Source organism: Poromitra crassiceps (assembly GCF_964638095.1).
Source record: "Poromitra crassiceps genome assembly, chromosome: 2".
Taxonomy (NCBI): Eukaryota; Metazoa; Chordata; class Actinopteri; order Beryciformes; family Melamphaidae; genus Poromitra; species Poromitra crassiceps.
The window spans coordinates 47,428,264-47,572,442 of record NC_139624.1 but is presented as its reverse complement, the minus strand read 5'-3'; the positions used below and the strand labels follow the sequence as shown (position 1 = coordinate 47,572,442).

The 144,179-nt window shown below is 44.0% G+C and overlaps 1 protein-coding gene across 2 annotated transcripts; it reads right to left on the bottom strand.

Moving 5' to 3' along the window:
- Positions 1-22,883: 22,883 nt before the first annotated feature.
- Positions 22,884-141,767, bottom strand: mkln1 (muskelin 1, intracellular mediator containing kelch motifs). Of its 2 annotated transcripts, none has more exons than XM_083660467.1 (18): positions 141,684-141,767; positions 140,434-140,503; positions 129,669-129,811; positions 124,379-124,467; positions 120,083-120,192; positions 101,448-101,640; positions 95,843-95,959; positions 95,540-95,605; positions 93,283-93,395; positions 92,242-92,454; positions 89,799-90,020; positions 86,093-86,222; positions 71,092-71,239; positions 56,426-56,540; positions 48,120-48,259; positions 37,750-37,852; positions 34,252-34,306; positions 22,884-23,857 (listed from the first exon to the last, which is right to left on the bottom strand). In XM_083660467.1, exons 1-18 carry the CDS (start codon positions 141,761-141,763, stop codon positions 23,736-23,738), a joined length of 2,229 nt encoding a protein of 742 aa, XP_083516593.1. In that variant the 5' UTR covers positions 141,764-141,767; the 3' UTR covers positions 22,884-23,735. The 2 variants fall into 2 exon arrangements, with proteins under 2 accessions (XP_083516593.1, XP_083516594.1); XM_083660468.1 differs by having other exon boundaries at positions 95,882-95,959.
- Between the last annotated feature and the right edge of the window lie 2,412 nt (positions 141,768-144,179).

Below are 144,179 nucleotides of genomic sequence, written 5' to 3'. Positions count from 1 at the left end.
CACGTTATAAAAAAAGGGTTCCAGTAACTGATGGAACCCTTCCTGCCGGTCACTAGTTTCCGTCTTTCCCACACCTCTCTCATGGTCACCCTCTTTCTGTCTCGTGACACAGCTGAGCCATTCCATAATACACCAGGAATAATATGGGCATCACGGCACAGGAAGCTGTGATCTCAACATAACCTTTGACCTTTCCGTCCATCCACCCTCTGGCAGAATTGTAATACAGGAAGTAGGGATGCACAATATTGGATTTTGTTTTGCCAATATCCGATATGCAGATATTTTCCAACTCCTTTGGCCATTTGCTGATGCCGATAAAAATATGCGTGCATCTACACCCCCCCCCCCACCCACCCACACACACACACACACACACACACACACACACACACACACACACACACACACACACACACACACACACACACACACACACACACACACACACACACACACACATACCTTATTTCAGAGATGATCAAGTCTCTCCTGTAGTGGAATTAACACATTATTACGCCTACTCTTATTGTGATGGCCCACTGACAGATGCAGACATAAATACAATGCTTTTCAAAATAAACACATTCATCGGGCAAAAGAAGAAAACTTCAACATAGGTTGTGTTATGGCATATATATTTTTTATTTATGTAACATTTTCTTTCAAACAAAACAGTAAGATTCATCCTACTGAAACAGGCTTGGATGACGCTCTCCCTGAGACAATCCTGACAATAGCCAATCACCACAACCAGGGACATTTTCAACATGACGTCGAGCATTTAGTCAAGGAAAGGAAAAAGCATGGAGCATTTGGGGATATTTAAAGCGTCATTTTATCGGCCTGTCATATTGGCAGAAATATTCGTTTCGGGCCGATGCGGATATTTCATTTTAAAGCCTTTATCGGCCGATACCGATGGCGTGCCGATATCATTGTGGAACCCTAAAACAAAACAAAAGGAACAGTGATGTCATATCAGTCCAACTGCTGTTTATGGCGAGGATACAAATGAGATACAGATCACTACATGTTTATTTTGCTTTTGTCTCATGTTTCTTTGTCTGACGTTCAGAAAGATGGGGAGAAGGAGCTGGTGGATGTGTGCAGGCTGCTGATGAAGGACATGCATGGTAACTGCACCCTGACATGGGAGCAGCACAACGGCAAGCCCGTGTTTGACGACGTAGAGATACGTGGCACAGGTAGCGCACCATCCTCCGTTTGGAAAAGTAAAACTCACAAATTAATTCTAAACAATAGAATATTCTATCAACTAGTAACTATTATCTATTCCAGGGGTGCCCAGACATTTTTTTTAGGGTGAGAGGTACTTACAAAAAATAAAACTAATCGCAAGCTACTTCTTTTCCCCTTGTCCCGCCCCCAAGTACTAGATGACAGCTAGTCTTCCTGGGGTCCAAGACAACAAAATACATTACATGAGAAACAATGAAATAGAATACACACAAAAACATGTATCACATAAAAATAGAGAAACAAAATAAAGAAGAAGAAAAATAAAAAGTTAAAAGCAAATCTAGAACCAGATAAAACAATGTAGTATGGTCCCCTATAGCCTAGCCTGGGTGAACCCAGCCTTCAATGTGACATCAAAGACTATGCCTGTAACGTAAGTTTCAGTCTTCGTGACTGATAGTACATAGAGGTCACTTGGAGGCTGGGTTTAACCAGGCTACCCCTAGCCCTCTAGCTAGCCAGTGGACCAAAAATACATTTTGGATTTCTTTGGTGAGCTACTTATTGATGGCCCGAGATCTACTGGTAGATCATGATCTACCTATTGGGCACCCCTGATCTATTCTATCTATCAACTATCTGGAAAAATATAACATCTGAATTATGTATCTTACAGTGAAAGGCCGCATTGCAAGCCAGCATTATGACGAACTCACCAAGGTAATGGTGATTAATATCTGGATATATATGTTTAACTGTCTTTAATTGATAGTGGACGTGGTTACTAACAGCCAATAAATGCAAATAATTTCCCCCTGTCTTTTCCTCTTCCAGAAACCCAACGATAACACCACCCTGATAGCTATCCTGGCCTCCTGTGGAGCTCTGCTAGCCATGATCATCGGCCTTGCCATTTACGCCTCCCACCACCGCAAGCCCTACAATGAGAACCAGGTAGGCAACAATATTCATATTCAATAACAGTAGAACTAAGAAAAAACTAATTCCATAAATCCATAGCCTACAGTAGAATCTCCCACATCTGGTGCCATCATGGAGCTCCATTGGCCTTGCGCAAATAGCCAACAGATTAGCTATAGTATATAGCTATCAAGCTGCTGACATTATCGAAACAAAACCTGAATGATCGGTTCCCAATAAAAATCAGTACAAGAATTATCAAAATCAATTGAATTATAATTGAGATGCCAGCATTTGTAGAGTTTAGGAATGCTTAAAGTTTAGAATTGCAGTCAGTTCACACAGCCAAAAAAACTGATGACCTCCAACATGGCTGCAGCCCACATTGTGTGTCAGTTAGGCTACAATACATCAAAGAACTTACATTGCTAAAAACTGAAGGCTAATGGGTTCTTCCTTTGCCACATCAGCGCACAGCAAATCCACCATTTTGGCCTGAAGGAGACTACCTTAATGAGCGGCAGTAAAACATCCCGCCTACAAAGTGCTGTAGGCTACAGTACAAAAGTACCTCTACCGTAATGGCCTGTGTTCTTCCTGGTCATGGTTTTGTGCTGTTTCCCATTGGCGCAAGGAGGCATTTTCAGGCCAAAATGCCGGCATGCAGCGCTGTTGTAAAAAAAGAGAAAAAAGTTTTGTCTGTGGCCTACTCTTTGGTTACATCATCTGAAAGCGCTCTATAGATGAGTACAGAGTTGTAACAATTCATACTGTCAGCTTAACCAGAGTCTTGAGAATAAAGCTACAATGTAACATTTAGCATTAGCATTACATTATTATAGCATTAAAATGTCTAAAAACGGGTAGACCTATGTTATATATTTTAGTTGTGTAGGCTAGGCCCCTTACTTTGCTTACTTTGTTTAAAAAAATGTTGTGACAACTCCCATGATTCCACGCTACTTCACGATGCCATGACACCCTGTCTTTTGTTATTGTTTTGAGTGTGAGACCCCTAGTGCCAGGAAAATGACATGCTCTCGATCTCCACAGCAACACCTGACAGAGGAGTTGCACACGGTGGAGAATGGTTACCATGACAACCCCACGCTGGAGGTGATGGAGGTGCAGCCAGAGATGCAGGAGAAGAAGATGGCGCTGAACGGAGAGTGCAATGACAGCTGGATCGTCCCCATCGACAACCTGCTGAAAGAGGACCTGCCCGACGAGGAGGACACCCACCTGTAGGGATGGGGAGGGGGAGAATAGAGGAAGAGAAGAAGAATAAATCAAAAGAGTGACGGGACCTAGTCACACACCAAAAAAAAATATATCCACGCTTCCCCACACCTAGCCTGCTAAAACCATCCTGATCATGTGAACTCACATTCTGTTTCACTCCACAGTCTCAGTCTGGCCTTCTTGTTCGCCCACAGCGGTTTCCAAATCCACGGTCCAATCAGGGACCTGTGGCATAGTTGACAATGTAACCGGCCAATCAGGGCCACCGCTGGCAAAGTGGTAATGGCATCTCCTGAAGCAACGAGCCTAACGTTAAACGTTAGTAGAGTAAACACAGCCATAATTAAACAAGAACAGAGCATGCACCAGCGGAGTTTCTCGGCAGAAAAGACATTTTTACCGTTCCTCCAAGTGGCGGGTTTGGATTGGATTTGGGGATGCTGATGCTGATTGGCTGAAGGATACGTCGAGTGAAACAGAATGTGAGGTCACGTTATTGGTTTTTACCAGGCTACTTTATACCAGCCCCGCCCACTCACCCACACTCCTGACCCTGGCAGTCCCTGTCCTATAGCGAGAAAAGACTATTTTTGAGATTGAACAAGCAAGATCTCCAGTCATTTCTATTAAGATAATTTGATATACATAAAAATAGAACAAGCAAGATCTCCAGCCATTTCTATTAAGATAATTTGATGGATTTCTGTGTTGCCATTTTCAGACTCTGAAAAGGCCTGAAAGCGGCGAACGACATGTCGAAACACTTTGACGATGAAACAAATCAAATCCAGACACGTAGAGGCCTTGGATGCATAAAGGACATGTTTATGGACATGTATATTTTAACATATACGGAGACTAATTTTTTTTTTACAAATATTTTTTTATACAAATATTTAGAAACTGTGATCGCCTGCTGAGCACAATTCATAATTCACAACTCTTCCCATTTATTACACTGCTGTCATTTCATAGACAATTCTGCAGGTGTAGGGTTACGTTTCACCTTTTTCTCATACCGTTCTCACCAAAAGAGTGGCGATTTGTACACAAGCGTATGTAAATAGAGTATTTTTATATGTGGAGGAAGGGAGGAGGAAGGAGACAGCACCCCCTCGAGCCAGAGAATCTCACAATTTGATGAACATGCGTCATCCTGCTAGCTATCCTGATAGTCAGACTGAGCTGTCAACTCATACACTCATTTCCATCTTCTAGTCTGAGATTGTTATTTCTATGATGGGATCCCCCCAGGGGAATTACCAAGGCCAACGTATTTCGGCATAAATCTTACGTTAGTTACTCCAGTCGTGCGAACGTAAAAAAAAAAAAAACATCTCCCCTTTGAATAAATGTGCTGTTCGGATTTCAAAGTAATTGGTACTTTTAGATTTACAATTTAGAACAGCCTCGACAGCAGGCAACGGCCGCAGCCATTGTTGTTACTCCTCTGCGCAGTCTTAACAACTGCACTTGACAATGGCTTAGTCCCGCCTGTTGGGGTGTTTATTGACGCTGATTGGCCAATCGTTAGTGCCCCTCGGCGTTCATTGGCTCGGCCTTAGTGTCTACCGGTGAAAAGGCATTTGCATAATGATGATGCCAGACCAAAAGCAGCCAAACTCAACTCCGTTGAGTGGGCAGCTTTGAAGGTCAGACGGCTTTGCGTACACCCACTTCTACCGGCAGATTCTACCAGGAAGCAATCTGTCTAGTGAACGCCTGTGTCCAGCAGACGCGCCACAGTCTAGCCCCTTTCCAACTCCGCTCAGCCGTGCTCCTCCACTCAGGTGAGCTAGTAGCTAATGAATGGAGCTCTCCATGGTTCTGAACCTGTGTTCACTCATTTTGGCAGTAATTACCTAATTCAAAAATCTGCCTCCCTTAGGGAATATTCCGCGTGATCGCACGTAAAATGGCATAGCCCTGGCTGAACACAGTTTCTGCTCGCTCACACACAGACAGAGACCTTTGTCTTCTTATTATACAGTTTAAAGGAGATAGGAGATACGACCTTGGGATAACTCGACCCATCCTGGTGATTTCGATTAGTGCATCTTAGCTCTGAGGACCGGACTGGTGCAAAAGAGTGTTAACTTTAACTCTCCTATTATGTTAACATTTACAGACATCTTTTAAAAAGTCAAATAGTCCCCAAAATAGTCTTTCAAAGATCTGTGACAAGGGAGGATTAAAGATTAAAAAAAATACATGGGAAAGTTCCCTCAGTTATCAGTCAAAACAAAGAAAATATGTGTCAAACTTTGAGGTTTTCTCTGGTTTTTGTAAGGCATCACTGTATACAAAGTGTGTGCAGGAAACATTATCATTATCATCATTATCACATTATCATCATGTTAAACAAAAACTTTTTCCACTGTGAAATGATGAAAAGTCATCGAGTATCAACCTGAAAAATGATTGTTTTTCATGTTTTTTCAAGATGTTAAATGTTGAATGGGGTCAGCCTGACCCCAAACATAATAATATAGGACGGGGTTAACCAAACATACTATAGGAGGGCTAACCACGAAAGAGACCAAGTCACTGATGAGGAGGAGGCTTCTAGAGACATGAAGACACATGAAGGGGTTTCAGTCCAACAAGGCATGTGACCCACTTTGGACAATTGCTCCACACAAGACAAATGCATCGTTTAAAATGTCCAGGAAACTGCAAATATGTAATCGTGAGCTTTATGGTGATTGCAGAAATAATTTTGACAGAAATCTTTTCTCATTAACGAAACTCTTCAAGTGGACGTTGTAAATAGGACATTATACACTGTTGTGCAGTTGTTGCTGAAGCTGCAGGGGGACTCCCTACTGTAAAAACACGGTGTCACCCGGGGAAGGGGGGTTGGTTGTCGTGTAGGGGCGGGGGGGGGGGGGGGGGGGGGGGGGGGGTGATGGTCATGTAGAAATTACGAAATACACTGGAGGGGGGGGGGGGGGGGGGCTCTATGGGGAAATGAATGGAGGATTCACTTCATCAGGTCAGATGGACAATCTCACTATGGCAAGACTTTGGCATGCTATGGAGGTAACGGCTCAAAGCCACTGAAACACGCATGCATGTGCACAAACACACACACAAGCAGACACACAGACACACATGCACATGCACACACACACACACACAAACACACATGTACGTGCACACACACACACACACACACACACACACACAAACACACATGCAGGTCCACGTGCACACACATACACTTGCCTGAAATCAGTCTCCTAGCCTCAGCTGTCAGCATAGTGTACTAAACCTGCACTGCTTAGTTCACAGCCTGGGTGTGATTCTTTTCTACTCTGTTCTGCCAATCAACTGAAGTTTTTACTTCCCTTTTATTTAAAAATCTATATATATTTACATTCACCATCGTTCCAAAACATATACAAGCGAATCCATTTACCTTGGGCACTCCAATCCAACCTGATGTTTCTTTGTTTGTCCTTAATCTGTGTGTTTGTTTGTGTGTGTGTACAGTTTACCTTTTATTATATTTGTACCATTTTCACCAAAGTACGTAGCAGTAGGCCTATTTTATGTATTTATGGTTTGTTTGCTGATGAAGGCAAACAACAGGGGTCTGACACACTGGAAGCTGTAAAGCTGTACGCCGCCTTGCTTTTTTTTCTAATCAGGGCGGTCATGTTTTCTTATACCAGTTAAGATTTGCAAATAAAGGAAGTGTTTTCCCATCTGACTCCACAGTGTGTCTCATGTCATTTAGATCAGTGGTTCATCTGACTCCACAGTGTGTCTCATGTCATTTAGATCAGTGGTTCATCTGACTCCACAGTGTCTCTCATGTCATTTAGATCAGTGGTTCATCTGACTCCACAGTGTGTGTCTCTCATGTCATTTAGATCAGTGGTTCATCTGACTCCAGAGTGTGTGTCTCTCATGTCATTTAGATCATTCATCTGACTCCACAATGTGTCTCATGTCATTTAGATGAGTGGTTCATCTGACTCCACAGTGTGTGTCTCTCATGTCATTTAGATCAGTGGTTCATCTGACTCCACAGTGTCTCTCATGTCATTTAGATCAGTGGTTCATCTGACTCCACAGTGTGTGTCTCTCATGTCATTTAGATCAGTGGTTCATCTGACTCCAGAGTGTGTGTCTCTCATGTCATTTAGATCAGTGGTTCATCTGACTCCAGAGTGTGTGTCTCTCATGTCATTTAGATCATTCATCTGACTCCACAATGTGTCTCATGTCATTTAGATCAGTGGTTCATCTGACTCCACAGTGTCTCTCATGTCATTTAGATCAGTGGTTCATCTGACTCCACAGTGTGTGTCTCTCATGTCATTTAGATCAGTGGTTCATCTGACTCCACAGTGTGTGTCTCTCATGTCATTTAGATCAGTGGTTCATCTGACTCCACAGTGTGTGTCTCTCATGTCATTTAGATCAGTGGTTCATCTGACTCCAGAGTGTGTGTCTCTCATGTCATTTAGATCAGTGGTTCATCTGACTCCACAGTGTCTCTCATGTCATTTAGATCAGTGGTTCATCTGACTCCAGAGTGTGTCTCTCATGTCATTTAGATCAGTGGTTCATCTGACTCCACAGTGTGTGTCTCTCATGTCATTTAGATCAATGGTTCTCAACCAAGACCCCCCGGGGGGTCGTCAAATTCTGTTGGGCGGTCGCGGGATGATTGTCAAAAAAGAAAAAGAATATAATTATTTTTCTCCGATGATGATTAAATCTCCCATACCAATGATTTTATCTATTATAAAGCTATATAAACTATAAACTATAAAAAAATATATAAATATATATATATTTCAGTGAGTGAGTGAGATCAGTATGTGAAGCCTAAAGTTTTCTGGGGGTCGCGGCTCAAAAAGGTTGAGAACTTACATAGATCAAACTACAAGTATCTATATCACACATGGGCAAAATACGGCTCGCGGGCGCCCCCTGGGTGGCCCGCGATGGAATTGCAATTTTCTTTGTTTTTTCTTCTTTTTATACTAGTGCACCTGAACGCACAACATGCAAGATACCCGCTGAATAAGTGTCCAAATTTTCATGTCATTCTGGCCAATAGTCCGTTTCTGTTATAACATTTCAGTGTGGAATATGGAATAGGCTATCTTTCAATAATCTTTATGACTAAAAGGCTAAAAAGTAATCTCATGTGTAACAAATGACTGTAGTCATTTCTTGCGGCCCTGGGCCCTGGGGCAAAATGCGGCCCCAGGGCCGGACTCAAAGAAAGAAAAAAAAAAAACTCAATAAAAGACAGAATTATGTTAATAAATTTCATCTGCTACAGCCATTGGATTTGTATCAATATTATATCAGGAGATTAACAAGAAATTACCAATCACAACGGGAGAGAGGGTTAAAAACAGGGAGACTCCCGCGATGTTGGCAGGTATAATCTCCAATGTGTGGCCCTTCGATTACTTGATGTAAGTCAGTATGGCCCTCAGGGATTTTTTTTTGCCCACCCCTGATCTATATGCAAATGCTCAGAAGTCATGTGACTCAGAGTCCCAGTTTTAATTGCTTGAGACTTACCATGATTTTTTTTTATCCCATTTCTATCCCCCATTAGTGCTAATTTTTATTTATTTATCCTGGTTGCTGCTCCACCCTCTGCCGATCTGGGGAGAGCCGAAACTGGCTCCATGCTTCCTCCAAGACATGGGCAGTAGCCAGCCACTTCTTGTCACCTGACAGGGGAAGCTTCACCGGTAGGACATAGCACATGGGAGGATCACGCTTAATTGCTTGAGACTTGACTTGATGCATGAAGAGAAGACTTGAGACTTGACTTGAGGCATGAAGAGAAGACTTGAGACTTGACTTGGCTTCTGGTGACTTAGAACTCACCGCCTTGAAAATATTTCTAGTCTTGACTTGAAATTGGAGTTGGAGGGTGCCTGCCCTTTGAAACGGTTTCCAGAGCGACTCGTTCCCGGATGGTTATTTGAAAACAAAGCATCTGGCAGCGCCAGGTACCTGCAAGCTGCAATTTGTGTTCAGCAGGATAATCTTCACAAACATGAATCACTCTTATGACTTTTGAAGCGTTTTCTGAAAATCGTGTAAAAAATGCATTTACGTTTCAAAAGTCATAAAAGTGATTCACGTTTGTGAAGATCATCCTGCTGACCACAAATTACCACTCCCATAAACTTTTGTTAACCACAGACCTTACTTTATGCATTTATTTTTTAATGCCCCACTGTAAAAAATAATTGTGGGTACAAGGTCAGGTTTAACGTGACTTATTGTTGCAGCTTGCCATTTCCTTTGTTATACTCGGCTGCAGACCCGAATTATAAACCGGAAACTGGAGTAGGCTACGTTATAAAAGTTATAAATATAGTCATGTTATAAACAACTAACCAATGCTGGGGGTCCGTATGGAAACAGTGTTACTCGAAATGGTTAAAAGTTAAATCAATTTGGTCATTCAGTGGCGTTTTACTGCCATGTAAAGTAACAATTACACTAGCCCCTAGCATTAGCCACAGTAGCCGACTACCCACAATGCATTACGTTATCCCAGCACCCGAACGACACGGCTGTAGAGCAGAATGGCTCTGCTGTAAAATCCTCATAGACGTTTTTTTTGTCAAGTTAAAACAGTGTAAAAATTACACCGGAAGCAGAAGAAGCACCCATCAGGCATCATGGCAGCTAGAAATAAGGTGGATAAGATTAATTTAAGTGCAGTAAAAGGCGGCGCAACACTGGAGAGACAGGAGTGATTCAACATCACATTCCTGAAGTGAAACTGAAAGTAACTCAGTGACAGTTAAACAGGCATTAAATTAGATATGAGAGAGTTACAGTTTTAGGCTGATGGCGGTTGGGAAGAAGCTGGTCTTGTGGCGAGTGGTTCTGGTCTTGGCAGACCTCAGTCTCTTGCCGTGGGGGAGTGTCTTAAAGAGTTTGTGGCCAGGGTGGGAGGGGTCGGCCATGATCTTGCGAGACTGCTTCAGTGTCCTGGCTGTATGCAGGTCGTGGAGGGATGACAGGTTGCATCCGATTATCTTCTCAGTACAGCGGATGATGCGTTGAAGTCTGTTGATGTCTTTTAGAGTGGCAGCAGCATACCAGATGGCGATGGAGGAGGTGAGGATGGACTCAACGATGGAGGTGTAGAAGTGCACCATCGTGGCCTTTGGCACTTTGAATTTCTTCAGCTGCCGCACAAAGTACATCCTCTGCTGTGCCTTCTTGGTGAGAGCTTGGATGTTCAGCTCCCATTTTAGGTCATGACTGATGATGGTCCCCAGGAAGCGGAAGGACTCCACAGTGTTCACTGGGGAGTCACCCAGGGTGATGGGGGAAGGTGAGGCTGTGTTCCTCCTGTAATCCACAATCATCTCCATTGTTTTTTGAGCATTTAACACCAGGTTGTTTTGACTGCACCAAGTCACCAGATGGTCAACTTCCTGTCTGTATCCGACTCATCTCCGTCTGTGATGAGCCCTATGAGGGTGGTATCGTCCGCGAACTTCAGGAGCTTGACGGACTGGTGACTGGAGGTGCAGCTGTTGGTGTACAGACCGAAGAAGTAGGGAGAGAGGACACCGCCCTGGGCAGCACCGGTGCTGATGGACCGAAAGTCAGTTTTGTGCTTACCCAGCCTCACGTGCTGCTTCCTGTCAGTCAGGAAGTCAGTGGTCGATCTGCAAATGGGGTCGGGCACGCTGCCCAGTTGGGAGAGTTTCTCCTTTAGCAGGGCTGGGATGATCGTGTCAAACGCCGAGCTGAAATCCACGAACAGGATCCTGGCATAGGTTCCTGTATTGTCCAGGTGTGTGAGGATGTAATGGAGGGCCATGTTTATTGCATCGTCTACAGACCTGTTGGCTCTGTAGGCAAACTGTAGGGGGTCCAGGAGTGGGTCTGTGATGGATTTAAGGTAGGACAGCTTCACATGCCGCTTCGTTTTAGATGCTTGTTCCAACGCCAAGCTAGCTGGATACACAATTAACTGGGAAAAGAGTGACTTTATGCCTCTCTCTGATGTCTTCACTCCCGGTTTCCTGGAAAATCTCTCATACAAATTGGCAAAGGACTGCCTCACCTATCTTGGCTTGACCATACCCAGAGATCCTAAACTAATATTTAAGTTGAATTTTGGTGATTTTGTTCTGAGACTTAAACGGTGTATATAGAATTGTAACGAATCGTGTGTTCATCCTCAGGAACCAGGAGACAGTAGTTGGTACAGGGCTTTTATTCACAGGCTCATTACATTAGCTTCCAGCGGTAGCCTTGCTGCTAGCTCCACACACACCACTCTAGCTCCCCGCCTAGCTTGACTGACTTCCGCCACCGGCCGCTGGTCCCATACACACCCTTCCCCCTAGGAACACACCCACACATATCAGTTCCTAGCTACACACGGAAACACCACAATACACGTAATTACCTGGATCGCTACATTACCTCCTCTCGACATAGCCAGCTCCCACGCTGGCACCCACAACCCACACATATCCCCCTGTACCAAAACACACCAACCCCATAACATTTTTCCCCCCGTCACCACATCAAATTCTAACAACAACAGTCTTTTCTTCATCACCCCCGTCATAATGTCTAGTTTTGCATTAGGTACTCCATAATGTCTAGTTTTGCATTAGGTACCCCATAATGTCTAGTTTTTCATTAGGCACTCCGTAATGTCTAGTTTTTCATTATTTCCTTTCTTTTTCCCACATTTAAATTCAACACAATAGCCCGTTACGTTTTCCCTCTTTTCTTTACACACATTTCAACCCACCAATAACCCCAACATTTACATCATTTCCTTTCTTCTTTTTACCTCCCATTCAACCACCACCATTTCCATCCCCCCTTTTACAGCTTCTGTCCCACCTGAAGCACACTAGTCCCGCTCAACCCCCAGTGGGGTTAGTCCTCTGCAGTGTAACTCTTTTCGGTCCCCCCTCGGTGCCCCACAGTCATCACACGCACTGCAGTATCTCCACACGTCCTCCTCGCGTCCGACCCAGTAGAAAAGTGCACGAACATTGCGGAGCATCTTCTCAGGCTCGTCATGCCCCGTACGGCCCCTGTGCGTGTGGAGCTAGCAGCAAGGCTACCGCTGGAAGCTGATGTAATGAGCCTGTGAATAAAAGCCCTGTACCAACTACTGTCTCCTGGTTCCTGAGGATGAACACACAATTCGTTACAATTCTATATACAGAGTTTAAGTCTCAGAACAAAATCACCAAAATTCAACTTAAATATTAGTTTAGGATCTCTGGGTATGGTCAAGCCAAGATAGGTGAGGCAGTCCTTTGCCAATTTGTATGAGAGATTTTCCCCAGGGCTCAGTCCTGGGCCCCTTACTTTTCCTTCTCTATATCAGATATCTTGCCTATGTGATCTCTTCTAATGGCTTTTCTTATCACTGCTATGCTGATGACACCCAGCTTTTCCTTTCCTTCCCAACCCTGCGACACTCAAATTGAGGCTCGCATCTCTGCATGCCTCAAAGACATTGGCGACTGGATGTCTGCCCACCACCTCAAGCTCAACCTTGGTAAAACAGAGCTACTCTTCCTCCCAGGAAAAGACTGCCCTCTCGCAGATCTCTCCATCTCCATTGACAACACCACTGTACTTCCCTCCCAAACAGCTAAGAACCTTGGGGTGCTCCTTGACAACCAGCTGTCTTGCTCAGCCAACATAGCTGCTACAGCACGCTCCTGTAGGTTCTCTCTCTACAACATCCGCAAAATCCGTCCCTTTCTCACAAGAGAAGCGACTCAACTCCTGGTCCAGTCTCTTGTCTCCTCCCGCCTGGACTACTGCAACGTGCTCCTGGCCGGCCTACCTGCCACCGACATCCGACCGCTTCAGCTCATTCAGAACGCTGCAGCCCATCTGGTGTTCAACCAACCCAAATTCTCTCAAGTCCCTCTTCCAGGAGCTCCACTGGCTTCCCATCTCGGCCCGCATCAAATTCAAGACACTGGTACTGGCCTACAGGGCAGTACACCAGTCAGCTCCCCTGTACCTGCAAACTATGGTCAGGTTCCAAACCTCCCAGCGCTCCCTTCGCTCCTCCACCAGTGCAGGTCGCCTCGCCCCTCCTTCGCTACGGGGGCTCAAAAGTCGCTCATCCCGATCTCGACTCTTCTCGTCCCTGGCACCTCAATGGTGGAACGAGCTTCCACTTTCGGTCAAGACGGCTGAATCACTGCCGATCTTTCGGAAAAGACTAAAGACTCACCTTTTCAGGCTCCATCTGGGCCCTTCTTGATCTAACTTCGTTCTCTCTTTCTTTATTAAAAAAAAATATATATATATATATATATATATATATATATATATATACTAACCTAAACTTGTACCACTAACCTAAACTTGTACCACTGTTCCTTCAGAAGTTGTAGTTGTCATAGACCGTGCTCCATAGTTGATTGCTCTATTGCGGACAAAAAATGTGTTATTGTAAGTCGCTTTGGATAAAAGCGTCTGCCAAATGACGTAATGTAATGTAAATGTAATGTAATGTGCGCCCACCGCACAACCAACCCCCGCAGGTATCTGGGCACAACCGTCTGCCTCCCTTTTACCCCGTGCCCTGTTCTCTCCAACAGCCCATCTTCATCCAGCCGCAGGTCGGTAAACATGTTCCACAGTCCTTTCGTGGCACCGGAAAACATGTGAGTCTCCTCCAAGGGGGGCCGGCGTCCGGCCGCCACCCACGCAAGCACCGGACCGATCTCCGCGTCCTCCGCCTGCCTGCGTTTCCACTCACGCACGACGACATCCATGATGGTTACGCCGTCGTCCTCCAGATCCACATCTGGACAGTCCTCCTCGTCTTCCTCCACCTCCTGCACTCGGTCGTCCTCCCGCCCCCCTTCCCCAGGGGGCGGCGTGTTCAGGACAGCAGGGGGAACACAACCGGCCTCGATCTCCACCTCGGCTTTCCGCACAGCAACCGTGGGGGGCGCAGTGCAGTTTCTGGCTAAGTGCTCAGGCGAACGGCAAGTCCAGCAGAGTCTCACCTGCCCGCCGCCTGCACGTCTCTCTTCTCCCGCTGTCCTCCGGTCCCCGACAGCCTTTCGACACTCTCTGGCCAGGTGTCCAATCGCGCCGCATGCCCAGCAGGCTCCCTGCTGTCCATGTCGTTGTCCCGCGTACCTGGTCTGTTCCCCTGGACCGCTGCGACACCATCTCGCTAAGTGCCCCGGTTTCCCACATGTCCAACCTCTTTTGCGGCTCCGAGTGGGGCCCGTGCTCAACCGTGACGCGGGATACAGTGATGCTGTTGACGTTTGGTTGCTCCCCTGGAGCGGTGGGAGGGTGGCCCATCTGAACTACTGGCCCCCCTGCGAACGTAAGTGTCCTCTTTCCCAGGTCTACTGTGCATTGGTTTAGCGTCAAGTAGTCCTCCCCCAAGATACAGGGCCCCGCCATCTCCACTACCCATACTGGAAAGTTCACTGTCTGTTCCCCCACAGTTATCATGACGGACCCCCTTCCCCTCATCGGCATCAACTCACCAGATACTGTCCTCAGCAGCTGGTCCGCTGGCTGCTCCAGAAGCGCTCCCTCTGGCATCATGTTGGAGTTCACCAGCGTTGCCGTACACCCCGTGTCCACCAGGGCGACACAGGGCTTCCCTTGCAGGCGGACCTGAACATGGCAGCCGTTCATCATGTGCGGCCCGTTCTGCATGCTGACAGCGCCGGCGATGTCGTCTGCTTCGGGGGAAGGCGACGCCCCACCTCCCCGTCTGTACCGCTGGGCCCCCTCCAACGGTGACGTGGCCATAGGGGATATGACGTAGGGGGCCCGTCTCGCCCCTCTTAGACGGGCCCCGCGCCGTTTCCCTGGTTCCACGCTCCTCCGCGGCACTCTCTGGCCCGATGTCCGGGGCGTCCACAGGTCCAGCAGCGCATGGCCCCGGGCCCCCTGGGCCAGGTATTGTCTTGTGGGGTGGGCTGCAGGGTCGCCCTTCGGAGCAGTTGTTCTTTTAACTGGCGCACCGACTCAGATAGCTCCCGCACCATGCTGCTTTGCTCCTCCAACGCCCTCTTCGACGCTGGCTCTTCCCGTGGCGGGCTCTCCACCGCCATTCTCGCCACGGGGGCGGCCTCCATCATGCCGCTGCTCGTGTCCCAGCCCTTCACAATCTCTATCTCCAGCGCCAACTCCAGCGATGCTTCCAGTGTTTTCGGATGTCTCAGCGTTACTTTCTGGCTTAGACTCCGTGGCTCGATGGCCTGGACAAAGTAACTTAGGGCCAACCCATCCAGCGCCTCCGTCGGCAGCTGACTGTATGTGCGCCGGCTGAGAATTTCAATGTCCGTTGCCAGTGCACGCAGCGACTCACCCTGCCTTCTGCGTCTGTTACACAGCTCCGCGACTACGATGGCCTGCTCTTCACATTGGCCGAAGCGTCTCCGCAGGGCCCCCATCACCACATTCAAGTCCTTTGTATCAGCTATTGCCGACACGCACATTATAGCCTCGCCCTCGAGGGACATCACGAGATGGCTGGCTCTCTCCCCTCTCGTCCAGCCATTCCAGTCTGCAGCCTCCTCAAACTGCTTGCAGTACGCCTCCCACTCGCCTTTACCGTTGTATTTCGGGACGGCCACGTCCTTCCTGGTTCTGCGGGCGCCGTCCCCCGCTGTCGCGGGCCTTGCTTCAGCCTCGTCACTCCCCGCCTGTCTGCCAGCGGGGTCCGGCTCGGCTTCCGCTGCTCTGCACATGGGTCCCTGTCTGTTAGAGGGGTCCGGTTCGGCATCGTTCTCCTCCCGCCCGAGGCTCTCCCTCATCCGTCTGTATACCCCCCTTACGCCCTCCACTGTATTCCTCATCTCCGCGCACACCGAGGCTCCAGCCACTTCTATCTCCCTCTTCATCTTCGGGTGGCTCCGTTCCGCACTTTATTCGCTCGCGCCCAAAAGCTGTCGGCTCCAACTTTCTCCGTCGTTCCTCCTCACTCTCTCCCCTCCCGGCCGACTCAGAGGCGTTACCGCTTTACTGTCCGACACCAGTGTAACGAATCGTGTGTTCGTCCTCAGGAACCAGGAGACAGTAGTTGGTACAGGGCTTTTATTCACAGGCTCATTACATTAGCTTCCAGCGGTAGCCTTGCTGCTAGCTCCACACACACCACTCTAGCTCCCCGCCTAGCTTGACTGACTTCCGCCACCGGCCGCTGGTCCCATACACACCCTTCCCCCTAGGAACACACCCACACATATCAGTTCCTAGCTACACACGGAAACACCACAATACACGTAATTACCTGGATCGCTACAGAATGCTGGAAAATCCTGCCTTTATCCATGATTGGCCGTGTAAACTCAGTTAAGATGGTTTCACTTCCCAGGTTCCTCTATCTGTGTCAAAACCTTCCAATCTGTCCTACATTAGCTTTTTCAAAGAACTGGACTCCATAATTTTGTCCTACATCTGGAATTATACGAATCATAGAATTTCTAAAATTCATTTGCAAAAGCCAATGTTAGAGCTCTAATGTTTTGGCGGGAAGGGACCCCTGGTAATTTAGCTCTCTGTGGCTGAAAATGAGGCCAGCTCTATTGCCAAGTCCTCTCTACCAGCCATCTTATTCCCTAAGTTAGGGAGACCGGGGACTTTTCAGGATTTGGGTTTTGTTGGGAGAAACTCCCTCAGAATTTTAAACCAAGTTAGGAAAGCTTTGAGTCTACCAGATGTTTCCATCCACACTCCTATTTGTTTCAATCACTCTTTTTTGCCTCCTTGGTCGGATAGAAACTACCATGCCTGGAGTGAGAAGGGTCTGGCTTCCATCAAAAACCTATACATAGATGGTCATTTTGCATCCTTTGATCTACTGAAAAGGAAGTTTGAGTTGCCCGGTACGAACTGGCTCAGATTCCTGCAAATCAGAAATTATGTTCAATCCAAGATTCATGCCTTTGAAGCGTTCCCAATGAACATGCTTTTTTCAATGTTTTGCTGAGCCCTCCTCACTCCAAGCACCTAATCTCTAGATTTGTGTGTCTGTTTGACAACTGCACCATGGCCTCTACTGAGAGGATTAGAGAAGCATGGCAGGGGGAACTTGATATTGATTTATCTGACATTATGGGAAAGGAGTCTGTTTCGTTGTACAACTTTGCTCAGTTAATAGCAGGCACCAGCTGATCCAATCTAAAGTCGCTCACTCTCTCCACTACTCCAAGCAGAAGATCTTCCCTTCTGTCTCACCACTCTGTGACAGGTGTCAGGTGTCGGACGGCACACTATCTTATGCCTTTTGGTTCTGCCCTCCATTAACGGGATTCTGGGCCAAAATATTTGACTGGTACTCTAATGCCTGCAGAATAACTCTTCAGCTGGAGGCAGAACTCGCCATGCTCGGAGTCTTCTCTGAACCTCCCTACAGCTGTGCAACAATCTCTGACACAGGGGACAACTGTTGCCAAGAAACTCATCCTGAAGGAGTGGAAGTCCCCCTCTTCACAGTTGTGGCTGACGGATATGACCATAACCATCTGGGAAACCCTTTCAAAGGGCATGGCACTTTCAAAAAATACCTGGGAGGTGATTGGATGAACCATCTGTCTATCATGGGCTTGGTCTCACTGGCGTCACACCTAAAGTCCGCCCTGTACCTGCCCGTATCTCGCCTGTGCTAAGTCGCCACACGACCTAAGAGCCAACTTCGAGAAATTTGAGTTCCCCGCTCCCTGACCTGAACATCGAAAATAATGTTCTGACCTGACACACTGAGGTGATTGGTGCCACTACTAACACATTCTCTCAAACAAATTGTTTTAACGCATTGGTCCCGGTCTCTAGATAGGTCTACTGCCAGCTGTCTCCTATCTGAAGAGCAGTTTCTGTGCTCCATCTGTCTGGATGTGTTCACTGATCCAGTCTCCACACCATGTGGACACAACTTCTGCAAACACTGTATCATACATCACTGGGATGTTAATGCTCCATGCCAGTGTCCCATGTGTAAAGAGGTTTTTGACAGAAGACCTAAGCTGCGGGTCAATACTTTCACATCTGAGATGCTTGCTCAGTTCAGAAAGTCAGTGAGTAGTAGGCCTAAGACAGAGGCTGAAATCCAGCAGATGATCCATGAGAGACAACTGAAGATTCAGGAGTTCAAACAATCAGTAGAGCTCAGCAAGGAATATGCAGACAGAGAGATAGCAGACAGTGTGCAGGTCTTCACTGCTCTGATGCAGTCTGTGGAGAGAGGTCAGGCTCATCATATGTGGGGACTATGAGGAGAGCTGTGGCTCAGCTGGAGGAGACTCAGGAAAGAGATTGAGAAGCTTGTCAGAAATTGTATAGAAATAGCTTGTTTTTTCCTGCGCAGCTTACTACTGTACTGCATTATTCATTGTTTGACTGATATCAAAGTTAGAAAAATGTCTTTACTTTAAAGGTAATCAACACAGAGCAGAAATTAGCCCTGCTATGTATTCCACACCGATTAAAACAGACAAGTCATAAGATTACAGTAGGAAAAATCCCGCACACTGACTTCACTTCAGACTTTTATTGGCAACGTTTCGGTCACAAGACCTTCATCTTTTCCTCTCTCAACTTACCTGATGCTCCGACGCACCTGACGCACACGGTTTGTGCAGAGATCACCCCTCTTACAAGATTACAGTAGAAAAGCAGTCAGCTCTTCTCAGTCAGTGTTGCCATGAACTATAGACCTCCAATATGGCCACCAGAGGGCAGCATCCATCAGATGAAAACCCTCATAGAATACGATTTCACAGAAATGTAATTGCTACATTTAGACTTGAGACTTGACATTTGACATAGAGATGGATTTGACTTGTTAATCTACATCTAGACTTGACATTAACATGGATTTGACTTGTTAATAAATTTACATTTAGACTTGAGACTTGACATGGATTTGATTTAGACTTGACATTGACATGGATTTGACTTGGTAATCTACCTTTAGAATTGAGCCTTGGCATTGACATGGATTTGTCTTGTTAATCTACTTAGATTTGATATTGACATGGATTTGATTTGTTAATCTACATCGAGACTTGACATTGACATGGATTTGACAATCTACATTTACACTTGAGACTTGACATTGATTTGTTAATCTACATTTAGATTTGAGACTTGACATTGACATAGATTTGACTTGTTAATCTACATTTAGATTTGAGACTTGACATTGACACATTTAGACTTGAGACTTGACATTGGCATGGATTTGACTTGTTAATTTACATTTAGACTTGACATTGACATGGATACATTTAGACTTTAGTTTAGACTTGACATTAGCATGGATTTGATTTACGGTAATCTACATTTAGACTTGACATTGACATGGATACATCTAAACTTGAGACGACACTGACATGATTTGACTTGTAGTTGTACATTTAGACTTGAGGTTTGTGCCTCAGGACTTGTTGAGACTGATTTGGGACTAGAGTCAAATGCCAAAAAGAAAAAGGACCACTAGGGGGCAGAAGGATCACAGTCAGAAATTAAGAAAACCTGAACAAAATACAATCTTTATTTGTTATGTACAGTACATTACATACAATGCAATACTACAAGGCTTTCTACACATTCACGGTATCCACAGAGTAGTGCTCACTGATCCAAGAGTACCAGCCTTTACTCCTGAGTCCCACCCAGGGGTTGGAAGAAGGGTGGGGGGGGGGGTTGTGACTGAAAATAATGATAACATTCCATCCAGCAAACGTGTCAAGGATATTTACCCTAAAACGGCAACAAAAAAAGTAGTATTTGGCATTGTGTGCATTTTCTTTCTTTTCTTAAACAAAGGTGCTTTCAACTGTTCTTTTTAAACAGTTTTCTTCTGGAACAAAAAAATAAAATTAAAACTAAAGCCAGCATGATGTGTGTTGTAAGCAGGATCGTCGGCTAGTGCAGCACGGATGTAATGTTGATTTGATCCAACAGGCTGCTCTGCTATTCAGACTCAACTCACCCACAGCCTTACTTTCTGCCTCATTCGCAGCTTACAGTTACAAGTCAGTGTTGAAAGTGAAAGCTTAGTTTTTATAATTTGTCTTATCCAGAAAAGTTACACAATTAATTTACATAATTGTAAAAAAAAAAAAAAAAATCTACCCAATCCTGCCTTCTTGTAAGATTGACCAAATTATTTTTTTGTCCGTCCCTTAACGTTCTACAAACTCACAGAAGGAAATATAGTGTTGATTCTGTATATTAAACACACAATATGTACAGATTCGGCTTAACAGTCATAGCAAATATACTAGTAATCACTCATTACTGAGAAACAAATAGTGTTTTGCTGCATCACAGTTCTTCTACAGTAGGCTTGTGAGAGAATTGTCTCACGTCACTGTCAGTCTATCACTACATCCATGTAGATTTTTTGCTGAAATTAAATAATAATAAATAATAATTATAATATATAATTATATTATAATTATATATAATATATAATTAATAATCGTGTGATGATTAATTATTATTATTAAATTAATTATGGTAGTTTCAAACAGACGGCGCAGAACTTCCTTGAGCGAGCGGTAAGCACCGATGAGCGAGAGAGCATGTAGTCTGCCGCCACACACAGGCTCATGTTTGGACTAAAATCACCTGATGTATGATGCGAGAGTCAATCGATTTCCTTACTGAATTAGCCAAATCAGAGCCGTCTGCTACTAGCCTGGGTAAACCCAGCCTCCACGTGACCTGCTCTCAGTCACTACAGTGTAGTGTCTGAGAGCAGGTCACGGGAGGCTGCAACTGGATTATTGGCACCGGCAGGCTACACACACACACACACACACACACACACACACACACACACACACACACACACACACACACACAAGTGTGTGTATATATGTATGTATTTATATACAATATATATATATATATATACTGTATATCTACATATATATATACATTAGGGGTGGGAGAAAAAATCGATTCACCTAAGTATCGCGATTTTTAATGTCACGATTTTTTGGATCGATCTTTTATTCCAGAATCGATAATCGCAAAAAAAAAAAAAAAAAAAAAATTTTTTTTTTTTTTTTTTTGGTGCTTGCAGTCAGGCCACTCACTGAACAGCAGGCTAGGCGCCGCCTACTGGTTTACTAGTGGTTTTATTACTTTATTAGTTAGTCTGAAGTAATAATTACACTTCAGGGTTAAAGTGGGTGCATCTCATTGTAAAATTGGACTTCAAACGGCCCAAATCTGGCTTCAAACGGCCCAAATTTCACGCGCGTTGGCCCATATCGGCCTGGCCTGCTTGGTATCTAATGCCCGGCCTGAATTATGATCCCAGTCCGCCCCTGTTTTTAACTATATCGCCCAGCCCTACTCATGATATATAATATACAGTCTCTAGTGTATGATTCAACTTTTCCCATGTTCTAATCTAGTGTAAAAAAGCAAACAAACTGAAAAAATAAAAGAAAAAAATAAACAAAAATCGCAATAAATCGTAATATCGAATCGCAATAATCGTAGAATCGCAATAATCGTGAATCGCAATATATATCGAATCGGCACCAAAGTATCGTGATAGTATCGAATCGGGAGATAAGTGAATCGGCACAGCCCTAATATACATATACACTGCATCTAACATTTTGTCTCAGGATCATTCCTCTATTGTTCTACAACACTAGTAAATTGTGTTATGGGTGTGTGTTATGGAGCAAAGCAAGCGGGTTTCAGGTCAACAACCCCCAAATAAATAGACAATAAGCCGGGCTCGGGATGCCCATTTGTGAGGATTTTTGTTGTTGGATGATTTGGTAATCTTGTAGTTGGGAGAGTTAAACCTCTCGGTGAGAAAGGATCCCTGCATCATTCTCACATGATCCTACCTTGAAATGAATGAAATAACAGTGAAATCAAACTAGTCCACTTAAAGCAGTGCTTCTCAGACCTTTTCACGTGAAGGACCCCTAAACGGACACAAATTAGACCACGGACTCCCAGTTAATACGATTCTGTCCCAGCCAGGGTCTTTTGCCAGACTTTTGCCTTTAGATGTTTTATTACAGAAAGTGTATGAAACCTATGACAACAATTATTCATACAATCTGTCATTGTGTTACTTATGGATGCTATTATAGTGAAAATAAGTTATCCCCCTTTTTGCTGGGGACCCCCTGGAACCCCTCAAGGACACCTGGGTGTCCCCGGACCCCACTTTGAGAACCACCGACTTAAAGGACCACCGGGGGTCTCCAAACCTCTCTTTGGGAACCACTGATCTGTTTGAACCCAAATCCAAATGTTTGGTGAAGCCTGACACCTAATGGTGGAAAAATAGGGTACTGAACTGGCCTTCTCTTATTGGCTGGTCTCTTTCCTCTGTGGTGTCACCACCTCTTCTACTCTAAAGCATTGGTTCTCAACCTTTTTGAGCTGTGACCCCCACAAAAAAACTTTAGGCTGGGGTTTGCGACCCTCCCGCCACTGCCCAACCCAACCGCAGTAGTTAGCTAGCTAGCCTGCAACCTGTCACTGTGCCACGATCTGCGCTGGAGGCGATGACTTCCCAGTGAGCATGACAATTATGCCGTGGCGTGACCCCCAAAATAATCTTGTGACCGCCGGGGGGTCCCGACGCCCAGTTTGAGAACCACTGCTCTATAGAGGGTGACATCACAGGAGAATGACCAGCCAATAAGAGAAGGCCAATTCAGTACCCTATTTTTCACCATTAGTTGTCAGGCTTCACCAAACATTTGTGTTTGGGTGTAGTTACACTGAATACAACATCCCCAAAACTTGTGGATGAATGGCTGTGCCAGTGGTGGAAGGTGTGTGCATGTTTGATGTTTCGTGTGTGGGTATGAAGTGCAAATCCAAGACAAAAAAATATCATTATAAAAAGAAAAATCATACAGACATTAAGCGACAAATGCTGGCAAACACTGCGTGCAAATCCTCTTTAAACCTTCTGGGAAAATCAAGTCAAAACTGAACAACAAAAGCAATGTTTGGCAGAGTTCAGAGGTTCGTTGCGCGCTCCAGGAAATCCTCAAAAGAAAAAAAATAAAGAAAAAAAGGCCTTGAAGGAGAAAAAACAAAAACCACACCGCCTCAGGTTGCCGTGGAGTTCCGCTCAAATCCAAATAACACAGTGTTGTTCAGTCACGCCGTCCGACCATCCACAGCCCCGAACCTGTGTGTTTACCGTTTACAGCCCGCATTCTCTTCTTGTTTCACACCAATCTAATCCCATGAGCAGGGTTCAGGTATAGAAAAATAACTCGCCTCTCTCTCCCTCTCTTGCGTCCAACCGGAGAGCCCCATCGGGCGTGTGGCCGGGTGTTGAGTTAGCTGGAAGGGTGGCAGCAGGGGGGTGGGCGTGGCTACAGGGTGATGAGGTCCACCAGGTTGCCCTTTGGTGGCGTCATGCTGTCCGGGAAGAAGTTGACGAGCGTGTCAAAGAGCTGTGTCCGCTGGGCGTACGTCTGGTCCACGTCTGAGAAACCTGAGAGAGAGAAATATTATAATATTAGTACAAATACCGATTATGACGTTCATGCCAATGAAGCAAATTGAATTAATTTTGATTGAGTTAGTGATTTCACAACAATCCTCAGAGAACATAATTGAACATGTTGCATGCACTACATGTAGGCGGAGAGAACGATAACGATAGTGAGAGCATCATAAGAGCATTTTTATTTTCATTTGGAAAATAGTGTGAAACAGGCTCTTTACTCAAAACACAGCCTGTCTTGAGGCTGCATTGCATTCTGGTCTATTGAGGCTGCTGTCAGTGGAGACATTTTATTTTCCCCTGTACCATTGTTGTTTTAAAGTGCTGAAACATTTTCTGCTACGTATGTGACGTGACAACGTTAACATCTGGGCAGTTATAAGAAAAGATACATAAAAAAGAGAAAAAGCCCAGGAATGCAAAGTACATCACCTAAAGCTATTTTTGATCTTTGATGTTACTTTTTTACTCTTTGCTCTCCAGCCTAAATCCTGTCCATGAGTATCACAAACAGGATCAGAATCAGAATCAGAATCAGATATCATTTATTCACCATTATGTTGTGTAACATATAGGAACTTGTTTTGGCCTCTGTAGTTGGCACACATCCTCTGGTCCCCCTTTTTGAACAGGGAAACCACCACCCCGGTCTGCCACTCCTTTGGACCTGAGCTGTCCAGTAGGGGTCCCTCAAGGGTCAATTTTGGGGCCAATTTTCTTTTCTTTGTACATTAATGATCTTCCTGATTTCTGTTTTAATGTAGATGTTCAGCTTTATGCTGATGACACAGTCATCTTCACAAGGGCTAAAGACCCGGGGGAGGCGGCACGTGTCTTATCTTTGGCTCTTTCTCATATCCAGGCGTGGCTAACTAAATCTTGTCTCGTGCTGAATGCAAAAAAAACAGTTTGTATGTTCTTTTCTAAAAGAAACATTGCACCTCCGCGCTCCAATGTTTTCTTGGGGTCAGAGGAATTATCTGTGGTTAATGAGTTTAAATACTTAGGTGTGATGTTGGACTCCAACCTAACGTTCAGCAACCATATTAAAATGATTTCCCAAAAAATGTAATTCCACCTGTATAATTTCAGACAAATAAGGAGCTGTCTGTCCACAGATGCTGCGTTTTTATTTTTACACTCGATGATCCTTTCGCATCTGAATTATTGTATAACTAGCTGGTCTTTGACAGGAGTAACCACTCTCAAACCAGCCGAACTACTTTATAAAAAAGCCCTGAAAATACTAGATAAAAAAACCCTTTCTCATCACCACTGTCATGTCATACGTAAATATGACATGCTAAGTTTTGAGAACTTTAGAAATTTCACTTCTGCCTGTCTTATATACAAATTCTACATGGACTGGCGCCGCCTCCTCTTGCTGACTTCATTAAATATCGTTCGACCGCCAACTCGACTCGTGTCACTCGGGCCATCACGAAAAAGGTCTGTGAGGTCCCATTTAGAAAAACTTGCTTTAGTCAGAGGACCTTATCCTTCATGGGAAGCACCCTCTGGAATAATCTACCTCCCTTTATTAGAGAATGCCCTAGTCTCGCCACCTTTAAAGGCCAGTTGAAACTATGGCTCAGATCAAACCAGCAATGTGATCATTTTTAACATATTGTCTGTCATGTTTTGCTGCATGCTCTGTGTGTTTTACTCACCTTATGTTTTACTAACCTTTTGTACTATTCATTTTTTGTACTATTAATTTTTTTCTTTTCAAGATTACATCAACCTGCCATGGGACTACAGGTGGAAACTAGCCCTTGGGCTATAACCTGGCATATTTACTGTACGGCTGTACTGTTCATTAATGTGCAATGTCCCATTCTTTAAATAAATGAATCTGAATCTGAATCTGGCACTGCCCCAGACTTCCACGCAATGTTGATCAGTGTCATCCATGAGATGCGTCATGCATGACAGCCCCTCAACACCCAGAGCCTTCAGCATTTCTGGATAGATCCCATCAATCTCCACGGCTTTGCCACTACGGAGTCGTTTGACTACCTCAGTGACTTCCTCCAGGGAAATTGATGTTGATCCCCCATCATCCTCCAGCTCTGTCTCACCACAGAGGGTGGGTTAGTCGGGTTCAGGAGTTCCTTTTGGCCCAATTCCACAGCAGCTAGTAGCGCGGTCCCGCTCCGCTCGACTCGACTTTTGGTCTCATCCCACCATCAAAAACCGGCCCAGCTCGGTTTGTTTTGTGGCCGAGTCGTGCTACTTTTGGTCCCTGCCTCGTCGGGGTACTTCGGGCTGGCGAGTAGGTCCCAAATGGTGACGTAAAACTCTGATGGCTACTGATTGGTCAGAGAGAATCGTGTTTACTCTGTCTACTGACTGTCAATGCAATGCTGGCGGCTGCATACCAGTTTAGTGGTCTTACCTTATCTTCTGTTATGTATATTTCCATCAGTATTTTGTGTCGCTGCCTTCACCTCCGGTGAAATAAAATCGTGGCGGGTGTTCAATTGTCTGAGAAAAAAGTCCGCTGCTCGCTCAGGGAGCTCTGTAGCTGAGTGGAGGCTGCAGCGCTCCGCTAGGCCGCAGCGGGTGTTTGGAAGCCCCGGTCTTGCCTGGTGAGAGGCTGCGGGGTAGAGGCTTCACTCTGTTGCGCCTCTCCCGTCCCCGCACAGCGCAGCATGCCTGTGATATCATTCTCTTGGCCGATTGTCACATTTGCCCATGTACACTGTAGGTCATTTAGAGGCACCAGTATTTCATAAACAGTTTAAAAGTTCTGTGGATGGATTTAATTGTAACGTTATGTTATAGCCGAAGGACAGATATGCGGTCGCTATTTTTAGACGACCAGCTGTGGGCGGGGGTGGGTGGGGGCCGATCGAGCGCCGGTCGAAGCAAAACATCCATCGAGTAGAGACGAGTGGAGCCGAGTGGGGACGAGCTGTGCAGGGCTGTTAAGTGTGGTGGGATTGAGCCAAAAGTGTTCCTTCAACTGCCTGATTACCTCCTCAGTTGAGATCAACAGTGTTACTATACAGCTTGGATGGAACACCATTTCCCCCTCCTGAGGTGCTGGATGGTTTTCCAGAAGCACTTTGGTGCCGAACGAAGGTCCTTCTGGCTTCTGCGAACTCCTCCCACACCCGCTGCTTTGCCTCTCTCACGGTTGAGGCTGCTGTCCTTCGGGCCTGTCGGTTAGGGCTGCCCCGATTCGTCGATCAAGTCGATGACGTCGACTACGTAAATGCGTCGATTTGCATAACGTGTGTCGATGCGTCGAAATTAAGTGAAGCAAAGATAATTAATACACTAGATAACTCCGTTCCAATATCAGATTTCAAAATAAAACCTTTTAATGGCTTCTGTGTGGTTTAGACTTGTATAGAATGGTTTTTATTTTGGAAAAAGTGCAACCGGAAGTTGTATTGTTGTTCTCGCTAGCGGAAGCCAGACTATGTAGTGAAGATGGCTGCGCTCGTCAAAGCATGGATTGTTATTCCCAAGTGACAGGACAAGCTACAAGACCTCATCCAAGGTGTCCAAGGTGTCCTCATCTAAAGTGTGGGAGTATTTTAGACCGAGACCCAACAATGTGCTGCTCTGTAACATTAAACTCTGAAAATTGGAAATGACGTAACCATAACGTTATATACACCCCAGCACGTGTCCTGATGGGCAGCAGACAGCACCAAGGCAGTCCTGTTTAACATACTTTTTGGCCACGGATATTAGGATTATCAAGACAATATTTTTTTGTATGGCAAGTTTTCTTAAATGTTATGTTTAAATATGTAAATTTGCAGTCAATATATGAAAAAAGAGAGCACCTAACCCTGAACAAATTGATACAAACGTTTTTTCAATGGATTCTGGTACTATTTGGCATGGTAAATAACATACTAAAAGTCTATCAAAATGAAAATTCCGGAAAGGGGTCATTTTCAAGATGTGGCTGCCGGGAGCTTAAAATGGTTATATCTCATTTTACTATTCAACCAGCTTAACAATGACCGCTTTCCGGAATTTAGATTTTCCTAGATTTCTTTTTTAAACGAGGACCACAATGGAAATAAGTCTCCTGGACTTTATTGTGTGTAAATTGCTCGCCCATTTTATACATGTGTATGGCTGTGGTGTGGCCTAAGCCCCCGTTCACACAGGACGCCGAAGCAACGCTCAACCTAAGCTCGACCTACGCTGAACCCACAAGTTTCATGTAGGCGTCCTTGTTAACAGGCGAGGCCGTTCACACCACCCACGCTTGTCACGCTGAAGCCTCGCCGAAGCGACGCTCACGCCTTGCTCAAGCGATCGTTCAGGATTCACGCCTATTTTCCAAGCATGACGTGTCAAGCCAGGCATGAAGTCAATGGGAGTTGTGGGCGGGTTCAAGGCGCGCTGAGTAGGCGCTGAGAGGAAAACAGAAGGCTTCTTGTGTGAACGGTTGCGCGTCCGTTCAGCTTGCGCCTGCTTCAAGCTTCAGTTCTACTTACGTTCGGCGTCCTGTGTGAACAAGGGCTAAGGGCTTCTGTTCATTATGTATTTTAATATTCTTGTCAAATAAAATTCATTCATTAATTCGATCTACTGGTCAATCTTCGTTCTTACTTTCATCTATGGCCGTGAAGGATGGATCATGACCGAAAGAACAAGATCGCGGAAACAAGCGACCAAAATGGGTTTTCTCAGGAGGGTGGCTCGCATCTCCCTTAGGAGATGCTCCTTGGTGTAGAAAGGAGCCAGTTGAGGTGGTTCAGGCATCTAGTAAGGATGCCACCTGGGCACCTCCCTAGGGAGGTGTTCCAGGCACATCCAGCTGGGAGGAGACCACGGGGCAGACCGAGGGCTAGGTGGAGATATTATATCTCCACGCTGGCCTGGGAAAGCCTCGGGATTCCCCAGTCAGAGCTGGCTAATGTGGCCAGTAGTGATGCGCGGGCTACCCAGAAGCCGCTAGGTCCCGCGGGTCAGCCCGTCCCGCCCCGCAGGCGGTCTGGGTTGGCAAATTAGGAATATATGGTGGGTGCGGGCTGGGCAGGCTCAGAACGTGACAAAGCAACATTATGAAATAACTTACAGCAGTGAAAAAAGCAGACTAACCCTTTATTAAAGACGTGAACTCTCTCTCTCCCACACACACGTGTACAGACAGACGAGTCATAAGCCGACTGCACCTGCTGCACTCTCTACCAGACTACATGGTGGAGTAAAGAAACACTTCAAATGAGGTAGCCTATGTGCCCTCAAAACAAACATTTTGGAAGGATTATTCGCTGTAATTATTATTTGAAGTGTCCATAAACAAAACCCACTGCAGATTTTCTGTTTATGGACTGATCTATTTGTCAACTTTACTGTGATGTGACCAATTGAGAGCGCATGAGGTAATTAAAAGAGATGGGAAAGAATAAGCTGCCGAACGCACCATACGCCAATCCTACACTGAAGCAACACTGAACCAACGCTGAAGCAATGCAGCGCAGAGGCAGTTTCATTTCAGCGTCCTTGTTAACAGGCGAGACCAATCACACCAGCCACACGCCACGCCATGCTGAAGCCACGCTGCACGTGTGCTGCAGCGATAGTTTCAGCTTCTGGTCTATTTTTTTAGCATGCAGCGCACTGCACGCGAGCAGCCAGGCATGAAGTCAATAGCCCCTTGTACACAGCCTGTGAAAGCCGTGATTGTTGTGGGATTTTTACGCCTCGCCTCCTGTGTAAAAATCACTGGGATGGAATGGCGAGTCATTTTGTTACGCCTTTCATTCCGCCAATGGAGGTAGTATCAGCGCCAAAGCGACGTCTGTTTAAAAGGGTACACCTCGGGAAGACGGGAATCTCAGCTAATTCATAAAAAATAAACAGGAGGACTGAGGGAAAACCACCTCCAGATTTAAGTTCTATCAGAAATAAGACAACCAAAGCATACCTGCAGTCTGTCTCACCTGTTGTGCGTTAAATAGACTCCTCGGATATAATCTCTCTCACAATAGGTGCACGCAGGACTTTTCTTTTGCATCTCTATATCTCGGAATCCTACCTGCTGGACTCGGCAGAAGTGACACATATCTTTTGAAGATACTTATAGCCGCAAGCAAGAAATCAATTACCAAATGGTGGCTACAGAAGAATCCCCCCACCATTGCCCTCTTTATCAATACAGTTAACTCATTCACCGCCAAAGACGTCTTTGACGTGTTATCAGGAATAGCCCTCCCCGCCAATGACGTGTTTGACGTGTTTTTGTTTTTATTAGTGCAGCGCGTAGTTCAAAGACTTCCCCAGCCTGTGACATGGTATCAGGTCCCTGCCCTCAAAGACAAGCCGACAACACGTGAACAAACACATACCGCAGCTGTTGTTTTGAAATGAGCAGGAGGAAAAACAGAAAACAGAGAAACGCGCTTCCTTGTGCAGAGAGGAGAAACGCGGTATGCACCGATGTTCGCGGTAGTCAAACCCGTGACGAACATGATCGATCCGGTTCCAGCGCCTGGTCCCAAAGCCAAGCCGGACCCGTTCCTGTGTCGCAGCATTCGTCCCAGCCCGAACGAGAGGAGGAAAACGATGCAGAGGCAGAGGAGGCTAGACGCTGATCTCAGACCATTTTGGTGTTCCCCTCCTATGCTAATTTGCGGGGCGATCAATAGTGTTCCCTGGGAAGGAGGCGCGATCCAGCAGCAGCTGTGGACAGAACTCTCTCTCTCTGTGTGTGTGTGTGTGTGTGTGTGTGTCTGTGTGTGTGTCTGTGTGTCTGTGTGTCTGTGTGTCTGTCTGTCTGTCTGTCTGTCTGTCTGTGTGTCTGTCTGCACACTCACTCACACTGAGTAAACTGTATTGTTGAATGTAAAAAAAGCACTTCATGTACAGTATATATATATATATATATATATATATTTTTTTTTTGTCATTTGTGTCATAACGAATAATATGTACATGTCTGATGTCAATACAGTTCAAAATAAAAGAATTGAGAGCGAGTTCTGCCTGAGATTGTGTCTTTTACAAAAATGGCCTTTTCTGCTGTTTCTCTTCTCAGAGAGACCTTTTTGGTGAAAACAGGGTGTATATAAATGGCTATAAGTAGAGTACAGAACATGCTAAAAGCTCACTTTTTTTTCTCCTGTTGAACCCAGAGACGTACATCTTCATTTTGAGGTATTGCAAATCACTTTGGTGCTAATAGATAATTTACTGTGGGTCTTGAAAGATGACCAACAATTATGAAAATCTTTGGCCTGTGCTAAATATTGGCAGTCCTAAACTGGCCATGAATGAGTTAAGTCTATCCGCTCAATGGAAAAGATGACCTTCTCTCTCCGACTCCAAAAAGAGAAGGGGGATAGATATTGGGAAAAATGGGAATATTACTACAACCTAGATGTCTAATAAGTTAACAGTCATCCCCTATCTTGGTCTTGTCTCTGTTTATTAGAACTTTGTTATTATTGTGAACCGCTCCTGCATCTTAATTTTAACCCTTTAATTTTTCATTTTCTATTCTGTTTTTTTTTTTTCAATGAGTGAATTGTAAGGTCCTAGACTCCACCTGTTACATGTCTGCATAAAAATAAAAAAATTAAAGTGTAAAAAAAACCAATAGGTGCGTCAGGGACGATGAAAATTAATTTGGGGACGGAGCCCGGGACGATAGTTGAAAAAATTAAAATAGCCTAAACACACGCTCTGCTCGTTACAATGAAGGGGGATGAAGATGACCCGAACGCAAATGAAACCTCTTTACAACACACACACACACACACACACACACACACACACACACACTAAACAAACATGCGGGTAGAGAGACAGACAGGCAGATAGAGTGGAACTCATGGCGCAAAGTTATTTTAAATGCGAGGCATTGCTCTTAATCTGCTGTCATCCTGCCTCGTATTCCCAGGTGAGCTCCGTTTCCCCCTCTCTCACTCAACGCTGTGGTGTGTGTGTGTGCGTGTGTGTATGCCGAGCCGCATGTCAGACAGACAGAGCTGAGAGCTCTCTCTCCGTCTGTCGGTCTCTCTCTCACCATTAAACTAGCTAATTAAAATGATAACAATCACGTGAAAGATCACCCAACAAAGGCAACCGACGGTGGACTCAAATCGCAGATAGCCCATATATATTCGTCCCATCGACCAACCCTACTGTATAGCCGAAATAATAGTGAACCAATACATATATATATATATACCGTAAATTCCGGACTATAAGCCGCACCTTTTTTCCCGTTTTTTGGCCTTTTTTGGCCCCTGCGGCTTATCTATGGATTTTTTTCAAAAAAAAAAAAAAAAAAAATCTCTTTTTTAGCACTCTTTCTAACTATAAATCCACTTCTGTTTTAATTTCCTCTCTTGCCCTCTTTTCACCACACTGTATGACACTGTATGACACTGTATGACACTGTATGACACTGTATGACACTGTGTGCACTGTAAATAACAACACAGGTGGTGTTGTGTTATGTTGTTTTGTTGAAATGTTAATAAATGGGAGCATTACATATGGTAATTAAACATTAAAACACAATAAAAAAATAAAAAAAAATAAAAAAAAATACCATTAAAACACCCGCGGCTTATAGTCCGGTGCGGCTTATATAAGAAAAAAATAGTCAACTTTGAAGGTGCGGCTTATACACCAGTGCGCCTTATAGTCCGGAATTTACGGTATATATATATATATATATATATATATATATATATAGAGTGAGCATGTGCATGCTTGTGAACATTATTTCTTAGCATATGAATTATTGTAAACTCAGCGGAAATGAACGACATGAAAATATTTATAAAACAAATTATATTTTAAATTTCCATGATTTTTCCCAGGTTTCTCATGACCATACGAACCCTGAAATTAGTTTGTACTTGTACTGTTCAGTAACTTGCAAAATAGTCAAATTATGCTGATATGGGATTATTTTTAGGGATGGGGCCGATCCGATCCAATATCGGTATTGGGTGCCGATATTGGCACTAATTCACGGATCGGATCGGAATAGATTTTTTTATTTTTTTTGCAATTCCAGCGCGGGCCGCACAGGTAAATTCCAGGCTGGCCGTAATTTGCCCATGTATAATAGTATCCTTCTTTGCCTTGTATATTTTCTTAATTTTGTCTGCTTTTTGCAAGGTATATTTAAAAAAAGAATCTTTAATTGGCCTTTGCCTATACTGTATGGAAAAATATTGGTATCGGCATAATATCGGTATCGGCAGATATCCAAATTCAGGTATCAGAATCGGATCGGAAGTGAAAAAATGTGGATCGGTGCATCCCTAATTATTTTTACCGGACTTGGTGAACAGCATAATTTTAATTTGTCGGACTTTGATTAATTATAATGACGGAAACTCAGCACCCATGGTTCACGCCTCATTTCAATCCGGGAGGGTGGATGCCATCTATAAGCACACTCCAGGGCGGAAATATGGCGGGGCTGCTTGGTTCTGTGTAAAAGCATTTTCTGTGGCAACGCTGCTGACAAAACAGTGATTCTGTTGTGAATGGCAAGGCTCCTGCTGGAAGCTTCCATGAAGCGCTGCTTCAGTGCTGCTTCTGAGATGCTTGTGTTGTGAACCAAGTGTAAGAACTGTTTCTGTAGCCTACCTGCTACCTCCTTTTGAAGACCTTGGATTAATTGAAGACCGATAACTATTTTGAGTTTCTAATGCCGACGAAGCAGAAATAACTCCCAATGACATGAAGCAGCCGCGCAACGCAGAGCAGTAAAACTGTCATGCACGTGTGTGTGTCTGTGTGAGAGAGAGAAAGAGAAAGAGGGGGGAGAGAGACAGAGTTGGGACACCTTGGAGAGCTCTGTGGCGCTCATCCTGAATCCGGAGACATATTACATTAAATTGGCCGTTTGCGGGCCCTGGGTTGGGTTGGGTTGGGCTTATTCACATATTTTAATGGGGCAGGCGGGTCGGACTGGCTCTAATGACGAGTTGGGTTTGTGCGGGCCTTAAAAAACCCTGACGCATGCATCACTAGTGGCCAGGGAAAGGGAAGTTTGGGGTCCCCTGCTGGAACTACTACCTCTGCAACCCGACCCAGCAGATGGACGATGGATGGATGGCAATGACCCAATTTCCCCCTCAGACATCAGTAAAGCTGATCTTATATTATCTTAAAAGCTTTGTTCGAGACTGAGGTACTGTATGCGCCATTTGACAAGAGTGACTCCTGCACTTAGAAAATAATTGACAGCACAAAATCCAAGCAAATGATGATATTTTGCCAAGGACAGCAGGATTCAGGCAGTCCTCGATTTACAAAATGACAGGACTTTGGCACGCCAGATCCTCTGTATTTTACAGATACAGTACTGAGGGCTGAAGTTTAGGTATTCTTTTTCACTGAATGTAGGGGTAGTGTTTTTGGGAGCAGGCTCTTACCCAGAGGGATGAAGTCGGAGCTGGACTTGAAGAGTGCAGAGGGCAGGAGCTGGAACTGAAGCACAACACAAATATCCTGGGTCACTTTACCATTCAACACCGCAAAACAGTCTTCTATATTAACCTCTCTATTTGAGCGGAGGATCACAATGGAAATAAGCCTTTGGCTTTATTGTGTACTTAATCCTCGGCAGATGTGTTAATGTATGTAAACTGTCTTCATTTGAAGCTTTTTTATGTGGATTTTACATTGTGTCAAATAAACTACTACTACTACTACTACCTATAACAGTCTATATTAACATATATGTCTATATTAACTCTATATTAACCTCTCCTCTCTCTTCCACTCAAACTCTTTTTACCTCCCCCCACTCATGGGTTAACTCTCTCCATCTCTGCCTCTCTTCTTCTTTCAACCCCTCTTAAAAATTCTAACTCAAAATCTCTGTATTCCTCTTGTCTTTACATTTTACCTCCCTTCCTGTCTTTCTTGGCCTCTCTCAGTCTCTTCCCACCTACATGTCTTTTTTTAACCTCTTGTCTTGCTCCCAGCCATTCATATACAGTACGCCCCCCCCACACACACACAGAGAGAGAGAGAGGTGTTTGAAAACTATTTGAGCGGTAGAACACAAAGTGTCTAAGTTGATGGGTTATTGTCTAGCTTTTTGAATATACAAAATGGTGCCCCACAAGGGTCCATATTAGGACCTATTTTATTTATAATGTATAGCAATAATTATTGTGCTTGCTGAAAGCAAGGCACATTCTATCAAATCCGCCATACTTATTTTTATTCTGTCCACACAAACGTTTGGCGCGGTTTCGTCAATATTCGCGATTAAGTGCAAGTTATTTTCCCATTCACTTGAATAGGGTTTCAAAAAATCTTGCATTAAATTAGCTGTATCTCAGAAACCATACGAGGTACAGCTACCAACCTTGGTAGGGAGGTTCACAGATGGGCCTTTTACTATCCACGAAATAATTACACCAACTGACCTGATGGTGGTTCTATAACAGCCCTCTTTACGTTTTGGTCCGTAACTTTTGAACCGTAGGGTCCACAATCAAAATTCTGGATTCCCGGGATTCCTTGGGTCCTTCCGCATCTACTGATGCCACGACCATTTCCGTTTGAGTAGATTTTCCACCAAACTTGACCAAACCAAAGCACACATCATGTGTGGACTGTCCTGCACAAAAGTGATTTCGTGGTTTTTGAAAAGACTGCACTGTTGCGATATAATCCACTTCCAAACTTCTGTGGGTGGGGCCTATTTCACAAAAATTGCCATAACTCCCCAGAACACATTATCAGATCCTAACCAAACTTGGTACAGGTGTGTAGGGATGTACTCTGAGGGGATTTTGTTTTTGTCATTTCGCCTATAGGGGGCGTTGTAGCAACATTAAGTACCTGTAGCTCACAAACCATAAGAGTGACTGTTCCCAAATTCTACTCTGGCCTAAAAAAATTCAATGATTGACCCGACAGTGGCGCTATAACATCCATCTTTATGTTTTTGTCCATAACTTTTGAACCGTAGCTTCTACAATCAAAATACATTTTTCCCTGGTTTCCTTGGCTCGCCCCACTTTCATTCATTGCTGTGATCTAAGAAATTACACCTATTGACCTGATGGTAGCGCTACAACAGCCCTCTTTACATTTTGGTCTATAACCTTTCAACTGTAGCGTCTACAATCAAAATTATTTTGCCCCTGGATTCCTTGGCTCCTCCCGCTTCTACTCACATAGACCCGCCCAAAACTACTTAGTCCACCCTCACAACCATCTCCAAACCCCGTAGCGACCAGTCGGAAACACCCTAGCAACCAGTTACTACACCCTTGCATCCACCTAGAGACGTCCTAGCTACACATTGCCGATTGGGGCTGCATGGGCAGGGGCGTTGGAAGGGCGCGGGGCATGGCGAGGACAGCAAGCACGGACCCTGATATGTGAAGCGATTTAAGTGTCTAGAAAGGCGCTATATAAATCCAATCAATTACCGGTATATATGGATGCAAATTCATCTTCTTTGAAAATGTCAGATTCAGTGTACCATGCTGTATTGTGATTTGTCTCTGATTCGGGTTTCCGCACACATCATTGCAGTTTGTATGAGAACGTTGAGTCTGTCTTCCTTATACAACCGCAGAATGTAACACAGGTACATTTTTCTTTATAAGGCCATGTTACATGAATTGCCTTCTTATTTATGTTCTCTACAGACTCCTAAAGCTATCAGTAAGTAGCTGCAACCTTCAGTCTCACGGACAAATTATGTACGTCAGTCGTCGAACCCGCACCGTCTTTGTTGAAAGTGCTTTTAATGTTTTTGCACCCTCATCTTGGTGTGAGCTAGTGTCACCTTAAACTAGATTATTTTATAAGCATGGATTATAAGAAGGGCAAATTGGGCCCACGACCAAGTGCATACACCACAATGACACATTAGCAAAAAAGAAGACGACACATTATCAAACTGTCACTATAATCAAGAGAGGTGAAGCAAAGAAAAATCTTACACTGTTTCATGCCATCTCAGCCTTCAAGGCTAACATTGCATGGGGAGCTCTGTACCCCTGCATCTCGTGCCATAGGACCTGCTTCAGCAATGGCGTAACAAAGGCTGATTTAGAGCAACTGAGGAAGTCAACAATTTTCACTCAATCGATTGATGATATCATCACTGATGACATGACTGATGACATCATCCCTGATGACATCCTATCCATTTTCCGTTCCTGAATGAATGAATGTATGACTCACCCCAAAAAGCCTTCTCTTGACCATGCGCGCGCTGTGCACGTGGTAAAAACAGGATTAAGGACTATTTGACCACTGAATGCACATGCGTTAACTGAACACTGCTATAATTTGCTGTCTTGTGTCGGTTTGTACTTTTATGTGAAATGTTTTATGCTTATGTGAAACTTGTTATGCTGCTGTCCAGGACTCCCTTGTAAAAAAGATTCTGAATCTCATTGGGAATATTCCTGGTTAAATAAACGTTAATGGAAAATGAAAAAATAATAACAAAACAATTACGCATAGGCAGTTTCATTTTGGCGTCCTTGTTAACAGTGACTGGCGCGGAGCAGAACAGAGTGAGGCGTGGAGCAAAACAGAGCGATTCTGATGTGAATGGCCAGGCTCCTGCTCAATGTTTCCATGACATGCTGCGTCGCTTCCATTTCCAATGTGTCTGTGCGGTAAGATTATCTTATCTGCTGGAAAAACTAACTGAAATCAAATAAAAATAGGGATGTAGGTGAGAGGAAGCAGATAATTTTGAGTGAAAAATGTATTCATTTTTAAGAATGTAGGATTTATTGTTTGTATTACATACTACCTGTTAAAACTAACCAAAGCCAAATTGTAAACCAACTAAAACTGAACTAAATTGAAATAAAAACTGAAAACCATCTAAAAATCAAAATGAAATTATGAGAAGTCCTGTGCTACAGTAGCCTTGCTCTAAGCACCTCTTTGGTCTCGTCCGGGTCGGTGTGGTCCACAGTCAAAGACAGGTCGTTCTGCAGGTACTTCAGGGCACTGAGTGGCTCCGACTGGGCTTTCTCCTCAAACCTGACCAGCCCAAACACACACAGCCAAACGTCAAACACACTGCGAGCTGCAGTACCACCAACTGACCACTAGATGGCAGCATGAGTTCAGCAATCATATCCTCAAGCTTCAGTAATTAGTAGGGTCATCTGTGGCACTTCCGTGACCGTGGAGAGCGAAGGTCCGTTTCTCAATGGATTTGTCATCTAGGAGGGTTAATAAACAAATTTAGCCCGGGTGTATTTTTTAAAAAGGCGGGGAAAATATTTGAGAGACCAAAATCCAAAATGTCTGCCGTGGAAATGAACTTTTTAATGCTTTGACCTACAATGATGCACAATACATGGTTTCAGAGCTTATTCTGGTCAAGGAATACATATTTGGTGTTTATATAATGATTTGACTTATTTTTTACCTTCAAATCCAAGATGGCTGCCAATTTTGAGCTCTAAAAGGCAGTTTTTTCAAAATCGTCATAGAGCCTTCATATTAGGCTTGAATGACAGGTCTTCTCATGATGAGTTGAATAATATACAGTATAAGTACACAGAAGTAATCTCTGAGGTCATTAAAGTCAATGTTTGTGTGTAAACAACAGTTGCTGATTTGCGGTTTCCCATTAACTCATTCAGGGCCAAAGACGTCTTTGACGTGTTATCAGGAATAGCCCAGAGGGCCAATGACGTGTTTGACGTGTTTTTGTTTTTATTACTGCAGGGCGTAGTTCAAACACTTCCCCAGCCTCTGACATAGTATCAGGTCCCTAGCATATAAGACAACACGTGAACAAACACATACCGCAGCTGTTGTTTTGAAATTGAGCAAGAGGAAAAGCAGAAAACGGGTAACGCTTCCTTGTGCAGACAGGAGAAACGCCATTGAAACGCTCGGCGCGCTGCACGAGCTGGAGTCGCCTTCCTCTGTGCCAGCCGGGAGAAAACGGGAGAAAGTAATCAAGAGATGTGTTTGATCATCGGAGGAATGAGGAAATGATCGATCAGTTTGCGAGGGCGGTGAGGACGTGTTGAATAGCCGAGGGGAAAACGGGAACGATCAACTAGCAGGGAGGATATGACAGGGAGACATGGACGAGGACGGGTGTACCAGAACAAATCAAAATAAACACAGGAACAGCTAGGCAGCAGCGGGCAGAAGGCAGTCACAGCAGCCCGCTGTCTGTTCTCAAGAGCTATTCAGTTGGTTCATGAAATCGCTGGGCTGCGTGCCCTCCAGTGTTGCTCCTGGCCAATCCCAGCGCCACAGAGCGTGGTTATTGCTTATCCTATGTGGGGTTAGAAATCTAAAAGGGGGATCGTGTGTGTGTGTGTGTGTGTGTGTCTGTCTGTCTGTCTGTCTGTCTGTCTGTCGGTGTGTCTGTCTGTCTGTCTGTCTGTACACTCACTCACACCGAGTAAACTGTATTGTTGAATGTAAAAAAAAAGCACTTCATGTGTATATATATATATATATATATATATCTTTTTTTTTTTTGTCATTTGTGTCCTAACGAATAATATTTACATGTCTGATGTCAATACAGTTCAAAATAAAAGAATTGAGAGTGAGTTCTGCCTGAGATTGTGCCCTTTTACAAAAATTGCCTTTTCTGCAATTTCTTTTCTCAGAGAGACCTTTTGGGTGAAAACAGGGTGTATATAAATGGATATAAGTAGAGTACAGAACATGCTAAAAGCTCACTTTTTTTTCCTGGTGAACCCAGAGACGTACATCTTCATTTTGAGGTATTGCAAATCACTTTGGTGCTAATAGATAATTTACTGTGGGTCTTGAAAGATGACCAACAATTATGAAAATCTTTGGCCTGTGCTAAATATTGGCAGTCCTAAACTGGCCATGAATGAGTTAAATAGGGTAGGCTACTGAGAATATGGTGTCCAGTTCATCCCATCACATTTTCATAATGAACCAAAAACAATTTTGCACTATAGCCTAACATAAAATAATATTCTGTATACTATGCAAAGCTAGCAAGGTTAGTTGCTTGAGCTGAATTTAAAGGTCAACTCAAAACAAACAATGAAATTAACTTTGAAATTAAAACTGAATCCTAGGCTACTAAATTTCATCAGCACACAGTAAAGGAAACTTGTCTTTGAACTCAGCTGACTGTCTAGTCCTAATCCCTGTTGTGCAATGTCCCTTTTCAGTGAAGTTTTAGTTTTTGTTAAGAGTATGGACTTTTAATCTTGACCTTGTTGGTAGGCAACGGCCCTTTTTCAGTCAAGCATTTTCAGATTAGCTCAGTCAGTCTGTGAAGCAGTCAGTGTCAGCACTTGCGCGAGCTCGCTTTTTCTCTAACTAATGTTAACATTACACACTTTAAGACACTTTGTTTGAGGATATAAAAGGAGGTACGGTGGTGTAGTGGTAAGCACTATCGCCTCACAGCTCGAAGGTCGTGGGTTCGATTCCCACCTGGGACGATGTGAACGCTGAAGGAATGCGTGCCCGTCCGCATGTCCTCGAGTGCCCACCGCCCGGGTGGGGTCGTCAAAAGGGCCTTTCTGTGTGGAGTTTGCATGTTCTCCCCGTGCCTCCCGGGGGTTTCCTTCATATAGGAACCCCCTTCACCAAAAACATGCAATATCCTGGTTGCTAATGTGGTTCCTCCTCTGGTCGTTAAGGGCGCCTGTTCAGAGGGAGGGGAACTGGTTGGAATAGTGTGAACCTCCCACGTGCTATGTCCTACCGGTGAAGCTTCCCCTGTCAGGTGAAAAGAAGCGGCTGGCTAACTGCCCATGTCTCGGAGGAAGCATGGAGCCAGTTTTGGCTCTCCCCAGACCGGCAGAGGGTGGAGTAGCAACCAGGATAAAGAAATTATGTTAGCACTAATGGGGGATAAAAATGGGATAAAAAATCGGGGGGGGGGGGGAATATATAAAAAAAATAAAAATAAAACTTTGTTTGAGGTTATCAACGTTATTCACTAGTCTAAAGATAGTTCTACCATCAAGATTCAAGAACATATAAAACAAAAGCAAAAACTATTTTTATTTGCAGAAGTCATCATTGATATTTGGTGTTAGCTAACGTTAGGTAACGTTATTATTTTTAGCTAAAGTTAACACGTTCACTGCCATTGACGTATTAATACGTCAAAAATAATCCAACGGTTGACTGCCAATGACGTATTAATACGTCAAAAAAAAGATTTTTTTTTTTTTGACCGTGGGATGTGCATCTAACCCTTTTACATCTCTTATATAATTATTGGAGCCACCGAACGTTTACAACCCATTCCACCGAGCCACTAAGTGGCGACAGTGCCCTCCTGACTAGAGGAAGGCAAGCAAAAAGCAGCCATTCTCATGAAAATGGATGGGGGAAAACGCTTTCGTTTTCGCGCTGATTGCTGGCGATGCGAGATTGCAAATTTGCATAATAGATTACAGGTGGAACACACTTTGAAACACGCAGCATAAATATGACCAGAATCGCAAAAGCTTCTCTCAACCAAAACTCCAAGAAGCGAGCGAGTCCATCCAGACTTCCTCAAACAGCGGCCACGCAGACAGGCACAGGACAGCAGCAAAGCAGTGAGACTGGTGACAAGCTTGTGACGGCCGCTGCAGCCAAGAAGAACGCCCACGGAGGGAGGAGTTGGAAGCAACTCTCCCTCTCCCTCTCGCTCTCTCCCTCTCTCTCTCTCTCTCTCGCTCTCTCTCTCTCCCTCCCTCCCTCTCTCTCTCTCTCTCTCTCTCTCTCCCTCTCCCCCTCTCACTAGGATTAAACCTAGTGCGTCTCCGGGAGAGAGAGAGAGAGGGAGGGAGAGCGAGAGGGAGGGAGAGAGAGAGAGAGAGAGAGAGAGAGAGAGAGGGAGGGAGAGCGAGAGGGAGGGAGAGAGAGAGAGAGAGAGAGCGAGAGGGGGAGGGAGAGAGAGAGAGCCAAAAATGAATGGTTAAAGTGACTGTTCTATCGAATTTCACAAAAAGCCATTTATCTCTGAATAATTTTTCTGACGCTGAAACCATGCTGTATTCAACTGCTAATGCTTACATAACTACTAACTCTACAAACTAACTCTTTTAGACAGAGAAAGCACACATTCTATTAGTTCTTTTGAGATATTGTGTGTTCACAAAATCTTAGCAGAAAAGAATCCTCGGGTCTTGAAAGATGAGCCAGAATCCTCAAAAAACCCCTCTGGCAGAAGCTAACTACAGTAAAAAAGAAACGTCTGGCAGTGAATGTGTTAATGTTATCTGTCTCCACAATTCTGTCAACTGACATATGCATTTGCTTTTGAAAATAAACAGCGTATAACAGCAATATAATATAACAGTAATATAATAGCGAGTTGCTTTCCCTCCCAATGAAAGACAAAGCACACAATGTCCTATGAATGTGTCCTAAAATGTGACAAGCCTTGCAAGCCCACCGATACAATAAATCAAGGCAAATGGGACAGCTTACAATTAAAAGCCCAAGACTGGTCAGGACTTGATAAATTTGATGATGTTTACACCACCACCTCCTGGGAAGATGGGGCAACCAATCGGTACATGCATTCGTCATGTTATATTTCTATTTAATCTTCAGTTATGCTTAAGCAAGCCAGGCTGTTTATTTTCAAAAGCAAATGCATATGTCAGTTGACAGTTAACTTTAGCTAAAAATAATAACGTTACCTAACGTTAGCTAACACCAAATATCAATGATGACTTCTGCAAATAAAAATTGTTTTTGCTTTTGTTTTATATGTTCTTGATGGTAGAACTATCTTTAGACTAGTGAATAACGTTGATATCCTCAAACAAAGTGTCTTAAAGTGTGTAATGTTAACATTAGTTAGAGAAAAAGCGAGCTCGCGCAAGTGCTGACACTGACTGCTTCACAGACTGACTGAGCTAATCTGAAAATGCTTGACTGAAAAAGGGCCGTTGCCTACCAACAAGGTCAAGATTAAAAGTCCATACTCTTAACAAAAACAAAAACTTCACTGAAAAGGGACATTGCACAACAGGGATTAGGACTAGACAGTCAGCTGAGTTCAAAGACAAGTTTCCTTTACTGTGTGCTGATGAAATTTAGTAGCCTAGGATTCAGTTTTAATTTCAAAGTTAATTTCATTGTTTGTTTTGAGTTGACCTTTAAATTCAGCTCAAGCAACTAACCTTGCTAGCTTTGCATACAGAATACTATTTTATGTTAGGCTATAGTGCAAAATGGTTTTTGGTTCATTATGAAAATGTGATGGGATGAACTGGACACCATATTCTCAGTAGCCTACCCTATTTAATGGGAAACCGCAAATCAGCAACTGTTGTTTACACACAAACATTGACTTTATTGACCTCAGAGATTACTTCTGTGTACTTATACTGTATATTATTCAACTCATCATGAGAAGACCTGTCATTCAAGCCTAATATGAAGGCTCTATGACGATTTTGAAAAAACTGCCTCAAAATTGGCAGCCATCTTGGATTTGAAGGTCAAAAATAGGTCAAATCATTATATAAACACCAAATATGTATTCCTTGACCAGAATAAGCTCTGAAACCATGTATTGTGCATCATTGTAGGTCAAAGCATTAAAAAGTTCATTTCCACAGCAGCCATTTTGGATTTTGGTCTCTCAAATATTTTCCCCGCCTTTTTTAAAAATACACCCCGGCTAAATTTGTTTATTAACCCTCCTAGATGACAAATCCATTGAGAAACGGACCTTCGCTCTCCACGGTCACGGAAGTGCCACAGATGACCCTACTAAATCAGGTTCTCCATCCTGGCCCTGTTGTAATATTCCAGGACTTTCCACAACTAAGTCAGACAGGTTCAATGACCTAATCATTTTATTCAGGGTTCCCACACCTTCTTAACAAATTCAAAGACTTTCCAGGCCCAATTCCCTCAAATTCAAGGACCCAACATGGCATAGTTTGAGACATGGATCAAGGTTACTGTTACAGCACTAAGAATTTTGATGAGAACTAGCAGGCTTTACAGAAGCTCACAGACAACAATGAAAGAGAGGCATGAATGTGTGAGAATGTGTGATAGGGCTGCAACTAACGACTATTTTCATTGTTTAATCGGTCAATTATTTTCCCGATTCATCGATTAGTTGTTTGGTCGATAAAATGTCAGAAAATGGTGAAAATTGTGGATTAGTGTTTCCCAAAGTCCAAGATGACATCCTAAAATGCCTTGTTTTGTCCACAACCCAAAGATATTCAGTAAGGAGGAGTAAAGAAACCAGAAAATATTCACATTTAACTCATTGAGTGCCAGCCACTTTTGGAGAACGGACGCTCCCAGTGCCAGAGTTTTCAGAGCGTTTTCAGTGATTTCTCGAGGCCCACAGAATATTGTGTGATATTACTATGTAAACACCGAACACGCAAAAAGAACAAGGAGACTCTATTGTATCATCAGCAAAAAAAAGTTTATTGATACCATTTTCCGTTCTTTAGTTATGAGCCGGAGAAGATAGGTCAAAAACAGCAAAAATATGCTTTTCTATCAGGAAGCTGAGATATTCAGCCTTTTGTGAAATGCATTATTTCAAGCACATTCACTGACTCTAGCTAATATTTTTTTGATGATGTGACCTGGTTTAGTTCTGTGGTGCATGCGTGCCCCACCCCCCTGTCCCCCCCTCTCCCCGCCTCTCCCCGAGTCAGCTGTAAACTCCTCCCCACACGCACAAAGTCTATTCGGAGCCTCTGTTTTTGTGCCGCGCGGCTCCTGGCAGCTCACAGCAGCAATGAGGAAATGCCCAATGCGACTGCAGGTAAGGGTTGGCCCTTCGGCGTTGGGTGCTGCCTTTCTGGTGTGTTGAGAAACTATCTATGCAGACAGACAGACAGGCAGAGGAGCTGCAGTTGTGTGCGCGGATTGATTGCTGTTGGCAAGCAGCCCAGAGCCATCATGTAGATGGCTCTGGGCTGCTTGCCAACAGCAATCAATCCGCGCAGCATGAGCGCGGTTTGTTTGATCACGGCTTTGTCAGGCTGCTGTATTCCTGACATTTCTGTCATCTGGAGAGCACTGTCGCCACCTAAGGGTTCTGTAAAATAGGTTATAGACCTCCAATAGCTACTATAGTTGTACAGGAGCTGCGGAAGGCTTTGATCGACGTCCCACCGTCAAAAAACGCATTGGACGTCGAAGGACGTCCGTGGCACTCTACGTCACTATTTAATTGGACGTCGAAGGACGTCCATGGCACTCAATGAGTTAAAGGCCCATTATGTAATATTTGGGAAGAAATTAACGTGCACAAAGTGTTTTTATTTATTACCAATGAGTGAATGTTCCGTAACGTAACTTAAAAAATTAGACCAGGCACTAGGGTTGTGCGATGTCAGGAATTTATCCATCGTGATTATTTTACAGTGAAACATCGTTTTGCACGATGCCATCGTCATTGGGGTGGGGGTTGGGGGAATAATTCATTATTTATTAAGTCGCTGCGTTGCTGTAATGCGTTCACGTTAACAGGACAGCTGAGCCTGAGCTCTACATGATACCAGCAGGCTTGAATACTGCTCTGTGCTACAGCACAGAGCCACGCGACTGAAGTGGGCATCGGCTGTCACTAGCAATTTGAACGGCGCAAAACTAACGTTAACGTTACTCACCAACAACGTGTGTGTGTTGAATTTAACTAGCTGGCAGAAAACCCACTGAATTACTGGCTGATATAACGTTAGATTCGCCTGGCTCTGGCTCCTCAAGCAGTACTGCTGTAACAGCTAGCAGTAGCCTAGCTGCTGCTGCTGCTCGATTTCTCTCTCAACTCTCTCCAGTCTCCTCAACCCTCTCTTATTAGGTTCAAAAGCCCACGCGAATCTAACGTTATATCCGCCAGTAATTCTGTCACTTTTCTGCCAGCTAGTTAAATTCAACACACACACGTTGTTGGTCAGGATCTGACAGTAACGTTAACGTTAGCCTGCGCTGTTCAATATTGCTAGTGTTGTATCAATCAACTTCAACTTTCACTTTTGAAACAGGCGAGTTAAATTCACATTTGAAGACTTGTACTCACTGTGGGTTGAAAACAGGAAAGAACGTGAGGTTTCTTCTTTCTCTTAAAAGTTTTCACAACAAAAGAACTGATTTCTCGTGCGCGGGGGACGCCCCGGCGACATTAAACAAGCATACCCAGTGCAGAGAAGCACTAGAGCGGAGGAGGGGGAGGGGAGGCTTCTCTGAGTCTGAACTGGGGGCGCTCGTTTAATGCTGCCGGCGCGTCCCCCACGCGTCACGGTAAGTTGACTTGGTATGTTTTATTATTAAAACGGCACAAATTTAATTCGAACAGATAATTAATCACCATGATCCGATGTAGAAGGCTCAGAGGTCGATGGGGGGTCGGCCAATCACGAATGGTCGATGCCATCGTCCATCGTGCCAACCCTACCAGGCACGTCTCTCTACATTAATCCATTATTGTGCTGTGCTATGAGCAGCTTCTGCTCCTCTCGGGCCCAGGTTTAGCAGAAAACCAAAACCGGGCGGGTGTGACGTTTCTGCGCATTCACAAGCCTGCCTCTCAGCGCTTCTGCCAGTAAATAACCAGAGAAGAAGATACACACAAGCTAACGTTACGTTAGCTACTAGGGATGTTCATTTTGAAAATTTTCCAAAATCGATAATCGGTGAGAATTAACGATCAATTATCGATTATCGATTTTATTAATACTTAGAAAATGTTCAATATTTTCAATTTTTTTTTTTTTTTTTTTAACAAAATGAATGCCTATGGCAGAAAATACGAAAGACAACGTGTTCTCCTCAATGAACTCTTTATTTCAATGTGTCTCCTCTCCAACACTGCTGTCCCCGGCGCATGCCGGTTTGAATTTCTCATGTTTAAAACAGTTTTGTTGGCACAAAGGCCCGTGCCCAGCCAGAAAACTAGAGACTATATGAAGCTCCACCTCACGTTAGTCGGCTGTGCAATGGAGTGGGGCGAGGAGAAACGAATTCCACCCAAACCTAGTCCAAAAAAAAAAAAAAAAAAAAAAGTTTTTTTTTTTTTTTTAATAATTAAAAAATCGATCCAAATGCCACAGGATCGATTCCAATCCTTAACGATCGATTATCGATTTTCGATAATTGATGAACATCCCTATTAGCTACTGCAGTCAATGAACCTCAGCAAATAACCTGCAACAACAGAGTCCAGTAAAAAGGCCACACAGAAAAAGGAAAAAGTTTTATCTAGTGACTAGTGAAGCCTGTCTGGCCAAACGGCAGCAATGTGACCGACGTCGGAGGGAAACTAGAGTCGGGGGCTGTGTTTTCGGTTCATGGAGGGACCTTTTACATTAGCATACTAACTAGCATACTAGCTAACTAATATAGCTAATCGATTTACCACCCAGAAGCTCCACTAATAACATTACCGTCTTGTGTGGATAATGTACCAGTCGTAAATATGCCTAATGTTACTAACGTTATGCTTATGGAACATTGTTTGACTGCAGTAACAGATCAAGTCACAGAGTTTGTTTGGTCATGTCCAGCTCATGTCAGCCCCAGGGGAAGCAGGCAGCTAGCTCCTGGCTCATGCTAATCTTAGTATCCATTTCCCCGCAGCCAATGCAAGCCAAAACATGACCAAACATGCCACAATAACATCCATTAATTCGTCCAGAATCCTTCCCCGCCGTCCAGGGGCTGATCTGGCTGATAAATTGTCCAGGTTGCTGTTTTCAAGTGACTTTCAGTTTAATCAGCTAATGTTGATGTTTTGGCCAGGCAGAGCTGGGGTCGTGTGAATATGGTGCACGTACGGCAGCGCGAGCACAGGCTGCGTGCAGTTACTCCAACAGCCACCAGTGTCAGTAAGAGTTACGGAATGGGCCTTTAAGAAGCTGGAATCAGATAAATTTTACTTTCCCCCCCCTTACAAAGTTACTGAAACCGATTAATCAATTATGAAAATAGTTGCAGATTAATTTAATAGTTGACAACTAATCGATTAATCACAGCTCTGTGTGAACACTTCTCAACTGTGTGCTTACAGTGATGAACTTAAATTTGTATTATTGCACAGAATATATAAATTCAAGCACTTTCAATGACCCATGTCTATTGATGTCTATTTTCAAAACGTCATGATACCACCCCCCCCCAACAAACTCACAAACTTTCAAGGATTTCTAGGACCCGTGGGAACCCTGTTTATTTTCTTACACACATTCTGCTATATTCCTGTAAAGTGGCCCGTTTGTAAAAGTCCCTGACACTCCCCAACCGTCCCAAATGGCAGATGTGGTCCAAACTGTTTTGAGGGGAACTGGTGTGTGACCTGTATTTCCTGATGAGGTATCTGCAGTGGCGGAGCAGGTACTCCTTGGAGGGCCGACACAGTTTGAGGGACCAGAAGTCGTCCAGACGCATCTTGGGAGAACAAGACTTGCCCGGGTTTCCACCGAACAGGTAATGCACCTGGAGACACATGCCACAGAGGTCACATTAATGCACCTGGATACACATGCCACAGAGGTCACATTAATGCACCTGGAGACACATGCCACAGAGGTCACATTAATGCACCTGGAGACACATGCCACAGAGGTCACATTAATGCACCTGGAGACACATGCCACAGAGGTCACATTAATGCACCTGGAGACATGCCACAGAGGTCACATTAATGCACCTGGAGACACATGCCACAGAGGTCACATTAATGCACCTGGAGACACATGCCACAGAGGTCACATTAATGCACCTGGAGACACATGCCACAGAGGTCACATTAATGCAACTGGAGACACATGCCACAGAGGTCACATTAATGCACCTGGATACACATGCCACAGAGGTCACATTAATGCACCTGGAGACACAGGCCACAGAGGTCACATTAATGCACCTGGAGACACAGGCCACAGAGGTCACATTAATGCACCTGGAGACACATGCCACAGAGGTCACATTAATGCACCTGGAGACACATGCCACAGAGGTCACATTAATGCACCTGGAGACACATGCCACAGAGGTAACATTAATGCACCTGGAGACACATGCCACAGAGGTCACATTAATGCACCTGGAGACACATGCCACAGAGGTCACATTAATGCACCTGGAGACACATGCCACAGAGGTCACATTAATGCAACTGGAGACACATGCCACAGAGGTCACATTAATGCAACTGGAGACACATGCCACAGAGGTCACATTAATGCAACTGGAGACACATGCCACAGAGGTCACATTAATGCACCTGGAGACACATGCCACAGAGGTCACATTAATGCAACTGGAGACACATGCCACAGAGGTCACATTAATGCAACTGGAGACACATGCCACAGAGGTCACATTAATGCACCTGGAGACACATGCCACAGAGGTCACATTAATGCACCTGGAGACACATGCCACAGAGGTCACATTAATGCACCTGGAGACACATGCCACAGAGGTCACATTAATGCAACTGGAGACACATGCCACAGAGGTCACATTAATGCAACTGGAGACACATGCCACAGAGGTCACATTAATGCAACTGGAGACACATGCCACAGAGGTCACATTAATGCAACTGGAGACACATGCCACAGAGGTCACATTAATGCACCTGGAGACACATGCCACAGAGGTCACATTAATGCAACTGGAGACACATGCCACAGAGGTCACATTAATGCACCTGGAGACACATGCCACAGAGGTCACATTAATGCACCTGGAGACACATGCCACAGAGGTCACATTAATGCACCTGGAGACACATGCCACAGAGGTCACATTAATGCACCTGGAGACACAGGCCACAGAGGTCACATTAATGCACCTGGAGACACATGCCACAGAGGTCACATTAATGCACCTGGAGACACATGCCACAGAGGTCACATTAATGCACCTGGAGACACATGCCACAGAGGTCACATTAATGCACCTGGAGACACGTGCCACAGAGGTCACATTAATGCACCTGGAGACACATGCCACAGAGGTCACATTAATGCACCTGGAGACACATGCCACAGAGGTCACATTAATGCACCTGGAGACACATGCCACAGAGGTAACATTAATGCACCTGGAGACACATGCCACAGAGGTCATATTAATGCACCTGGAGACACATGCCACAGAGGTCACATTAATGCACCTGGAGACACATGCCACAGAGGTCACATTAATGCACCTGGAGACACATGCCACAGAGGTAACATTAATGCACCTGGAGACACATGCCACAGAGGTCACATTAATGCAACTGGAGACACATGCCACAGAGGTCACATTACTTGTTAGTAATGTGACTTAGTTACTTAGTTAGTTACTTGGACAGTCCAGTAAAAATGCTCAAATTACTAAGCAACTAGCCGACTACAATGTTACATCGAAGGTAACACCTTATTTGGATAGTCCACCTACAGAGAGTCTATAGAATATTTGTAACATTTCAAGAGCTTATTAGTTGACCTTCAACAATTCAACTGTTTTGCTTTGTCTGTCGATGTTTGTCCGTAGATGTTTAACAGATTCTGTTTGCTTCCTGTTCCACATGCCTGATTCTCATCACCTACAGCCACTAAAGGGTATTATTATTATTCTGAGAATATGTAGGTTTCTGTTAAACATCTACAGACAAAGTGAATTGTTGAATTCCTGAAGTATGCCATCAAGGAGCAGCCAGGGCGAGGCCGCGCATCGGCCGAGCTGCATATGTGAGCTGCAGGGCCAGCTGGGCAAGCTGCAGGGCGGGCGAGGCCGTGTAGCGGCCGAGCCTAGGAATCGAGCACACGTAACGCGCGAGATCCCTAGTATATATATAAAAGGGAGTAAATGGGTTCTGTCTGTTTCTCTGCCATTTTTGTCCCACATTGGATGATATAATCAGTGATGGTCACTCGAGCAATTGTGATTTCACTGATGATGTCACAATAGCCACTTCTAAACATGCAGTCTGGACCATGCTAGCCAGAGCAGGAGCGGCCGTTTCAACCCGCTCCAGCGCTCACGGCCGGTCCGCACTCGATACAGATTTCACCCGCTTGCACTCACCGCTCCGCTCTGCTCTAGGGCTGTCACGATTCCTCGAGTACCTCGAATAACTTGAATAATTAAAATGATCGAGGCCAAAATGATTCGCCTCGACACGGCATTTAGAGAGTAGAGACTGTTTCTCACGGACGCTTACTGGTGTGGCACAGCGCTCTTCCGGTGTAAACACGTGAGAACACATGATCGCAGACAGACCAGAGACGGACCCCGCAAAATGGAACGAGGCGGCGGAGAAAGCAGACAGGAGGAGCCGGGAAGGGAAGAACCAGGGCTGACAAAGCGACCGAAACTGTCTAAGTGTGGGACCATTTCACGCTGAAAAAGGACACAAACTCAGTGGTGTGCAAGACGATACTTGCATATCACAACAGTACCTCGTCAATGCTTCAGCACCTGAACCGTAAAACATCCAGTCTACACATCCACCAGCGCATCTACGTCGAGCGGAGCAAGGTAACGTAACGTTAACTATACACAACGCTAATGTAAATGTATGCTAATGATTGCTACTTGATATTAAGACTAGTAGTAGTTGTGCTGCTGGCTTGCCACGTTGCCAATATGACTATTAGTAACTGCATTCACGCTGCATTTTTGTGATGTGGCTTGCCGTTTTCTGTGAGAAATACAAAGCTCAACCTAACATTAACGTTAGCGGCTAATTTAACAGCGTTGTGTGTGTGTGAGTGTGTGATCACACTAGCCTGTTGGTGTGTGAGAGAGAGTGAGTGTGTGTGAGAGAGAAAGAGTGTGTGTGTGGAGAATGTACATTTACACACCCTAGACCGGTCGACTCTTCTCATGATGATTGCAAACAACTATTTAATTGGTGCATTTTAGGCTCCAATTATTACACCACCTGACCTGTTATCTTGCTATTCTGATATTTGTGTCAATAATAGGCAAACAGGTCTAGGGTGTGTAAATGCGCATTCTCCAGTTTTGTTATGAACTTACCTAATAAATATCAATATGAATTATTATTTCACCTCTTTTTCAGCGGATCACAGCGTACTATGGCCAGCTTTGTAAGGACGGGTGAAAAAGATGAATGGTGCCACTGCCAGTTCTATGCAATTTAAAAATAAAAATGTTGTTTTTTCTAAGAAAGAAACTAATGTACCGGTAGTTGTTTATTTGAAGAGATTTATCTTATTTTTTGGTGTATATTTACGATAAGCCTTTGAAAACACAAAAAAGGGTTCTTATCCGATTACTCGATTAATCGATGGATTATTCGGTAGAATACTCGATTACTAAAAGAATCGATAGTTGCAGCACTACTCTGCTCAAAAGAATAAAAAAGATAAAAGGGCCAGGTTGTTTTAATTTGCGTTTAAATCGCTCCGGTACCACTCTGGTCCCCGCTCACTGCTCAAGCCAAAATCCCCCCACTCCGCTCCACGCTCCGATTCCGACACATTCAGGCGATAACGTGGGCTGGCAATGTGCCAAAAAAGTGAGCGCTTGCCTTTGTTACATCGCCCAAAAGCCGGCAGTCAAAATAGTGGTCGCATCGTCGCACTAACGTTAACCTGTGGATGATTTTACAAGTGGCATTCAAGTCATATCTGATTAGTTTTCAATTTATTTCTCCCCACAAAATTGGGCTATATGTCTCGATATAGGCTGATGCAACCATAGCCCCGTTTGGCGTAGTACGTGATCGTCGTCGTCTTGCTATGATAAACATCACATTAATTTAACGGTTCTTGATTATACAGAGGTAGGCCGACGTCAAATGTATTACCAGACGCCACTCTTCAATTCGGCATTTGATCCACGGAGATGTTACTGTAAGTGAATAAAATGTCAATTCTGGATGTGAGTGGCCTGAAATCCCGCTGTCTTCCTCCGTTAAAACTGCATGTTTTTGAATGGAGTTTGGTTAAAGATTCGCTAAAGCTGTTCGTTTGCAGCACTTGGAAACCGTGAGTTTGCTCGTTTAATTCATTGATATAAGCGATTTCGTGAACGATTAATTAATTAATAGACTATGTGAACGTTACCGGGCACGTATAGTAAGTAGTAGGCTATCTCCTTGTTGCATTTTCAAAGTGGGCGATGGGGGTGGGGGGGGGGAACGATTCAACTTTTACTTGTTTACTCACCTATATTTGGCTCTCTTCCAAATAATCCAGCCACGTAACTAGAGATGCTGCGATCGAGATTTTTCAATTCCGATCCGATTTCGATATTTTAGCTCAAAACCGATCCGATTCCGATCAAATTTCGATACCCGATTCGATACCGATTTCGATCCGATACCGATACAGCACATATTTAAGTCTCTCTATGCTGTCTGATAGCTAGCAGGCAACAAACATTTTTAGGGTTAGGTATGTATGTGTGTGCTTTGGTAATATAGTATGTAAACGATTTAGTTCATCTAATTCATTTCCATGACTTTTCCATAAGTTCTTAACCTGTATTTTATGCACACCTGGGGTAAAAAAGAAGAAGAAAGAAAGGGCAAATGTTGTGAGCAAAGATGGATGATTTAAAATTCCATAGCTCTGACCTAAGCAAATCTGACATCACTATTGTGATATAATATTTTTTTTTAGTAAAGTGTATCACAGCGGTCTGAATTTTGCATGGGGCCAGTTCTATAGTGAGGCATGGAAAGCCTCACTATACGCCATCATATCTGTGTCGTTTCACTTTTGACTGAAAAATGATGCCTGTAGTCTAGATTAAAGAAAATACATGTATGTGATGTTGACAATTATGTAGGCTATGTGCGCATTCGTTTTCCTTATAGATCGAGTGCTCCGCAGCTAGCTACGTTAGCTTGCATGTAACGTTAACGTTAGTTGATTTTGGAGACACAAACCCTGGACGTTTCATTTTGAGTAGGCTAATGCATGAGGTTCTCTATGGTTTACGCCAGCTCTGGGAGTATGAAATGCTTTAAATGCGGGGGTTTTGGTCACAACAAGCTTGTGGAGCGCTGCCCTGCAACTAGATAACCAGCTAGCTAACGTTAGCCCCGTTAGCCATCATCACAACAGCTAACATTAACGCCAAAACAAATCCGCTGCCTCATCCCCACGTTTGGTTTAGCGTAACGCCAGCTCAGACTTTCCCCTAATCTCAGAAACCTTGCGGGACATGTATTGCAAATTGCAATAGTGGTTGTTTTGTTATAATTTGAAACTGTCAGACAGCCACACTGGGGGCGGCCATGTTTGCCAGTCTATGGTGCGGACGCGTGATTTCGAATCGCACATAGGTTAAGGACGGGTGTGTCTGACGTTTTGGCCCTGGCCATCCTAGGCTCAACGCGGCCTCTGTGTGCTGCTGCTGCTGCTGCTGCTGCATGCTGGATAGAAATCCTGGAGCGGAGTCATGGAATGGAGTGCTTATATCGGAGCCTTGGATCGGTCATTTTCGCTGGAATCCGATCCGATCCGATCCATGTTTTTTGGCTGATATCGCGCCGATATCCGATCACATGATCGGATCGCAGCATCTCTACACGTAACTACGTCCATTCATGAAATTATTAAATAGCACCGGGACATTAATGATTTGTAAAGTGCCATTTAACCACTCGCCCACTCAGACATACATGATCCGGGACATGAGCTGCCAGTGTTAAACAACAGCCGTTTTGCCAATGCTGCGAATCCTGTACTAGGGGATCAGATGGTAATGATCCGCACTCGCAGGAGTGCGCATAAGGCAGATAATTGTTTCTAAACATGCAGGCCGACCGGCTAGCAGCTGGTCATAATCCGGATTTCACTGCATGTTTAGAAGGGGCTAATGCAGGGATACTCAACTTGCTTTGCCCAGGGGCCACTTTCGTGAAATGATAGGAGGCCAGGGGCCAGTTAATAAACAAACAATATAAATTTCTCTGTAGCGGATTGTAGATTTTTGGGGTGTAAGCCAGAGTTTAGTCTGACAATGTTGTGCACACCGGATAGTTAGTTAGGTTAAGTACATACATAAGTGCCCCTGGGTAGCGAGCAGACGGCAGTATTTGACAATTTAGCTGGAGCTCAGTCAAACTTTATTTCACGTTAGTTTTGATTGTGAATTCGATTCTAATTCACAATTAAAACTAACGTGAAATTATTAGAAAATGATCGGGGGGCCAGTCTGCACCCTGTCGCAGGCCGCATCTGGCCCCCGGGCCGCAAGTTGAGTATCACTGGGCTAATGTCTATGACATGCAAAGTTGAGCAATTGTGCGCTGAGTGATGTCACTCGAGCACTCCATGATCTGATTAGTGATGGTCACTCGGGCAATTGTGATGTCATCAGTGATGCGAAGTTGAGCAATTGTGCGCTGCACATGCCAATAGAGCAGGTGAGGCCATGCAGCAGCTGAGCTGCGGGCGAGGCCGCGCAGCGGCCAAGCAGCGTGTCCGAGCTGCAAGGCGGGCTCGCCCACTTTTCCTCAGCTTCCGTTCCATCAGAGAATTCCCCATTCATTTTCTCCATAGACATTTCAAAAAATCCTTATATATAGTTTTAAGTGTGGAACCAAGCCAACCAGCCACCTACTGAATTATGAGTGACCATATAACATTTAACTTGGAGCAAAAACCAAAAATAAAAATGGGGTGGAGGCGGTCGACAAATATACTTTTTTTCACGCTTTAAAAAATATATATATTGCTGATTGCTCAGCCTCCGACACACCTCTCATGAGGAACGTGAATATCGTTAGCAGTCCCCTTCTGTGCTTCCCCGCCTTGTTTGTGTTTGGCATGTTTAACATTAGCATGTTTGTTTCCCCCACCGTGTTCTACGCTAAAGTCGGCCCGACATAGCTTGTAAAACACATGGTATTTGCTGATGTGGGTAGCGGTTAGAATCAGGATGTCTCGCACCAAGTGGACTGAAATTTGGTAGCGTATCTTCTTCTTGGGACCTGTTTCATCCATATCCAGTGGCAAAGCGAGCGGAGCCCTTTGACTGTATACATATGGCAGAGCGCCTCACCCAAGAGCTGCTTGAGTGAGCACACTCAGCGCAGTGACGCACTGTGCATCACTCGTCACTGCCGCACTGTGCGTCTCTCGTCACTGCCTCTGGATGGGATTGGTTGCCAGGTAACACGACACATCCTACGAATCGGGAGATTAGCGGGAGAAATTACCAAGCGGGAGCATAGTGGGAGAGGGTTAAAAATCGGGAGACTCCCGCCTAAATCGGGAGTGTTGGCAGGTATGTTTACTGTTTACTGTATACTGTCTATCAGACGTCAGACCATTATTGTGTATGACGTCATCACCTGTTTTGAGCAACATTTTTTTTTCTTTCTTTTTACTTTGAGCACAAAATGAGGTTATTGGTCAAAAGATAAATAAACTGGCGAACAGTGTGGCTAATCAGCAGACCAGCTCAGGACTCACCAACACATGAAATATCTGACAAAATACACTGGAGGAGGCTACATTTAATAGGAGAAAATTACTTTTTGACTTTCTAATACGTGACTTTAACTTCCACCAAAGTAATTGTCTGGTACATTTTGCATACTTTTACTCAAGTGTAGCTTTCAGGTACAGTACTTCAACCACGTGTGTGTGTGTGTGTGTGTGTGTGTACGTGCGTCACCTTGTGCATCTCGTCGTAGACCAGCTGGTGGGCGAAACGCGGACACGGCTCCTCCTCCTGTAGGGCCTTACTTGGGTTTTCCTTCACTGCCTGGTCGTTCTTATACACACACGACCTAAGCAGCGCATGCAGGCACACACAGGAAAAAACACAGAAGCAAATGCACATTAGTGGCAATAAGAAAAGCCTCCTCCATACAACAAATCAAATCAGGCTTGCTACACACACGCACACACACACACATAGCTCGCACAAAGGAATGAACACACACGATGCTGGAAGTGTCTCATTGACTTAATTGGAGGCTGTGTACAGGAACAGCCACTGAAATCAATGTACTGGAACAGGGCGGGCTGCAGCCCGTTCTTTCAGAACCACCGATCCAAACAACGAGGAAGGCACGTGCACATACACACACACACACACACACACACACACACACACACACACACACTATGTAACAGAATATAATCATCTTACCACAACAAGTAGTGGAGATCATGCACACCCACACACATTTCTATACAATTGTAACCACGGAGCATCACGTTTCAAAGCATTTCCCGGCCTCCTTAAACAGAGTTTGTAATCCTGCTGCCCTTCAAAAGGGAACTCAGCCGTCCGATTAATCGGGCCGATTATTGACATTTTGCAGCCACTTTGAGATATCGGCAGTGGCTGATGCCTGGCCGATTAAAAGCTATCTGCATGTCTGCTCTTAACACCTTAAGTGCCATAGCCGAAATAATTCGTCTTACATAATCCAGCGCTTGAGTGCCAGAGCCGAAATAATTCGTCTTACATGTTTTTTTGACGGTGGGACATCAATCAACCCCTTTTACATCTTCGAGATAACTATTTGGAGCAAGAGCATGTGTGTAATCTATTTTACCGACCACTAAGTGGCGACAGAGACCGAGAGAAGTCACAGCCACGGGACCCAAAAGCCACAAAAGCAGCCGCCTCCCGCGGAAATGGCTTGGCGATTTTACAGTCAGAAGCCCGGACACACACACACAGAACGGACAGAGATCCCTTCCCCCCAGAGCCGCGCAGCAACGCGCGAACACACACACACACACACACACACACACACACACACACACACACACACACACACACACACACACACACACACACACACCGCGGGAGAAAGCCATTCAAGGAAATGGCGACGCGATTTTACAGTAATCCATTTCAGACTCGTCTTGCCCGACAGGCAGACAGGCAGGCAGGCAGCAGCAACGCGCTTCTGACACGCCCGCTGTTAGAGCCAGGAGGAAGGAGGAGAAGACACACGGAGGGAGGAGTTTGAATGAGAGGGGTGTTTCCTGTTGTTATGGAGGAAATTACTGTTCAAAACTATTGTTTAGAATGTCTGACGGTCTTACTGATGCCAAAAATGAATGGTTAAAGTGACTGTTTCACAAAAAGCCATTTATCTCTGAATAAATTTCCAGACGCTGAAACCATGCTGTACTCAACGGCTAATATCTACATAACTACTAACTCTGCAAACTAACTCTTTTAGACAGAGAAAGCACACATTCTATTAGTTATTTTTAGATGATTGGTGTTCATGAATTCTTAACAGAAAAGAATCCTCGGCTCTTCTAAAATGAGCCAGAATCGTCAAAAACACCCCTGGCACAACTTACCTACAGGAATGAAAACATGGCTGGCATTCAATGTGTTAACTGGCAATGTGACTAAAAACAAAGACATGCTGCTGCTACGGTGTGCACTACGCTAACATTATTTATTTTATTTATGCAAGTAGTTACAAATTTCTGTTCTCTCAGAAAAAAGAAGATGATATCTGCTGATAAATGTTGAGTGCACTAAAGTTTTTTTTTTACAAAGTTTAGTTTTTGATTACCTGTGGACATTGTTGACAGACAGAAGACAGACTTAAGAGATAATGCAGACAATAACATTAGCGTTAAATACATGTTAATTTAAGTTCAGCAATTTTTATTATTAAATTGATGTCATTTATTTTACCAGATGTAAAAAACAACATGATATCGGCATTATATATTGGTATTGGCCATCGGGCGCCCTGCTCTCTGAATATTGGCATCGGTCATTGAAAAACCCATATCGGTCGACGTCGACCCCTACTTTTTACCACGTGCGAAGCACGGGTCATCTGACTAGTATTTCATTATTTCAGTGAGAATCAGTCAGTCACGGATCGGAAAGGACGCTTTCCACTTTCGGGGACGCTGGATGACTTTCACTCTCGTTTCCCGAAGGGGTGGTGTGTGGGTAGTAGGGGTGTCAAAAATAATCGATTATAAGATGCATCGCGATGCGGAGGTGCACGATTCTGCATCGATTCACAAATGTCAAAAATCGATTATTAAAAATAATAATAATAATAATAATCAAATAAAAATATAATGGAAGTACATGCAGTTGTTTATTTTAATTATGGATCATAATACAAAGCAATTCCAAATGCACTTTTATTTTAAAAGTAGCCACACAGTGAGAAAAAAGAAAGTGAGAAAAAGAAAATCATGTATTGCGGAAAAAAGTGATGCATCGATTTAAGATGCATCGATAATCGTAATTTAATCGAATCGTAGCCCTCTGAATCGTAATCGAATCGAATCGTGAGGCCAGTGAAGATTCACAGCCCTAGTGGGTAGGGGGGGGGGTGTCTCGTCAGCTGGGCGAGTTAAGTTTTAACCCTCATTCATGTTAAATGTTGCGTGCGTCACTCCCTAAAAGGAGAGGAAGGAAAGTCGGAGGTTTTTTACTGTGAAAGGCCAACTTACCTGCGGGTACTGTTAATAGGAGTTATCTCCCAGTCCCAGCTTAATGTGTGTAACCCGGGCGTTTTGGGGTAGCCTATCTTGCTGTGGACTGTATTATTGCATGCTTTGAGTGCTGCCATTTTTACAAAAACTATAATAGCTGCCCCCCTCGATTCATCTCTCATTCATGCTATAAAGCTCTAAAAAATTATAATAATGGTATTGGTGATCAGAAATGCATGCAACATATTGGGTACCTGTGATCATCATTGGAGGGGGAGACTCTCACTCACTCTCTCTCACACACACACACACACACACACACACACACACACTAGAGCATACATGGGCAACATACGGCCCGCGGGCCGCATACGGCCCCCTGTGTGGCCCGCGATGGAATTGCAAAAAAAAAAAAAAAAAAAAGGAAAAAAAAATTATTTTTTATTTTTTTACAGTGCACTTGAACGCAACATGCAATATACCCGCTGAATAAGTGTCCAAATGTTCATGTCATTCTGGGAAATACTCTTCTGTTATAGCATTTCAGTCTGAAATATAGAATATCTTTCAATAATATTTATGACTAAAAGGCTAAAAGTAATCTCATGTGTAAGAAATGACTGTTCTACATTGAAGTAGAAATTTAAATAATTAACTTGTTGGTTTTGGATTTATTTAGCTTCAAGAGTGCATTTTTGTTCTTGTGTGACCCTCAACACAGGCTTTGAGAATCCCGGGCCACTTACTGATACTTATGCTTAAATTAACCCACTCATATTCTGGTTTATTTCAAGAAAAACATTTTGGCTAGTGGAAATTCTAATTGGCTGGTAACTTTAAAATCTAGCAGCCATATTGGCAGGTGGTGAAAAAAGTTAATTTCAAGCCCTGCAGGGAGAGCAGGTGGTGACATAGGAGTGAGTGAGGAAAAGGATCAAATATTGGTGGTTAAGACTGAATAATGACATCACAATTGTTAATTTAAAATGAGTTATTCCTCTAAACCTGGCTTCAAATGCCCCAAATTTTTCGTGCTGGCGCCGTTCAGCCCTCAGCAAAATCTGGTAGCGAGGACATTTTTTTGTGGCCCTCTCTATCATCAAAGTTGCCCATCCATGGGTTACGGCATGACAATATTTGTTCGGCCCCCGGCAACAATCTGGGTTTCTCATGTGGCCCCCCATGAAAAATAGTTGCCCACCCCTGCACTAGAGGCTACTTGAATATTGGTGGGATGTATCCTTTATCTCACCCTGTTGTATTTTTGCTTTCGTCATGACACTATACAAGAATAACACAAATTGCATGGAATAATAACAATTGCCACAATTTCACATCACTCCATCTAGCCACAACCCAGGGATGCCTGCGCCTGCGGTTCCCACACGCCGCACGTGGTCTGGGGCCGAATTCGCCCTTGTTTGTGGAAAAAAACATATCACACAAATTATTAAAGTATGTTTGGAGGGGGTCTTTTAAGTTTAATACTCTTCGACTTACATTAATATGACGTGAGTTTCAGTTAGCTTTGCACAGAAACAGCCAGTAGAAATACTTTATACTTTATTACATTTCAGAGCACGTACTTTTTTACTTTTACTTCAGTCAACAAGTTCACTCGTTACTTCTACTTTTACCAGTCTTTTTTTACCTAAGTAAAGGCTGTTACACACCAAGAGCGATGGGAATATACAGCACCGAATTGCGATGCGACTATTGACCCACCTCAGCCACAGATGTGTACACGTTGGAAGCGAATTTCTTAAGAATCGATCGTGGTCCAAAAAAATAAACGGCGCAATAACGCTCAGCAAAACTTCACCTTTGGTATGCACGGTTGCATTGACTGATATAGGTTCGGAAAATATTATTGACGTGCGATTAATTAGAACAAACGCTCCCGATGTGTAAGGACCTTAACTGTACTTCTACTTAAGTAAAGAATTTGTGTTTTTCCCCCATCTCTGACTATCGGGAATCTGGCAAATAGGCGAATCTCCCAAAATGTTGTGTTGTGTTCCTTTAAGGTTAGGATTAGGCAAGTAGTGGTTAGGATTAGGGAAGTTATGGTTAGGGTTAGTGTTGCACGGTCTACCGGTTCCTACCGTCTATCGCGGTGCCTACTATATCAGCTGCTGTAAATGACGCTACTACCGTGAGACACGCTACTACCGTGAGACACTATACTACCGTGGAATGACTGTAGTATAGTGCCAGCAGCAGCAATGCTTTACCTCCCAAATTCATTAGTTTCTGGCTGCATTCATAATCCTATATTGACGTTAGTGCACCATCTCCTGGAAATAACACCACCTGTTTGTTTCTATCCGGCTCCTCTGGAAGCAACAACACGTCAAATGTGGAGCCCAGCTGCCATTAGCATACAGGTCGCTACTTGTAGTTAGCTCAGCCGATCTCTGGCTCAGCTGACAGGAGTCTCGAGACAGACACACATGCGTTTCAAGGACACAGAAACTTTATCACCGCACGGTTAAATCTTGCGTTTAGGACACGTCACAACAAAACACGTGGGACCGCTGAGTGACTGTAACGTTAACGTTAACAGCCTCGCTCTGTCTGACACTGAGGCTGAATAATTTCCTCCTCCGCACAGTCCGCAGTTACGTGTCAAGATACTGCGAGTTAGCAAACAACAGACAGGAAGTTAGGTATAGCTGTGCCAAGGTCTGCCAGGAAGTTGGGCTGGGGTGCCTTCAGAGTAAAACCATAAATTGTGTCACTTATGAGAGAAAAGTTTTTTTTTAGCTGTGCAGTGCAACAAATGGTTAGAGAAGTATAACAGTATAAAAGTACAATAGTACAAACACAGCACACACTGTCCAGCCTTAAATCAATCTATCTATCTATTAGGGATGCACGGTATACCGGTACTACAATGGTACCGCGATACCCTGCCATTAAAAACGGTACTATACCACGTTAATTTAGTACCGATACTTAAAGAAATGTCATTGGTTGCGTCAGTGTGCGACCGTGGTATATGTAGCGGAGGAGACCTGTGTGCAGCCACAGGCTCCGCAGCTGCTCTCTGACTGTCTGTGGGTGAGCCTCAGCCTGCCGAGTTCGCCCCTCCCCTCTCTCTCTCTGGTCACGGCTCAAATTTCACTCCTCAGTCAGCAGCCCTGACCCATGGAGTGTACAAGCAGTCTTGCAAGCCGTCTTGTAGAGAAAGCAGATCGACAAAGTGAAATATGGAAGTATTTTGCTTACGTTGCCGACAGCGAAGGCAAGCCCGTGGCGTGAACACACACATCAAAGCCAGTCTGTAAAAAGTGCTTCAACGCGACGCAGGTGAACGGATTCAACATCGAACCAGGCTATTTCGCTCCGACAGGCATCCTGACTTGTTTCAGTTCAAAGACTGACAGGTTAGCGAATGTGAAGGACACATACATGCCCTCTTAAGTCAAACGAGTGTGATTTATTGTGTGACAAGCGAACACCATCAGAGTTTTGACGAGGCAATTAAGGCGATGGGTATGTGCTGCCTAGTAGGTTACGAGTAGAGGTCGACCGATTAATCGGCCGGCCGATTAATTGGGGCCGATTATTGGCATTTTTAATTAATCGGCATCGGCCTGCAAAAAATTTTTTTTTTTTTTTTTGGCAGGCCAGGCCAGGCCACCGGGCATTTGCCCGACGTGCCCGATTATGCAGTCCGCCACTGAATGTGAGTCTTCTCATGCACCCATGAGCCTACTGTAACGTTACGTTTCCTCAGTCACCACCATCTTCTGCAAACACACTTCTCCCATCAAATGACAGCAAATCTAAACAGTTACAGCTGGTCGGTTGGTTGCTCGCTCCGTCATATGTACGCATGCGCGTGTTTGTGGCAACCGCAAAAAAAGCTCCGTCTCGCCCTGCTTTGTTTTAGCCTTTTTATTTGGTTTAAAGCAACAATTTTACGTTTTGCTTCTAATTATCCTGTTGTATCATACCTGATACTCAAATCGGGCGTGTTGTCTTAGCGATTGCATATTTGGATTTTATTCCTCTCTGACTCCCGCCAACTCTGGACTACGTTAGCTCAAAAGCTACTTTGGCTTGTTTTTAGCCAGCCTAAGCTAACTGATCCTACGGAAGCTCCCGGGCAGGATCCCCTAGTCTACTAGCTAGAGCAAGGAAATCTCTGATCTCCCAGAGCCTTGAACACTCTAACATACTGTAAAGTGCCTGCCTTGGGGGGTGGCGGGGCTTGTCTTTAGCCCAGGTCTACTGCCCGAGGTAGTGCAACGGACTCACCCCCATACCGGAGTCTGAGCTAAGCTAACCGGACCAAGCTATCAAGAGCTAGCTCACATCAACTCGCTGGCCCGGGACTGGACTACCGGTAATAGGGGTGGGGGGAAAAATCGATTCACCTAAGTATCGCGATTTTTAATGTCACGATTTTTTGGATCGATCTTTTATTCCAGAATCGATAATCGCAAATCAAAAAAAAAAAAAAAAAAAAAAATTTGGGTGCTTGCAGTCAGGCCACTCACTGAACAGCAGGCCAGGCGCCGCCTACTGGTTTACTAGTGGTTTTATTACTTTATTAGTTAGTCTGAAGTAATAATTACACTTCAGGGTTAAAGTGGGTGCATCTCATTGTAAAATTGGACTTCAAACGGCCCAAATCTGGCTTCAAACGGCCCAAATTTCACGCGCGTTGGCCCATATCGGCCTGGCCTGCTTGGTATCTAATGCCCGGCCTGAATTATGATCCCAGTCCGCCCCTGTTTTTAACTATATCGCCCAGCCCTACTCATGATATATAATATACAGTCTCTAGTGTATGATTCAACTTTTCCCATGTTCTAATCTAGTGCAAAAAAGCAAACAAACTGAAAAAATAAAAGAAAAAAATAAACAAAAATCGCAATAAATCGTAATATCGAATCGCAATAATCGTAGAATCGCAATACTTAAGAATCGCAATATAAATCGAATCGGCACCCAAGAATCGTGATAGTATCGAATCGGGAGATAAGTGAATCGCCACAGCCCTAACCGGTAATACATCTGATCAACATCTTCCTCTGAGAAAGCCCTGGAGACTGTGACTTACCCGTGCTGTTTATCCGCTGTGGGGCCTTTTTAGGCCCCTCTGGGGTAAGTCTCCTTCCATCGGCTGACTAGTAACTCGTCTCCACGGCTTGGCTGTCCCCCGGTTCCTTGCTGCCATCTCTGCGGCTATTTCCAGGTTGCTGCTTGTACTTTATTCTTTCAGATCAGATGGCTCCATCGGCCGAGGTCACCGAGTTGGAGGAGGATCTGAAGGCTATTGACCGGCGAATCGAGGAGCTCCTGGATCGTAAGAGAGCTCTGCACGCCAGGCTAGCCAACATCGAGCCCGGGAGAAGCCCTGGATCCACCTCGGCTGCTGCCCTAGCGGAGGACACGGCCCCCAGAGTTACAGCGGTCGCTGCTACTGACTCCCCCACCTGGGCATCCGTGGTGAAAACGGGTCGGCAGAAGAAACTCTCTCTCCCCTTCTTCGATCCCTCTAACTCTGGTATATCCTGCAATACGTCCAATTTCTTCACCCCTCTGGCAGAGCTTCCTTATGACTCTCTCCCCTCTCCAATCCCTCTCACGACTCATACAGCTAACCGTGCCCAGAGTTTTGGCACCGGTAAGAACGCTAGACGGGTCTCTACCCCGGCCCCACAGCGGGCTAACAGCAGAAAGCGAGCCGCCAGCCCCACTCTGCCCGCAGACTATACATCCCCCCCTTCGGTCTTCTCCGTAAACAAACGCCCTCGTGTGTCTCTACTGCAGCCACATCTCAATTTGTCCTGCGTATCTGGCGCTTCCCATTATGTGGATGCCTGCGCTGCTGTTTCTGTTGTTTCCCCTGCTGCTGCTATTGTTGATGCTAATAACATTAGCCTAGCTAACGTGAGCCCTGTCTATGGTGCCACTGTCGCTACTGCTAATGCTAACGCTACTGCTAATGCTAACACTGGCCTTGCTAACGCGAGTGGGCAGCTTTCACAAAAGCTGACCACCTACAACAGCTGCTCAAACTGTGATCCGAAAATCTTGGTTTTAGGTGATTCCCTAGTCAGGCAGTTAACTATTCCCGGGGCCATTACATACTGTCTCCCTGGTGGTAAAGTCCTGGACATGATAGAACTTATTCCAGTCCTCCTTGACCTGCACCCCTCTGTTGATTTCGTGATAACACACGTGGGGACGAATGACGTCATGAACAGAAACTCAATCAAACTGCAGGCAGATGTTGAGGCCCTGTGCTGCACGATTGAAAGCCTAGGGAAACGGTGTATTGTATCAGGCCCGATCCCTACTCTCTCCAAGCGCTCAGAACGGTTTAGCCGACTCTATAGTCTCTATTTTGAATTTAACAATAGTGTTAAAAATGCCAGGGCTTCTTATTTCACAAACCTTATAACTTCCAGCAAACATAACCCCAGAGTTCTATTTAAAACCATCAATACCATCGTAAACCCTTATACTCCCTCTGTCCCTATTTTTTCTAACGACGACTGCAACCGCTTTCTCTCCTTCTTTGTCAACAAGGTTGTTGATGTGAGGTCGGGCATCACCCCCTCCAACTCCCCCCTCCCTATTTGTCCAGTTAGGCAGGCCTCGCTAAGCTCCTTTTCCTGCATCACCCTAGCCAACCTGACCGATGTAGTGAGAGCTATGAAGTCCTCCTCTAGCCCCTTGGATGTCATACCAACTTCCATGCTGAAAGAAGTACTCACCTGTGTCGCCCCGCCTTTACTCCATATTATAAATAGCTCCATTACCTCTGGCTCCGTCCCAGCATTCTTTAAACAGGCAATCGTTCAGCCCCTTCTCAAAAAATCTAATCTGGACCCCTCCCTCCCGAATAATTACAGGCCCATCTCAAAACTCCCGTTCATATCCAAAATCTTAGAAAAAGTGGTTAGTAACCAACTCAACGCATATCTGAACAGCAATAACATTCTTGACAAATTTCAATCAGGTTTCAGAAAACATCACTCCACAGAGTCAGCTCTCCTCAGGGTCTCCAACGACATCATTATGAAAACTGATACAGGCGACTGTGCAGTTCTGGTGTTGTTGGACCTGAGTGCAGCGTTCGACACTGTTGACCATGCCATCATGTTAGATAGACTCAGGGAGTGGGTAGGTATTTCAGGCGCTGCCCTCCAGTGGTTCTCCTCCTACCTTAGTGGGAGAAGTTTCTCCGTGGCTGTGGGCCCGTTCGCGTCCGACAGGAGCACTCTATCCTGTGGCCTGCCCCAAGGCTCTGTTATGGCCCCATCTCTCTTTGCTCTTTATATGCTCCCCCTAGGCATCTTAATTAATAAATTTAAGGGTGTCTCATATCACTGCTATGCAGATGATATTCAGATTTATTTTTCTTTTGATCCTGACAAAATGGATAATATAAAGACCCTGTTGGCATGCCTGTCCGCCATTGAAGAATGGATGTCAAATAATTTCTTGCAACTTAATGCCGCCAAAACAGAGATATTGATCCTAGCAGCTGAAAACATCGCCACTAAGGTAACCAACCAGTTAGGACCTTTTAGTGCGACTGTTCGGACAAACATAAAAAATCTTGGAGTCACTTTTGATCAATCTATCCATCTCGACAATCACATTAAACACCTGACCCGCAACTGTTTTTTTCACCTCAGGAACATAGCCAAGCTCCGGGGCATCCTGTCCACCGCCGAGCTGGAGATGGCTATCCATGCTTTCATTTCCTCCCGGCTTGACTACTGTAATGCCCTGTTTTCCTGCCTCAATAAAACTTCAATAAACCGGTTACAACAGGTCCAAAATGCTGCAGCCAGACTACTCACCCGGTCCAATAAAACATCCCATATTACTCCGATCCTTTCCGCCCTACACTGGCTCCCGGTCCACTTTAGAATCCATTTTAAAATTCTGGTTTTCACTTTTAGAGCTGTTCATGGCCAAGCCCCCGCATACATAGCTGACCTTTTTCACCCATACACACCAAACCGGGCCCTGAGGTCCTCTGAGCTAGGCCTCTTGGGAGTGCCTCGAACCAGGCTGACTACTAAGGGGGACCGTGCTTTTGCGGCTGTGGCCCCTAGGCTCTGGAATGCTCTTCCCCAGGGCCTGAGAGCCTCCGCCTCAGTGGAGATTTTTAAAGTACAATTAAAAACTCTCCTTTTTAGACAGGCTTTTGATTTGTCGTGATTTTATGTAATTTTGATGTGTTGATTTATGTACCATAAGTCTGTTTTATTTCCTCTGTTTTATGTCCCCTGTTGTATATTTATATATTGTGCTTATATTTTGTAACTGTTTGCTTTAACTTGTTAAGCACTCTGTACATTCGTGTTGAGAAGGGTGCTATATAAATAAAGTTTTACTTACTTACTTACTTACATTATTATTATTATTATTATTGTTAATGTATAGAACATAGGGGTGGGGGAAAAAATCGATACACCACAGTATCGCGATATTTTGCCTGACGATATCGTATCGATATTTGGACGCCAAATATCGATATTGCCAAAAAAAAAAAAAAAAAAAAAAAAAAAAAAAATTTTTTTTTTTTTGCAGGCCATGCCAGGCCACCGGGCTACTATAAACTTTAGTTCCAAGGCCAGCAGTAAACAAACGGTAGCATATTTTCATTTTGTTTTAACAGTAACAGTTTTGTCATAACAGTCATTTACAAATTCCCCAGTTACTGAATGGGCTGCACAAAATGTTTTGTGTAAGTGAAGTGAAGTTGCAAAAACTACATAAGTACAGTAGTCCACACACACATCCAGTTAAGGTGGACTGTAAGTAGACTGTAACAAACAGTTCAGTTTGTCAGGTGCATGCAACTATGACATGACTTTATGAAAGTTGTTGGTCTGTCTACTTGACAATGTTGCTGCAATAAAATGGTTGAAGTCAGATGTACAGACTGAAAAATTGTTCTTATATAAACCAGATGTTGATAAAGTTTTCCTTTGGGGACATCATTTGCAGTTGAAAAAGTAAGAAATCGCAATATATCGAAATATCGCAATATTCAATATATCGCAATATCGATATATCGCAATATCGAAAATATCGCAGTATCGCAATACTATCGTATCGTGACTCAAGTATCGTTTCAGTATCGTATCGTGGGCATCTGGTGATTCCCACCCCTAACAGTGCATGAATGAGTTCTCTGACATACTGCTCTCTCGCTATAGCCTACCAGTCACTACTGAAATCTATACCGCATAACCCAATGTATTTTTCTATTTAATAAAAAGAATAATCAAAAACATGTTACTGTACTGGCTAAGATAACATCTTATATTAGATGTAGGCCTACAGTATAATGTTATATTCGATTTTCAATGTGCATGAATGGATAATGGAAATCTAGGCTACTAGATTTCTTTAAAGGGGCCATATTATGCATTTCTTAATTTTGTATCATATATATGTTTGTTACAATCTTGGATGGTCATATTAAACATGGGCTAAGCTTCCAATAAATATGTGAAAGTGTTTTAATGTTACCCCCATGAACCCCCCCTCTCGCCCATGAACTCTCGTAGACGAGATGACATGGATTTATGCCGATTTTGTGCGAGAACCATAGTTCTAGTGACGTCAGTAGGACTTGTTACCATGGTGATGCCAACTTTGCCAAGCTTAGCCCGGGCCCGCGGCGCGAGCGCCCTGCCCCTCCCTTCCCTGTTCTGACATGCCAGTAGACTGCCGCATTTCAATCTAGTATTAAACATACTATTGGTTCATGTTGGAATAAAAACACTGCTTGTATCTACAAAATGAAAAAATAATTTTGAAAAAGACCGAAATAACAACTTAAATCGAGCTCTGTTTAGAGGGGGGAAATCAGCGTCAGGCTGCTTGGAGGAAAACGGCACACCAAAGAAATCGTCACTCCTCGACTTTGAGAGGCTGTGAGGAGTGAGGACGCTGTGTTTGCTCCAGCCAAACACAGTGTCCCCTCCGTCTCCCTCTCTCTCCCTCTCTCTCTCTCTCTGCCTCTCTCCCTCTCTGCATGATTGTGGTTTGCAGTGGTTCTCAACGTGGGGTCCGGGTTCTGTCTGAGCAGAGGTTTGCGCAAACAAACTTTCACCCCGCTGCCCGCCTTGAGTATTTCGGAGGGTGGGGGTTCTTAAAGGGACAGGACCTAAAAACAGAGCGTTTCATACAGAGGCTGAACTGAAGGGGGCAGTGAGAGCCAGTACAAGATAAACTGATTTTTTTAAACTATGAATGATGCAATAAGTTACTCTACTGGAGGCCAACAATAAAATAATAATACATTATATTAGCAAAATATGGGCCCTTTAAAAAAAAATACCAACAGAAGAATATTGCACATTTTTTGGGGGCGCTACCCACACGTTTAGCTGTGTGTTTCTCATTCCACGAATGCACAATCCTTACAAGTTGTACCCCGTTGTAAAGGTGACTAATCAGGCTTTCCAACTATATAAAATACAATACCAATTGGTATTATTAAAGGGGAGAAATAATCGAGCAAAATAACGTTTCCAAACTTTTTTTGAGGAGTTTATTTTAATCGTATTTTATCGAATGGAAAAAATAATAATAATCGGCATTATATATCGGCCATCGGCCGCCCTGCTCTCTAAAGATCGGCATCGGCATCGGCCATTGAAAAAGCAATATCGGTCGACCTCTAGTTACGAGCACAGACAGAATGAACAGTCACAACGGTGGATATAACATAACTATCAAAGAGATCATAAACTCAATGCAAAAGCCCCAATAACACCATGGTATAATAATTAATTAAATCAAGGCCATAGAGTGTCAATAAAGCCCTTACATGACATGCAGCAATCCCATGTCCCCCATACTAATATTGACAATAATCCAACTATTAATGTTACAGTAATTAATTGTCAAAAACACACCTACATGTATTACACCACACAATAAACCACTGCCACATATAGCCTATATGAAGAAGCTCAAGCCCAGGATTATTAGCCCACATACAGCACTGAGCACACTACACACTACACATACAGCACTGAGCACACTACACATACAGCACTGAGCACACTACACACACTACACATACAGCACTGAGCACACTACAGTTGATGTGCACTAAAGTAGACTGAACACAAAATGAAATGAATCAATACACCTTGGCAGAGTTCTGCACTCTACTGAGCACATTTCTCCTTTTCTATTTAGTCAATTAGATTTAACAATGACAATGATATCAAACTGAACATTTTAGTATGTTATTATTATTATTACATTCCAAATTTTTTCCTGATGTTTTAAGTTTTTGCCGTGGTATCGTTTCAGTATCGGTATCGAGATACTTAGGCAGGTATCGGTATCAAACTCATAATTTTGGTATAGTGACAACCCTACTATCTATCTATCTATCTATCTATCTATCTATGTTATTGTAAAATATCTGCTTATATATATATGTCTGTGTGTGTGTGTGTGTGTGTGTGTGTGTGTGAGAGAGAGAAAGATATTTTACAATAACACATTTTAGAGGTGCCTGAGATACTGTGAAACCATTGTATTTTTGCCTAAGGTCATCATACATTATAATTTGTGGAGGTAAATACATTGCACATTCATAAAACAAGAAATATATAGATATCTCTGTGGTATTGTGATACTACCCGGTATCATGATACTTTGACTGGTATAGTATCGCAGGGTAAAATCTTGGTATCGTGACAACACTAGGGTAAATCTCCAGGAAACTAATGCAAGTCTATGTAATGTCCCGAAAAGTCACCATGATCTGATATGTGTGAGTGTGTGTAACGGAGTGTGCGCTCCGTCCTTGTTCTTGCAGTAACGGTTATATAAAACATCTCCAATGTACAGAATATGCATGTTTGATTAGATTTATTTGCTCCCTACCAGTTGTTGCGGGCAATGTCGTAGATCCAGAAGGAGTTGCGGACGTTCTCCTCCCTCTTGTCCTTGTCCTTGCTGAGGCCCGACAGGACGTGGATCTCGTTGAGCTCGGGGTCGATGGTGGCTCTCTGGGTGAAGCCCGTCATCGGCACTGGAGAGAAACAAAAACAAACAAGGGTAAATCATCGGCACGCGTGGACAGGGAGGTCGACTTTCAGATGATATTGTAGCGTTGCGGGTGGCTAACTAGCAGGAGAAAGTAGGTTGGACTGGAGACAGTTCTTCTCTTTAGCTCAGGCTCAGCAGAGCGTATTTATTACCTGCCGCAGCATACAGGCTAACCCGGAGTTGGAGGTGCGCCGGAATACTGCTACAGCTGGCCGGTAGCTGTCATTAACAAGCTTATAGTGTGTCACTTCAGCTCAGCAGCTAACGTGCGTGTAACGTGGCTCTCTGGCAGGCAGACCACAACATCCGGTGTCACACTCTAACTCTTCCCCCTATCCCCAACCCAGTTCCTATCCGGCCAAATACCCGTACGGACACACCTCCCTCCAACCAGAACCCCCGAACACACTATCACCACCCACACCCCTCCCCAATTCCCCAAGTCCACATCCCTGCGTTACAATATCCTTTCCCCATTCCATCGCCATAGGAGGCATACACACGTCTGATAGGATCGCTGCCTGGCTCAGAGGCACAGCTGACGAGGCTCACCAGGAGAGAACATGGAGAGAACGTAACAATCACAGCATGACGAAAAGATGCCTCAGACTAGGGATGGGGATCGTACATTTTTATTGATATTGATACCAGTCTTTATCGATACCACTATCAATACTTTTCTACTGTATTATTTGGTGGAAAGATGAGACAACAACAAAATCTTTAACTGGTATTGCTTTGATTGCTTGATTGCGATTCTGTGACTCTTTGATTTCAGAACAGAATGACTACCCTGCTGAGGCAATTCAATTATTTTTGTTTAGTTAACGGCGGGTGGCGGGCAATTCAATTGCATACATTTTTTTATTTTTAAGTAAATGACATGACTCATCTCGTTACATTATAGGACCCACTTGTCTCAAAAGCAGTATCGATAAGCTCAGACCTATTGATTTTCGGGTTTTGTGAAATTATCAATCAATACCTATCGATACCGGCTTTCGATCCCCATCCCTACATCTGACACAGGAATATGACAAGCCACATTATTAATGCACCTTTCTTCCACCTCGAAATGAAATGGGAGCAAAAGAAAAGGAAACCAGGAAAGACACGTCGAGAGGCTATCAAAGCCTGGCTTGATAACATAGCAACAGGCCGCCATGGCAACAAGGCCCGGCGGAGAGCGAGAAGAACGGGAAGCAAATTCAGCCGGTGTAATCATCAACGCCCACTGTTGTTCCTCTGTGGTTACAGGAGGTCTATGCTGTCTGACTGTGTCTCAGGAGCTACAGCAAGGCACCCACGCTGCAGGGTTGGGGGATCGATTCCGTGTGGTGAGCAAGGCACAGATGCTGCAGGGTTGGGGGTTCGATTCCCTGTGGTGAGCAAGGCACAGATGCTACATGGATGGGGGTTCGATTCCCTTTGGTGAGCAAGGCATCAATGCTGAAGGGTTTGGGGTTTGATTCCCTGTGGTGAGAAAGGCACCGATGCTGCAGGGTTGGGGTTCGATTCCCTTTGGTGAGCAAGGCATCAACGCTGCAGGGTTGTGGGTTTGATTCCCTGTGGTGAGAAAGGCACCGATGCTGCTGGGTTGGGGGTTCGATTCCCTTTGGTGAGCAAGGCATCAACGCTGCAGGGTTGTGGGTTCGATTCCCTGTGGTGAGCAAGGCACTGACGCTGCAGGGTTGGCGGTTCAATTCCTGTGGTGAGCAAGGCACTGATGCTGCAGGTTTGCTTCCCACCCATGCTAACACGTCCTCACTCCTGGTACTGAAAGGATAAATGTGTAGGCTAATTATGTGGCGATTTTATGTTCCACAGCTAATAAATCACATACGGTAATTCAGTCATATTGAATCTACGGTAATACTATAATACAAAAAATACAATATTTAATCAAGAACACTGAAAAGTGTCAAGATGGTGAAAAGCAATGTAAAATCATTTTGTTCCATAACCATTATTTATAATTGAGACACTCAAGCAAGGTAACAGGCATTATCCTTTCAGCAATAATTTTGCTTATTTTATAGAAAACAGCTGTATGAATTAAGAATTATGAAGAGAATGGTTATGATAATAAAACAAAATAAAAGTGTGTTTTTAAGTGAAATAAAGAGAGATTTGGGGGAAACTGGAGCCACACATGCCAACACATCTGCACTCCTGCTACTGAAAGGCGTTTTAGATAAAAGCCTTGATCAAATGATATATCACCTTTCAAAAAGGAAAGTGTGTCATGCACATATCTTTTGGCTGTGTCCACGTATTCAACCGTTTTGGAAAGAAGTGGACCAATTAATCTCTGAGATCCTGGCCCTGAAGTTTGACTTTTCTTTTGCTTCACTGTATCTCGGAATCCTCCCAGATGGACTTGGCAGGAGTGACATATATCTTTTGAAGATATTTATAGCCGCAAGCAAGAAATCAATTACCAAATGCTGGCTACAGAGGAATCCCCTCACCACTGCCCTCCTTATCAATATAGTTAACTCCATCCGCTTAATGGAAAAGATTACCTTCTCTCTCCAACTCCAAAAGGAGAAGGGGGATGGATATTGGGAAAAATGGGACCACTACTACAACTTAGAAACCTAACAATCAACCTTTGTGTTTGTCTTGTCTCTCTCTATTTGAACTTTGTCGTTAATATTGTGAATCGCTCCTGCACTTTATTTTTTAATTTTAAAATTTGTATTCTTATTTCTTTCTTTGATGTTTGAATTGTAAGGTCCCAGACTCAACCTGTTCCATGTTTGTACCAACAAAACAAAAAAAGTGTAAAAATAAATAAAAAATAAATAAAAAAGTGGTTGTATGCAGAGGAATGGGGGGGCATGGAGGCTGAAGTCTTTGTTGACCCAGCAGTGACCATCTTCAGACACTACTAACGCAGGAAGAAAAAGCAGAATCGATCCAAATACTGCCAAGTCAGGCCCGCGAGATTAAGACATCGTTTTCATGGGTTTCTCAATGCATTGGGAATACAGGAAAATTAGGGTTATTTCGCCGCCAGCAAGCTTCGCAGAGCCAGACAGTCAAGGATTATTCATCATCATTACCTTCCAATACTGACGCATCCTGATTTAAGAGCCTAAACCTCAAATATGACCCTACGCTAGGCTGGCACAGCGGGGCAACACTGACGGCGTTTAAACTATCAGCCAAAATTTTATTTTAATTCAATTTGATAAAAACTCCCATATGGGATCGGACAGACAGGCTAAATACAGAGAGCGGACTGACCCCCCACCCCCCACACACAGGCTGAGAGAGCGAGAGTGTGTGTTTGGGCTGTTCGGGCTTGCTTCTTCCTTCCTGCCAAAATACATTCTGTTCTTTTGTGCTCTCTGTTTCACTCTTGCTCAGCACTTTGAATTTGTCAATTCCTCTCCCTCTCTCCCTCATACATCCATGTCCAAATGTTCTCTCTCTCCCATATCCCCCCCCGCCCCCCCCCCCCCCCCCTTACTCCCCGGTGCTGGCCGGACAAGACGGAGGCGAGAGGTCGCCGACAGACAGAGGTCTATTTATACTGTGTTTGGGCTAGAGCGGACTGCGGGGTAGATATCTAAGTCAATCTGTCTTGTCGGGGCAGGAAGTGTGCGTCAATCTGTCTGTCAGGGCAGGAAGTGTGCGGAGCACTTTAACCAGGCGCTGCAGAGAATCTGTCACAAGAGGCAGAGACGCCATCGCCTTCTGCAGCCGACCATCAGAGCCTTCCAACGTAGCGGTGGACATGACAGTCAGGGGTTGTTTATTTTGTCTAATGGAGCCACATCCTTGATGGAAAAAAACAAGACAAAACTAGAGAGCATATTGCTGTGACTTATAGTAAAACAGGGTAAAGTGGGGGGGGGGGGGGGGGGGGGGTGGCGCCTTGCTTGGATCTCACCCATTTTCAAACTCTTCCTTAATTTTGATGTCAACTGCATACCTGTAAAGTTTTGTGACTGCATCTTGTATGGTTTTGACACGATCGTGCAAACAAAATCTGTCAACAGACAGGCAGGCAGGCAGGCAGAAACCACCTGGCAAAGTACTCAAAACCGCTTCTGTGGTAGTTCCCGCTTTAATAGGTGTCTCCAGGACCACATTTTGCCTTTTGCCACACAAAACCCAACCACCCACACACACGGTGAAAACAATACCAGCCAACACTGTCATGGCTGGCAAAGACACACCTTTACCCATGAAGCAATTGGGCAGCTACACAAATGAGACGGCAGGAGTCAACTGACGGCATCTAAAGGATGTGCATTAAGCACACAGCTTGACACACTTCTGCGTCAGAGACAAGAGAAAACGCGTTGCTCAGCATTGCTCACTGTGAGAGCGTGTGTGTGTGGGAAAGGAAGAAAGATGTTTTGTGTTGAAGCGTGCCAAAGCAGCGGCGGACATCCTAAACCCTTCTATTTGGGACGTATAAAAATCCCATAGAAGAGTCAGTGGGTGGGCAATTTCTTACAATCCATCTGGCCCAGACTATATTTAAAATGGCTGTGTCTGATGTCATCAATATTGCTCTCCAGGGAAAATGACCCAGGCCCAACAGCCGTTTCATGGCTGGATGTAAACATGCAGGACGTTCGATGCAGGATGTAATACTAGATACAGTTCTCCATGTCTGCTTGATTTTCTCCATGGATTTTCCCTCTGATTGCCCCACAGAGGCCGTACATGGAGCCAGTGTCTTCACAGCAGTGGCTGTTACTGGCTGTTTATATGGGGAATGATATGTGAGGTCTGTAGTCGGTCTGCTTGTCCTGTACTGTCCCCTTGCTCCCAACAGGAGGTCCAGCTGTCCATGCAGCGTGTGTAACTACAGTACGTACTCATCTCGTATCACTATGTCCTGTCCATGCAGCGTGTAACTACAGTATGTACTCATCTCGTATCACTATGTCCTGTCCATGCAGCGTGTAACTACAGTATGTACAGATCTCGTATCACTATGTCCTGTCCATGCAGCGTGTGTAACTACAGTACGTACTCATCTCGTATCACTATGTCCTGTCCATGCAGCGTGTGTAACTACAGTACGTACTAATCTCATATCACTACATCCTGTCCATGCAGCGTGTGTAACTACAGTATGCATTCATCTCGTATCACTATGTCTTGTCTATGCAGCGTGTAACTACAGTATGTACACATTTCGTATCACTATGTCCCGTCCATGCAGCGTGTGTAACTACAGTATGTACTCATCTCGTATCAATATGTCCTGTCCATGCAGCGTGCGTAACTACAGTATGTACTCATCTCGTATCACTATGTCCTGTCCATGCAGCGTGTATAACTACAGTATGTACTCATCTCGTATCACTATGTCCTGTCCATGCAGCATGTAACTACAGTACGTACTCATCTCGTATCAATATGTCCTGTCCATGCAGCATGTAACTACAGTACGTACTCATCTCGTATCACTATGTCCTGTCCATGCAGCGTGTAACTACAGTATGTACTGATCTCGTATCACTATGTCCTGTCCATGCAGCGTGTGTAACTACAGTACGTACTCATCTCGTATCACTATGTCCTGTCCATGCAGCGTGTGTAACTACAGTACGTACTCATCTTGTATCACTATGTCCTGTCCATGCAGCGTGTGCAACTACAGTATGTACTCATCTCGTATCGCTATGTCCTGTCCATGCAGCATGTGTAACTACAGTATGTACTCATCTTGTATCACTATGTCCTGTCCATGCAGCGTGTAACTACAGTATGTACTCATCTCGTATCACTAAGTCCTGTCCATGCAGCATGTATAACTACAGTATGTACCGTAAATTCCGGACTATAAGACGCACCGGTGTATAAGCCGCGGGACCAAAATTGACTATTTTTTTCTTCTATAAGCCGCACCGGGCTATAAGCCGCGGGTGTTTTGATGTTTAATTACCATATGAAAGGGTTCGTGCACAGAGAGGAATGTCGGGAAAGCGATGGCTGTTTGGGGAAGCTCCCATTTATTAACATTTCAACAAAACAAAACAAAAGTCAGGTCACTAATCCCCAGACAAAATCACACAACAATAGGCTATATGTGCAGCAAACCTGTAACCAGAGAAGTCAAGTCACTAATGCTCGTCTTCCTCTTCTTCCTGCGTACTGAAACCACCAAAGTCCTCATCTTCAGTGTCGGAAACGAACAGGTTCAGGGTGGCTTCGTCAACCACTCTCCTCTCTCCTTCATTGTCACTCAAAACCAACGAACTCCTCTTCATCTATAGCTGTGTTTCCATTACAGTTTTTCGCAAAAGAATTGCGATATTTCTACAACTTCGACAATGTACAATTGCGACTTGTAGGCGTTTCCATTGAAGTTGCGTTTGAGTGATTCCCCGTTGCAGCAGCTGCCACAGTGATTACGCACGGGGATCTGCCCCATATCCCGTCCCCTGCATGCTCAAATCCAACCAATGGTCAATGGAAATCCCAACATGAAGTTACAATGCATATAAACGAGCCTGATTATCAATTCAAAAGAAAATGAGTCGCAAAATGTTGCTGGCTGCGTGAATGCAGTCAGCGCGACAGGCAGAGGAAAAAAGGTAGCCTAATAGCCTACAACTGGTCCGATTTAGAGATGGAGGGGGGAAAAGGCTGATTTGGTTCTATAATTGCACCTGAAACGTGTGCAATGTATTAGCCTACTCACAGTCACTGTATTCACTTCAGACAGCACCACCGCACCAGTGTGTGCTTTTCATCCTCTCATCTCGCCGCTGTGCCAAATGCGCGCACACAGGCAGCCTGCTGTCACCATGGACCGATTTCTGCCATTAAACATTATCTAATTTGCCCGGCTACGCTTTTGCACAACACTCGTCTTTCTGCTAGGTAGCGTTGCTTCAAAGTTTTCCACTTGCTGCGGAGGTTTTGACACGGCTATCGAACCTTACTTACCAAACTTATTTTCCGCTCCTTTTCCAAGGGATAATATGGGTCACATGACGTGCAAATGCGAAAAATGTGTTTCCATTACACTTTTGCGATAAACTGCTATATCGACACGTCTGAAAAACCACCTCATGATCATCTACTGCTCGTTCTCATGCTGTCGAGAACGAGCAAAGCTTTTTTTTGGTGAAAGAATCCTCCAGGGCGCTTCTTGTTAACAGTCCGAGTGAGTGGCAGGTCGAACGTCAAAGGCACTTCATCCATATTTATGATCTGCTCCGGTTCGATGGAATATTCCTTGATCTTCCTTTGTGTGAATTCGCCGAAGTTTGTGATTTTCTCCTGGTAGTCGGGGGAGGGAGTTGATGGGCTTGTGGCCGTTTGCTTACCGTAATTACCATATGTAAGTGGTCACGCACAGAGGGGATTGTCGGGAAAGAGATGGCTGTTTGAGGAAGCTCCCATTTACCGTATTACCGTAACATTTCAACAAAACAACATAACACAACACCACCGTTGTTTATTTTTACAGTGCACACAGTGTCCGCGGTGTGGTGAAAAGAGGGCAAGAGAGGAAATTAAAACAGAAGTGGATTTATAGTTAGAAAGAGTGCTAAAAAAGAGAGATTTTTTTTTTTTTTTTTTTTTTTTCTGAAAAAATCCATAGATAAGACGCACCGTTATATAAGCCGCAGGGGCCAAAAAACGGGAAAAAAGCCGCGGCTTATAGTCCGGAATTTACGGTACTCATCTTGTATCACTATGTCCTGTCCATGCAGCGTGTAACTACAGTATGTACTCATCTCGTATCACTATGTCCTGACTCCTGTCCATGCAGCGTGTATAACTACAGTATGTACTCATCGTGTATCACTATGTCCTGTCCATGCAGCGTGTATAACTACAGTATGTACTCATCGTGTATCACTATGTCCTGTCCATGCAGCGTGTAACTACAGTATGTACTCATCTTGTATCACTAAGTCCTGTCCATGCAGCATGTATAACTACAGTATGTACTCATCTTGTATCACTATGTCCTGTCCATGCAGCATTTAACTACAGTATGTACTCATGTTGTATCACTATTAGGGGTGGGGGAAAAAATCGATTCACCTAAGTATCGCGATTTTTAATGTCACGATTTTTTGGATCGATCTTTTATTCCAGAATCGATAATCGCAAATTAAAAAAAAAAAAAAAATTTTTTTTTTTTTTTTTTTGGGTGCTTGCAGTCAGGCCACTCACTGAACAGCAGGCCAGGCGCCGCCTACTGGTTTACTAGTGGTTTTATTACTTTATTAGTTAGTCTGAAGTAATAATTACACTTCAGGGTTAAAGTGGGTGCATCTCATTGTAAAATTGGACCCAAATCTGGCTTCAAACGGCCCAAATTTCACGCGCGTTGGCCCATATCGGCCTGGCCTGCTTGGTATCTAATGCCCGGCCTGAATTATGATCCCAGTCCGCCCCTGTTTTTAACTATATCGCCCAGCCCTACTCATGATATATAATATACAGTCTCTAGTGTATGATTCAACTTTTCCCATGTTCTAATCTAGTGTAAAAAAGCAAACAAACTGAAAAAATAAAAGAAAAAAATAAACAAAAATCGCAATAAATCGTAATATCGAATCGCAATAATCGTAGAATCGCAATAATCGTGAATCGCAATATATATCGAATCGGCACCAAAGTATCGTGATAGTATCGAATCGGGAGATAAGTGAATCGGCACAGCCCTAATCACTATGTCCTGTCCATGCAGCATGTAACTACAGTATGTAGTCATTTTGTATCACTATGTCCTGTCCATGCAGCGTGTAACTACAGTATGTACTCATCTTGTATCACTATGTCCTGTCCATGCAGCGTGTAACTACAGTATGTACTCATCTTGTATCACTATGTCCTGTCCATGAAGCGTGTAACTACAGTATGTACTCATTTTGTATCACTATGTCCTGTCCATGCAGCGTGTAACTACAGTATGTACTCATTTTGTATCACTATGTCCTGTCCATGCAGCGTGCGTAACTACAGTATTTACTATTGACTATTATCGGACTGAGCCCATTGGTTTTTGATACCACAAAATGAATCTCCTGAACCTGGCTAGCTGCTGAACTCTCCCCACCCACTTCTCCACCCCCTGCTTCAACTGATCCCCCCTTGATCCCCCCTCCCGCCCCCTGTCCTTGCACCTAATGACTCATTGCACTAATGACTTTTTGCACTACTGCCAAGAATGTTTGCACATATCGATGTTTAACATCTATTGTACAATAGTACGTAAGCTACCTCAGCTAAGCTTGTGATATGTTGTTGTCGTTGCTGCTGCTGCTGCTATTGTTGTTGCTGTTGTTGTTGACACTTGTGTCCCTTCCCCTCCTTTCGCTATCATGTGCTTGCACATTGTTAATGACAATAAACTTGAATTGAATTGAGAAAACAATCAACAGATTAATGGATGATGAAAATAATAGTTGCAGCCCTAGCCTCCATCCTGTAACCTGGAGTGGCAGCGATGACAGGCGAGTCCGAATCTCAACAAGTCTCATGTTCACATTGCGAGCGACTTGGTTGATTTGTTGCTCTATTCTAAACGAGTGTTGGCAGTACAAGAGGCTCTGATTGCAGTCTGACTCTGTAGCTACAAAGTTTTCAAAAAGGCAACTCATGGATTCTTCGCTGCTCTGGTATTGCCTTCCTTAACGTTAGATTGTTTTGATGTTACATCTAACTCGATATCAGAAATAACAATACACCAGATCTTAGCATCGACCCCCAACCATGGATGCAGATGTTTTCCAAGCATATTTTTGGATATGTTTATTCCTGCAGGCTTTCAAATAAAAAGCTGTAGAGAACTGGGAAGCTTTGAATTGCTATAATCAACTTCTATAGAGAGCCGCAGTAACGAGTCCGGAAATCATCGATGCTAACGCCCCTGGTTCCATACAGTTTTCGCCTATGGGAGTTTTGAATGGGTTTTTGGTGCGATGCTTCTAATAATCTCTCTGGGCAACGCTGGCTTAATCAAACGCGAACCAGTGTTTAGTAACATCATCTTCACACATGAAGACCACTTTTATGAGTTTTGAAGCTTTTACATGCCGTTAAACGGGCGGCTAGCTAGCAAACGGCTAAATGAGACTACACTGCTGAGTCGATGTGGATATATACGTCAATAACGTCACCACTTCAAAGGGCGAACACGGAAATTCTCTTTCCCTCACCTGGTTCAGCCCCGTTCAGCCCGAGGTAATCAGTGCACACATCCAACAACAGTCCAGGTTGACTGCTGACGTGACGTGAAGCCTATGCGACAGTGTGTAGTTCAGGATTAGCTTAGCTCGAGCATTTTACTTCTAGGGCTCGCATTTACGCTATAAAACTCATGAAAGTGGTCCTCATGTGTGAAGATTATCCCGCTGAACCTTGGTTCGCGTTTGATTAAACTTGCGTTGCCCACAGACATTATTTGAAGCATATCGCCAAAAACCCATTCAAAAATCCCATAGACAAAAACAGTGTGGAACCAGGAAGTTCGGGACTTCCGCATTCAGCCTACAAAAATACGTCATCCCTGCGGCTCTCTATAGTTCCACTTGCCAGGTGGAACTATGTTCATGAAGCAGAATCACATCGGAAACAAGGAAGGAATATGATGATGGCAAAAAGTGATCCTCAACCAAGAAGCTTGTTGGCCATCGAGGCTTCAGTGGGCTTTCCCTGTTCGCTCATGAATGGACTTCTGGTGACTTGTTGATCATGTCGCTCACAGTGTGAAGTTCATCTTTAATAACGGCCCCCTACACTGTATTTTAGTGAATTAAGTTTGTGAGAATAACAGACAGCCCAGCTCTAAAAGGCAAGTGCTGCTTGGTACTCAGTGAACTCTTATGATTTAGAAAAAGTTATATTAAGGCAGGTATGGTATGTTTCCCCCCGACGACAATGCCAAAATTGAAATTCCAGATTTTTTTTTTTATATATCAAGTTTTTCTGTTTTCTCCCCAATTGTACTTGGCCAATTAATTCCCCGTGCTGTCCCGGTTGTTGCCCCCTCCCTCCCTCCCTCCCTCCCCTCCCTCCCTCCCTCCCCTCCCTCCGCCAATCTGGGGAGGGTTGTAGACTGTGCAGTCGCCAGCCGCTTCTTTTCATCTGACAGCGAGGAGTTTCACCGGCAGGAGGTAGCGGTAGCACGAGGGAGGATCATGCAATTCCCCCCCAGTTCCTGCGAGGACCAGCTTCCCACCCGCAGACTAGGGCTGCCCTTGACCAAAGATTATCCTGGTCGACCAGAAATCCACAACAGCTCCGACCAATCAATTGGTCGAAACAGGGTCTAAAAAAAATAAAAAATAAAAATTGCAGTGTACTTTTTGGCCAGCGCAAGCTATATCTGGCTTTGTCCAGCCCAATTTGTGTGCCGATTTGAGTGCCGATGCTCGTGAACGCTTTATCACGCTGGCCATATAGGTTCCAACCTAGCCTTGTTTGTTTTTATTTTTTGCAGTGCACTTTTTTCTTATTTTTTTGCAGTGTACTGACTACTGAGTGCACTATACCTGATAGCTGATAATTATAAATAAAAGCTATTTGCAGCATTGTAACGTTACCGGAATGGACAGACTGATCAGCGTGCCGTGCACTAGGGATGGGCATCGAATTTCGAATTTTCGAATAATCGTTGTTATTATCAAGGTCGACTTTTATTATTGAAATTCGAAATTCAAAAAAAAAAAAAAAAAAAAAGTGAAATGTTTTTAGTGAAATGTTGCATTGTCTCCCCTGATTCTAAGTATAGTCAAATCGCTTGGTTTGAGCAAGTAAAACAATTTTTATAAGCATTTTAAGCAAGGTTTATGGAAAAATGAATGGCGGATGAAATCCCATGAAGAGGGAGAGGGGGTGACTTTGGCACCCCTTTGGCACTCAGACCTGAGCCTACTAAATATTTAATGAACCACTCATGATTGTCAAAACTGTTTTTTATTTTCGAAAATGTCAATGTCATGTAACATGTTCTTTACTTCAGTGGTGCAATGCTTGTTTGAGCTAAAAATCCACAGCAGAAGCTTTTTATATTACCGGTAATTAATAAAGCCGTAGACTTAGAATCAGGGGAGACAATGCAACATTTCACTCACCAAAAAAAAAAAAAAAAAAAAAAAAAAAATTTTAATTTTTTTACATTTTTATTTTTATTTTCGAATTTCGAATTAAATTCGAATTTGGCCAGCGAATTTCGAATAGTGTTTTTGCTAGAAATGCCCATCCCTACCGTGCACCACCTGGCCATATACAGCTAACGCTACGATGGGAAACAGCTTTCAGAAAGTGTGCACGATGGTGATGGTTATGGTTATGTAACATTAGCAGATGGCATGGTTAATTAGTTGGCAGAAAGGAAAGCTAGACAGCTTTTGCGATTTATTCCAGTAACATCTTATAACTGTCTGTCTAACATGACCGGAGTCGGAGTGTATCTCTGAGGACGTCCAGTCTCACCGATGACTGTAGTCTCGTGCATAACGTAATGTTAGCCGCTTGTTAACAGCTGATGGTGGCTGCTGCTGAAACGTGTCCATTGTTTGTGCTCGATAGCTGACAAATTTAATTAATTCCATTGCTCTGCTGGTTGCTCTCCTTTCAGTCTAGATCAGTGGTTCTCAAATGGGGGTCCGGGGACCCCCAGGGGTCCTTGAGGGGTTCCAGGGGGTCCCCAGCCAAAAGGGGGGTAATTTATTTTTGCTATAATTCCATTCATAAGTAACACAATTACTATTTTGGTCATGGGTTTCTGTAGGCTAATAAAACATCTAAGCATCAATCTTATTATCATATGGGGGTCCGTGTTCTGATCTTTGTCAGTTTATGTGAACATTTTTTAGAACCACTGCTCTAGATGCGTGATTTCTAACCCCACATAGGATAAGCAATAAGCACGCCCTGTGGCGCCGGGATTGGCCAGGAGCAAAGCACCTGGGGTTTTTCATCTTTTAAAATAAAGATGTTTAAAAAACTATTGCTTGTTACATTTTCAGTGCTGTACCTTTTCTCTGGGTAAGAATTGATGCTTATTATTAGTATTACTATGCTAAGGAAGCGAAGGTAGGTGACCATAATTCATTTCAATGTCCGCTCTCAAAATCGCTGTCTGTTCTCAAGAGCTATTCAGTTGGTTCATGAAATCGCGTGATGTTGCTCCAGTGTTGCTCCTGGCCAATCCCGGCACCACAGGGCGTGGTTATTGCTTATCCTATGTGGGGTTAGAAATCACGCGCTCTAGATAGCCTGCTAACTGTGGTTAGCCTGTCTCTAGCCTGGATCACTTCTGCTCCTATGTACGCTTCTATAAAAAGGTCTGTGTTGCAACTTGCTTCCGCGGCATGTTCGTTCCGGATCGCTTTTCTTGTTATGAAATTGAATCTCCTAATAATTATTAAGACCAGCGATTGTCCGACCAACATGAATCTGGTCGACCAAGAGCACATCGACCAACCAATCAACCAGGAGGGGGCAGCCCTACCGCAGACACGGCCAATTGTGCCTGTATGGACAGCCGAGCAAACCAGAGGAAAAACGGGGGCTCGAACCTGCGATCTTCGTGTTGGTTAGGCCAGAAATCTACCGCTGCACTACCCGGACACCCTATAAATCCCAGATTTTGTCTGACATGACATCCCCTCCTGTCCAGAGACTGACTAGTATCTGACATGACATCCCCTCCTGTCCAGAGACAGTAGTATCTGACATGACATCCCCTCCTGTCCAGAGACTGACTAGTATCTGACATGACATCCCCTCCTGTCCAGAGACTGACTAGTATCTGACATGACATCCCCTCCTGTCCAGAGACTGACTAGTATCTGACATGACATCCCCTCCTGTCCAGAGACTGACTAGTATCTGACATGACATCCCCTCCTGTCCAGAGATTCTAGTATCTGACATGACATCCCCTCCTGTCCAGAGATTCTAGTATCTGACATGACATCCCCTCCTGTCCAGAGATTCTAGTATCTGACATGACATCCCCTCCTGTCCAGAGATTCTAGTATCTGACATGACATCCCCTCCTGTCCAGAGACTGACTAGTATCTGACATGACATCCCCTCCTGTCCAGAGATTCTAGTATCTGACATGACATCCCCTCCTGTCCAGAGACTGACTAGTATCTGACATGACATCCCCTCCTGTCCAGATATTCTAGTATCTGACATGACATCCCCTCCTGTCCAGAGACTGACTAGTATCTGACATGACATCCCCTCCTGTCCAGAGATTCTAGTATCTGACATGACATCCCCTCCTGTCCAGAGACTGACTAGTATCTGACATGACATCCCCTCCTGTCCAGAGACTGACTAGTATCTGACATGACATCCCCTCCTGTCCAGAGACTGACTAGTATCTGACATGACATCCCCTCCTGTCCAGAGACTGACTACGACTAGTATCTGACATGACATCCCCTCCTGTCCAGTGACTGACTAGTATCTGACATGACATCCCCTCCTGTCCAGTGACTGACTAGTATCTGACATGGCATCCCCTCCTGTCCAGAGATTCTAGTATCTGACATGACATCCCCTCCTGTCCAGAGACAGTAGTATCTGACATGACATCCCCTCCTGTCCAGTGACTGACTAGTATCTGACATGACATCCCCTCCTGTCCAGAGACAGTAGTATCTGACATGACATCCCCTCCTGTCCAGTGACTGACTAGTATCTGACATGGCATGCCCTCCTGTCCAGAGATTCTAGTATCTGACATGACATCCCCTCCTGTCCAGAGACAGTAGTATCTGACATGGCATCCCCTCCTGTCCAGAGATTCTAGTATCTGACATGACATTCCCTCCTGTCCAGAGACTGATTAGTACGAATGGAGGCTCCATCTTACCCATGCCCGAATCCTTCTTCGTGCCATCAGATATGATCTCTACATGGTCTCCATCCACATCATAGCTGAAGAAATCATTCAAGTACGTCTTGGACCTCTGACCCCCAAACACGTAGAGGCAGCGGTTTCTCTGCCGAGAGAACAGAGAGGAGGTCGTCAACAAAGAGGCAAAGACAAGAGTGTGAGAACAAGTGCTGGAGAGAAAGAGAGAAGCACGCCTGGTCAGTAGGCATGGGTCGGTGTGAAAATGTTTAAACCGGTTCGATATAGAGAGCCGCAGGGATGACGTATTTTTGTAGGCTGAATGCGGAAGTCCCGAACTTCCTGGTTCAACACTGTTTCTGTCTATGGGATTTTTGAATGGGTTTTTGGCACGATGCTTCAAATAAGGTCTCTGGGCAACGCAAGTTTAATCAAACGCGAACCAAGGTTCAGCGGGATAATCTTCACACATGAGGACCACTTTCATGAGTTTTGAAGCGTAAATGCGAGCGCTAGAGGTAAAAAGCTCGTGCTAAGCTAATGCAGAACTACACACTGTCGCATAGGCTTCCACGTCACGTCAGCACTCAACCTGGACTGTTGTTGATGTGTGCACTGATTACCTCGGGCTGAACGGGGCTGAACCAGGTGAGGGAAAGAGAATTTCCGTGTTCGTCCTTTGAGTGATGACGTTATTGACGTATATATCCCCATCGACTCAACAGTGTAGTCCCATTTAGCCGTTTGCTAGCTAGCCGCCCTTTTAACGGCACATAAAAGCTTCAAAACTCATAAAAGTGGTCTTCATGTGTGAAGATGATGTTACTACCATCTGGTTCGCGTTTGATTAAGCCAGCGTTGCCCAGAGAGCTTATTAGAAGCATCGCGCCAAAAACCCATTCAAAACTCCCATAGGCGAAAACTGTGTTGAACCAGGGCTGTTAGCATCGATGATTTCCGGACTCGTTACTGCGGCTCTCTATTGCTCTTCACACCAAATCTAACTGGTATACCGAATTTTGCCACTAGGTGTCGCACTTTGAGCAGTGCTTCCCAGTTTAGGGATTAGTGATGTGCGGGTCACCCAGAACCCACCGGGTCCCGCGGGCTGGCCCGCCCCGCAGGCGGGCTGGGTTGGCAAATTATGAAAATATCGCGGGTGCGGGCAGGGCAGGCTCAGAACGTGACAAAGCAACATTATTAAATAGTTTAGAGCAGTGAAACACGCAGAGTAATTAACCGTGAACTCTCTCTCTCACACACACGTAGGTCTAGACACAATTAGACAGACTCTTGCTGCACTCTCTATACTATAGCCTACATGGAGTAAAGAAACGCTTCAATGAGGTAGCCTATGTGCTCTCAAAACAAACATTTTGGAAGGATTATTTGCTGTAATTATTATTTGAAGTGTCCATCTAATGCCACTGCAGATTTTCTGTTGTGGACTCGACTGTGATCTATGTCAACTTTACTGCAACTAGGCTACGTGACCGGCTGCGGGCGCATGAGGTCATTAAAAAAAGCCGTATCTGCAAGCCGTCTACGCACCTGCTGCACACTACTACGCTTAATTAAATGAAGAAAGACCGACATGAAAGCAGCCGCGCAACTCATCCAGAGCAGTACAACTGTTGTCGCGCACGGCAGCATGTGAGTGTCTGTGTGTGTGTGTGTGTGTGTGTGAGAGAGAGAGGGGGGGAGAGAGACAGAGTTATTAGCTACTTTGCACACCTTGGAAGCTCTGCTGTGCTCCTCCTGAGTCCGGAGACATACAGTATTACATTAAATTGGCCGTTGCAGGCTGCTGGGTTGGGCTGGGTTCGGGATTTTCAGATATTTTAACGGGCTGGGAGGGGCGGGCTGGCTCCAATGATGGGTTGGGTTGGGGCGGGCCTTAAAAAACCCTGACCCGCGCATCACTATTAGGGATACATTACTGTAGTGCGACTCCAGTCCACTTGGTGGCGATAATGCACCTCTAAGCTGGTTTGCCAACCACCAATAACTAAAGAAGAAGAAGAAGAACGAGCTGTTAAATGACCGTCTGTGAGATATAGCGTAATGAATGAATGATCATACTTGACCACATGTCCGTCAGCGCGAAGTGATAAGATAAAAAAGTAAGATACCATTTTTAACCGCATTTTTCTCAGTTTGTTTTATGATGCCAACTTTAGAGAAATACTTTTAACCTGGTGGCTTAAGCTACAGTTCAGGGCAGGCATAGCAACTTTGGATAATTACCTGGGGATCGTATGGATTTGGCATGGATTTTAAAGACTCCTTTTCTACTGTTTTGGACACCAATCTTGCCAGGTGAGTGGTGACTAGTGTCTCGTTTATATTCTCCACTCCAAAACAACTCAACTCAGTGCGCTGTGCACATCCCCCCCTCCTCTCGTTATAGCGTATTTTGGAGCATACACGTATTTCCCGAACACACAACGTTTTTTAACACGTTATCATTGACAAACCCACTTTCATTACATGATGTTAGAAAAGATTTCCATGATGGACTGACTGACTTACTTCAATGATCCATCTTTATTCCATCAGTTACACAACAAAAGAACAGCACGTCTTTGATGTGAAACTGATGGAATAAAGATGGATCACTGAAGTAATCACTGAAGTAATACTGACCTTACTCCAAAAGACGTTTCACTGTCGCAGACAAAGCTCCAATGTCGGAATGAAATCATGAGAGTTTTGCTGGAGTCAAATGCGCATGTATATATATATATATATATATATATATATATATATATTAGGCCTACACGATATGAGGAAAATCTGCGATGTGCGATAACATTGTTCAATATAGCGATGACGATACGACTTGCGATAAATAAACAAATATTAAAGTATGCATATTAGCTATACAGTTCCTATGTCTTTCTGCTTTAATAATGCTAACATAGACCCCAAACATAGCCTATGCCCACTGAGTAAAGAAATGAAATACACACTCACTCTAGCTGAAACTACACACAGCGTGTTTGGGCTTTGGCAGAGGGGCGGAGCGCACTGTTGCAAGGGAAAGGTGTACGCTGGATTTACAACACAAGACAAAATGATCAGATGCTGAGTGGGAATGCATGATGCATGTAAATAAAACCACTTTTGTTATTCATTGTGTTTCAGGCAGTCTTTGCGATGTGTTTATTGCGCATGTTCATATTGCGATGACGATGAAAATACGATTAATTGTGCAGCCCTAATATATATATATAAGATTATAATAGGATAACAGGATATAATAATAAATAATAATTGATTTGATTTATATAGTGCCTTTCAAGACACTCAAAGCGCTTGCTTCACATATCAGGGGAGGGAGGGGGAGGGAACTCAACTCATCCACCACCGATGTGTAGCACCCACCTGGGCGATGCACGGCAGCCAGATATAAATATGGAAGTCAATAGATGATTATTAATAACTAAGTAGTGGAGAAGGGGTAGGATTAAATAAGTTTATACTTCTTCCTACTCCTTTTTGGACATGTTAATTTAATATTGTTTAGTTGTTTTAACTATTTTGTCTTGTTTTTTTTGTTGCCTTTTTATTTCTCACATGTTCAAAGTAAAGATTTCATTTCATTCATTCACGCTCACAACAAAAATAATCAGGAGGGATTTTAGCCTTAAAGATGCATCCTTATCCCAACAGTGCTACTCAACCACCCAACATCAGCAGCCAGGTGAGCAGATGGACTCACAGTATGGAAGAGCATGCAGTGTCCGATGCGGGACTGCACGTCCTCAGGCCCGGCGTTGCAGGAGTCTTCCCGGAGCAGGCTCCAGGTCCCGGCCTGGCAGTGGTAGGCGTACAGGCCGCTGAACTGGGGCTCCGACGTGCGGCTGTCCTCCACACTGCCGTTACACGTCAGGATACGACCGCCAAATGTGTAGATCATGTGCTTCTCCGAGTCCATGCACATCTGCGGGAAGGGGAGAAACGGAGGGGAAGAACGAGAAAGGAAAAGAGGGATGAGGGGAGAGGCAATGAAACGGACAGCAGGATAAGATTCGTTATTCCTCTGTTGGATTTGGAGAGGTCTCAGATATACGGTACTAGGCCAGCCATTCCCAACCTATGGGCCACAAAGGTATTGCAAGTAGGCCACCCAATCATTTGCAAAAGATTATGATCTTTGTGATTTTTAATAAAGTGTGTGTGTGTGTGTGTGTGTGTGTGTGTGTATCTTTTATGCACGCCCACACCACAGGTCAGATTGGGCTGAAAATTTGCATGGATTGGGTGGGTTATGATCTACGGAAGGTCATGGGCAGGTTGTAAAGTCCTGGAACCACCTAGAAAGTCCTGGAAAATTCATTAATGGGAACACTTAAGTGTGCGGATAAGAAATTGACCCTGCTCCTTTAAGAGATCCATTGATCTGGTGATCAGACGCAGCTGGCAGCAGGGCATGGAGGGAGCAGAGGAGAGATACCCAGAGGAGAAGCAGAGAGGTTAACCGACAAGAAATATTGCTTTGTGCCTATTTATCCCAGGCAACGCCGGGTACATTGCTAGTTATTATGTATGAGAATGCATTTCTCCATTGTTGAATGATAGTTATTTAATTTGTAATTGAAATGCTACTCTGCAAATCTTGGCTTCAATTCAATGTTGAAGAAAGAAGAGAAAGTCAGGAGTAGGTAGTGTGTGTATTTGAAGGACCTGGCAACTGGCAAATACTTAAGGAACTCAGAGACCTGAAGGCTTCTGCTAGATGAAAGCAAAACCGTATATGGCTGTGGGGTGTGCAAACTGGGCAGGAAAGAAGGTATACAAACTCATTTTTTACCAGCCAAATATCATTTTTAAAATACAATAGGACCTCTGTGCAATGGCTGGACACCTTCCATGCCTGGCAGAGTACACACTTACCAGTCGCAGCCAAATTCACCTGAATTTGCCTGGTGCTAATTCACACCTTATGTGTAAAAGAAAAGTGGGGCGTAACGCTTTTGAAAAAAGATCTAATTTCATTCATTTTTCACGTAAAACATATTAAAATCATTATGGTGAGATTTTTGTGGGTATTTGTACCAAACAAAGATGTTTCCTTAAGTCAGTAGAAGATCATGTATAGGCATGGCACATCTCTGCAGCAGAGTCCTGCAACGGGTCGGGTACCCGTGGGTACCCGTGGGTTACCCGCAAAAAGCTTGTGTAACGGGTAAAACAAATACTTCTATAAATTCACGGGTACGGGCATGGGTAAAAATGAACTAAATGCGTTCGGGCAGTGCTTGGGAACAATAATTGACTGTATTAGAGCCATCTGTGTTTTTGCTGCGCTCAGGCTGAATTCACAGTCAGACAGAGCGACAGGAGAGATTTTTTTAGCCCCTGTCAAACAGTTGTTTTATGCTTTGTTTCTCTACATAACCGGCATGTTTCAAGTGTGCATACTGCTTTGTTTGATGCTATGGACTGCACAACATAAACATTTAAAACTCAGCCGTGGGAGTCAACGTGACTGGAGACAATGAGAAGCTCTCTGGTTTCCATAACAAAGTACAAGTGGTGGAGATATAACGTTTGTTATTGGACATTGTAAAACTCCATTTCTGTCAGTGGAACAGCGATCATAAAGGCAGCGTGGATTATACCGGACATGTTTTGGATGGAAATATTTGGTAAGTCTGCTTGTTGCACAACACTGTTGTCTGATAGTGCTGACCAGCTGGTTACTGAACTAACGTTAGCTGCTGCTGCTAAGTGCTACTGCTAATGTTACAGGTGATGAGTCTCAGCTAGAGACTGCTAATTATTCGCCTCCTGTGTGAAATGGTGGCAGTTTGGCTCAAAGTGAGCGACTGTGTTTCTAGGCTGTGTGATTCATTGGTAACGGGTCGGTCCACGGGTCTCATATTAACGGGTCTGGGCGGGGCCGGTTTTGAATTTGAGATAATCACGGGTAACGCAGCGGGCACGGTTCTTATATTGACGGGTCTGGGCGGGCACGGGTTTGCAAAATTGGACCCGTGCAGGACTCTGCTCTGCAGCACGACAATATTTAATATAACATTGTATTGTGACAGACATTTCGCCTTTAACAAAACGATTGGAAATTGCAGTAGGCCATAGTGCGATTTCGATCAAATGTTGATTAATTGTCCAGCCGTAGCACAGAGAGGGAGGCCAGCTACCTGGTGGTCAAACACCAACTTGGGCCCTCCGTCAGCGGACGTGTCCTCGCTCAGTAGCGTCCAGGTGCTGGCGTCGATGTCGTAGCGGTAGAAGTCGCTCTTCAAGGACTTGCTGTTGCGGACACTGGAGTCCAGGTAGCGGCCCAGCGTGTAGATCTGACGCCGCTGAGAGTCCATGCACATCTTGTGGCAGGAGCGGGCACTCGGACCACTCTGGTTATATATACACAGAGAGAGGGGGGGGTGGAGGGTGAGAGAGAGAGGGTGAGAAATAGAGAGGGTGTGAGAGAGAAAGGAGAGAGGGTGAGAGAGAGAAAGGATAGGGTGAGAGAGGATGAGAGAGGGGGAGCAGGAGAGGGTGTGAGAGAGGGGGAGAGGGTGTGAGAGAGGGTGAGACAGAGAGGGTGAGAGAGGGTGTGAGAGAAAGGAGAGGGTGAGAGAGGATGAGAGGGTGAGAGATGTAAAAATGTTTCTTCATTAATGGGGTAGATATCGTTAAAATTTACTCAATGCCAAAAACAGGTGCAACATCGCACATTACAGCTACGGTACATACTTAACTGTGCATAAGTGATTTAAGTTTCCACAATATTAGCATATTGCAATATTGAAACAGATAGTAGTTTAAAATAGTCAAGATGTGAATGTAAGATGCCAACATTGCTACAGTAATTTCCTCAATTCATCAAGATATTGAGGCATTGATGATGATTATTATAATTGCAAGTGAGATTTGACATTTTAGCCATAATAATTGCCTTTACATTTAAGTTCTCAAACAAAAAGTTTCCAATATCTCTCTTTATTAAATGAAAGCCCACTTCAGTATGCAATAAAGTAATTTACTATTTTCTGTTAAACATATACATGCCATCGCTCTGGACAAGTTAAAAGAATGCTGGCTTCTTAAGCATCTCGACTCTTACAATGTAAAATTGTAGTTTGAAAATATATTGTTTTCTGAACCAGCCATTTGACTTCTGATCAAATCAGCACTATCAAATTACCATTGCCCCCTCCCTTCCACCTTGTCTCTCTCACCTCCTTCTCTGTGTCTCTGGAGATGCAGGCCCACTGGTTCTCCTGAACGCTGTAAGCCCAGAAGTCAGCCAGATCCTGTGTGCCATCCCAGCCCCCAAACAGGTACACCGTCTCTGCAAGACAGCGCAGAAACACCCCTCAACAAGTGGACCATGTTCAAACTTCAGGGCAGCAACATTGAACCTCTGCTCACGTGCAGATGCCTTCTGTTTGGACAGGAGGTGCCAGCAGAGCTCCACCTTACTCCAAACTCCATTACTCACTCGGTCATTTACACAACATGAGATTAAGCGTGCAGAGTGTCTCCATATAATACAACAAAATAATAAATGTTAAAAGCGTCAGCTGAAAGCGGAAGATATAATGTACTGTATGCATGCATGAGTCATGAGCAATTTGCCATACCGTGCCTCCTGCGTTAAATCACAAGTATTCTGTGCAAAGAATGAAACGCCAGTCCCAAATAGACGCCGGGTCTGGAAATAAGTTTTGGTAAATAAACGCCCGGGCTACTATTTGAAGTTTTACTGTATCTGTGGAGTCAATAGGGTTGCTGAGCTGATCAATACAAATGATCAAACAAATACCATTAATTCACCATGTGCTGAGATTGCTGGCCTTGAAAGCTCATATTACAGCCTGTACTCTTGTTTTTTGGAACTAAAACTCCTCGCCCACCGCCCGCCCATTGGCATGTCATTTCTCCGAAAACACATTTTCATTTTGAGCGTTGGAGGTTGGAAGACACTTGATTTATTGTGCTATATTACCTCTCAACTAGACGTTTCTGAGGAGAGATCCAGCGTTGGCTAGTTTACTCGTCTCTATGGTAACATTGTGACACAGCTGGGGTTGAGAAATGAATTTTGAAAGCCAGAAAGGATTCATACAGCCACTGGTATTGATTAAAAAACCCTATCGACCCAGCACAGATGGTTGTGTGACTTGGGGCAGTAAAAATCAGACTTATGTCACTTTTACATCAGTTTGATTGAGTATGCGTGTAAATGTAGCCATTGTGGTACATGATGAACAACAACAAAGCGTCGTTTGGGATCGTGCCCTCTCTGTGCTGATCCTCAGTGGATTGCCATATGTGTGTCTGCAGCATATGGGTTACTGCGGCGCGTTGGAACCAAATATCCACTATTGCTGCCTAAACACTAGTCTCTACCCACACTCAAATATTACCTTGAATCGCTGCACTCTGGATACTACCTAAATGAGTCTGTGCCACTTCGCAATAGGGTTGGACGATGGAATCGTCCATCGACGATGTCGGGCAAAGCAGATGGTCTGAGCCCACACCAGTATAAGAGCCGCATGCGGCGCGCATTGCATAAATGTCTGGCGCGCCGTGGGGAAAAGCAAGCAACACATTTACCAACCTGTGCTGAAGCATAATTATTTACGGCTGTGCTTTATTAACACATTTTTTTCTCAGACAGTTTTATTCACACTAAACACTAGTCTCTCCCCACACTCAAATATTACCTTGAATTGCTGCACTCCGCGTACTACCTAAATTAGTCTGTGCCACTTCGCACCCCGCACTGCTGTTTTGAGGGTGGGACTACAGGGTCAAAATTCAATGACTGATAGGTTGTAGCACCAATGAGAGAGTGGTTCATTTTCAAAAGTCAACAGAGTTAGGTTGGGTGGGCGTGCCTGATCGCTTAAGTCATTATTGATTGGTGCCACCCAGGATTTCGGGGCTAACCAATCACTGGTTTCATCTAAACCCCATTTGGGAAAAGCATACACAAAGAGACTTGCAGGGTCACGGGTCTGGAGTTGAGACCATCGCAAGACTGAATTCAGTGTCTGAGGGCTGAGACACAGACCTGAGAGATGCAAGGCCTTCTCACAGCTCCCACACGATACGCAGACACTGCATCACCCACTCACTCACACACAGAGCAGGCTTTTGTCTTTCAGATGGCTAGCGGGGAAGTACACCACCAAAAGGCATCGCCAAATGCTGTAAAAACAATAGCTGTGTGTCTCAACCACAACAATAAGCACGGTTAAGGCACTTGCTTAGAAATACCCTCGGGCCAGTTTTGTTTTGGAGGAGACAGGAAGGTGGGTTTTGATTTGATTAAATAGTGATGGATCTCTGCGTTGTCAGGGGATATGAGTCATAACGCTTCTGAAACAGCCAAGTCATAACACTGCTGCTCTCGACCCATCTGGACATCTTTCTCTCCCTCTCACACACACACACACACACACACACACGCTGAGCCGCTCTCACCCGTCTGGACATCTATGACCATTTGGTGTCCTCCCCTCATGCCTGGCCGGTTGTCGTCGCCGTCACCTGGGGAGAGGAGGCGAGGGAGGAGAGAAGGATGGGGGTATGAGTGTGAGAGAGTGACAGACACAGAGAGAAAGAGAGAGAGAGAGAAGAGAATGAGTGGAACGGTGGGAGGAGCGGAGAACCGACAACAGGGTGGAAAGAGGAGGGAGAGGTCTTTAGCTGCAGGGCTACAGGCTTCAGCAGAAGTGAAATGTCTGACAGATGGGGAAGATTCCCTGCTTGAATAGATGGTCTCACTGTTCATGTCGTCTCGGTTGGTCTCTTGGGCGCTTGTACCTTTGTTGCATTTGGGGATGATCTGACTCCACCTGGGCTTGTACTCCTGCTGGCTGATATACTGGTTAAACAACCCGTCTAGCAAAAGGGAGGACAGGGTCAAACATAGTGAAATTTCTATTAGCGCAGCAGAAACCAGGCATAAACACTTAAATATTTTTTGTAATCAACTGTCACATGCAGAAACGTGATTCTTTAACAGTCATTTCCCAAAAAACATAAAAGGTAGAGTTGTTCCGATACCAATACCAGTGTCAGAAATGCCTCCGATACGGCCTAAAATGCTGGATCGAGTTTCGGCGAGTACGCGAGTCTATGACCGATCCGTTCACATGTAATTTATTAGGCTTGGAAAAAAGGTTGCTTCACCCGGATAAAACGTCCATTTTTCCGGAAATCAAAGGGTTTAACCTGATCCAGGCCATACAATGATAGCAAGCAGGGCCCGAAATTAACTTTTTGACCCACCGGCCAGTGGCGGGTAGATGGAAAACATCTACCCGCCAAGCATATTTCTTACCGGCCAAAAAAAAAAACGCATTTTTGTGTCACATATATCCATATATATAAAAAAATTTCAGTACATTTCAAGTAGATAAGGTATTACGTTGAAGAATACACACTTAAATAAGAGGCCAGAGTAAAATTTGAAGCAAATTATTTTAATATATTGATTGATGATTGATTACTCAATACATGTCAAGTCAATCTTGAGCTTAAATTGTTGTAAAAAAAACAACGCAGCTAAAAGTAATAACTGCGACAGTCTCAGTGCACAGCGCACAACTTGGGCTACACACCTTTCTCTCCCACTCACACCTGGCACCTGCGTTAGCTCTCCTGCACTCGTTCTCCGCTCCGGCTTTATTGGTGGTAAGCATTTTGATTCATCTCCTCATCATAGCTCGGCAACAAGCGCGAGCGATTGATTCATTGATTAATTCGCCCGATGTAGGCTGGCAGAGGTTAAAAGACGCTTTTTACCTCCGCTAAAGTGACGACTGCATTCCATTCCACTCCAGTCATGTTTGGTAGCCTATAGCCTATAAGGCAGAGCCAGAATGAAACAGCCTCACAAAGCACTCGTATTAGCCAGCTGCGCACCAAAACACACATAACTATTATCTCCTCATATATACTGTATCATACGAGTGGTGTCGGCAACAAGCGCGAGCGATTGATTCATTTATCAATTCGCCCGATGTAGGCTGTCAATTTAGCAGAGGTTAAAAGATGCTTTTTACCTCCGCTAAATTGACGACTGCATTCCATTCCACTCCAGTCATGTTTGGTAGCCTATTAGCCAGCTGCGCACCAAAACACACATGATAACTATTATCTCCTCATATATACTGTATCATACGAGTAGTGTCGGCAACAAGTGCGAGCGATTGATTTATTGATTGATTGATTCGCCCGACGTTCGGCTGTCAATTTACCTCCGCTAAATTGAGACTGCATTTCATTCCAGAGGCACGTTTGGTAGCTTATACGGGAGAGCCAGAATGGAACAGCCTCAGGAAGCACTCATGTTATACTACCGCACTGAACTAATGTTAATTTCAGACTGCTTCCTTGTATATTGTGGCTGGGATCAGTGCTCCGCAGCGCACTCCCAGCGTTTAACAGTCGGAAAAAGACGCTTGGTGGACACAGGCGGCTACACACAGTTTTAATATTACATGACGACTATTTTGCGACCCGCCACGTGGCGGAGAGACGCCAAACCTAACACGCCAAAGCTAAAATATGCCCGCCATTGGCGGGTGGCGGGCTCTAATTTCGGGCCCTGATAGCAAGCCATCATATCACATCCATGCCATGGTTAGGGTTAGTAGTATACAGTAGGGCTGGGCAATATAGCCAAAAAATGTATCGATATCAAATATTTCATATCAGTCGATATCGATAATTATTGATCATTTCTAATTACAGATTTTTAATAAAAACCACAACAAAAAAGGTTAAATTCAACATTATTTTGAAACATCTTATTTATCAAAGCACACAGGTAAAGATTTTAATGGTAACACAACAATTAAAACACACAGATTGAGTGTTGCAGCTGTGTAATAAATATCTTCGGGTGGGAACTTTAGGATTTGTCTGTTTGAATGGCTGTTTGCGTGTCACTCATAGCACGCTCCATTATCATATCGATATAGTATATTGAACTATTTTCTTGTTGCATTGATGAATTGTCTATCGCCTATATATATACAGTACATACACACATGTATGTATACCTAAATATATATATATATATATATATATATATACACACACATGTATGTATACCTATATATATTTAACCCTATATACAGTGGGTTCGGAAAGTATTCACACCCCCTTAAATTTTTCACTCTTTGTCATATTGCAGCCATTTGCTAAAAGCAATTAATTTCATTTTTTTTCCTCGTTCATGCACACACAGCACCCAATATTGTCAGAAAAACACAGACTTGTAGACATTTTTGCAGATTTATTACAAAAAAACACTGAAATATCACATGGCCATAAGTATTCAGACCCTTTGCTCAGTATTGAGTAGAAGCACCTTTTTGAGCCAATACAGCCATGAGTCTTCTTGGGAATGATCCAACAAGTCTTTCACACCTGGATTTGGGGATCTTTTGCCAATCCTCCTTGCAGATCCTGTCCAGTTCTGTCAGGTTGGATGGTGAACGTTGGTGGACAGCCATCTTCAGGTCTCTCCAGAGATGCTCAATTGGATTTAAGTCAGGACTCTGGCTCGGCCATTCAAGAACATTCACAGAGTTGTTCTGAAACCACTCCTTCGTTATTTTAGCTGTGTGCTTGGGATCATTGTCTTGTTGGAAGGTGAACCTTCGGCCCATTCTGAGGTCGTGAACACTGTGGAAAAGATTTTTGTCCAGGATATCAATGTACTTGGCTGCATTCATCTTTCCTTCAATTGCAACCAGTCGTCCTGTCCCTGCAGCTGAAAAACACCCCCACAGCATGATGCTGCCACCACCATGCTTCACTGTAGGGATGGTATTAGGCAGATGATGATCAGTGCCAGGTGTTCTCCACAAATATTGCTTAGAATTAAGACCAAAAAGTTCGATTTTGGTCTCATCAGACCAGAGAATTTTATTTCTCAGAGTCTGGGAGTCCTTCAGGTGTTTTTTGGCAAACCCGATGCAGGCTTTCGTGTGTTCTGCACTGAGGAGAGGCTTCCGTCGGGCCACTCTGCCATAAAGCCCCGACTGGTGGAGGGCTGCAGTGATGGTTGTCTTTCTAGAACTTTGTCCCATCTCCCCGCTGCATCTCTGGAGCTCAGCCAGAGTGATCTTTGGGTTCTTCTTTACCTCTCTCACCAAGGCTCTTCTCCCCCAGATGCTCAGTTTGGCCGGACGGCCAGTTCGAGGAAGAGTCCTGGTCGTCCCAAACTTCTTCCATTTAACACATTGAGTGCCAGCCGTTTTTTCAATGCTGTAGGTAAGTTGTGCCAGGTTTTTTTTTGAGGATTCTGGCTCATTTTACAAGAGCCGAGGATTCTTTTCTGTTAAGACTTCGTGAACACCAATCATCTAAAAAGAATAGAATGTGTGCTTTCTCTGTCTAAAAGAGTTAGTTTGTAGAGTTAGTAGTTATGTAGATATTAGCCGTTGAGTACAGCATGGTTTCAGAGATTTTCAGAGAGTTTTGAGATAAATGGATTTTTAGAACCACCTCACGTGCCTGTGATTATTTATGCGCAAAGGTACTCGAGTGTGTGTGTGCGCGCGCGCGTGTGTGTGTGTGTGTGTGTGTGTGTGTGTGTGTGTGTGTGTGTGTGAAATCGAAAGAGTTTTCGCCCAGCTATTTCCTTGAAAATTAGAATGGCTTTCTCCCGCGGACCCGTGGCTGTTTTTTGCTCGGCTTTCTCTCTGTCTGGAGAGAACTGTCGCCACTTAGTGGTCGGTAAAATAGATTATACACATTCTCTTCCTCCAATATTGGTATAGAAGACGTAAAAGGGGTTGATTGATGTCCCACCGTCAAAAAAAAATTTTTTTTATGTAAGACGAGATATCTCGTCTTTGGCACTCAACGGTTGGATTATGTAAGACGAGATATCTCGTCCTTGGCACTCAACGTGTTAAGGATTATGGAGGCCACTGTGCTCTTAGGAACCTTAAGTGCAACAGAATTTTTTTTGTAGCCTTGGCCAGATCTGTGCCTTGCCACAATTCTGTCTCTCAGTTCTTCAGTCAGTTCCTTCGACCTCATGATTCTCATTTGCTCTGACTTTACACTGTGAGCTGTAAGGTCTTATATTGACAGGTGTGTGCTTTTCCCAATCAAGTCCAATCTATATAATTAAGCACAATGAAGGTGTAGGCCCATCTCAAGGATGATCAGAAGAATTGGACAGCACCTGAGTTAAATATACAAGTGTCACAGCAAAGGGTCTGAATACTTATGGCCATGTGATATTTCAGTGTTTTTTTGTAATAAATCTGCAAAAATGTCTACAAGTCTGTGTTTTTCTGACAATATTGGGTGCTGTGTGTGCATGAACGAGGAAAAAAATGAAATTAATTGCTTTTAGCAAATGGCTGCAATATGACAAAGAGTGAAAAATTTAAGGGGGTCTGAATACTTTCCGAACCCACTTATATACACACACATGTATATACCGTACATATATATATATACACATGTATATATATACTATTCGATAGACAATTCATAGACTATTCATCAATGCAACAAGAAAATAGTTCAATATACTATATCGATATGATAACGGAGCGTGCTACGAGTGACAGCTATACAATATCTATAGGTATCGGATCATACTCAGTATCAGGCGATATGCAGCTTCAGGTATGAGAATCGGAACATATCTAAAAACAAGCACAAAAATGTAAGCCCACGGCGAACTGCCCCTATGGCCCCTTGCCCCCCAAACTTCATCCATATCCTCCTAGCCACTCCCTCCACCTACCCACTGCTTGAATCTCGACTTTCTACCACCTTCCTATCCCTTGGGCCTCTCCCATACCCTACCATATCCCCAAAGCCACTAGTTTCACATGGCCAGAGTCTGTCAGACCCAACGTCTTGTGTCAGCACGCTTCCAGCGATGGAGGTTCTGAATCACTCAAGTCAGCATTTCCGGATTTTGCCAGGAGAAATCCCCTGGCGAAATCTGATTAGCGGGGCTGTTACTGAAGTCTGGCTCTCTGCATGCAGTGGTGCATCGTTCAAAATGTACTGCCCCACGAGTTGCATCTGTGGCTGGTCAATTCATATGTCTGTCCCACATTTTGTTTTGGTCTTAGTGTCGCGGTCGTTAACCACTTATCAAGAGGTGTGCATTGCACCAGACGCAGATATCTATCTATGGCTGGCTACTGCGAGACTACCTAGCCACTAATCCTACCCCTGTCCCTCCAATCCCGACTCTCTAGCACCTTCCCATCCCTAGCTATGACTTTTTTCCCACTAAACTCACCAAACACCCATCACTCACTGACTGACTGACTGACTGAGTGAACTCTGCAACAGCCTTTCACAGTTCCTGAAAGTTTGGTGGGCCTGAGTGCGGTACCTCTCACAGCTTTGTCGATGAGCTCCTCACAGGCGTGGAAGTCGCCACGCAGCACCAGCCGCTCGTGCAGGTGGGTCAGCATCGGGTGCTCCAGCGCTATCCGCGTCTTCTTCTGCAGCGACTCGAAGGCCTCCGTGTAGTTATGCTGCCGGAAGTGCTTGAGGCAAAGGCGGATAGCTTCCTGCTCTCTGTACTACATGGGTACCATGTGGGGTCGGGGAGACAGTGATAGAGGATGGATCAGTCCTGTGCCTCTACTCAACCGTTAACGATACTCAAATAACCAACAATGCTCTCCCCATCTAACCCCACGGCCTCAGAGTGTGTGTTCATACATGCATCTAACCCCACGGCCTCAAGAGTGTGTGTTCATACATGCATCTAACCCCACGGCCTCAGAGTGTGTGTTCATACATGCATCTAACCCCACGGCCTCAGAGTGTGTGTTCATACATGCATCTAACCCCACGGCCTCAGAGTGTGTGTTCATACATGCATCTAACCCCACGGCCTCAGAGTGTGTGTTCATACATGCATCTATGGCCTCAAAAGGAGATTTTCCTTATTCAACAACACCCTGTTTCACATTCAGTGTTAGGAGCAGAACCGTGTATATACTGTAGATGAGCCGCGACATCTCCATTCACTCCAATGGACCAGTTTTTTTACTCTCAAGAGTTCCCGGAAGTGAGGTTCTGGATTAAGCAGCGCTGTCGATTTGCAGCAAAGTGGACAGTTTGTGATGTACTTTGAAAGGGTCCGACGTTTAAAGAATCAAATTGTACACTATCTGCTTTATTTTAGCATTCAAAAGTAGTGCAAGCCTCCTTCCTGGCTATTCATTGGCTACTGAGTCACACATTTTGGACCTCCGCTGACACCACTCTCTTACTAGATTGCTCTGGTTAGGAGGAGTGAACATGTAATCTGAACCAATTACAGGAAAGGACTCCAAAACAAAAAGGCTTTATGGTATGAGGAGATGGATGTCGACATTTGTTAGCCAGCAGCTCCATATTTTTGGAAAGCCCAGCACAACAAAACATAGCTGCAGTCTGGTCTGAGGCTCATATTCTGCTATTAAAGTGGTATGTAGACCAGAGAGTGTAAACAGCAGAGTGCAGTCGAGTCCACCGTGCTTAGGTGAAGTTACAGGGACTGGAATAGGAAATCTCAAAACTGGCAGGATGACAGGTTACAGAAACTGTCCAATAAACAAGCTACTTGTGGGCCTGAAATTAACTTTTTGACTCACCGGCCAGGTGACGGGTAGATGGAAAAAATCCACCCGGCAGGCATATTTTTTAATTGAAGGGGGAAAAATGGTGTGCACCATTTTGCTACGGGTTCCGGGTTGAATGTCATGTTTCCTTGCATGCAGGGCCCGAAATTAACACCCGCCAACCGCCAATGGCGACTAGATTTTGCATTTGGCATGTGACGCTCAGGGGTCTGTCCGCCACGTGGCGGGTAATGTTTGTACCATCACGCTTTGGTGTTGCTGCGGCTTCTCCTCTCCTCTCATCTGCCTGCTGCTGTTTTCAGCTGTGTTGACTTTGCTTCACGCACGCTGTCACTGATGGTGTTCTCTCCCTCCCCCCTTCCCTCTCTCCATCTCAACTGAAATAAATTAACCCCCTGCTGCCTCCCAGGTGCCACAGTACCCTCACTCTCTCTCTCTCCGTTAGGTAAAATGAGAGCTTGCTCTCAAGGGCTTTCCCCTGTATAAATAAAGGTTAAATAAAATAAATAAATAGTATTGTATAGCTGTAGTTTTGTAGTTTAATGTTAGTATTAGCCTATTACTGTAAATGTTTGGTTGTCTTATAGTGTTGTGCTGTTGGTGTTATTAGCATTAGTGTTTGTCTTCATATGAAGTATTAGTATTAATGTTACTGTTAGTGATAGTAGATTTACGTATACGTGACCCAAAAGGCAATTTATTATTTTGGCCGGTAAAAAACATGCTTGGTTCAACATGGTTCAATGCACCACCGTTTCCATTTGAATAAAAGTTCTGCTACTGTACGTGTTGTCGGGGTAATGTGCAGCAGTATTTCCCCTACCATTCTATCTATATATATATATATATATATTGACAGTAATAGAAGATGCCAAATTATTCAAAACAATAAGCATTTTGCTTTTAGGAGCATTGTGCCAGTGTGCGGCGCTGTTCCAAATCATGTCAACGTGTGTCATTGCCTGGGAAAAGCACATCCCATAATACAACCGTTCGCATCGCATCCCATATAATAGTATGATACTTGGTATGCCATTGTTATGATGCGAACAGGTTAGCTAAAAGTTTAGCGTCGCCAGCGAGGGCCCCCACCGTTGGGGTACGTTTCGAAATCCCTCCAGACCTGAAAAGTCTTCTAGGGGAAACACTGTACAGCCATGGAGTTAACTAAATTATACGAACATGGGTTAATGATTACAAATTTCCATTAGACAGCTGAATTCAATCTGAAATGGTCAGAGCAGCAGGAGAAGTAGAAGGAGCTTTTAATTATTATTATATAATATTTATATTTCACTGTTTCTTACATTGACACTTTTTTGCGCTGTGAGAAAAATCTCTGTTCTCTCTGCCTGTCTGTCTCTGTCTGCCTGCCTGTCTGTCTGTCTGTCTGTCTCTGTCTGTCTGCCTGTCTCTGTCTGTCTGTCTCTAGGCTCTTTCACACCGGCCTTGAAAGCCGAAAAATGCACGGAAAATACGATTCGCGCCTCCAATGTGAAAGTCGTGAACGCGCGTTGGTGGATAATTGTTTTACGCCTTTTGTCCCGCCACGGTAGGTAGTAACAGCGCCGGGTTACCTGGCAACCCGCCTCCATTTGAAAGCGTCGTCGCAGCGAGCCGGAAAAGGTGCGAATGGTCAGCTCATTCATAAAAAAATGACAGGGGAAATCACCTCATGTAGCAAGAAAGTGCACGAGTGAAAGTAAAAAAAGTAGCCTATACAATCATGACTGCAGGGACGCCAGGAGGAATGCTCCGTGCGGTTAGGCTTTATGCTCAAACGATGTTGACATTAGTAGGTAAAATTAACGGATATAATAATAAGCTTCAGAGGGCTATAGCTGTCTGTGGCGAGTTGGTCTGCGGAGCAGATGCATGCGTTTTGATATTGAGGCGAGTCCGCCCACCATGCGAGTGGTGCTCGCCTTTCAATCCGGGAGCAGGGGATTTCACCTGAAAGTACACTGCAGCATGGGAATGTGGCCGTGCTGCTTGGCTCTGTGTGAAAGCAATTTCTGTGGCGAGGCTGCGGGCTTTGCGGGACTCCTAAACTGCTTTTTTGCTGCGATCTGTGTGTGAAAGAGCCTTCTGTCTGCCTGCCTGTCTGTCTGTCTGCCTGTCTGTCCGTCTGTCTGTCTGTCTCTGTCCGTCTGCCTGCCTGCCTGCCTGTGTCTGTCTGCCTGTCTGTCTGCCTCTATCTGCCTCTATCTGCCTGCCTGTCTCTGTCTCTCTGTCTCTGCCTGCCTGTCTGTCTGTCTGCCAGCCTGTCTGTTTGCCTGTCTCTGACTGCATGTCTGTCTGTCTGTCTCTGTCTGCCTGTCTCTGTTTGCCTGTCTGTCTCTGTCTGCTTGTCTGCCTGTCTCTGTTTGCCTGCCTGTCTCTGTCTGCCTGTCTGTCTGTCTGCCTGACTGTCGTCTGCTCGTCTTTCTGCTTGTCTCCGTCTGCCTGTGTCGTAAGATAATCCAAAATTAAGATAGAAGGAGTGGTTTAGTACACTCCTCCCTTGTATGTTAATATAGTCTCCACCTCCTCCTTCTTAGTCATTAAATAGGGTGATCAGCCTTGTGACCGGAAGTATGCCAGCTACGAGATTTGGGATGTAGTGGAAGCTTCCATGCGCATGTTTCAGTAATAAATCATGGATTCTTTTAAGCAAATAGAGTTGGTTATTTAGTAAGTAAGAAAATTCGGTAACGCTTTACAATACTGGTGCAAACATGTGCATGAATGCATGCTTAACTCATGATGAATTAAGCCATTAATTGATGCTTACCGCATCATCAACTAATGAAAGGTATGTTTGATGAACACACCGAGTCATATATGAATTACTATTAATTAAGTAGGCTATGCCTATATCATCATAGTTAATTCCTCATCAACACATACATTAACACACTGTGTTCAATAATACCGTAATTCATGTGTTAATTACCACTATTAATGTCACTTTTCCCCAACCAATCTGCATTTTCCTTCCTTCTTAGCTATGTTTTATTCCTGCTGTAATTTGCCCTGTTTTTAATATATGTTCTTATTACGTGAAACTGTTTTTATATGCACTGTAAGGCGACCTTGGGTGTTCTGAAAGGCGCCTCCAAATAAAATGTATTATTATTATTATTAGCCTACTATCGACATCCAGCTCCCTGCAACCGGAACTTTAGCGTTACCAGACCGCAATGCCGATAGCCCACATCAGAACCAGCTGAGCGAGGCGGTGTGCAGCATGTCAGGGACCGGCTGGATCTAACCTCTCCCAGCCATTAGCTTGTTCATCATGGGCATTCCTTCCTCTTCGAAGCTTGGTCCACTGCAGGGACGCAGAACATGTGGCCGGTGTTTTGTGCCTATCTTACCGGGTGTCTACCGCGTTGATACCAGCGGTGGAAATGGGCCATGCACGACCCAGCAGGCCAGCCACCCTCTACCACTACCCAGGCTAAGAGCCTCTCTCCCGGCCCGACACCCAGGGCAGCCCCCCTACTACCACCACCCATCCAGTCGCCTGCACCCGGGAAATCGATTGAGTTTCCCCCGTTGCATAACGAAGACGGGATGCGCTAGCCACGCTCCTCCTTGTCCGAGCTAGCCTGGTAAACCAAATGAAATGTGAGTTCACGTGACGGGCTGGTTTACCAGGCTATGTCCGAGCGACATCTCAGGGAAAACATACTCGACTTCGGGGAAAGAGAGTTCTCTTTGTTTGACCGGTGCCTAGCTGGCTGGAAAGAGGCGTTCGGGGTGCAGCGGAGTCGCCTCTGCTGTTTACGGTAGTTTGTCAGTGGTGGTGGCCTGGCGGAGACACTGGCGCTATATGTATGACTGGGAAGCGTGTGTTTATGGGCGAACTGTGCTGTAGTCTATGATACTATCAGTAGGATATCATTCTGATTACTTGTTACTAGTGTAGTAGTGTAGGCTACGCTATTTTATGGAGGTTCCTCTCGTGGCTCAGGCTGATCGAGTGATTGATGCTTGGTGCTCACGGGTAAACTCAAATTGACAGTAGCCTAAAAGAGCCCATGTGTTTACCCAATCTGTCATCCGCTGCATGTATCTTTGGGATTTGCCCCTGGTAATCCGAAATAGGCTAAAAGCGCACTGTGAGCGTGCTATTTGTTTGACATCCTGACTTGCAACATGTTCTCATATCAGACACCATTGTAGCTGGGCCACTGTCAAGGTAACCACGAGAAAACATATTGTTTCCGGCCAAGACTTTCAGAATAAAAGTCGAAATTCATGTTGTAACCAGCTACGCAGCACTGAGCTCTGCGTGCTTTTATTTTTGATGGCAGGCTGAGGCAACGGAAGTAATTGTTTGTGTGCCATGTCTTTCTTGACACTTATCCTCGTGGTCGAGAGCAACTAGCTGGGTTGCACAAGGTGGTGTTCGTTTTGCAAATATCAACAGCTGCCTCCGTGTTCTTATTCTACAAAGAGTACAAACTGCAAAGAGTCGGTCACAGTGGTGGTGGCAGTGTCGAATGGATACCAATCGCAAGAGGAACGAGCGGGTTTGTTAGAGTTTCAGGTAGCTAGCCGTAGCAATTTAGCTAGCTTGTGGCTTGCTTAGCTAGCTTGTTTGTTGTGTGTGCGTGCATGGTGGAGACCTGTCGCTACAGTCACGTTGGTTCGGGAAGTGAAGAGCAACACAAGTGAAAAAGGACGAGAGCTGGACCCGCCGGAGAGATCGAGCAACGCGGGCCGTGGGGAGGAGAGGGGAGAGGCCAGACTGTTTCCCCCAGCTGATACAGACAAGGGGCACTGGAGAGCGAGTCCTTGCTCCAGGGCAGACTTTGGGGGGACATGTTCACAAACTTGATAAATAAATGTGCTTTTATAACTCCAATGATGGTCTTCACTGATTACCTATATATTTTGAATTGTTCTCATGACTATACTGTATAAAAGTGATTTCATGATCAGCATCAGCTAATGATTTGTGAGGATATCATTATGTCGTGACTTTACAATATGTGGCACAAAACTATTAATTAATACATAAGTATGTTGTGACTTTACTATTTGTGGCACATAACAATTAATTAATACATAAGTATGTCGTGACTTTACTAAATGTGGCACATAACTATTAATTCATACATAATGATATAGGCACTTGTGAGGCACAACACTTAACTCATACATATATATGTGGTTCTTGGCATATAGAGCCTACAAGACATACATCCAGTGTTTGATGTCTGTTGGAGATGCACAGTGGATACAACGTCAGAGAATGTGTTGGAGTTGGTCTGGTTCGGGGCTACTACACGCATAGCCTATATCAGAGCAGCAACATCGGAATGATAGCTACTACAGCTGCTGAAATAGCCGTACCCGGCTAAGAGGTTCTGAAGGGGTCTCGGCCGGAGGTGTGGGACCCAGGCAAGGTGAGGGGCAGGGCGGGTAGGGGTTGGGTGGTGGTAGCCTGGGTAAACCCAGCCCCCAGTGACCTCGACCTGCTCTCAGACAGACCCTGGGCTGCCCTGGGTGTCGGGCCGGGAGAGAGGCTTGGGGGTGGCTGGCCTGCTGGGTCGTGCATTTAGACACCCGGTAAGATAGGCACAAAACACCGGCCACATGTTCTGTGGACCAAGCTTCGAAGAGGAAGGAATGCCCATGATGAACGAGGTAAAATGGCTGGGAGAGGTTAGATCCAGCCGGTCCCTGACACGCTGCACACCGCCTCGCTCAGCTGGTTCGGATTGTGGGCTATCGGCATTGCGGTCTGGTAACGCTAAAGTTCCGGTTGCAGGGAGCCAGATGTCGATAGTGGTAATTAACACATGAATTACGGTATTATTGAACACAGTGTGTTAATGTATGTGTTGATGAGGAATTAACTATGATGATATAGGCATAGCCTACTTAATTAATAGTAATTCATATATGACTCGGTGTGTTCATCAAACATACCTTTCATTAGTTGATGATGCGGTAAGCATCAATTAATGGCTTAATTCATCATGAGTTAAGCATGCATTCATGCACATGTTTGCACCAGTACTGTAAAGTGTTACCGAAAATTCTTACAACAGTTGGTGCCGAAATCCGGTCCGGAGGAGGGACGTGTGAAGTGTGTTTGCCGCCTGGGAGCAGTGAAAAACACAGTCGACAAAGGAGGCCTATTTGGGGCCTGCTCACTGCTTCGAGGAGACAGACGGACAGAGATGGATAAAATTTAGGGTAAGTTGCCTATTTGCTTTTAAAAGTCTGCGGTTGATTGTGAAAGAAGATATCTAGGATGTAATTTCAGTCTAATTGGTTTTGTGTGAGCTATTTGTGTTTGTAAGCCTCAGGGAATTATTATTAAGCATTTGGGATGTGATAACTTTGGGAGTTAGATTATTTTGATAAGAACTTTGGGAGTTAGATGTTCAATACATCGATAATCTGTATTGAAGCCTGGAAAATTAAAAAAAGAAGTCGTTGATTGCCCGACTGCCAGGATTGGAACCGCGCGCGATATAAATAAATGAATTACGTAGACGCTGACCTAGTGACTCGAAGAGTACTGAGGGAGAAGCGGATGAGGGTGCCTGGAACAGGGCCCAGCAAAGACGGAGAGATTTTGGAAACTGCACACTCTGATAAGATATTGATATTAGATCCAAAATTGAATCAGACGGAGGCAGACAGACGAAACGTACAGAATTCGAGCAAAAGTTCTGAATCATTTTTGAGAAGTGGTCAGTCTTGGGTATGTGTCTGAGAGCCTAATGTGCCCAATGATCTCCTGGAAAATTGAAAGATTTGAACCTCAGAGGAGGGATAGAGATAGTTTGGGGAGCTATATATGAGAAAGAAACATTTGGGATGTATAAAACATTTGGGATGTAGCTGTAATAGACAGACTCGGGGTTTGTAAATTAGATTTGGGATCTAGAAACTTGGGGTTTTAAAATATTGATTAAATTTGATTGAGAGGCAACTTAGGGAGTTTTATAATGCTCACAATAGGATATTTGGGATATAGGAACTGATCTATATTGGAATAGATAATAGCATATTTGTATAAGTGCACGTGTGTAGGACTGTCCATGAATGTGTGGTGTGTTTGCAAACTGTGTGTGTGTGTGAAATATGTTTGACTGGGCTGGTTCCAGACAAACAGAGAGAAAAAGAATTTAACAGGGAGAAAGTTTCACTTGTGTATTGAGATGGGAGCTAAGCTCAGCCGTGTGGCCTCTCGCAAGACAAAGGAGGAGACAGGTACTCCACTGAGTGGGGGTAGGGTCACGCCAGAGGATGCTTGCAGGAAAGAGTTAGACAAATTAACTTTAGATAATGGACAACAAAACTGTCAAAAACCATGGACAGCCGCTGAGTTACATAGCATAGTTAACAACTTCCCTTCACCTGATAAACATCCCACAGAATATATGGCAAAATTGCACACTATGTGCCATTGTTATAATCCCACTCCGGACGATTTACAACAGGTAATTACTGCAATGTTTCTGAATAAATATGACAATTTGCTGACAGACATGGAAATTCCAAGTATTGACAGCTGGACACCTACAGATACGAGAGAGTCTTGTATAGCACGATTAGGGGGAGCTATTGATAGGTATAATAAAAGCAATGCTTGTTTATCTAAAATCACCCAATGTAAACAATATACAGCAGAATCAGTAATAGAATATATACAGAGATTTGAGAATGTCTGGCAAATCAATAATACACTAGGACAGGGGCAAGGCATGCCATTTCAAATCCATTGCTTTGTGAATAACCTGGAACCCCGCCTTTCAAAGCATCTGAAAGCAGTTATGCTTAACTGGGAAACATCAGACTTTATGGAGGTTCAACTTAGCGCTATTAGGATAGAAGGGCAGGGCGCTTATCAGAGACGGCAGAGCCTTTACTATGCAAATGCATGGCAGCAGGATGACCAGAGGAGGGGGACAGAGAAAGGTCACAGGAGGGGGCCAGCAAGCAGCAAGAGAAAGGACTGTTGTTTTGTCTGCGGGAGAGGGGGACACTGGGCGCGTGAGTGTTTAAATGACAATAGGAAGACCGGGCATTGGCAACGGGCGTGCCCAACACACACTCGAAGACCCAACACATACTCCAATAAAGTTTAAAGAGACTACGGCTCAGCTTTAGCAAGGAAAAATGGGAAGTGGAAAGATATGAATGTCAAGTAATTTGATTTAAAATGTGTCAGTTTGTGGCGCCGGGGTTGAGAGGAATGAGAATGAATGTAGGCCTTAATCTTTTACCTTTTATTTTATTGTATTGTATATATTATGTGATTTGTTTGATATGAGATGAGTTAATCAAGTTGATAGTAAGCTATGAAATGTAAATTAATGTTACAAAATTAAGCAAATTGGTTAGTCCACAGTGCAAGGATGGATATAATGTATTGTCTGTAAAGATCATTAACATGAAACTCTATTTTCTGTTGAAAGCAGGATCAGAGGATAAGAGGAACCAGGTGGTGGATATGCAACGAAAGAGCATGAAGTCACAATAATAGTTGTAACTAGGCTTAATGAAAACTTTATTTCCTAATTTCCTTATAGAGAGAACATTCTAAATTAAATTTCAAGCATGACTGTAACTTTGCATGTAAGTCACCACAGGTAAGGATCAAAAAGTCACCTTCTCTTCAATCATGGCATTTACATTCATGACCTGAGGGGGGAAAGAGCATTTGGCATTTGGTGTTGGTTGAAGACAAAGGAGGAACTCGGTTAAGAAGGTATCATTTAAGTCACAAGAGGGTCAAGGAAAGAAGAAGTTTTGAGCACAAACCTTGACGTAAAGTAAGAATGGGGCAAGTTAAATCCATAGGTTGTAACCATTGATTGAATGTTAAATTTAATTAGATTAAAATTGTATTATATGTGACCCAAGTAAAAGCATTGCTGCATTAGCTAAAATAATATGCATGTAAACTTTGAGAGTGATTTCTCAAAATGAAGTCAAGCCTTGGGAAATATTTCTGTATGATTATTAGGGGTCCAAGCACGAAGTGCGTGGATCCCTATTGTATCTGTTCCGTTTATTATTATTTTTCATATTCTCCGCTAAAACAGTATGCACGGCAACAACCGTAAGGGGTACAGTAGCCAGACTTTGCACATAGGTTGGAAATGTGCCCCACTACTCAGAGACAAAAAATTAGCCATATTGACCAGATGGTGGCGCTATAACAGACCATTTCACGTATTGGACCATAACTGCTGAACCGTGAGGCGTAGAATCAAAATTCCACATCTGCTGGATTCCCTGGATCAATACGCATCTATCCATATAGACCACGCCCATTTAAGTCTGCTAGATTTTCCGCCATCTTGGACTTTCTCAAAAAAAAAAAAAACGAACTCGTCCTAGGCCATTTGCCCGAATGAGCCCAAACATTTTGTGTGTCATCTCTGGACTTCCCTGATTAAAAATCTTAGAAAGAATTTGGATACGTGAAACCGTCTTGAAATGATAAATGTTTAAACTTTTGTGTATTTACTTTTGTTCTTTTCCTGCCCTAAAAGTGTGTGGATCTCAGAAACCATACACCCCCCATCACCCAAACTTTCCACACAGGTTCACGACATCACCCACTACTCAGAGTAAAAAAATTACACCAATCCACCAGATGGTGGCGCTATAACAGCCAACCACCACTACTACTGCCGCTGCTGCTACTACTACTACTACTATTCTTAGTACTTCTGCTGCTACTATTGCTACCACTCCCACTACTACCAACACTACTACTACTACTATTACTACTACTGCTACTACTACTACTACTAGTACTGCTTGGAAACCGTCAGGTCACCGGATCTACACACACACACACACACACACACACACGCGCGCACACACACACACACGCGCACACACACACACACGTACACACACGCACACACATATACACCACACCTGCACCTAATTCTGGACTGATCACCACACACCTGCACTTAAGATGCTAATCAGCCTCTACACTCAGTGTGTGTCCGTTACTGCAGTAGAGGCTGTGTTGGTGTTTCAGTTGGTGTTTATCCTCCCTTCAGATGCATTATTAAGTAAGTTGTAGTTTTGTTAGCCATTGTTGAATTGCCATTCCAAGCCATCCTGATCTTAAAGGTGAATTGCATATGTTTTTCTCTTTAGCCATGGTTAAAATATATTGTTTATTGTTTGTTTGATTGTTATATTGTTTTTTATTGCTAAACATACTACTTCCTATGACTATTTTGTCTGTTTGCACACGCACACGCACACGCACACACGCACACACACGCGCACACGCACACGCACACGCACACTAAAATGGCCACCACTGGTGTACTTCATCTCCCAGAGTGCTTCACTCACTCACTTGTGGATTGTGCCATGTGGGTGGGGAGATGGGTGGAGCTATGGCTATAAAATAAGTGCAAAACTTGCCCCAAACCCCAGTCTGCTGCTACAGAGGTGCTGTGAGCCAGTCCAACTCATGCTGACCTTAAAGGTGAATTGCATATGTTTTTTTCTTTAGCATGGTTAAAATATATTGTTTATTGTTGCTTTAATTGATTGTTACATTGTTTGTTTATTGCTAATTTGATGTCATTTGGATTGCTTGTTAACATTGTGTATTTGGGTAAATAATTCTGTTTGTGTTCTTATCCACAGACAACATGCTGATTGCCTCACTGTCACTTTTGATGTTGGGAAAATAAAATCACCCTGCACCTTGTCCTGCTGTGTGCCTGCCATCTTTCCTTGTGGTTTTATCTGGGTCCAGTGCTGAGGGGTCACATTGCCCTCACCTGTTCATAGGTGTGACACGCATTAACCGCTCATCCTGGCTGATATTTTACCACATGTTGAGCAGAGTTGCTTTAACTTAAGAACACATAATTTGATAATTGTAAACCCAGTTCACCAATGTTTACACTGCAAAATGTATCACCAATGTATTTTACATGAAACAGAAGTTGGCGGGCTTGTAATCCTGCAGTGTGACTGACATCAATCTGAGCCAATCAGAGTTGGGCTGTGGTCAGGCTCTGTACCAGGTGCACTGAATCACTGATGAATGGAGATGGTGCAAGACAGTTGGCAGTATAGAGGGAACGTTTTTTAACATCCAATTCAACTTATCTTTGAAACCTGCTGAATGAAACCTCCAAAAGCCAAATCCGTGAGTTTAAAGGGAGGTTTACACAATCTGAAATATATTTTCAATGTTATGTAAAGGGAGGTATGAAGGTAATTTGAAGTGACGGCAATGTGTTGTGATTTGAAATGTATTCCTATCTTGTGTTTTAATTAAAGCCAACTGAGATGTTAGTTTTGGCCTTAAAGGGACACTCCACCGGAAACAATGCTTATTTATTTTGCACATCTCGCACATCCGAAAACAGTTTAGCAGGCATTCATTTAGTTGGACACTTATTGAGTTGATTTGTGAAAGGTATAGTTTGGTTTATTTGAAGTGGGGTACTATGCGGTACTTGCATGCAGTCGGTGTACTGGGTAAAGCACTCTGGACGCATCACACACAGAGATAGAACTGTACTCTAACCACAACAGGCACAGAGCTGTCTGCTGAGTGAAGTTGACCATGAGCAAAAACATAGAAAAAACAAATACATAGAATGCTTCCATACTGCTCAGCTGGTGTAATCAAACTCTCCACAAGCCCTGAGATGCCAAGTTGACTTGAAAATGTCATTTACACCCTGATTCTAGCTTAAATGTTCACTGTAGCAAGGTTGTACCTTAGTTGGTGTAATTCAGCCGCTAGCTCCAGTGCACATTGCCACACACATATACACCTATATACACACACACACACACACATATACTCACACATATACACACACATATATACACACACACATATACACGCTTACACACATATACACTAACACTACTATTACTACTGCTACTACTGCTTGAACCCGGTCAGGTCACCAAATCTCAACCAAACTTTGTGCACTTGTGCACATACCAACTCTGATTAAATGTGCAATTCAGTGTCTATATTATCTGACATACACCCCCCAAGTCACCGGAAGCTTGGACCCCGCATCGCCGCTTGCGGCTATATTTTTGATTATTTTCATGATTTTCTATTCTATTTTATTTTATTTTATTGTATTTTATTTTATGTTTCATTTCTATCATATAACCTGCTGTATATTGTAGATTAGTTGTTATGTTGGAGAGTCAATCACCCTAGGGAGTGTTAGAATTGCACCACGAGGTACATTTAGGACGAAACATGTCTTGTAGGCTCGCCAAGTATTTTTCCCTAGACCGGGGTTTTTCCCTACAAGTTCATGATTAGATTATAGTTAAAATACCTATTTGCGTCTTTTTTCCTCACCCTAGTAAGAAAGAGGGGAGGGTATTTGGCCAGATATGGCACCTTGATTTGTGACGTCTGATGTGGGACAATAGGGCTTGAGGGTAGAGGTTATAAATCTTGGTATTTATAACAGAGTCTTTCCAAGCTACTTGGAGCTTGGGCATCAGGCCTCATGAATTAAGCCGGAAGAATAGCTAGGCTTCATATTAGATTAAATGTTACATTATGCAGAAAAATGTAACTACAATGTGGTGATTGATTTTCATAGAGAGGAACGATCAGAAGTGGGATTTTGACAGACGGAAGCAAGTGGACTTTCAACTGATGAGACTTGTGACTTAAATTAACTTACGGTACTGTTAAGATATGCAGAAACTGAGATTTGTATTTGACATAGGTTAATATAAAGTTATTAGGAAGCTTTGGGGCAGCCAAGCACTTCTCACTTATGAAATACATTACTATAATACCTATGAACCTGGAGGGTTGCATAGAGACCTTTGTAATACCCTATTTCATTGAGAAGTGCATCGTTGTGTCAGTCAAAAATAATGTTAAGGTAACCAAAGGATTTGACAAGAACGAGACCTGATTCTGAGACTGAACAGAAAAAATTGGAGAATGACTTAAGCTTAGAATAGGAATTAAAGACACTTTAAGGTGCAACTGGACTAAATTTGATCTACCATATATAATGACTTGGTCCCACCTCTGATCAATAAATTAGATGTAGAGGATTTCATCTAATACACAACTGTTAGCTATAGGTTTCAACAGGTACAAATACACTTTTTGTACTAGGTAGCAGGAGGAGGGTCCGCTATCTTCCATTCTTTGTATATATCACTGTATTAGTGTATAATAATGGTCCACTGTATTGATTGTGTTATTAGCTGTGTATTGTAATTTTGGAACTTATGTTCTAATGAACAAGAGGGAGGAATTGTCGTAAGATAATCCAAAATTAAGATAGAAGGAGTGGTTTAGTACACTCCTCCCTTGTATGTTAATATAGTCTCCACCTCCTCCTTCTTAGTCATTAAATAGGGTGATCAGCCTTGTGACCGGAAGTATGCCAGCTACGAGATTTGGGATGTAGTGGAAGCTTCCATGCGCATGTTTCAGTAATAAATCATGGATTCTTTTAAGCAAATAGAGTTGGTTATTTAGTAAGTAAGAAAATTCTTACAACACCTGTCTCTGTCGTCTGCCTGTCTCTCTGCTTGCCTCGTGTCTGTCTGCCTGGCGGTCTGACTGACTGATGTTTATTTAGCTTTTTTAGGGGTCCAAGCACGAAGTGCGTGGATCCCTATTGTATCTGTTCCGATTTTTTTTTTTCTTCTTCTCCGGTAAAACTGTATGTACAGCAGAAACTGTAAGGCTCAGCATAGCCAGACTGGGCACATAGATTGTAAATGTGCCTCACTACTCAGAAACAAAAAATGACCCATATCGGCCAGATGGTGGCGCTATAACAGACCATTTCGCGTTATGGTCCATATCTTCTGAACCGTGAGGCGTAGAATCAAAATTCCACTTCGGCTGTATTCCCTGGATCAATACGCATCTATCCATATAGGCCACGCCCATTTGCGTGTGCCTAGATTTTCCGCCATCTTGGACTTTCTCAAAAAAAAAAAAAACGAACTCGTCCTAGGCCATTTGCCCGAATGAGCGCAAACTTTTTGTGTGTCATCTCTGGACTTCCCTGATTTAAAAACTTAGAAAGAATTTGGATACGTGAAACCGTCTTGAAATGATAAATGTTTAAACTTTTGTGTATTTACTTTTGTTCTTTTCCTGCCCTAAAAGTGTGTGGATCTCAGAAACCATACACCCCCCATCACCCAAACTTTCCACACAGGTTCACGACATCACCCACTACTCAGAGTAAAAAAATTACACCAATCCACCAGATGGTGGCGCTATAACAGCCAATTTCACGTTTGTCGGTCCATAACTTCTGAACTGCGAGCTGTAGAATCAAAATTCCACATCTACTGGTTTCCCTGGAGCATCATGTATCTAACCCACTAGGCCACGCCCATTTCTGTGTGGTAGATTTTCCGCCATTTTGAATTTGATCAAAAACCTACTTTTGCGAGCTCCTCCTAGACCGTTTGGCCAAATCACACAAAACTTTTTCTGGGTCATCTATGGACTACCCCGACCTAAGGTTAGTAAAGGATTTTGGATACGTGAAACCGTTTTGAAATGATAAATCTCGAAACTTTTAATGAAACACACGCCAACACTAAATTGCCCACAACTCATTAACCGGTCAATTACAACTACTGCTGCTACTACTGCTACCACTCCCACTACTACCAACACTACTACTACTACTATTACTACTTCTGCTACTATTACTACTACTACTACTACTACTACTGGAAGTTGGAATGTAGCATTTTGGGTGGGGTTAATGTGTTTTGGGGTTCTGCATCTGCTGTAGTATAATACATAGTTGGTTTAGATGTCACACAGTAATGCCCGATCCACAAAGACTTGACACCCACGTTTGAATAAAAACAAGTTTATGCCATAATAAGGTTACATCCGTGCCTTGTCATTGCTGTGGAAGGATGGTGTAGGGGTAAAGTAGCAGACACCAAAGCTGGAGGTCCTGGGTTCAAACCACGGCCAGGTAACGGTTTTATTTTTTGAAAATGTAGAATAAAGGTTAATCTGGATATAATTATGTATAACGCTGCTGAATACACACTGTGTACATAGCAGAATAACTGAATATGCCTATTTATGGTAACGTCATATTTTGACGTCCTCTTGACATTCCTGTGTAGATGTCTAAATGATCCCCAAATCGGCTGTGATTTGGCCTAGTCCTGGACGTCACTGAAAGATGATATCAGAACATCATCATGATGTAATTGTGTTTGCTGGGAGCCTTCTTTCAGATAAATGAAAGGAAAAACATTCCAATACATTATTGTGTCTTCAGATGTGAAAGGTCCAAAAAGAGAATTAAATCTGAATTATCCTTGTGACTCATGTGTCCAGCTCAGTGGCCTTGTGGTCTGAATGTCCGCCCTGAGACTGGGAGGTCGTGAGTTCGATCCCCGGCCGAGTCATAGCAAAGACTATAAAAATGAGACCCATTTGCCTCCCTGCTTGGCACTCAGCATCAAAGGGTTGGAATTGGGGGGTTAGATCACCATATGATTCCCGAGCGTGGCGCACGCTGCCGCTCACCGCTCCCCCAGGGGATGGGTCAAATGCGGAGAACAAATTTCACACATTGTGGGACTTTACCTTTACTTTACTTCCATTGTAACAGCACAACCCACACCAATTAGTTCAAACACCTCCATTCAGGGCAGACTTTTAATGTAAAGTGGTGGATTATGTGTGTAATACAGACATGTCCTTAATGGTAAATGGACTGCATGACAAGCTGCAATGCAGGGTGCTGGCTATAGTCATCAAAAGCAATTTCAGGGATAAAACCATCAACGTTCTGTAGTGGACGCCACTATGCCCTATGGTTTGATGTGTGTGTGGGAAAGACTCAATGACAACTGAAAATTCTGATTTCAGAACACAAAAGCTCCATCATGAGACAAGAACTAACCTCTCCTGTTGCAAAACACGTTCTTGAACACAGCCACGCAATCTCCAGCTAACATTTCCAAGATATTGAAAAAGTTCATGAAACACCGCAAAATAAGGAGGCAACATGTGGGGTTTTAATTACTATTACTGACTTAACTGTCTGAAGTTGAAAATTGTTCATCCCACATGGGGTTTGAACTTTGAGCCACAATAGTCTTTAGTTAGCATAAGTCATGAGCTTTACCAAGTGAGCTATCCAGACTGTTGTATTTAACTTTGTAGACCATATTATGTATCTGCAGAGCCAGAGAAGTACTTGTCGTATTGACAGTATGTTCTACCCAAATACCACTTTCTGTCCAGATACTTAAAGGGATATTGTACACAAAAACTGCTTTCTATCCAAGTACTACTTCAAGTTTCAAGACATCACCCACTACTCAGAGGAAAAAATTACACCAATCCACCAGATGGTGGCGCTATAACAGCCAACCACCACTACTACTGCTGCTGCTGCTACTACTACTACTACTATTGGCTACTAGTGGCGGCTGTGGCTCAGGAGGTAGAGCGGGTTGTCCACTAATTAGAAGGTTGGTGGTTCGTTCCCCGGCTCCTCCAGTCCGCACGTCGAAGTGTCCTTGGGCAAGACACTGAACCCCAAATTGCTCCCGATGGCTGTGCCAGCACCCTGCGTGGCAGCTGGCCGCCTTCGGTGTGTGAATGGGTGAATGTAGGCACATTGTAAAGCGCTTTGGATAAAAGCGCTATATAAATGCAGTCCATTTACCATTTACTATTCTTAGTACTTCTGCTGCTACTACTGCTACCACTCCCTCTACTACCAACACTATTACTACTACTGCTACTACTACTACTACTAGTACTGCTTGGAAACCGTCAGGTCACCGGATCTCAACCAAACTTTGTTTACTTGTGCACATACCAAGTCTGAATAAATGTGCACTATCTGACATATACCCCCCAAGTCACCGGAAGCTTGGACCCCGCATCGCCGCTTGCGGCTATATTTTATTATTATTATTCTTTATTTTCTCAGTGGTAATTTCTAGAATTCATTGACAATGAATAATAATCTTAACTACGGTATTCATTAATAGCGTTATTAGTTCAAGAAAGCAGCCTGTTGAGTAGGCTAGGCTACCCCTGCATCAGATCGGTGCCAAATCGGTGCACAATCCACAGAAAAGGCCATTTTCATTCCAGCTCAAAAAAAGAATCAATATATCGGCTGCCATATCGGTCATCTGTGAATTTTCCCCCTCTAAAAATGGTATCAGTCACAAAAATCCCATCCCAGTCGGGCTCTAGTTTTTAATGAAAGAAAAACTGTTGGTGTTACCTTGCTAAAGTCCTTGTCTTGTTAATAGGTACCTCAACTGTAGTTCTTGTAGTACTTCACCTTTCTCCAATTTTCCCATTATTGAAAATTCAGAGCAGAAATTTTCCAGTCCAGGCCCACTCGGTACTTACCTTGCTGTACCAGTTAAGGCAGGGCTGCACCACATCAGGATCTTCAATGCCATGCAGCTCAATGTACCAGATGCTGAAGTTAAAACTTGGACCCCAGGACATCAGAGGCACTGAGGCGAAAAACAAGACGGAGAGACAGAGACGGAGACAGAGAGAGCGAGAGAGAGAGAGAAACAAGATGGAGAGAGAGACCGAGAGAGAGAAAGTGAGGACAGAATGAGAAGACAGTTGTTTATTTGTATGTTTTTACTATGACTGCGCACTTAAAACTCTATAATCAGAAATGTCAGTCGTCACAGTTAATAAACATACAGTTAATAAACATAGTTAAACACAGTTAATAAACACAGTTAATAAACATAGTTAATAAACACAGTTAATAAACATAGTTAATAAACATACAGTTAATAAACACAGTTAATAAACAGTTAATAAACATAGTTAATAAACATACAGTTAATAAACACAGTTAATAAACAGTTAATAAACATACAGTTAATAAACAGTTAATAAACATACAGTTAATAAACATACAGTTAATAAACATAGTTAATAAACACAGTTAATAAACATAGTTAATAAACATACAGTTAATAAACAGTTAATAAACATACAGTTAATAAACATAGTTAATAAACATAGTTAATAAACACAGTTAATAAACATACAGTTAATAAACATACAGTTAATAAACATACAGTTAATAAACACAGTTAATAAACATACAGTTAATAAACATAGTTAACACATTCACTGCCAGCCGTTTTTCAATACTGTAGTTAGCTTCTGCCAGAGGGTTTTTTTGAGGATTCTGGCTCATTTTACAAGAGCCGAGGATTCTTTTCTGCTTGGATTTTGTGAACACAAAGTTCACAAAAGTACTAATAGAATGTGTGCTTTCTCTGTCTAAAAGAGTTAGTTTGTAGAGTTAGTAGTTATGTAGATATTAGCCGTTGAGTACAGCATGGTTTCAGAGATTTTCAGAGAGTTTTGAGATAAATGGATTTTTAGAACCACCTCATGTGCCTGTGATTATGGGTGCCCTTGAGCAAGTCTGTATACTGTATTGTGTGTGTGTGTGTGTGTGTGTGTGTGTGTGTGTGTGTGTGTGTGTGTGTGTGTGTGTGTGTGTGTCCAAACTCCTCCCTCCGTAGGTCTGGTGGCTTTGCAGTGTTTTGTCACAGGCGAGTTTCTGTTGCCTCACAGATCCCAAAAAAAGACAGGGGAATCGCAGGAGCGGGGAAGGGGAGAGGAGAGGCGAGGGGGGGGGGGGTTAGACACGGGAGAGAAATTCCTTCGCGATCCCCTTCTTCCAATCTTGAGGCGCGCTCTCGGTGTGCTGCTGCTGCTGCTGCTGCTGCTCGTCTGTGCTGCTGCTGATGGCTCCGCGGCCGCTCTCGGGCGAGTCTGGATTACTGTAAAACGGGCTCGTTCGTTACTTGGGGTGTCGGTTGAGAGCTTTGATGAAGCTTTTGCGATTCTGGTCTTATTTATGCTCAAAGGTACTCGAGTGTGTGTGTGTGCGCGCGCGTGTGTGTGTGTGTGTGTGTGTGTGTGTGTGTGTGTGTGTGTGTGTGTGTGTGTGTGTGTGTGTGTGTGTGTGTGTGTGTGTGAAATCGAAAGCGTTTTCGCCCAGCCATTTCCTTGAGAATGGATTCCTCCCGCGGCTGTTTTTGGTTGGCTTTCTCTCTGTCGGGAGAGCACTGTCGCCACTTAGTTGGTCGGTAAAATAGATTACCGTAAATTTCGGACTATAAGCCGCGGCTTTTTCCCCGTTTTTTGGCCCTGCGGCTTATATAACGGTGCGGCTTATCTATGGATTTTTTCGAAAAAAAAACGGAATTCTCTCTTTTTTAGCACTCTTTCTAACTATAAATCCACTTCTGTTTTAATTTCCTCTCTTGCCCTCTTTTCACCACACCGCGGACACTGTGTGCACTGTAAAAAAAAACACAGGTGGTGTTGTGTTATGTTGTTTTGTTGAAATGTTAATAAATGGGAGCTTCCTCAAACAGCCATCTCTTTCCCGACAATCCCCTCTGTGCATGAACCCTTACATATGGTAATTAAACATTAAAACACAATAAAAAAAAAAAAAAAAAAAAAAAAAAAAACATTAACTCATTGAATGCCATGGACGGACATGTTCGTCATTTCAATTAGTAACGTAGAGTGCCAAGGACGGACATGTTCGTCAATTGCGTTTTTTGACGGTGGGGCGTCGATCAAAGCCTTCTGCCTCTCCTGTACAAATATTATAGCTATTGGAGGTCTATAACCTATTTTACAGAACCCTTAGGTGGCGACAGTGCTCTCCAGGTTAACAGAAAGGCAGAGAAAAACAGAGAATAAGTCATTGAGGAAACGGAAATCACATCGCATCCGTATGCATCGATATGCATGAAGCGTTTTAACGTTAGATGTGCCTGCAACAGGCAGCAGCCAATCTGCTCCCACAATTGAGGTCCTCCACTGCTGCGACAGCCCATTCGCATGATCATCGTTATTATTCTCAACTGGAAGCATACAGTAGTAGCCGGTGACAAACACACGCGGAAAAAGCTGGATGTCGCCGCGCACCCTTCACAGTGCAGTCAGAGCAAACTCAGCAGAGAGCCACCTCCCATACAGGGAGGAGTGTGCAGTTGAGGCGAGGCGAGGCGGGGCGGGGCGGGGGGGGGGGGGGGGGGGGGGGGGGGGAGAGCAGCACACAGCCACACAACACCCAGACAGACCCAGGCAGCAGGACAGGGTTGGCAAACGCAAGCCAGAATATCCGATGCCCACCAGCAGCAAGAAGCTGCAACCAGCAACGCACGCAGGGGCCAGCTAAAATAACCATATATATATGGTTGCAGCTAAAAATATTATTCTGCCAAACAAAATTCCCTGGCCTAAACTGTTTTATTGAAGGAAATTATTTTTGAGGTGTGACTACATTAGAAAAGATTAGCTTCAGAGTCAGTCATGTGCTTGAAATGTTTAATTTCACAAAAGGCCAATTATCTCAGCTTCTAGGAAAAAATTACTGTTTTTGGATGAATCAAGCTATCTTCTCCGGCTCATAACTAAAGAACGGAAAATGGGATCAATAAACTTTTTTTTGCAGATGATAGAATAGAGTCTCATCGTTCTTTGTGTGTGTTCAGTGTTTACAGAGTAATATCACACAATATTCTGTGGGCCTCGAGAAATCACTGAAAACGCTCTGAAACTCTGGCACTGGGAGCGTCCGTTCTCCAAAAGTGGCTGGCACTCAATGAGTTAAAACACCTGCGGCTTATAGTCCGGTGCGGCTTATATATGTAACAAACAGGCAATTTTGCTGCTGCGGCTTATACTCCGGTGCGGCTTATAGTGCGGAAATTATGGTATACACATTCAATACTTCCAATATTTTTATAGGAGACGTGGGGGGCATTGATCCACGTAGCACCGTCAAAAATTTATTTTTTATTTTTTGACGTCTCAACTCGTCATTGGCAGTGAACGGTTGGATTGTGTTTGACGACTCAACTCGTCATTGGCAGTGAACGTGTTAATAAACATACAGTTAATAAACATACAGTTAATAAACACAGTTAATAAACACAGTTAATAAACATAGTTAATAAACATAGTTAATAAACACAGTTAATAAACATACAGTTAATAAACATACAGTTAATAAACACAGTTAATAAACATAGTTAATAAACACAGTTAATAAACACAGTTAATAAACATACAGTTAATAAACATACAGTTAATAAACATACAATATTGTCATGTTAGCAATACTTCGTAATCCTGATTACCATAATCTAGCAGGAAGATCTTATTATTATTATTATTATTCCCTGTAGGCTCCTAAATGGAGCATAGGCCCACAACCACACAATGCCAATGGGCTCTGGGCAGTCTTCCTCTTCCTCATACAGAGGAAGACTGCGATGGCGGTTTCTTGTGCAAGTGGGTTTTTGGGTGGGGTTGCTAGCCCCACACCCATTACCCCTAACATACATGTCTTTGATGGTGGGGGGAGACTGGAGCACCTGGAGAAAACCCAGACGAACATGGGGAGAACATGCAAACTCCACACAGAAAGGGCCTGGGACAGACCAGGGTTTGAACCCACGACCTTCTTGTTGTGAGGCGACAGTGGTAACTACTGCACCACCGTGCCGCCCCAAGATAACAGGGATTATCACTTTAGAAATGTGCAGCCAGAGTTTTGACTATTTCATCCAAATCTATCCTCTTCCGTTGAGGCTAACATAAAGCACACACACACCAAGTGCCACACCATTTACTCACCTATTTTGACAAATCTGCAGGGAAACATCTGCTCGTCAATCTTGTGCTTTAAGGTGAAGGTCTCCTTGTTGTAGTCATTCTTAAGGCCACTGGCAGGAAGAGGAAGAGGATGGAGATGATGAAGCTGTTTCACAAGGTAAGTTACTGTACTTTCTGTGTGTGTGTGTGTGTGGGAGGGGGGGGGGGGTGAATGTTGGCTACTCTACTGACTCACTTTAGCCACTTCTTAACATGCAGTGGAATCCGTATTATAACCTGCACCTAGCCGGTTGGCCTGCATGTTAACTCATTGAGTGCCAAGGACGAGTATGTTCGTCAAGTGGTTTAGTAACGTAGAGTGCCAAGGACGAGTATGTTCGTCAATTGCATTTTTTGACGGTGGGACGTGGATCAAAGCCTAATATATCTCCTGTAAAATTTTGGGGCATGTTGAATGTGTATAACCTATTTTACCGACCCATTAGGTGGCGACAGTGCTCTCCAGATTACAGAAAGGTCCGGAAAACAGCAGGAAAAACCCCCGTGATCAAAGAGAAACCGCTCATGCTGCAGCCAGAGCCATATAGATGGCTCTGACTGCAGCTGATGTTGGCTGCGAACAGCAGTCAATCCGCGCACACAACTGAGCCCCTCTGCCTCTGTCTGTCTGTCTGCATAGTTTCTTCACACGATTAGCCACCAGAAAGGCAGCACCCGACGCCGAAGGGCCAAACCTTTCCCTGCAGTCCGGTTTGGCATTTCCGTGTCGCGCTGGGAGTCGGCGCAAAAAAACGGAGCGCTCCGAAAATAGACTGGGTGCGTGTTAGGCTGTGTGTTAGTGTGGGGAGGAGTTTGCAGCTGAGGGGGGGAGAGGGGGGTGGGGCACGCAGGCACCACACAACTACACCACGTCACTACATCAGAAAATATTATCTTCAGACTCAGTGAATGTGCTTGAAATGCTGCATTTCACAAAAGGCGGAATAACTCAGCTTCTAATTTGAAAAGTGTCTTTTTGCTCAAAACAGCCTATCTTCTCCGGCTCATAACTAAAGAACGGAAAATGGGATCAATAAACTTTTTTTGCAGATGATAGAAGAGAGTCTCATCGTTCTTTGTGCGAGTTCGGTGTTTACATAGTAATATCACACAATATTCTGTGGGCCTCGAGAAATCACTGAAAACGCTCTGAAACTCTGGCACTGGGAACGTCCGTTCTCCAAAAGTGGCTGGCACTCAATGAGTTAAACAACAATTAGCCGGCCTACGCGCACTCCCGCGACTCCGTATCTTATCTACCTCGACCACCGGTATAAGATCCGCTTCCACGCAAGCGCTGGTCATGTTAAACAGTGGAACGATATGATCCGCATATTATGTCCGTAGTGGGCGGGTGTGGCTCTTCGTGACTCACTTCGCGTTCGCTAGTTTATTAATTAATGAATCGTTCGGGCAATCGCTTATATCAACGAGCAAACTCACGGTTTCCTCAAGTGTTGCAAAAACGGCTTGAATTGTTAAGTGGGGGCTAGAATGACCGTGCTTTCCGAGGTGAGGGCTGGCTTGACTGCAGTTGCAGGCAGCCAGGTCCAGTGCATCAGGAGGCACGCTGCTGCGTTGCTTGCTTGCTCCCATGTCAGAAAAACAAAGCCTAACGTTTGTGGGAGATTCAAGTTGTCGCACTTATTACTTTTAGCTAATGCTACGTTGTTTTTTCATCAAGGCAATGTCCAGAAGATATGGGTTCATGAGTTTCTGCAAATGCAGATAGATAGGCTACAGTAGGAGCATGCATGCATGTTGTCTGTTTCAATAATGAAAGCGTCCTTTACCGAGAACGACGTGCCGACCAATTAAATATTCTTGCTGCGAAATCGGCCTCTTAATGACAACACTGGAATAAATAAGATCGACTACGACTATAGAGGCTATAAAGAATGGACTATAGAGAATTAAATGGATTCAAAACATTTATTTAGGAAACATAGGCTATCAAACTTTTGTGGGGAGAAATACATTTAAAACTAGTCAGATATGACTAGTTGCCACTTGTAAAATAAATCACCCACAGTGATTGACGACGGTGCGACCACTATTTTGACTGCCTCATAGCTAAAGCTGTTTCCTATCACATTTCTTGTGTTTGATACATGCTACCGTGCCGCCGCCCCGCCCACTGGCAGAAAAAACGTCTCATATCCAGTTGTTTCTTAACAAAGACCCCTCATGTTTAGAAAGGCAAAACCTGAAAATATCCTGCTCTCTCTAGCTGGACATGATCCGGAGTTCATGTTTAAAAGGCACTTTTGGTGATTAAGCCAAAGTAATTTGTCACCGACTGAGTCTTTCTTTTCCAATTGTGAAAAAAGAAACACATCGATCTCTCTGGTAAGATAGTGGAACTGCATGGATAATGTGAGTCACAGATTACCAAGACAAATGAGTTCCCTGCCCTGCTTACGTCTTACACAGTATCGGAGATTTGCCAGACGTCTAGTATTAAAGAAAAAATACATCCAATATGAGCTTTGACACAAACGGTGTGCTAATATAAATGGCAGCAGCTTCCGAGCGGACTGGAGTTTATCAGATGTGCATAAACACAACAGAATACCGTAAATTCCGGAGTATAAGCCGCACCTGCAAAGTTGACTGTTTTTTTACATATATAAGCCGCACCGGACTATAAGCCGCGGGTGTTTTAATGGGGTTTTTTTTTTTTTTTGTGTTTTAATGTTTAATTACCATATGTAAGGGTTCATGCACAGAGGGGATTGTCGGGAAAGAGATGGCTGTTTGAGGAAGCTCCCATTTATTAACATTTCAACAAAACAACATAACACAACACCACCTGTGTTGTGTTATGTTATGTTATGTTGTTAACACATTCAGTGCCAGCGACGCCATATGGCGTCATTAGAAATTTACCGTACAGTGCCAGCGACGCCAAATGGCGTCATAACTCGATTTTTTTTTTTTGACGGGGGGGTGTCGATCTATGCCTCTTACATCGCCTCTTACAATATTCAGAGGTATTGAATGTGTCTAACCTATTTTACAGAACCCTTAGGTGGCGACAGCGCTCTCCAGATGAGAGAACGTGGAGTGAAACACACAGAAGAAGTCATTGGGGGGAAGGAAATCGCATCGCATCCGTCCGTATGCAGCGGCTTCATTGAAGCAACGTTTAGCTGTGCCCCTGCAGCAGCCAATCTGCTATCACAATTGAGCACCTCGATGTCCGCTGCAACAGCCTCCGTGTCCGCTGCAACACATGATCAGCCGTGGATTTGTTATTATTCTCAACTCGAAGCATGGGAGCTGGTACACGCGGCTGTAAAAAAGCAGGATCTAGCTGACTTTTTCAGTGCTGAGCACAGGCAGAGAAAACGAGAAAACAGCAGAGCAGAGAGACACTCCTCCCACAACGGGGGGGGGGGGGGGGAGGAGGAGGGGGGGAGGTGGGCACGCAGAGCCAAGTACACAACACAGACCCAGACAGCAGGACAGGGTTGGCAAACGCAAGCCAGAATATCCGATGCCCACCAGCAGCAAAAGATCAGCAAGAAGCTGCAACCAGCAGCGCATGCAGGCGCCAGCGCTGCTGGTTTCAGCTAAAAATATTATTCTTCCAAACAAAATTCCCTTGCCTTCACTGTTTTATTGAAGGAAATTATTTTTGAGGTGTGACTACATCAGAAAATTAGCTTCAGAGTCAGTGATGTGCTTGAAATGTTTAATTTCACAAAAGGCTCATTATCTCAGCTCGTAGAAAAAAAGCTCTGTTTTTCGTTCGATCAAGCTATCTTCTCCGGCTCATAACTAAAGAACGGAAAATGGGATCAATAAACTTTTTTTTGCAGGTGATAGAAGAGAGTCTCATCGTTATTTGTGCGTGTTCAGTGTTTACATAGTAATTATTAAAGAAATTATATGACTGTTTTAAAATGCATTGCGGCCTATGTGGCACAGCAAGCAACCTTTTGCCCAAGGGCCGTGGCACTGAAAGTGTTAACTCATTAAGTGCCATAGACGACCTAACTCGTCTTACATAATCCAGCGCTTAAGTGCCAAGGACGGACTAACTCGTCTTACATAAAGATTTTTTTTTTTTGACGGTGGGACATCAATCAACCCCTTTTACATCTTCGAGATAACTATTTGGAGCAAGAGCATGTGTGTAATCTATTTTACCGACCACTAAGTGGCGACAGAGACCGAGAGAAGTCACAGCCACGGGACCCAAAAGCCACAAAAGCAGCCGCCTCCGCGGAAATGGCTTGGCGATTTCACAGTCAGAAGCCCGGACACACACACACAGAACGGACAGAGATCCCTTCCCCCCAGAGCCGCGCAGCAACGCGCGAACACACACACACACACACACACACACACACACACACACACACACACACACACACACACCGCGGGAGCAAGCCAGCCATTCAAGGAAATGGCGACGCGATTTTACAGTAATCCATTTCAGACTCGTCTTGCCCGACAGGCAGACAGGCAGGCAGGCAGCAGCAACGCGCTTCTGACACGCCCGCTGTTAGGAGGAAGGAGGAGAAGACACACGGAGGGAGGAGTTTGAATGAGAGGGGTGTTTCCTGTTGTTATGGAGGAAATTACTGTTCAAAACTATTGTTTAGAATGTCTGACGGTCTTACTGATGCCAAAAATGAATGGTTAAAGTGACTGTTTCACAAAAAGCCATTTATCTCTGAATAAATTTCCAGACGCTGAAACCATGCTGTACTCAACGGCTAATATCTACATAACTACTAACTCTGCAAACTAACTCTTTTAGACAGAGAAAGCACACATTCTATTAGTTATTTTTAGATGATTGATGTTCATGAATTCTTAACAGAAAAGAATCCTCGGCTGTTCTAAAATGAGCCAGAATCGTCAAAAACACCCCTGGCACAACTTACCTACAGGAATGAAAACATGGCTGGCATTCAATGTGTTAAAAGAGGGCAAGAGAGGAAATTAAAACAGAAGTGGATTTATAGTTAGAAAGAGTGCTAAAAAAGAGATTTTTTTTTTTTTTTTTTTGAAAAAATCCATAGATAAGCCGCACCGTTATATAAGCCGCAGGGGCCAAAAAAGGCCAAAAAACGGGAAAAAAGCCACGGCTTATAGTCCGGAATTTACGGTATATAAGAAATCAAAAGTTGTTGGCCATTTTAAATTCCTATCTGAATTGGCTTTTGGAAGCAAAAGGTTGCACTCAAAAGCAGTGACATATCAGCATCACTGCATCCTCTCCCTCTATCTCAGTATCACTGCATCCTCTCTCGCTCACCTGGACAGAAGCTCTGTCATGTTCTCTTCACTCATCCCACCAAACACTTTGAACTTCTTCAGGTTGCAAACATGAGTCTTCTCGTACTTTCCGAAGGTGATGCTCTGAACAATCGCCGGCCTTTCCAACTTCAATATTAGGTACTGGGGGGGAATGGAGCAGAGAAAAGGAGAACAGATATTAAGTTATTAGTGTGCCTGGAGGACCATGGAAATTCCCGAGCGCTTATGGAAGACCAGCAGCCACTGTGAAAAGATGTTTTCTTATGGAAGACCAGCCACTGTGAAAAGATGTTTTCATTATCTAAACGACGACAGCAGGGTCAATCTGCTGCTTCAGTTAAGTGGCATCACATGCAATCTATGAGGCGCATCCACCTATCAGTGGTGTGCTAACAAGACAGGACATTTAACAACAAATCTCTGAGGTCCATTAAGACAGAGTGGTTGATGAAATGGGCCACTGGGAAGCGGGCATTCAGCAAACCCTCGAGACCAATGATTTTACATCCACTCCAATCAAAGATGAGCGTAACATTTGTGCGGCTGTGTACTGTATCCTACCAATTGCAATCCATTTCCAGAAAGCAATCATCAATGTTAATCTGTGGTGAAAGTTTAACGGCAAAAACCAATGTGATTTACAAGTTTTCTGACATGAATTTATCTTAAAACCTTTCAATCGATGAAAAATAGCTCTATTGATTTTTTTTATTTACTCTTCTCTCAGGTATTGATCTTGGCCTTGGTAATATGAGATAATACAGCCTGGTCCTCCTATCAGTCTCTAATGACGACTCATGCTGCCAAGGACATCATTTACAGATCTGAGGCCCACTCTTTTTTTAATTGACAGAGGAGGTGCAAAGAATGTCAGCAATGTGATTCTCATGTCTGGGCCAATGCTAGGGCTGGGCGATAATTCAATATTATAATTTATCATCAGTCCGTGTTTTTTTTGTGGGGTAAAGGGGGGGCATTTTTTTGCATGGGGGCCATGGACATCACCATGATAGCTAGGTTGTGTTCGTTTTCTTTTTGCTATGTGGTGGAGACTGTGATAGAGACTGTTCACCTGTAGATTCTGCCCAGGATGTTGTTCAAAATGGGCTAAAAATATATCTTAATGTGTTTGTTAATGGGGGGGTCCTGCAGGGAGGGGGTTGTTTTTCTGAATGGGTCTGTTTGTGTATGTGTATGCATAGGTTTTGTTTTGTGTAGATGTTTGTGGTTTATATGTTCCTTCTTTCCCCTTTTATGCTTAAAAATGTAAATCAATAAAAAAAAAATCACAAAAAAAACTAACATGATTCTTCCTAACTGAGTACAAGTACCTGCTGCAAGCAATCAGGCAGGAAGCTCGGGCTTGGACAGAGGTGTAGTATAGGAATGTAGTATATTAAGCAGATCCAGGATCTGTCCCTTGATCTGGTTTGGCTTAACCAGATAATTGCCATTCTAGTTAAGTCATACCACGAAAGTAGTTCTCAACTCGTTAAGTGGATCCAGGTTTTTCTAATCAAGTTGAGAGCGCGTGCACATGAAAATGCCAGTGCACAGGAGCTCGTGCCCTCAAAAGAGGCGTGGTTTTTAACAACTAGCCAATCACAATGCAATATGGACTGCTCCAGCTTTTACAGCGCCAGACACGCCTATTTCCTCATTCATTCAAAGCGCAAATCGTGAAGCTTTACTATGTATGTGAGAATCAAAATCCACTTTGGATATTATTAGTCTGTTCCCGAATTACTGTCTAAAGTTACCACTTTTATTCAAATCAGTAATTTCTTTGAAGAGCGGTTTCTGCCTCCACGTATCTACAGCAGCTCAATTCACCCTCTCAATAAACTCAATAAAACCTGCATGTCTTTTTTGCGAGTGGAAGTAATGTGTAATCTATCTCAGTCTAAATTTCCAAAATCCGTAGGCGTTTTTAGACCATTTAGGCTCAATGAATAATAATGATCTCATGATGTGTTTGGTTGCACTGATGGAATAATTCCTATAGGCGATCAATAAAAAAATAACGATAACTAGAACGACCGCACCGTGGATTTATGCCTCCGCCATTAGTTGATTCTTGAGTCCAAATTGCAATTTGAGGCAAATTGGAAGAAATTCTGTCAAGGCGCTCCTGATATGTTGCGTTACAGAGCTTGGAAATTGGGTGTGTGAGGTCACAGTGACCTTGACCTTTGGTCACCAAAATGTAATCCGTTCATCCTTGCGCCCAAGTCGACGTTTGAGCCAAATTGGAAGAAATTCTATCAAGCCGTTCTTGAGATATCGCTTTAACGAACTTGGGAATGGCATTCGTGAGGTCACAGTGACCTTGAACTTTTACCATGAAAATCTAATCAGTTCATCCTTGAGTCCAAGTCGATGTTTGAGGCAAATTTGATGAAACTCCGTCAAGGCATTCCTGAGATATCGCGTTAACACGCTTGAAAATGGTGTTCGAGAGGTCACAGTGACCTTGGCCTTTGACCTTTGACCACCAAAATCTAATTAGTTCATGCTTGAGTCCAAGGCGATGTTTGAGACAAATTTGATCCAATTCCGTCAAGGCATTCCTGAGATATCGCGTTAACAAGCTTGAAAATAGCATTTGAGAGGTCACAGTGACAATGGCCTTTGGCCACCAAAATCAAATTAGTTCATGCTTGAGTCCAAGTCGATGTTTGAGGCAAATTTGATGAAATTCCGTCAAGGCATCCCTGAGATATCGCATTAACAAGCTTGAAAATGGTGTTCGAGAGGTCACAGTGACCTTGACCTTTGACTTTTGATGACCAAAATCTAATCACATCATCCTTGAGTCTAAGTCGATGTTTGAGGCAAATTTGATGAAATTCCGTCAAGGCATTCTTCAGATATCGCGTTAACGAACATCGGACGGACGTACGGACTGACAACCCGGATCCATAATGCCTCCGGCCTGGCTATCGCCGGCGGAGGCATAATAAAATTAAACTAGAACGACCGCAACGCGGACTTATGCCTCCGCCATTAGTTCATTCTGGAGTCCAAATCGCCATTTGAGGCAAATTGGAAGAGATTCCGTCAAGGCGCTCCTGTGATGTTGCGTTACAGAGCTTGGAAATTGGGTGTGTGAGAGGTCACAGTGACCTTGAACTTTGACCACCAAAATGTAATCAGTTCATCCTTGAGTCCAAGTCGATGTTTGAGACAAGTTTGATTAAATTCCGTCAAGGCATTCCTGAGATATCGCGTTAACAAGCTTGAAAATGGCGTTCGAGAGCTCACCTTGACCTTTGACCTTTGACCACCAAAATCTAATCAGATCATCCTTGAGTGTAAGGCGATGTTTGAGGCAAATTTGATGAAATTCCGTCAAGGCATTCGTGAGATATCGCATTAACAAGCTGGAAAATGGCGTTTGAGAGGTCACAGTGACCTTGACCTTTGACTTTTGACCACCAAAATGTAATTGGTTCATCCTTGAGTCCAAGTCGATGTTTGAGACAAGTTTGATTAAATTCCGTCAAGGCATTCCTGAGATATCGCGTTAACAAGCTTGAAAATGGCGTTCAAGAGGTCACAGTGACCTTGACCTTTGACCACCAAAATCTACTCAGTTCATCCTTGAGTCCAAGTCGATGTTTGAGACAAGTTTGATTAAATTCCGTCAAGGCATTCCTGAGATATCGCGTTAACAAGCTTGAAAATGGCGTTCGAGAGGTCACAGTGACCTTGACCTTTGACCTTTGACCACCAAAATCTAATCAGATCATCCTTGAGTCTAAGTCGATGTTTGAGGCAAATTTGATGAAATTCCGTCCAGGCGTTCCTCAGATATCGCGTTAACAAACATGGAACATCGTACGGACGGACGGACAGCCGTACGGACAGCCGTACGGACGGACAACCCGGATCCATAATGCCTCCGGCCTGGCTATCACCGGCGGAGGCATAAAAAGGCTGCTGAACTGAGTCGACACGTCGATACGTGCGGGCATAGATTTCATTTAGGCTATAAAAAATTGCCTATTTTGTGGTCACATACAGTATAGGCTATTGGCAGCAGAGTCGCATATCTCCATATTTCATACAAGGATATATGCTGGAAATATGAAGTTCAATCATACAGGCCAAAAGCAACACAGTTGCAGCTGCAAAATGCAGGAGTAGCCTAGATATGAATCATCTGTGTGCAGGCGATCCCATATTAAATTGCTTAGATGTAGTAGTCTATTCTAGCATGTATGACCATGTCCAACCCAACGTCAGCCTCATCTCCATTGCCCACACGGCACCGTGCGCTTTGGAGACATTTATGTAACCTTTTTATGTCGATTTAGTGATATTTCTCCACTCACCGACCGTTCAGCTGCAATCGGGGTCAAACGTATCTAGCCTACTTGGGAGCACAAAAATGAATATATAAAAACATATTCCAAAGTGGTAAGTAGGGCTTAATTAAAATGTAGCCTGCAACAAGTGCAAGGCTTCAGTCGTCGATTAATTCAACAGGAGCCATGTTTTTTTTTGTTTTTTTCCCTTTTTCATTTGAATCCACACTAATCATTTACAAAGCTAAAAACAAATTACTCCCTAACAATAGGGGTGTGCCGAAAAATCGTTTCTTGGATGCATCGCGATGAGACACGGTGCACGGGGCACGGTGGCTCAGTGGTAGAGCTGTCGCCTCACAGTCAGAAGGTCCTGAGTTCGATTCTCGCCTGGGACACTGTGGGCGCTGTGGTTGTGTTCCCCCCCATATCTTCAGTGCCTACTGCCCAGGTGGGGTATCTCGTCGTAAGGGCCTTTCTGTCTGTGTGGAGTTTGCATGTTCTCCCCGTGCTCCCCCAGGGGGTTCCTCCGTATATAACCCCCCCACTAAAAACATGCAGAAGATCAGATCGTCATCGTCATCTGACCAGTGACGACAACATCCGAAATTGGTCCCCGGGCGCTGTACGAGAAAGCGACCACTGCTCCTGGCCTGCCCCCTGGAGGAAAGGACAAGCCTGGATGGGTCAAATGCAGAGGACATATTTCACCGGCCACCATCAGCATGAGTGTGTGTAGTGGCCGCATGCATGTGTTGTAGTGTGTTGTGTGACAATAAAGACGGGCTGCCGTCTGAAAATCGTTTTTAATCGTTTTTAAATCGAGACACGTAACGATTCAAAGCGATGCAAAATGTTCGATTATCGATTACTTTTCCTGACCACAGAAACAGAGCCGTAGCGCCCGGAACGAAAAAAGCCGGCCGGACAGTTTTAAGGGACGGACTCATAAGACCGACTGTAGACAGAGAAAATGGCGGCGGCAGCTAACGCGCTAGCTCTGACTGAGCGTCAGATTCACCCATCTGGGTTAAAATCCACCGTGTGGAGGCAATTCGGGTTTTATGACCATGAAGGCAGAACGACGATTGACAGAAGCTACTCCGTGTGTAAGACGTGTAAAACACAAATCAAGTACAGTGGCAACACCACGAACATGAGGCAGCACCTCACGCGTTTCCATCCCGGGTGGGAGGAGGAGAAGACGCTGGTTGTTGCTACTGCTAACCAACCTAACTATGTCACGGTAACGGCACACTTCTCATAAGTGACAATGACTGGGAGCTGGTGAGTTATGTCCTCCAGACAAGAGTGATGACTGAGAGCCACACGGGTGCACAGAATAAACAGAATAAGCTATTTTTGTATTAATCCTGCCAGTACAGAAATCTGTGAAAACAGCAGAATAAGCTATTTTTTTAATATTAATCCTAAATCTGTGAAAACAGCAGAGAATTTTGGTTAAAAGAAAAGAAGTCTTATTTCTAAAGGCACTTTATTTAAAATAATCTCACCTGTAATTTGTTGTGAATAAGAGCAGCTTTTTGTTGTGGGAAATGTTTTGGATGTATTGTTTGGTCGGATTGATCTAAATAAAAGAGAATGGAGTTAAATTTGTTTGTTTACTTTAATTAATGGATACTGACAAAGAAATCCTGTATGGGGAAAAAGATACTGACAAAGAAATCCTGTATGGGGAAAAAGATGCATCGAAAATCGTGATTAATCGTAATAATCGTAATAATCGTTTAATCATCGAATCGTAGCACCCTGAATCGTAATCGAACCGAATCGTGAGGTGCCTAAGGTGGCACACCCCTACCTAACAATATACAAAAATGGTTCAAAGAAATAATTTAAGAAGGAGAGGGAATCTCTTGCAATCCAAGGTGCGCACCACACTCAAAAGCATGTGCATATCCGTCAACGGGGTGAGGCTGTGGAACAATTTACCTGAAGTGATCAAAGAAAGTTTACACATCGCTCAATTCAAAAAGCAGTTTAAAATGTTTACCCTAGAGCAGCGTTTCTCAACTGGTGGGTCGTCGCGGGGCCGTTTTGATTGGGTCGCGGACATTGAGAAAAAAAAAACTTCATGACAAGGAAAATAGTGGGTGCTGAGGCTACACCAGTTGAGAACCACTGCCCTAGAGAACTATAAAATATAAGAGATTGCACTGAATCGTTTTGCTTGTCTGTTTCATATATCCAGACATATATTTTGCTTCTTTTTTCCCAGTATTTTCTTGTACTTATTTCTAGAATATTTTGTTCTTTATTTCCAGAATTATTTCTTCCGATAAACTAAGAGTTTATTATTTGGAGAAATGACTGTACTTTTGATAAACAAACTGTAACCGTGTCAAAAAAATTAAGATGTATAAAAGGGGTAGGAAACCACAAGCATTAGCTTCTTCCTTCTCCTTTTTTGAACATGCAGAGACCTGTAATTTATTTTCTTGGTATAACATGTGAAACCATGTGGAAAATGCTTGATTGTTTGATCTCATGTTCAAAAATAAAAATCTCATTCATTCATTCTCATTCAATGCAATGTATTTTTCATATGTGGACAATATGAATGGCGACTCGCTGTTTCCATAGAGCTGATTGGTAAGAAAATACCAATTATGAAATGACCATGGGAAAATAAATGGCGGATGAAAATCTCTGGCACAGTGCTGAAGCAGGAAGTAGGCGGTCACTTTGCCTCTCTATAGGCAGGGCTCCAGACTGCGACCAAAATGGTAACAAATTTCACTGGGTCGCATCGGTGCGAGTGCCTGATAATCATGTGTTGTCGTTTTTCGTTGGTGATCAAGTTCAACACTGCCTATAACATAGCAAAAGAGGAACTCCCGTTCACAAAATTCAAATCCCAGATTACACTGATTGAATGTGAATCCTACCTATGCAAATGACAAGGCCTGTGCAGTTTATAAGAGTGATATCAGACAACCTCAGAAGAGAGACTGGTGACAAAATCGCCTCCGCCTCTTACCTCTCATTCATGATAGACGGTGCCACCACCGATGTATCCACCAAAGAATGCAAAATTGTCTATGCCCGTGTCATCATTGATAATGGAATACCGTCCAATATCCTAATTGGCCATATTGGGGTTGAACACACCCATGCAGAAGGTAAAGTGTGTCTCATTTCTGTTATAGCCAAATGATAAATAATGGTGGAAAAATGCTCTATAAGTTAATTATAATTGCCTATAAGAAAATCTGTTAATTTAATGCTATCACATAAATGACAAGACACAGGTAGCATGTAAAAATACACACAATGAGGTGTGTGTGTGTGTGTGTGTGTGTGTGTGTGTGTGTGTGTGTGTGTGTGTGTGTGTGTGTGTGTGTGTGTGTGTGTGTGTGTGTGTGTGTGTGTGTGTGTGTGTGTAAAAATGCCCAAATGATAAAATACAAATATTCCCATCCTGTATTAGCCTATATATTGACAATATAAGACAATACAAGAATACCCCCTGTTACGCCCCCCACACACACACAAAAACAACAACAAAACACGGTGCGACGAAATCATGTGCTGGTGCGACCAACTGAGAAAGTTGGTTGCACCAGTGCTACCAGTGGAAAAGTTAGGGTGTATTCACACCTGTAGGTAATTTGCTTTGTTCCGATTCAGGGGCTTAATTGATACAATTGTTGCATTTATGCCTTGGTTCATTTGTGTTCACACAGCCACAAATCAAACGATCCAAATAGTATTGCCAAACTTCCTGGATTGGCCAGCAGACACTCTGATAGGCGAATAGCCTCCCAGGATGGAAAAAATAATTCCCACTCCCAGGGATTTTCTATAATGATTATAAGAATGCGTTTTGTTAGACATACATTAGGCTATGTCGGGCGTGCGCCATGCAAGGAGAGAGAGAGAAAGAAAGAGGGAGGGATCGGGAGATTGCCTATTTAGGCTATCTATCGGGAATTTGGAGATAGAAGATCAAAGACCCTCGCAACGTCTGATATTACTATCACGGAGACTTCAGACGATTACGCATATGAACACCTGTCCTGTCAGGAATAAAATATTAATAATTTAATAATAGCCTACGGACATTTCAAGGGAGACATGAATCACTCTGATTGTCTGATTGAACCAGACATCTTATCACAAAGAAGGCTGGCTCTGATTACGACGACTGGTTTTTATTTATTTATGAAGACCAGATAAGTTGATCGAGTTCAAACTGCTGATGTGATGATTAGTGTTGTCACGGTACTCGGTACTTCGGTACTTGGACGGTACTACATTGCTACGGTACTGAACGGTACCTGTTTTTCATGGTACCGAGGGTACCGAATTTACTATTTAGTTTGCCAGCATGGCTTGGCTTCATGGACCCAGCCGCCAGCTAACGTTAGCCTGTCTGCCTGAGCAACACACATACATACTGCGCATACAGCCCCGCGCACTTCCGGGACTACGGTGTCTCCGAACGTCCACACGTAATCGCGAACAGTCATTCACAGCTTGTTGACACAAGCAGTGCGCACAGGCGGCGAAGAGAATGGCTACGGCTGCAGCAGGAGCGGCTGCTCCTATTCCAACAACTCAACTTGTTGAGAAGAAGAATGCAAAGAGTCGCATTTGGAAATATCAGTCCCCAAAGCCCCATCTGCAAAAAGTGTGAAAGGGAGTTCCAAACCAAACAGGGTAACACATCCAATCTCGCCAAGCACCCAGACCTGTTCACAGAATCCAAGGTGGGTTAATTCTTTCAAACGGTGTAAAGTAACACGTTTAACAACATATCAAACGGACCTTATCCTGTCACATTAGTTTTTGAGATAGCTGGCAATGCATTGTGTAACCATAAAAACGTTTGGCTAACGTGTTTCGTAATGGAATCATTATGGGACCCGGCTAATACCTGGTACAGCGTTAGCTAGCATAGTGTAGCGCCTGTGCAATGCAATGTTTGTAATGGAATCATTATGGGACACGGCTAATAGCCGAACTTAGCCATAGTTCAACATGGCATCAAAATAAATACAAGCTTCTTTCGGGTGAAACATGTCCGTGAATTAAAACTAGCTACATAACATTGCTTGCACTCTACATGTGTGTATGTGCAGTTGTCTTTATCATCTCTTTATTTTAGTAAATCTCACTGACGTTACTTTCCATTTAACAGTATGCGAGAGATGAAGATGAAGAGGAAGGCACAAGTCGCGGAGCCCAAAAGACCACCCAGCAGACAATTCCTGATGTTTTTGAAAAGCAGAGGAAATATGACAAGAACTCACATGAAGCAAGAAAGTGTGATAGGGCATTGGCAGAATTCCTATGCATCGATCAAATACCAATATACACCGTTGAAAAAAAAGGATTCCAGCAATTCTGTGAAATAAATTAAATTATAATATTTAATATAATAATAAAATTAAATACTTGAGGGCTACATGCCACTGTCTGTACTCACTGCCATACAGAGTTGAATGTAAGAAGAAGTAAGCAGAAGCCCATTGTTTTGTTTTAAAGTTGAAGGCTACATGCCATTTGTTAATTGGAAATGGTTGCATACTTTAATAAAGGAGAATATGTTGAAGAAATATCAGTCTGTTTTTTTTACCGTGGTACCGAAATTGGTACCGAGTACCGTGGAAATTCACTAGTACCGGTACCGACTACTGAATTATTGGTACCGTGACAACACTAGTGATGATGTAAAAATCCCCCAGTTTATCCATGCAAACTGTTGATATCTGGGAGAGGTATGCTCTCAATTGTATAGCATTGTACTTTAGGATGTTACCTGAATGCAACACAGGTGATGACAGCCAATGACATGCACGGAAAACTGATGTGCGTGTGTGTCTCTGACCCTGTGTCATTATCAATAAACAGCTCCGTGTGTGTTAAAGAACCACAGAGAGAGAGAAAGAGAAACTGCTCCACGTTTACATTTATTTCCTCGGTCTTGCTGCTACTCTGGGAGTGCATGCGAGAACTGCTGCATTAACCCACTCTGCTAACACAAACGCTAGTTTCACAATCGCCAAAACAGGATCTGAATGATGTTTTTAAACTATAAAAATGCTCGTTCTTCAGGCCATTACGCACAGCGCAGTTGACTACGGCAGCTGGTTTATCCAAAAATGTGCAGTGTTTACTGCAGTTGTGTCGGATCGAGGTCGGATCACGTTCTCACCACAAACGAACCACAACAGTTTGTTTAAAGCGGACCGAGACCACCCTTTCTTGGCGATCTCGGTCAGCTTGTTTTGTCCCGCATCCGAGTGCGATTGCTGTGTTCACACTCCCCCAAACGAACCGCACCAAGGGAGAAAACGCTCTCTGTTTCGGAACAACTGCACCAAACGAGATAGGTGTGAATACACCCTTAGTGTTGAGCCCTGCCTATAGGTAAATTACCTGATAAAATTAAAATTGAGACGTGTGTCTGGACAACAGAAGGCCTACCTGTGGTGGGTAGTTGCTCTCAGAAGACCATCTAGAAGACTGATCATTAGGCTTGTCCACCAAGATATTCCTATAAACACAAGTCAGATAAACAAGGCAGCCGGCAAGTTACTTTATTTATCCCAGAGTGAAGTTAGCAGCAACACAAACCTGAGACACAAAATACGCACCATTAAAGCTTCACAACTAACCTATTAACATGCACAGTTAATATTAATCACAAAACACTGTGTGGTGAGAACTGAATCAGAGTCAGAGGTAGGGGTGTGTGTGTGTGTGTGTGTGTGTGTGTGTGTGTGTGTGTGTGTGTGTGTGTGTGTGTGTGTCCTTGCTGTAATTGGATCCTATAACGATGTGCTTACTTGTATAGATAGTCCTAGATTGTGCTGCGGAAACTAGAAAGAATTATACTACTACTGTATCAACTAGCTAGCTATTGTTAGCTAAAGCTAAATGATCACAGGTCCTGAATCAGCAACAGGCAAAGACCGTACTATAAAGCTATGGGTCTGGGTGGTTAAGCTTATTAATTATAGCATTCAGGAGTGCTTATTTAGATAAGATCAGATTTTGTGTAGCTTTGCTCATGATGTTGCTAATGCAGAGCTCGTCTGGAGTCGGGAGGTAGCGTACTAGCTAGTAGTAGACAGGATTAACTTGGTACCCGGCTTGTCATAGATGAGGCAGAATCAAATTAGAAAAGGCGCTGCTGTCAACAATGTAAGTAACGTATTAGCTACTAGTGTGTTGTGTTTGTGGAACTGAATGCTGGCAACGTTAATCCATATCGAAACCAAAACTCTTCTATAAATAGAGGGAAATAATTGTGAAACCAGAAATACTGAGTAGCGTTATCTTAACTGGCGGAGCTATGGGCACCGCAAATATAGTAGCTATTATTTACCTAACGCTACATAGCTAAACTATCTTTACAAATCTGTAGGGTCCTGCGAAATGTTTACCATGATCTTATCTGATCAATAATCCACTTTGCGCTTGTCTTTTACGCACAAGCTTGAATTGATCAACGACCATATGGCCATTATGGGCACCGGGCGGCTGGCGTACAAAACCAAACGCCACTAAATGTTACTGTCAAAGCTAAGCTAGCGTTAGCTGGCTCAGCTCGCAGACGAGCTAGGCCAGACGGGCCAGCCGGGGAAACAATGCGTGCACCGGGGCGATACAGACCACCTGGAACTACGGAAACCAATGCATCCCCCCTGTCAGTCAATAGGTGCATTACTCACTCAGGTAAATATGTGGAGGAGTAAGAGCTCCATTTAAAAACGCTGAAGGAGAGGACTCTGTTCTCAGGAACGACAGCCATCTTGTTGCAGAAAATAACAAGCAGCAGCGGCTAGCAGGACCGAGCGCTGACAGCTCTTAAAGAGACAGTACAGAATAGACTGAGGTTTCTGTTTGTTTTGTTTTTTTGTTTATATATCTCCAGGCATAGGCAGTAGGCTAATGGTAAATAACATTATTATCCCTCTCCATGTAATTTGTTCCTAAAGCCTCCTTGCCCTAAAACCCATATGGGTCCTGAGAGGGTTTTAAGGGGGTCCCAAGCAAATAAGGTATACATTTATTTAGCATAATATTGCATGCACCATCAGGCTGGGCAATATGGTGAAATCAATATAATGATAATCATGATAAAACATTATATACATTATATATATATATAACTATAACAGATGAAAGGAAACAAGTGGATACAAAATATTGTGCTGGGAGAGACAGGAAACCCTATATCGGGCTTATCTACCTAAGAAATGAAACCAATACAATATTAACAATAATCTGATTAGTCAATTAGCCTAGTTGTTGCATGACCTTGGTTCCCCAGCAATACCCCCACCATGTGAAATAGATTGGAGGAACGGTTGTCAAAATATGCTCACACACACAAGGACAAGCAAGGACACACACACGCAGAGATTCCTTGCTTTGTAGTTTGATGCTATCAAAACCTCACTCCAGCCAATTACTCCAAGTTGGCAACCCTGGTCCAATAACATTTTAACACAATAAAGCCCCTTCTAAACATGCAGTGAAATCCGGATTATGACCAGCTGCTAGCCGGTCGGCCTGCATCTTTAGAAACAATTATCCGCCTATGCGCACTCCCGCGAGTGCGGATCATTACCATCTGAGCCCCTAGTACAGGATCCGCATCATTGGCAAAACGGCTGTTGTTTAACACATTCACTGCCAGCCGTTTTTTTTTTACTGTAGGTAGGTTCTGCCAGAGGTTTTTTTTGAGGATTCTGGCTCATCTTTCAAGACCCGAGGATTATTTTCTGCTAAGATTTTGTGAACACACAATATCTAATAGAATGTGTGCTTTCTCTGTCTAAAAGAGTTAGTTTGTAGAGTTAGTAGTTATGTAAGCATTAGCAGTTGAATACAGCATGGTTTCAGCGTCTGGAAATTTATTCTGAGATAAACGGCTTTTTGTGAAATTCGATAGAACAGTCACTTTAACCATTCATTTTTGGCATCAGTAAGACGTCAGACATCTAAACAATACTTTTGAACAGTAATTTCCTCCATAACAGCAGGAAACCCCCCTCTGCTTCCAACTCCTCCCTCCGTGGGCGTTCTCCTCCGCCCTCCTTGGCTCTGCAGCGGGTCTGTGACAAACGAGTTGCTGCTGCCTGCATGGCTGCTGCCTGGCAGTCTGGATGGGGCTCGCTGGATGGGTTTCGCTCGTTTCTTGGCGGTCCGGTTGAGAGCTCTGATGAAGCTCTTGCGATTCTGGGCTTATTTATGGTGCGTGTTTCAAAGTGTGCATCCAGTCTATTCTTGGAACCCCCCACCGTTGCCACCGCTGTGCGTCAGCGCGAAAGTGAAAGCGTTTTCGCCATCCATTTTACTGTATGAGAACGGCTTCCTCGCGCTTTTCCCTCCAGTTTTGGCTCGCCTCTTTCTACTGTGGAGAGACATGTCGCCACTCAGTGGGTCGATAAAATAGATTATACACATTCAATACCTCCAATATTGGTATAGGAGACGTAAAAGGGTTAGATCAACGTCCCACCGTCAAAAAAAAAAAAACGGATTTTGTTTGACGTAAAAACACGTCATTGGCAGTGAACGTGTTAAGACAGCTCATGTTCCGGATCATGTATGTCTGAGTGGGCGGGTGGTTATATGGCACTTTACAAACCATCAGTGTTGGGCAAGTTACTTTAAATTAGTAACTTAGTTGCAGTTACTAGTTACTGCTCTGAAAAGTAACTTAGTTACTTTAAGTTACTCATTACTTTCCAGGTAACTAGTTAGTAGGAAAGTTACTTTTGAGTTACTTTTTTTTAAACTCTCAATTCTCTTATTAATGCACACAGATTATTTTGGGGTTGCTGTAGCACAGTGTGGGACAAGACAACTGTCAAATTTGACCATTGTACCCATTATCACTACGACGAAAAGTAGTGGAACAAGAAAACAGAACATTTAGGCATTGAGGCATATGTATTGTTGCCTTCAAAACAAGCCTTCAAAAACTAGCCAGTATACTGTAGCGACCCAGGGTTTTGACATGTAATGTGGTGATGCGGTGTTTAGATAGGAGACTGTGTGTGAGACGGCTTTTGGGCTCGAGCGTCCTAGCGGTGGTAGGTTAGCTACCTGGGGTGCTAACTGCTAAGAGCACCACGTGCGATGGTGCGCGACGGAGAATGGCCGTCGCTGAACGGGAGGAAAGAGGAGCTGACGACGGGGATCAGCTCGGTGCTGGC

Coding starts and splice junctions, on each gene's coding strand:
- mkln1 (XM_083660467.1), bottom strand. CDS start 141,763: ATGGCTGTCGTTCCTGAGAACAGAGTCCTCTCCTTCAGCGTTTTTAAA. Junction 95,606..95,842: donor CAACCGAGACGACATGAACA/GTGAGACCATCT, acceptor TCCTCTCCCCAG/GTGACGGCGACGACAACCGG. Junction 56,541..71,091: donor GACATTGCCCGCAACAACTG/GTAGGGAGCAAA, acceptor TGCGCTGCTTAG/GTCGTGTGTGTATAAGAACG.